Raw genomic sequence first — 121,896 nt, forward strand, 5'->3', positions numbered from 1 at the left:
ATACATATGTATATATATATATATGTGTGTGTGTGTGTGTGTGTGTGTGTGTGTAACGTGTATTGCACTGTGTGTGTGTGTGTGTGTGTGTGCAAGCACACTCCTTCTTTGGGAAAACCTTAGCTGATATAGGAATCCAGAACGGAGTCCCAGGGCCCTTGTTTGGCATCTGGCTCAGCCAAACCTCCTCAAACACTGGATTCCTTCTACTACTGAAACTGTCCTCTGGAGTTGGGTTTTTCTGTCAATTCCAGCCCTAAGGGTCAGGGGAACAGCTAGCTCACAACTCACTGAGTGCTCAGCCACACCAAACCCCAGGCTTCCTTTCCTGGGTGACCTAGGCCTTGGACCATCCTTAGGATGAGAGAGACCTTGTAGAGTTTCAAGTGGTACAGACATGGTCCTGTTGCAGTTTCAGCTCTAAAGTAGGGAAGTCAGATGAAACAGACAGGGGAAACTGAAGCAGGGAGGAGGACTAATTCCATAGGGCAGCCTCGTCTTTCTCATTTACTTGAAGCAATGCTCAACCAGGGCAACTCCCGGAGCCGTGGTGTCTGGATCTGCATCCTAGCTCTCTACTTACTCCTTGTGAAAGCTCAGGCTTGATACGGGATGAGTGGTGCTTCGGTTTCTACAGAAGATAACGGTGTTGTTTCCCTCCTACGTTTCCTTGCCAGGATGGAGTGACTCATTTCAGGTTTGGATCCCAGCACAGTGCTCCATGCAAGTGTCTCTGATGCAAGCATGTCAACTGGTTACAAGTCACGCCGCAGCTAATGTCCCATGGCAAGCACCTATGTTAGCTTTCTGTTACTGCAGCAAAGTATCTGGAGCAACCAATCAAAAAGGGGGAAAGTTGGATTGGGCTCACAGTTTTGGAGGCTTCAGTCTATGATCAAGCAGATCGGTTGCTTTCCAGCTTGTGGTGAGGCAGAATATAATGGTGGGAGCACTTTGCAGAGGAGCCAGAAGTGAAAGAGAGAGGAAGGGACAGGTGTCCAGTGTCTCATAATCCAATTTTAGGAAAACACTCATGTTACTAACTTCTCACACTGCTAGGTCAAAAAAAAAATCTAACAAAAGCAAAAAAGTCGGAAGAGTTGATTTGGGCTCCCAGCTTTGGAAGGGATACAGCCCCGCATGATGGGGAGGGCATGGTGGCAACGGCCTGCAGCAGCCTCTCCAGACAGGAAGTGAGACAAGGAGCTGTAATGCCTCAAGGCCCACCCCCAGCAATCCACTTCCTCCCAAGGCTGCACTTCCTAAGCCCACAGCCTTCCAAAACAGTGCCACCAGTTGGGGGATCCAAGTATTCAAACACATGAGCCAGTGGGAGACATGTTACATTCCAACCCATACAACCCGCAAAGACCTAGAGCGTCCCTTTTTAGTTCCCCACTTCCCAATAGCACCCGACAGAGGAGTGCTGTGGGATGTTCTGTATGGCAAATGTGTTGCTCTCATTGGTTGGTAAATAAAACACTGATTGGCCAGTAGTCAGGAGGGGGAAGTGTAGGCGGGACAAGGAGGAGAATAAAGCTGGGAAGTGAAAGGCTGAGTCAGAGACACTGCCAGCCGCCACGATGACAAACAGCATGTGAAGATGCCGGTAAGCCACAAGCCACGTGGCAAGGTATAGATTAATGGAAATGGATTAATTTAAACTGTAAGAACAGTTAGCAAGAAGCCTGACACGGCCATACAGTTTGTAACCAATATAAGTCTCTGTGTTTACTTGGTCGGGTTTGAGCGGCTGTGGGACTGGCAGGTGAGAGAGATTTGTCCTGACTGTGGGCCAGGCAGAAAAACTCTACCTACAGAGGAGCATTACCACACAGGCCTATGGAGACCCTCTTGGTCCAAAGATAGTACCACTGTAAACAGGAAATACTGTCAGAATGCACTTGTAAGCCTTAACATCCACAACACATAGCAGAGTGGTGGTGTTCCCCCCCCTCCCCGCCCCCCCATGGCACGACTGCCTTAGGGCTATGGCTTCCTTCCTTTGCCCAACACTACCAGAACGTGTCACACCATGTACTCTTCTAGCCTGGGAAGGGACTGAGACTGAAGTCTGGTTTCTGTTGAATGAGCATAGCTTTTGCCCTGTGGTAAAGTTGAACCATGTAAATGAGACCTCCTGAAGATGGATGTGTGCAGCCAGCAGATCTCAACCCCGCTGAAGTGGACTGTAAACCCCCAGCAGGAACGACCCCACCCACTGCCGGCTCCTGGTGCCAGGCATCCCACCTGCCTTCTCTCTGGACCCTGGCTCTGTCCCTTTGTTTTCACAGAATTGGGGCCAGCCCAGGGCTCTGGGATCAAAGAAATGTCAATCACGGAGAGGAAGGAGTAGAGCCCTAAGCGCTGGACAGGATCCTTGGATGACTCTGGGAGTGAGGATCAGGCTGGACCCGGCTGGGGAGACGCTTTCCAGATGCACAGACCCCAAAAGGAGCACCTCAGGGCAGAGGCTGTGGCCTCATCTCTCCAGAGACAGAGGTGGGAAGCTCAGTCAGAGCTGGCTCAGCAACACGACCAGCCATGGGAAGCAACTTCAATGAGAGGGACGGGATGCCGAGAGCCGAGAGCCGAGAGCCGAGAGCCGAGAGCGTGGTCAGGTCCCCAGCCTTTCAGATTTGTTTCTATGGGATGATGCAGAGCACCCCTCCTTCGCTTCAGGTTTTCTGAATATCTAGGGATGGGAGTACATTCTGTGGTGCCTTGTGGGCCAGAATTGATAAATCAGCACCTCCTGTCAGCCCTTGAATACGCAGGCACAGAAGAGGGGTTCTGTCACTTATGTGGGGGCACTAGTGTGAATGAGCAGTCCTGTGTCACTACAGAAGGTCCCTATGCCTGGCCCAGTTCCCCTGTGGATTCTGGCTTCAGCTGTCCCCTAGGGCCTGTCCTAAGCCCTACTTTTATACAAGCTGTCTGGAACTTTCCAATTCTTATCTGATTAGTGCTGTGTATTTTGGGTTCAATGTGGTATGACAACTCCCTCCAGGGAGTATCCAGGAGGCCCTGTCTTGTCCCTGCTGACACCCTGTTTCTTCTTCCCTAAGGTTCTGCTGGGTTACACTCTGTGTAGGGGGTGAACTTGGCACCTTTCTACCTCTCCCTGGCAGCCTTAGGAGATGCAGCGTGGTCTCTGATAGCAGCTGGGTCACTCTACACCTTGAGGTGCCCATTTGAGGGGAACAGGGCAAAGCCCTGCCGCATACCTTCATTCCCCACCTCTCTGCCAGGGACACCTCGAAGCCCAGCTTGGAGCTCCTGCTACCTCCTCCTTAGCCCCGAGCCAGGCCTGGCCATCGGACTTCCACATGTCATGCTCAGATCACAGCCATGGGGCCACAACTTTCATTTAACAGCCTTGAATCTGCTGTCCACGCACATTCATCCCAGAAGCTGGAAAAGGAGTCAGTCTTGTTTATTAGTGAGCTCAGTCAGGTTTTCAGCAGTGATCAGAAGAGGGTGGGAGAGAGCTGCAGGAGCTGGCGGCTCCTAGGTCTCAAGGAAGGAATGCTCCAGAGCTGGGAGGGGCCCCTTAGAGCTGGAGGAAGTGGGAAATGGGACCTGGAATCCCGCCGCCTCCAGAACAGCAGCTGCTCTTTGCTCCATCTCTTGGACCAGGCCATTTGCACTCTTTGTCTGGGGCACAGTTTCAGGGAGACTTCTACACCTGGTGACTGTTTCTCAGGCTGAGTTCAGGGGCTAGGTGCAGAGCTTACCGGACTCCAGGATGGAGTCTGGCTGGCTTCTCTCTCCAGACTTTAAAAGAAGGTCCTGTGGGGGAGAAGAAACAGACAGGGTGGACGAGCGTTGTGAGTGACCCTCTGTCCATGGCTGGCCCCACCATGGCAGCACACAGCCCTGCCAGTCTCCAGGGGCCCCTCTCAGTTCGGCTCACACCAGCCACAGCACACAGGAAGAGAGAAGGGTTGTCAGGATGGGGAGGGGTGGGGGTGGGAGCAGCAGGACAGGAGTCACTTGTCAAGAGCAAGTGACAAAATGGCCATCAAGGACATGGTAGGCCAGGCCCACCGTCTTGGTGCATGAAGCATGAGCAGGAGCAGTATTTGGGGAAAATTCTAAGAGAAAGCAGCTCACAAGCCCAGGCTTGGAGCTGCCCTGGCTGTGGGCTTCAGACCACAATCAACTCCAGGGTCACAGCCACCAAACACAGGACACAGGTAGAACAACACTCCAAAGCTTGGCTCCCTGGTGTGCCAGAGAGAACCAGATCAAGGTGGGAAGGAGACCATCGACAAAGTCCCAAAGCAGGGTTTGGGACACGACAGGGCACATCAATGGAACCCATCAACCGTGGTTCTTTGGACCAGCTTAAAGAGCCTGAATGGCCTGGCTGTGCCTGAACAGAGTGCAGGGGTTCTCATGGGGAAGAGAGGCCCCAGCGGGGAGATTCAGTGGGCCTCCACTTCCAGCCTAGTCCATCAGGTGGGAGGCACCATTGCTCAGTGCTACCTGCTACCCTGCTCCAAGAGACTCCGAGTGTGACCCAAAGCAGGTCCCAAGGGCTGTGGGCACGCCCAGGTCTCCAGCCAGTGCCCCCAGCTGGGCCTTGCACATCCCCTTAAGCTCTAGTGTCCCAGCCATTGGCAGCAGCCCCAAGGGAGACATTTCTGCAGGCTGCCACTATCTCCCTTCAGATACCAGTCCAAAGAACCTGCCAGGATCATGGGCAGCACATGGCACGCAGCGTGGGCAGACAGGGCCCTGCAGCTGCCTGCCTAGTCACCGTGGGCTCCAGCTGCAGGAAGAACCCGTGTCTACACACGGGCTCATGGGCTTCAAGCTGCTTTCGGGCCGGCTGGGGGCTTTCGGCTGCAGAAGAGGGAGGAGAAGAGCTTCACATGCAGGGTGGAGCAGGAGACAAGAGGGCTCAGTTACTGCTGGGTGAGGCTTCCCAGGACCTCTCCCTTCACTGATTTCCATCTCTCCCAGTCCTGCCTAGGCCCTGGATTCCAACAAGCACTGTCGATTCTTCAAGGCATGTGGAATGGAGGCTATACTGGGCAGGTGAGTGTGGGCCAGTGTGAGCCAACACTACTAAGGCCCGGGACTCTGTTCCTAGGTGTCTCTAGCCCAGGGTGTTCTAGGCCCCATGATTTCCAGCAGATGTGTGCCCAGGGCATCCTTTTCACTGGGTGAGGCTGGAGGAAGGTGGCTAGGATCCTGGGAGGAACCGGGGGGGGGGGGTGCAAGGGCAGGATGCCTACACACACTTACAGCTCATCGTCGTATTCCTTGGGGGGACAAACAGCAACCACAAGGTCTATCCAGTCCTGTGGAGAGACACCGTGTGACCACAGGGCACACGGAGGGGTGGGTGATGCACCTGCCTAGTGTTCTGTCCCACTCCTGGGCTACATAAGCAAGGGTCAGCCAGGGCACAGTGAAAGCTGGGGTTCGCTTCTGGAGGCCCACACCCTAGGAAAGCTCTCCCCCAGAAGCAGGGCTGCAAGACGCTCAGTTGGCACCAGGTTTCCATGTGAATCTATGGAGCAGGGCTGGTCAGCCACTTTACAATCACACATAGACTTACAGATGTGGCCCCTTAAAGTCTGGGGTACAACCTAGGAAAGGGTACCACCGACAAGCTGCACCTGTAGCCCTGAGCCATAGCAAACACAGGCTCTTTGGGCCTCACTCTCCGACCTTGACACTCAGCCCCCTCAACGGCATCGTCACCATTGTTAGCCTGCTCATCACTGTCCACCCCAGCCTTGGGTGTGTCCACTGGCAAGTCCTGAGAGAGCACACTACCCCTCCCCCCACTGAACCTCTCTCCCCCTCCCCTGTGGCCTCCCTCCAGGAGCACGGAACACAAGTGCTCCCCTCTGTCCTGACACAGCCCTTCAGATCGCCAAAGACGGTCATCGTGTTACCCGTTGGTCTTCTCGCCTCCACATCCTTTCATGTGGGTCCCAGGCCCATCGGGTCAGCTTCCTCGGCACTGAACTTAATAGCTCAGGCTCAGCTGCCTGCACACAGCGGCACAGGTTGTGCACTGCACAGCGTGAGTAGGTAGGTACCACTTACGTCACAGTCGGTCGGTCGGTCGGGGGGTGCCCCCCCAGACTGTGCAGTGCACGTCCTGAGAGACTTTAAGTGGTAGCTCTGGTCCACGTGGCATATCTGCTAAGCATGGAACAGACTACCAGTCCCTCTTTTGTCTGCCCTCTAGTCTGTTCACTCTCTAGCAGCCCCCCGACACTCTCTTGATTCCTACTTAGCACACTTAGAGAAGACCTTGGAGTTTGGGTTTTTTTTGTGTGTGTGTGTCGGGGGCGGGGGGCAGGGTAGATGGCCATGTCCAGTCTTCTGGACTTTGTTTGTGCCACTGGCTGTTGGGACTCAAGTCTAAGTAAGAAGTGACAATTCTCAGGGCTGTGGCCTTTCAGGTCCAATCAATCCACTGTCTGGACCTTGGGTACCAGCCCCAGACTGGGCCATTGCCATTTGTAAGGCCAGGCTTCAGACACCAGGGTCTGAGGCAGGTGATGAGGGAGGAGGGAGGGGGAGTGGGGAGGGAGGAGGGGCTCATTCTCACCCCGCCCTGATTCCAGGCCTTCTGCAGGGCAGCCTCAGCCTCAGCCAGGGTATAGTCAGTCACAATCTTGCCGTTGATGGCCATGATCTCGTCCCCCTTCACAACGCCACCTTCAGGAAGAAGCAGATCGGCCACCAGGACTACTTGTAACATGTGCCTGATTCAGGGCTTTGTGTGGTTCATTACTGTGGGACAGTGGGAGAGGACCCACCCTGGGCTCTGGAAGCTCTTGAAAGGCTAAATAGGCTCATTTTCTCAAGCCCCTTCCCTCCCACAGGTGCCCTCTAGGCCCCTCCCACAGGTGCCCTCTAGGCTCAGCAGAGGACCACAGAACAGTCCTTGGCATCCGCAATCTGCACTCTGCAGCAGGATGGACCTACATTTCTGGTGCAGTTCCAAAAGTCTGAGCCGTCAAGGACAGCTGCACCTCTCCATTGCTCGCCACACTAGCTCCATCAAAAACAAGTCCCTTTAATTCCTTCCCAGCGCCCCGTTTTTCCCATGCTCAGCATTTTTCACAGTGTGACCACAACCACTGACGTGCCTGCTGATGACCCCTCCCATCCTTCCCCAGCTTCACAAGGCAGGACTGTCTTCCTGGCTCACCGCTCTCACCCCAGTACTTCTCTCATAGCACTTAACACAATATAGGGACTCAACAGGAGAGGGCTGAAACAAAGACCATTGCTGGCATGTGCTGCTGGACACGCTGTCCTGGAATCCAGTGGTTTTAGGAAGGCAAGAAGTATAGACTGAACAAGTTGCTCACTGCAAGACCTGTCTGCTGTGGAATAATTCTCTTCTACACGGTAAAGATTTGTCACTCAAATTGGTTTAATAAAACGCTGATTGGCCAGTAGCCAGGCAGGAAGTGTAGGCAGGGCAACCAAACTAAGGATGATGGGAAGGGAAAGGGCAGAGTCAGGAGTCTCCAGCCAGATGCAGAGGGAGCAGGAGATGAATATACCATGCTAATAAAGGTGGCACCACATAGCAAAGCATAAATAGAAATATGGGCTAATTTAAATGTAAGAGTTAGCTAATAACAAGCCTGAGCTATTGGTCAAGCTTTTATAATTAATGTAAGTCTCAGAGTGGCTATTTGGGAACAGGCAGTCAGGACAAGAAACTTCCGTTTACATCTGTCAGGGCCTCAGATACCATAATATGAACCATGGCTCTCTATAAACACGCAGATTATGTCTGATGTCCCACACCTCTTGGCCATCATACCTCCTTTTTGGATAGAATTCTGGTTGATGTGCACAAAACTCTGGGTTACATGGAACTCAATCACTTGGAAGCCTTATCAGTGTGAAGACCACAGGAATGTGGTGTGAGTCAGTCAGCAAGGTGGCAGCCCTAGTAGTTTGGAACTTGTGTTTCTGGGAATGTCCGTCCTGGGCTGTCTAAACCTGCATGGGACCAAACCTCATACAGCAGATTTTCCTGTGCAGAGGAACTGAGGATAAGCAACTCTCAGTAAGGCCATGAGGAGCAGCACAGGCCCTCTTTGGTCCTTCCCTGACAGACACAGGTGGGCAGACAGCAAACCATCCTTCAGGTCGCACAGAAACGGGAGGAGAACAGGAGAGGGTCCTAACAGGAAGTTATGACAGGTGTCTAGCTGAGCAGAAGTGGAAGAAAGGCTCCAAGCGGCACTCAGAGGCCTCTCTGAGGCCAAGGCCATGGTTGGCAGGGCTGGACAGCACCCAGGTGGCCAGGGTGCATTCCTCGCTTCAGTAACTGCCAAAGCCCAGCTGCCAGCCACCAGGGGCCTTTAATTCCAGACTCCTGTCTGTCTCAGGCTCTGGTCCTCCACCCCTCCACCCGAACCCCTCTGGCCATGGGAGGGCCTTGTTCTAGCCTGAAGGGATCTGATCCTAGGATTTCCTGTGCTAGCCTAGGCTCTACAGAGTGCTCCCGGGATACAGAAGCCCCTCCTGGTGTGGCAGAAGCATCAGTCACAGTGGAGTTTGAGACATAAGATTTCAAAGGCTGACAGGTGAGTGAGTTGATAGTGGGAAGCAGCAGACAGCCTGGGTCCTGAGTCAGTAAATGGTGGGGCCTGGGTTTTGTTTAGTTTTGAAAGAGAGTCAGTCTTATGTAGCCCAGGCTGGCCTCAAACTCACTATGTTGTCCTGAACTTCTGACCCTCATGCTCCCAGCTTCTAAGTGCTGGGATTACAGGCACGTGCCATCAGTGCTGGTTCACACAGTGCTGGCGATGGCACTCGGGGCTTCACACATGCCAGGCAAGCACCAGCTGAGCCACATTCCCAGCCCCAGCAGAGGGTGTTTTTGTTGAAAGGGAAGGAAGGCATGGGGAGAACCAGTGTGTATGGGGGAGTGTTGAGAGGTCCCTGGCCCTGTGGGAGGGGCCAGGCTGGGGAAGACCTCCCTAGAGGCGCCACTTATACTGGGCACTAAACCAAATGGCCAATGTGCCTGGGTTCAAGTCCTGCCTACATCTTTTACTGGCTGGGGATCCTTGAAGAAGCGGCTTGATCTCAACGTGCCTCAGTTCCTAAGCTGTGAGAACACGATGGTGTATACCTGGGGTTTGCGAATGGATTCAGTGGGTGAATATCATGAAATTCTTAGGCCCAGGGCTGTGGGCCAGGTCCTTAGACTAATGCCTGATACGTGACTCATTCCACCGATCACCTGCTCTACCAGGATGTGTCCCCCTGCTCTCTGCGTGCTCTTTTCTCCCTAGAAGGCTCCCTTCCTTCACAGGCTGTGGTGCTTGGCTTCGTTGGCTTCACTGCATCCTACACCCTCTGGGTTCTTACAGCTTCCCTCCCATCATCATTCCTCACCAAGCCTTGGCTGGTGATCCCCCTACTATAAGGAGCTGTGATTCTGAGCCCATTTCTGCCACTAGCCTTGGGTCCCTGGAGGGCAGGGTGGCATCTGGGCACGTCTGTACCATGGCACAGCCTCAGGTAATGTCTGAGACTAGCTAGATGGTTTTCTGGATGGACCTGACATTCTTGAACAACTGTGAGGCCATCTGAAGCTAGCAGATGTCTGCTCTCCTGGGGCATCTGGTATAGCCATCACACCATCCCGCAAACACACAAAGCCAGTCCATACTCACCATGCCGTTCAGCGGCTCCCCCTTCATAAACAGCAGAGACGACCACCTTCCCCACAGGGGAGTCCACTCCACCCTCCAAGGCCAAGTCTAAAGACCCCTCCTGTGTGGAGGAAAGCAGGTCTTAGGTGGCCACACAGACAGCAGCCTGTGGAGCACCAGGAAGTCTCTCACAGGGCTACAGCGTGCAAGAGGCATGGGGCCATGCAGGGCAGAGGCCATGGGAGAGTCACGGGAGAAAGCAGGCCTGGGTTGAGCATGTGTCCCCCACAAGGAGTGGGGAGAAGCAGGAACCTGCTGAGTCACCTAGGAGTAGAATAACCAGGGGACCAAGATGGCAGGGGTAGAGAAGGTTGGTGACCAGCCTCCACCCCATGACCAGGTACCTTCTTGATGCGCAGAAGCCGGACGTCCTTCCCCGCAATCTGCTCTGGCGAGAACTAGAGACAGAAAACCAGAGTGGGGACAGCTGTGAGTCTGATGAAGGGTGAAAGTGTCCCTGGCCTTGACAATGGACACACACACACACACACACACACACACACACACACACACACACACTTGCAGCCCCAAGGCCCAGTCCCACTGTTCTAGGCTTACTGGAGTGATGGAAGAAAGAGCCTTGTGAACACATACACATGAGGGTGTGTACACATGCATACATATAGTACACACATGCATGTGCACATGTATACATATATACACACAGCACACACACACCGTGGTTCTCACTGAAAAGCTGTCTAAATGGAGCAGGAAAGAGCATCTGGGCCCTTGTTGGGGCTCTTTGTGTGCCCCAAGGTCCAGAATAAAGCTCTAATTCTTCCTCATTCTGGGGACTGCTCCCCAAGCTGGAGCTGGAGAGCTCCCTCTTACCATGGAGTAGGGGTCAAAGCCTTCTTCATATTTTCTGAAGTCCTGGAAGCAAAGGGAGGCTTTAGAGAGAGAAGAGGCCACGGAGGCACACGACAAATGCAAGCTCCCACAGGCAAGGAAGGGGGCACGGGGGCCAGATTCCAGGGGCCAGCGGTGAGCAGGGGATAGGGCACAGCTGTGGTGGGGTGGGGGTAGAGGGAGGAGGTTGGCAATGACAACAGACGGGGCAAGCAGGAAGCTGCAGGAAGCACTTGGAGGAGCGTGGCCCTGCCTCTGCTCTGGTCCACAGTGGCTGTCTGTGGCTTCAGGGATACCACTGGGATCTGGACGTCTAGGCAGTTGGTCCTGACTCACAGAAAGCCTCATTCTGCAGACTTTTTGGGCCCAAGCTGGCCTTCTATGTCCCCACTGGAGGCTGTGACCAGCCGTAAGGGTGAAGCCATGCTTCTCCACTCAGCCCTCTGACCTCACGGAGGTCTGTCTGGCCTGGAGAATACCGCCACAAAGTGACTGGGGAAGGCAAGTGACACTCTATACCAAGGGGAGAAGAGAGGTAGTGGTGAGCTTGGGGGCGGGTGTCTGGCCACTCCTTGCTGATCTAGGAGGTGAGATCAGGGGGGATGGAAAGGATACACAGCTCTGGGGTCCTGGCTAAGCGAGGTTGCTGTGGTGAAACCAAGTCTGTGTTTCCAGACTTGGAAACAACATGGTAAGAAGTGGGCAAAGCCAGAGTAAGTGGCCCAGGAGTCACACACAGTAAGCCAAGCTAGGGCACCCACCGGCCTCGGAAGCCGGGGTGCTGTTCCCGAGTTAGGATCACAAAAACCACAGTCAGTCCCCACTGGAAAGGTGGCCACACAGTTCTCTAGGCCTCACCAAGTCCTGTGAGCAGGCCAGAGATCCTGCCCTGCCCAGATTGCAGCTATGAAACTCTGGGCACAAGATGAGGGCCCAGCTTCAGCAGATGGGTCCCTGGATGTCTGCCCACACCCTATCTCCCTAGCCTTTTATTTCCAGGCTGAACCCCAATGAGGCCTTGGATCTGTCTGGCCAAGGTCAGAGATCACACCCAGGCCAGTCTCTGTATGTCAGACAGTACACAGAACAAGGGTCACAACACATCTAAGCACCATGGAGGTTACGAGGCAGAATCTGGACCTGTCCCTTGCCGCCAAGAAGGCCTGTCTATCCCTGGCTGTTTCTTCCGGAATGCTGGGCCATGCTGGCCACAGTCCCCTTTGTGGGTGGCAGGTCTTATGTGAATTCTGAAACTTACAAAACATTCCTGCTGGTTTGCCTTAAGAGATCTACACCCTGGGTTCAGCAGATGGAGAAACTGAAGCCGGAGAGGTGACATTAATGCCTAAGGTCAGGAGTCAGAGGCGGAGGCCAAGGGTTTAACTGCAAGCTTGAAGCTGTGTGCCCCTGAGTGGCCTCTTTTCCTTTTGAGGGTTGTTTGCGTCTCTGCTGTGGGCCTTCAGTGCCTACTGGGCAAGGGCAGTGCCTTGAGAGCAGATCCCAGAACCGATGTCCTGGATCTAAACCAGGGTCTGACTCCAGCAGGGACACCCGTGCAGGGCTCCCTGCTTCAGCTGCACTTCTGTGGCATGGGGAAGACAACAGCACTCCTCTGCGCATCCCATCTCCCCCGGCCTTGATGGATTTAGAAGCAGGGCTGGGCGCAGCGCACCTCCTAACGATTTGCTGTCTCCTGTCCATCTCGGGTCCTGGGCTGTCAGCAGCCTCTTATAGACACTCTGCCTGTGCCCCCCACCCCCACCCTTCTATTCTCTGCCTATCACATCAGCCCGTGAGCGTGTGTGGGTGGGTGGAGAGACTGCTAGCCAGGTCACCTTTGATTTGGGGGTTTCCTTCATTGGTGCTGAAACTGTCAATCCGACAGCTGGCCCTGGATGGAAGCCCCAGATGTAGGGTAGCTAGATCTTGTCTGACCCAATTCATTGCCAGCAAGGACTTCCAAGTCCCCGTGAACCCCAGACTAAGGGAGGAGCCAAGATGCCACCACCTCCTGTGGCTAAGAAAAACTGTGATCCAGACTACAGGAGCAAGGAGGTAGCCAGATGCCCCACCCCCACCCCTCCCTTCTCCCTTGGCCTCCGGGGTTCCCTCTGTCTGACTTCCTCTTTGGACCCCCAGAGGGTAAGAGTGGCCATTCTGCTGGTGGACTTCTCAGTCAGTGCTTATGCTCTGGAAAGCCACGGGTCCCCTTTTGCTGGGGGGCGGGGGGTGGGGTGGGGGAGGGAACCGACCCAGTGCTGTCCTGAGGCTTCCCAGCAGGTGGTCCTTGGGGTACCTCGAAACCGCCAGGCACTGGCGTGGAGGAGGAGGAGTCAGGCAGAGTGAGGCAGTGGGGGAGGACCAGAGACACAGGACTACGGACACACGACTACCATGGGTGACACACGACTACCATGGGTGTCGTTGTACTTGTCTGAAAGCTGTCTGATACACCACCATCCTCTTCAGCATCTCCTGCGGCTGCCAGGAATAAAAGACAGTGCCCCACAGGATGTTAAACATAGGTATCGTCTGCCCCCTGGTGCCAGGCCCTGGGGCTGCCAGCCTGAGGCTACCTGGTTCCTCCCCGATAGACTTATGTTAGGGGAGCACACCAGGCCTCCCAGGCAGCAGCTGCTGTGAAGCTGAGCAGACACCCCTCTTCTTATGAACCAGACAACACAAGCGGACTCAGCAGGCTGACCCAGAGCACGACCTTTGCCCTTTGGGGGAGCCGACAGGACAGCTAAAGCTCAAAATTAGAACTGGAGTGCCCCGCCCTGACATTTGGGTAGGGTTTCCTTGAGGGGAATAAAGCTCTGCCATGGCTGTGCTCCCACTGTGGGAGGCCAGCCGGAGGTTGGATCCCTGTGGGGTGCCTGTGAGCCCCAGCTCCCTTAGCTGTGGGGACCGGGGTCAGCAGACCTTTCCCCCAGGGCCACACCCAGGACCTGGTCCTAGTGAGGATTGAGAAGCATCTGCTTTGGCCATTCTCCCGGTGAAGGGTGCCGCATGCCTGGCCAGACAGGCCTCGCATGCAGGTCAAGTCCAGCACAATTTCTTAGGCTCTGGTAATAACGGTAAGATCATGGCTTTGGCGTTCCAGAGCCTGGGGGCAGGGGGCAGTCCAGGATGTGCCAGGGACAAACAATACCTCTCTACACAGCTTCCTCAGCTGTGAACAGGGATGATGGGAGCCATCTTCTGAGGCCGCACAGAGTCTTAAGTATTAACACTGTGGTTTGTGTTCACGGTGGTTTGTGTGTGTATGCACATATGTGTGCACGTGCACGTGTATGCACATGCATGTATATGTACGTGGAGGTCAAAGGACAACCTCAGGTGTCACTCTTCAGATGCCACCCACCTTATCTTTTGAGACAGGGTCTCTCAGTGACCTGGAACCCACCAGCAAGCCCCAAGGACCCGCCTGTCTCTGTCTCCTCTATACTGGGATTGCATCACCATGTCCAACGTTTTAAAAAGTGTGGATTCTGGGGGTTGAACTCAGGCCCTCGTGCTCAGACAGCAACCACTGCACCAGCTCAGCCATCTCCCCAGACTCAACACTGTCGTAAAGATGGAGCTGCAGGCTATGTAGTCAGAGAACAGGAATTCTACTAGACGGGTCCAGGCCCACTGCGTATCACGCGAACTCATCTCTTGAGCAAGAAGGTGACAAGATGGCATCTGATCTGACTTTGTGTCATATCTCACTTCCCTTCTATAGGTGTCAAAACCCGGGCAAGAGGATACTGGCTTGCTGCTCTAGAAACACCCCCAGGCGGGGTGGGGGTGGGGCTAAGGGGCTTACCAGGACCTCGGATTTCACAGCTGGCCTGTAGATGAAGTTGGGTTCCTGGTGGACCATGACAGGTTTGGAGATGGTGGACACGCCAGGGCCTCGTGGAGGCTGTGGGCTTGGGCAGAATGTCTAGAGGGGTTAGTTTAAGAGAGACCCATGTGAAGTCACGGTGAACGTGGCCAGGGATAGCTATGGTAATTCCACAAACATGCAAACCACTCCCATGCACCCAGCCAGCCGGTTCAGCCGCCCTGACAGAGGTCTGGGGTAGGCTCTTCTCACAAACAGAATTTCACTGCCTCAGTGTGGCTGAGTGGCTCTAAGAATAAGCCACTGTCACTCAGAGGGCACACTTTCAAGGCTCCCTCACACTGGTCACCCAACATTCCCTTCCTTCAAAGGCTCTCTCCTCTGGCAGTGTTTCAAGTCCCTGTGGAGCGACGTGAGGCAGCTGTGGTTCCCAGTGTCTAGGCACAGTATCCAACAGCCCCGGGGCGAGGACAGGGCAGAGACAGACCATTCTGGAACTGACAATACTTGTTCTAACCACGTGATCACTCAGTAAAACATCTCTCATCAAGGCACAGCCCTGTCCCCAAACCCTTTGATGGGTCCCCAGAGAGGGTCAACATCCCCCCGGCCTGACTACCTTCCCTTTTTCTTTTTAAAGATTTATTTGTATTTTATGTGCATTGGTGTCTCGCCTGCGTGTATGTATGTCTGTGTGAGGGTGTCAGATCCCCTAGAACTGGAGTCACAGACAGTTGTGAGCTGCCATGTGGGGGCTGGGAATTGAACCCCGGTCCTCTGGAAGAGCAGCCAGTGTTCTCCGGCCCCTACCTTCCTTTCCTGTCTCCCCACTGTCCCCTCCCCAGACTCCTCCCACTGCCCAACTTCAGCCTCGAAGACTTCAGGATCTGCCACCTCGAAGCCTTTGCTCCTCTGCTCTGCTGGCTTTTGTCGCATGGAAATTACTGCCGTCCTCAGATTTCTCCTCCCCAGTCCCACTGACCCCAGACACCTGTGGGTCCTCCCTTCACCCTGTTTCTACTAGACTTTCCTGGGCAGAGACTATGGCTGTCTGTCTAATGGTGGGTCCCAGTGCCTAGCAGAGTGTCTAGCATATGGCAGGTGCTTCACAAACAAGTGTTGACTGAATATACGAATAACTCAACTCCTCTCCTCCTCTCCCCTCCCCTCTCCTCTCCTGGGCATACATACATACATGGTTCTGCTCTCCCCTCCTCCCCTCTCCTCTCCTGGGCATACATACATACATGGTTCTGCTCTCCCCTCCTCCCCTCTCCTCTCCTGGGCATACACACATGCCCGAAGCCTTTCTTAGGCAGGTGCTGGGATGCCAGGCACACACAGAGCCTGTGTCTACTACCTGAGCCTGCTAATGGGTGGGATGACTATGCAGACAGGCTGTCACCCACACATTGAAAACCCACAAGGGGCACCCAGGTGGAGGACTAGCTAGATGAGACAAAGGCCAGCGTGATGGAGCAGCTTTGAGTCAAGGACAGCTCTGCGATTCCTGTCACTTGGAGATATTCATGGTCCAGTCCTTTAGGTTCCTTGTGTGGGGACCTGAACTTTCCCTTTGCTCTGATCAAGAGTCCTTGGAAAGTTAGAGAGTGGAAGCTGTCTTGAATCTTGATACAGTGTTTGCTGAGACGATCTCTCATTCACGGTTTTGTTCTAAATTACTCCATTCTAATTTACTTGGACTAGGATCTCTTAACAGCAATACTTATTGTCTGCTGAGTACTGACCATGTACCTGCCACTCTCCTAAGTATTAACTCAGAACGCCTTCATATAGGGTGGAGATGTAGCTCGGCTGGTAGACTGCCTGCTTGGTACCCACAAAGCCCTAGGCTCAGTCCCCAGCAGGCGGGTATCACGTGCCTGCAAACCCAGAACTGTGCAAGCAGGTATAGTAGAGGTTTAAGGTCATCTCTGGCTACATAATGAGTTCAAGGCCAGCCTGGGCAACATGAGACCCTGTTTACTTTTATGGTTATTTGTAAGGTTTTTCTTTTGTTTTGGTGTCTCACTCTGTAACCCAGGCTGCTCTGAAATTCATGTGTAGCTCAGGTTGTCCTCAAATTTGGTGGTCCTCCTGTCTCAGCCTCTGCAGTACTGAGATTACACCTTGGATCCATCATGCTGCCCCCTCCCCTCCATGTATCAACTTGTCTAGTTCTCGCAGTAGGTAGGTGCCACTTGCATTCCTGTTTTACAGACCAGGATGTCCAAGCTCACATATAAGGAGTAACAGGTGCCCGAAGTTGTTGAGCCAGGGAATGGCAGATCAAGATTCCAGACTACAAGGTCTTACATTCCTTGCTGCTCTGATGCCCCTGTGAGGCAGAGGTATCCTCAGACGGAGCACTTAGCTGTGCTAGCTTAGAGACCAGCCCTGTGTCTGTAGCTGCTCTCCCTTCAAATGTCAAATTCCTGGAAGGCAGCTGTGCCAGCCTCATGGCACCTTCTTCAGCTCTGCCCCTATCTACTTCTTACACCAAGAGGTACAAGGCATGAGCCTGGTGCTTGATCTCGGAATCAGATTTGTTAAGGAAAAGCTACTGCCCACCTTTTGGGGGTCACTCATGGAGAAGGATGGGACCTTCTTGCCAGACTAACACAGTCTCCTGAACCTGATGGCTGCTTTGGCTCTGGAGAGATGTTCCCAGAGTGAGGAAACATCTCTCTCCCTATCTGAGCTGCAGGAGTCAAGTTACTCATCAGAGGACCCCAGGATTCCAGTCCCTCTGCGATCCTCCAGCCGGGAACTGCCAGCCAGTCAGCATCAGGAACCTGACATTGCCAACTCCTCTGAATGATCGGAGTACTAAATCCACTCTCCCTTTGGGAACTTGAGTAGGGGCTGATGAAAGCCATTGTTGGGGTACTGCCCCCCACCTCCAACACCTCACCCCAGCGGACAGAAGCCTCCTCTGCTGAGTCACGAGCCTGGCCATGAGCTACTAGGATCAAAGTCTCACATGGTCCTCAGGGATTAGTTCTTCTAAAGGAGTCTTTGGCTGAAGATCAAGCGATGGGAAATGTGTCTTTCTGAAAATACCAGCGCTCAATCTCTCAACATCCAAGAAAAACATTCCTCATCTTTTAATAGTAAATTTGAGAATTTCTAAGAACTCTCTCATCACCAGCGTTTTGGGGCGGTGGCCAGAGTGTCTGAGTATCACACACCGAGCCAATGTCACTGACTAGTACTACGGAAAAGGGTGCTGTGATGTCCTAACACTACCCTGGGTAGTTGTCTTTTTATTTTCAGAGCTAGGTAACCCCCTCAGCACTCCCCCATGTCCCCTTCGCCTGCTAAACCAGGGGTTCACTTCCCACTTAGGAGGCTTTCTCACTTACTATAACGATACAGTTGGCTACTCATCCACACAAACAGAAAGGCCCACACTGCAGGTCACCAGCCTTCACTAGCTCAGGAGCTAAGAGGACAGTGACATTGATCCGACACACTGCTGCTCATTTCATGGTCACAGCAATTCACCATGTCAACACAGGACTTCGACACCAGTAGAAAGCACACCCATGCAGGATAGGACACCACACCTGGGAAATGGGGAGAGATGATGTTTCCTCCCGTCTCCACTCACTGGAGCAGCGGAGGGCACAGGAAACAGCACCCACACCCCACTTGGTTTGCAAGCACAACATGCGGAATGAGGTGGTACCTTTGGGGTGGGTGGGAAGCTCCGCTCGGGGCTGGGGGAGCTGGTGGGCTTCCCACTATGAGTGTTTGCCTCCCAGTCATCGGCCGGATGGCCTGGGTCCCCAGTGCAGAAGGGGTGGTTGCCCAAGGCCTCTTCCAGTGCTGAGGGTAGTGGGCGAGTAGGAGTGAGGTCTTGAGTGGGAATGGATGGAGGGGGAGGAATGGGAATCGGGGGTGGAGTGCGCTGCACCCAAGGTGAGGATGAGGCGCTCATGTGGCCTGGTGAGGGAAGTACAGGAGGGGCTGGGACCTTGGAAGGTGGGTTGATGGGTGGAGGGTGGGGCATCACGGGCAAGGCCGAGGGAGTCTTGGGAGGATAGTAGAACATGTCCAGAGGGATGTCATCCAAGTCAGTGGTGTGGAGGTGGAGCCCACCGGCGAAGCGTCTCAAGGGTGGGGCCAGAGGAGACACAGAAGGTGGGGGAGGTGGGGGCCCTGTGGTCATCTGGGGGTGAAGAAGCTCTGTCACTATCAACTCCACAGCAGATCAGCAACAACGTCCTGATCTGTTTCTTTTGCTACTAGAGCCCCATCACTCAGACCAGAACAGTGAGTACTGCCACCCAGCTCCCCAGCCAAGGAGAGGCCCAAGCTATGCCACCTGGGCATGATTAGACAGTTTACCCTCTAGAGTGGGACACATTTGAGCATGCAGGGGAGCCTCGGTACTACAGCAGGGACAGCAGGCCCAGTGGGGACTGTGTCAGAACAGAAGGGACTTGTTACTCAGAAGATAAATTCATAAATACAGACAGGAGGTGGTGGGAGCTGTCAGGGCTGGGCTGTAGACAGTGAAATGTACACCGGTGTGGGTGGTGAGGATCACTAACGGCCATCACGCCTCCCACTGTCCTCAGGGTGCACTGTTCTAAAGGAGGGTCCATGCGAAGAGAAGCTCCTGTTACCTCAGCAATCTCGTTCTCGGCAGAGGAAATCTGCTGGAGGCGGGTCTGGCAGAGTCTCTCCACCCAATACTGAGTCTTTTCTGATTCCTCAAGGTCCTCCCGCTCAGTCTCAGACACCTGGGACCCGGGACCAGTGTCCAAAGGAGGAGACAAAGCGTACACTGAGCCACGTGGGCAGTAACGCACAGAGGCACGGCTCTAACTCCCCTCCCCACCCCAGTACAGACCGGCGTGTCAGCATCTAGAAAAAGATCCAGGCCTCCACCACCTGGACTTGAGAACAGAAGTTGGAAGTAGAGGCCGCGACGTCAGGGAGACAGCAAAATCTGCAGGGGCTCATGCATTGCCTGACAACACTGGTTCCCGAGATCCACATCACCCCGAGGCTCCCGGAGTTCTTTCGCAGCCTCTTTGCCCTTTCTACGGATTTCACTTTACTCTCGCTTCCCCGCAGGGCTGCTCTGTCCTCAGAAATGCAAGTTCAATCTTATTCTTCATTTTGAAGCTAATCTATTCTTAGTGCCAGACCTAATACACTTCGCATTTCCCAGGACTTCTCTGGTTTTATAATCTAATCAGCCTGGCATTGTGATTCATGGGAGCATTAAAGAGAAGCAGAAAGAATATTGCCTGCAGTCAGGAAGTTCAGGCCAACCACCTCACTCAAGACACAGAAACCTCCCGTGCTGGGAGAGTACTATTGGCATGGTTAGTCTGAGGTATATTCCCAGGTTATAGAGGTCTAGCCTCAGACACAACTGTGTTGATGGGAGCAGCCTCAGACTCTAAGCCTGATTTACTGGAGATAATTTCAAACTTGACATCTACACTGAAAGGTTGGACCCTATATACTGAGAGCCACACAGCTTGGTGGACTTGGTAGGGAGAGCAGACATGTGACTGGAAGGCTAACCAGACTTTCAAGAGAGGCAGAGGGGTTAACCTCAGCTAGACTGTGAGCCAGAAGACCAGCTCCATTGCCATACCTAAGGAGAAGAGGCCTTGTCATGGAATTATACCTTGGTGGGTTCAAGTAAATGACAAGCCTGCGATCCAGTCTGGGCAGGGAGGCTAGCCTCAGACCCAGACCCTAAGAGCTGGCCTAGAGCTAGCCCCAGACCCAGACCCTAAGAGCTGGCCTAGAGCTGGCCTGGATGACGTGGGTAGGTGGGGCAGTTACAATCTCTAGACTGGGAGGGAAGGACCTGTCTTTACACTCTGTCTGTGGAGAAAGATCCCAACTGGCCCTTGGAAGTACGGTGGGACAGTGCACACACCCGGACAGGCACACACCCAGACAGGCACACACCCGGACAGGCACACACCCGGACAGGCACACACTGGGACAGTGCACACACCCGGACAGGCACACACCCGGACAGGCACACACCCGGGACAGTGCACACACCCGGACAGGCACACACCGGGACAGGCACACACCGGGACAGGCACACACCCGGGACAGTGCACACACCGGGACAGGCACACACCCGGACAGGCACACACCGGGACAGGCACACACCCTGGGACAGGCACATACCCGGACAGGCACACACCCGGGACAGTGCACACACCGGGACAGGCACATACCCGGGACAGGCACACACCCGGACAGGCACACACTGGGATAGGCACACACCCAGGAAAGTGCACACACCCAGGACAGTGCACACACCCGGGACAGGCACACACCCGGACAGGCACACACTGGGATAGGCACACACCCAGGAAAGTGCACACACCCAGGACAGTGCACACACCCGGGACAGGCACACACCCGGACAGGCACACACCGGGACAGGCACACACCTGGGACAGTGCAAACACCGGGACAGTGCACACACCGGGACAGGCAAACACCCGGACAGGCACACACCGGGACAGGCACAACCCGGGACAGGCACACACCTGGACAGGCACACACCCGGAACAGTGCACACACCGGGACAGGCACACACCCGGGACAGTGCACACACCGGGACAGGCACATACCGGGACAGGCACACACCGGGACAGGCACACACTCGGACAGGCACACACCCGGGACAGTGCACACACCAGGACAGGCACACACCCGGACAGGCACACACCCGGGACAGGCACACACTGGGACAGTGCACACACCGGGACAGTGCAGGACAGTGCACACACCGGGACAGTGCACACACCGGGACAGTGCACACACCCGGTACAGGCACAACCCAGGACAGTGCACACACCGGGACAGTGCACACACCCGGTACAGGCACATACCCGGGACAGTGCACACACCCGGGACAGGCACAACCCAGGACAGTGCACACACCGGGACAGTGCACACACCGGGACAGTGCACACACCCAGGGCAGGCACACACCCGGGACAGGCACACACCCAGGACAGTGCACACACCGGGACAGGCACACACTCGGACAGGCACACACCGGGACAGTGCACACACCGGGACAGGCACACACCCGGACAGGCACACACCGGGACAGTGCACACACCGGGACAGGCACACACCCGGACAGGCACACACCTCCTGGGCCAGCCGGTTGATCTTCAGCTGTTTCTCCTTCTCCAGCATCTCTTCCTTCTCTTTGTAGAGCTTTTGCTCGAACTCCAGTTCCTTCTTGTTTTTCCTCAAGTCCTGCAGGCTGTCATACTTGGCTTTCTTCTTCTCTTTTCCTTTCTGGGCAGATGGAGCATCGTGTGTGTGATAAGGGTGATAAGGCAGCGTTGGCATTAGCCCAGGCCAAGCAGGGCATCCAGCTTGCAGACAAGGCAGCCTGCCTCAGTGAGCCCCACTCCAAGCTCTGTCCTACCACACTGGGCACTGGACCTTAGGCTGAGGTCAGGCAGGCCACTGCTGCCCACTGTAGAGTGGAAGACATACTCCTCCAACAGCCAGAACTGGCTTACTGGTTCACTACCCAGCTGTGTGACTTTTTGGCTAGGATCTGCAACCTCTCTGGGCCTGGACTCATCACATCTTTAAAGTAGGGGAAACAGCTGCCCCACAGGCTTCTAGCCAGTGCCCATGAAATACCATCTATGAAAGGGTTTTGTAAATCTCAAAGGACTGCTCAATAAAAGGCATCGTATTTACTTCCTAGGACCCGGGTGCTTGCCTTCCCCAGCATCAGAGGTGGCTCCTGTTCAGATGCCAGAGATGCATTCTGGGAGATTGGAAAATCTGAGAGAGCTAGTCAACCTGCTGTGCAGAGGTCATCTGTCCTGGTCTAGATGTGGGCCCTAAGCCAGGAACTCTGGATTCTGTCGATCTGTAAGCTGTACACAGAATCGCCCAGAGCATCCAAAGCCAGGGTCCCCTCTAAACTGTCTTCAACTGAGGATTCTCTGGAGACTCCAGGGCTGGGAGATGCTGGGTCAGGAGGAAGCTACAAGCTCAGAGAGGTCAAGTCCCTTGCCCAAAGTCAGACATCTAGGAAGTGAGGGAGCCAGGCTCAGACCTGAGTTCTCCGGGTCCCCGTCTTCCTCTGTGCTCAGACATTCTGGGGCAGAGGGACATGCAGGTGTGAGATCACTCCCATCACACAGCAGTCAGCACTCAGAAGAAGGTGTGGAGAAAGCCAGACTCAGGGCAATTTCCAGAGTAACTGTGCCTCTGCGTTTCTGCTCTAAGTCCGCTTAGAGTCCAAGGCCCAGAATGAGGAACTGAACTTCCCCAAAACGAATGCAAACCTTTCATGTCAGCCAAGGTTAGGGGGTTTCTATGGACCTTTGATGGGCTCATCTTGCCCCCACTAAAGACAACCCTCTCTCCAAGAACAACTAATACGCTTTGGAAATGCTTGCCTCTGGGACCTGCCTCCAGAGCAGTCCACAGCATCCCAAGGAGATGCTTCTCCTTACTTCGATTCTGCTTGGCCCATGACCTACCCTGCTCACCAGACCCCTAGCTCAGCTCAGAGGTGAACCCCACATCATGCTGTAGGTTCAGACAGCAATCCTCAGCAGGAGCCAAAAATGTTCTACTTAGTGGCAGCTGGCTAGAAATAGGTCATGGTCTCCTCAGGGGCCACCATGATAGGTATGGCCATTCTATTGGTTAGAAACCCAAACAAAACCTACAGCAAAGTCATGATTTCAGAGCCAGAGTGGGCTCCTGGGAAGGGCAGTGGCAGGAGATAGCTCCTGTCCCAGCCTCAGCAAGAGCATCTACTGACAGATGCAGACGGGCAAACTGCCACAGAGTACTGCCAGGGAGCTCCTCCACCCCTGTACAGATAACTTAGATGCCCACGAGTCTGCCTTCCTGCCAGGCTGGGCGCTCCTGCACATCAGGCCATGCATGATTTACTAAAGCAGTTCCTTGGTGTGTGTGTGTGTGTGTGTGTGTGTGTGTGTGTGTGTGTGTGTGTGCAGGGAATGCACACGCACATGTTGCTATGGCACATATGTGTAGAGGGCAGAGGACAGCCTTAGGTAGCGGGCCTTGGGAGCCTTCCACCTTTTGTCTAAGACAGGCCCTGTCATTGGATTGGACCTTCACAACAAAGGCCTGTGAGTCTCTAGGGACCTGCCTGCCTCTTCCCCCATCTAGCCATCTCTGAGATTACAGGTGCATGCTACCACACCCAGGGTTTTATGTGGGTTCTGGGATCTGAACTCAGGTCCTTACACTTGAGAAGCAAGCGCTTTACCTACTGAGCCATCTCCCCAGCCTCAATTCACTCACACAGCTCTTGTGAAGGGTCCTGGATGAAACCCTAATTCCTCCAGGCCCCGCACAGACTGGGGCCACATGAACTGGTGGCCTTGAGCTGAGAGGACTTACTGCCAGCGTAGGAATAAGAGACACGAAATCCCTTTCAGATAAGGGGCGTTTGACTACTGATGCTCACGGCTGTGGATACCCCTTATATTCCTTGGCTCCAGCTGCCAGGAAACAAGGCCTCTCTGGTGGCTCTGTACAAAGTGATGACGGGTTTTCAGAGCTGGTGTGAGGGATATGCTTGTGTTGTCTCTCTAACTGTCAGTGATATTCACGGCAAATATCCGTTTCCATCTATCCACCAACAACTGTTCTCTCTGAGAAATGAAAACAGAACCAAAATACCAGCTGTTCCGGAATGACAGTGGATATTCTGATTCTGGGGAATCTAGCCTGACCCTTTACTAAGAGCAACTTCCAAGGGACATGATTCGTGTGTGTAGAACATTCCAGCTCATTTCCATTTCCATAGCTATTAGTGTTTGGAGAACACATGTGCCCTCTCTGTTTGTTTTAATTTTTTTCCCAGTAAAATCTACATATGTATATTTATATGTGTGGTGTGTGCATATGAGTGTGTACACACATGTGTAATCTATGTATGCATGTGTGTATATACATATATATATGAATATGTGCACGCACATTTGTACTGTATCTGCTGTTCTCTTTAGCCAAGCTCTAATAGAGACTATAAAAGGAACAATTAGCAGTCTAACTCAGTGGGACTCCCCCTGACATGTCCAGCCTCCAGCCTGCAGTGAGGATAGCTACAAACGTAGACCAGTACAAAACCACAGACTTACTTAAAACAAGATGAGATTACTCTTGCAAGGCTTCTGTAACTTGATTGTATGTGAATTTTGTGGATGACAATGTCATGTCACCATGTCGAAAGGGTGGACAGGACTTCATGGATTCAGCCTGTGGCATGGAGGGCACAGGCCTAGGAGACCACACACTTTCTGAGACTGAGCAGGGTGGGAAGGAGTCCTCAGGAGCTGTAGCCTACGCCTGTTCCCTGCTGGGCAAAGCTGGGATCCCAGGTAAAAATGCACACCTGTGTCAGGAATACCACGGCTGTTGTGTAACCGGGTGTGCTGGGCAGTGCCCTAAGCTCATGAGCTGCCACAGCTTTGCTTCCAAGGGACCTTGCTAGAGAGCTGAGCTGGTTGAGTGATGTCATACCATTGAATTCACTCAGATGTATGCCAGTAGCCTGATTTCTAAATACCAAGTCATCTTGAATGTCTAATATACAGTACAGATATTAACCGTGGCATTTTCATAATCAAATGTTGATGAAATTTAGTAAGACAAAAGATGAGAGTTTTATGGGGCCTGGAGATAGTGTAATAAGATTTAGATAGAAAATTAAAGGTCTCAGAGAATGGAAAGATACATAATCCTAGACCCGGGCAGAGATAGGTCTAGGGAATAGTTGGAATTAATATGGCTGTTTTTCCCAGGCTGGGGTGCCAAATTCCACACAAGCTGCATCTGGCAGGGTCGTCGTGAACTGCTTTATGTCACCCACCCTGGCATTTTTACCCCGCCCAGCCCAGGCTTCTGGTCATGGCTCTGGTCTTGCTTGGCATAGCAAGTCTGAAGTTGCTCCCGCCCAAGGCCATCAGAGTCACCCAGGGCTTAGGCAAGTCTGATGCTAGGAATGCTTTCTTCCATCCCATGGCACCTCCACCACGGCGTCTCTGCCAGATATCAGACAGACAGCGATCGAAGGGGCAGCTTAGCAAGTGAACGGGGAAAAGAAATATTTGGAAAAGACCACAGCTCACATGAAACTCAGCAGCACACGGCACCTTGCTCAGGCCCATCCTACCTTCCGGATGGTTGGGAATTTGCCATCGTAACGGTAAAACCACCCAAAGGCTACAAGAACAGAGAACACATGATGAGACGCAGCATCGTGGACAACAGTTGGGAGGTGGGCTCCCAAGGAACGGGTGGCTTTGTGAAATCCAACCACAAAATCGTGCTCTCTGGCCCACTCTTCCCTCACCTGATGAGGGATCTGGGGCAAAGCAGGCCGGAGATCGCCTGAGTACTGCCCTGATTCCCAGGCTCCAGGTCACCATCCCCAGAACACTGGCTTCAGAAGTTCATGCCAGAAAACCAGCAAGATTGTCCTTGTGGAAAGACATGCTTTCTCAGTCACAGATGCGGCTGTAAACACAAAGCCCCAGGGAAAGACAGAAAAGCACTCCCCAAGCTGATGCCTGGTCCCCATGGCTAAGAAATGGCTTCACACAAAAGGCAGCCGAGCCTCCGCCTGGAACTGCTCCAGACAGAACCAGCGTGTCTCACAGCACAGCTCACAGCTCACAGAGAAAGGCAGTTATTTTGGAAGGTTCTGAAGGGCAGCTGTGGTGACAATAAGCAGGAGATAAGCTTCCAGCAAGGAGATCCCCTACCCAGACCAGACAAACAAGGCGTAGTCTCCTTGCCCAGGCAACCACACAGTGGGTCAGTACCCTAGACCTAGATCCTCAAGGCTGTCATGGGTGACAGCCCATGCTCGGATCAGGCACACCAGCTCAGTGTCTGACTGGGAGAGGTCTAAGGAGTCTTATGGGAGAGGTCAAAGAAGTGAGGGCGCTTGGGGGGGCAGTATTTAAATATCTGAGCCAGTGGCTGGGCTGGGCTGGCAAGTGGCAGATAAATTTTCAGCCTAGCCATGAATCTTGTCCCTAAAGTTTGGTACTCAGGGCATGGGACGAGCAGAGACCTAGAGCATCCTCACAGACCCCAGTGGTTCCCATCATGGCGCTGCTCTTTCGAGCTGGCGCTTCCACTATGTCTGGAGGAGGTGGGCAGCGCGAGCAGGGCAGCCAAGCCAGGGAGCGGAGCATGGGCGCCAACCTTCTGTCCCTGCTCCTCCATGCTTCCATCCAGGTGGTCCACACGCTCCAGCTTGGCCTCCACTCCCTGATCATCTACCCAGGGGGAAAGAAGGACAAGCAGATGAACCAAGAGGATTCACAAGAAGAGATGTCTAGGAGCCCAGGAACCTGTGACTAATGTCTCAGGAACCTGTGACTAATGTCTCAGGAAGCTGTGGGATCTGGGGCAGCAGCAGGGCTCAACAGCCTCCAGCTCAGCTTTCTTGCTCACACAGTGCTTTCAACCTCAGTAGCTTTGACTCTTCTGTCTGTAAAATGGGTTAACAGTTGGGACCTGTGACCTGACATCAGCATGGGGACCATTTTGCAGGGCACGGAGTTGAAAGCTGGAGGTGCAGGGAGACAGCCAGCTTTATCTGAGTGTGATCTGTTTGAAGAGAGGAGCTTTTCATGGGAGAATGGATCTTCTCACTACCCTGATGTCTCTGCATCCCCTAGGGGGTTATCTGAGCTACGTGGGCAGTAGATGAAGGGACTCCCAAGGAGGATGCATACACAGGATATGCTGTTAGGATAATAGGAGTCTCAACATAGTTGCTTACAGCCTGGCCTCCCTGGAACCCCAGCAGGAAGTAGAGCAGCCTGCTTGTGAACTTTGTTTCAATGTTTCCTAAGGTCTCCTTTCTCGGAGGCTGTGTGTTCAGCTCCAGTCACTTTCGCTGGACAGTGGAACACCGATCTTAGGAAGACAATAAGGACACAAAGGACTACTTAGTTTGATAGAAAATCCCCACCAACTTTCAAAACATGGGTCTGTTGGGTAAGCGATAATTGAGGGGTGTCCTTGAGGGAGAGGGGGTTAGCGATGTCTCATTTAAGCCCCTCATCTTCCGGCTAGGGGTAGGGTCCTTGGTAAAGAACTCTCCTCTTTCACACTCCGCCACGGGCTTTTCAGCGTCTGTGACGGTGTGTCCTAGCTCTGAGAGCTGGGCAGTGTTGGGTGTGGCTGGTCAGCCACGGGAAGGTGGCTGAGGCAGCTCTCGGGGTCCCACGAGGCATCAGGGTTTCGAGAGCTGCCCATGCAGCTCTTCTCTGGGCTGCTCAAAAAGGCAGAGTCCACGCCTCACAGGCACAGACACCTGCGTCAGGTCTACCTGCTGGCTACCTGGGTCCAGACTGAAGGGTGGTCACGGAGGAGCTGGCATGCAGCCTTCCCTTACCACTGCGGCCTTCTGTGGAGGGGCAGGGGAGAAACGGAGTGGAGCTTCCCAGAGGACCAGCCCTGGCCAGCTACAGCCATAAATGCTGCCTGTCTGACAAGCTCTAGGACCACCTGGGAGGTAAAGCCCTTGTGTGTGTGGTGTGTGTGAGGTGTGTGTGTGTGTGTGTGTGTGTGTGTGTGTGTGTGTGTGATGTGTGTATGTGGTATGTGGTGTGAGTGTGTATGGTATGCGTGTGGTGTGTGTGTGTGAGGTGTGTGTGTGTGTGTGTGTGTGTGTGATGTGTGTATGTGGTATGTGGTGTGAGTGTGTATGGTATGTGTGTGGTGTGTGTGAGGTGTGTGGTGTGTGTGAGGTGTGTGTGTGTGTGTGATGTGTGTATGTGGTATGTGGTGTGAGTGTGTATGGTATGCGTGTGGTGTGTGTGAGGTGTGTGATGTGTGTGGTATGTGTGTGTGGTGTGGTGTGGTGTGGTGTGGTGTGGTGTGTGTGTGTGTTTCTTGACTATGGACACGATGTGACCAGCTGCCTCCTACGCTGGTTGCCATGACTTCCCTGACATGATGGACTGTATCTTCAAACTGAGCCTAAGCAAACCGCTCCTTCCTTAAACTGTTTTGGTCACAGCGGCAAGAGAAGGAACAGACACGGGGCTAATGCCTGCACTGTGAAGACGGACGGCTGCAGCTGCTGCCCCGGGTGGGCCGAGGACTCGGTCATCAATCCGAGCTTGTGTACTGCCTCAGGATAGTGTAGCCCGAGTAAAGGGAAACTCTTGCTCCTTTTATTCAGGAAATTTAATTTGGTTAAAAAGCATTAAATAAATACCTAGCTTGTGAAAGGGCTTTTATTTTCCATAATCCCTGAGAGGGTGTGCTCTCTGTGGAGCGGAGGCCCAGTTTCTAGAAGGTACCACACCGAGTCGGATTACTTTCACAGAAGCAATTAAAATCGATTTCTCGCCTTCTGAAGCTCCTATTTCACTCACAAGGGCAAATTAGCTCCTGTACAAAATACGGATCACTCCCTGGGAATTTATCTCAGGCCACATCCTCAGCAAATACGGACTAGCATGTGGGAGGCTGATGAGAGATGCTCTGTCGTCCCTGAGAGATGACACCTGTGCCCTGCTGCCAGGAAGGGACGCACCAGAGAACAGTGAAATGGAAGAATCTAGAAGTCATGCACCACTGTTCTGGTGTTGGCAAGGGGTTCCTTGTAGGGCCAGGTGGGATCTCAAATCAGGTGGGTTAACTAGACCCCACAGCAATGAGAGCCTTGGTTCTGGGGTCCAGGGACAGTCCCATCTGGAGGATCCCACAGTCTAGGCCCACAATAAGGTTAGGAGAACCTGCCCGTGTCAATCACAAATAGAAAGAGACAGAGTGAACACTCAGCCAGGAATGAGGGACCAGTGATGGCCATGACCCCATGCTGCTTGGAGTCCCTCTCCTCCACTAGCTCCTGAGACATTCTGGAAGACAGGGTTGGGAGCAGGTAGATGGGGAGCTTCTGATGGAGGCCTGGGCTGAAACTGGGGGAGGAACACGTGGCTGGTAAAGGGGGGATTGGAAGAGCAGGGGGCGCTTACATGGGGCACACACACCCAGACTCCAGCGGTACATGGGGGGGTCTCATGCTCCTCTCTGCCTCAGGCCTCAGCGGGCTAGTGGCAGGACAGTTGCCCACATGCAGGAATGTGGGTTATGGGGCGCTTTGACCAGCTGCTCCCCCAGTTGCCTGGCAACCTTAGACCACCACAGATCTACCCTCTCTTTTTCCGTGCTGATTTCAACATAGTCCCAGTTCAGAAGCAGGCCAGAAGACAGCACGACATTCAGCAAGCTCGGGCAGTCACCCTAGAAACCAGTTCCACACCTGCCAAGCTCTCTACGGCATCCCAAACATCTGCTGCATCTGTGTCGTTGGGCACAATGTGGGAGCCGGTGCATGAACTAGACCCCTGACAAGGAGGGTGAGCCGATCCCTCCGACCCTGAGGTTCCGGACACACACTGCCTATCCCTGAGTGAAATACAGCCCAGAGAGCCCTGGGGTAGTCACCTGGGGAGGTGCTGATTAGTGGGGGAAGATCGTATTTCCGTCTAGCCCCCCTGACCTCAGGCCCTGGAAGGACACCACCCCGTCCCAGACAGGTTCTACGTACACTTGGGCTTGCGGAGGGGCACCGGGTGAACCTCTGCCGTGACGGTTTTCGGCAGGATGAGCTGTTCCTTCGAGCCCCAGTCTTCTTCCCACTGCTTCTTAAACTTCTCTTCCTCCTCCACGATCCTGAAATGAGACGCCCACACCTGTGACTGGGGGCAGGACCTTCAAAGGCTCACCCGTTGCTACCGGAGGACCCTGACCAGCTTGGGAAGGGAGACTTCACAGCTCAAGCTGGGACCACCGCTGCAGTGGGGGGCGGGGGTCTAAACTCAGTGATGCGCTCTGGTTGCACTGAGATAAAAGACTTGGTGAGAATTCAGGAGGGGTTGCAGGAAGAGAGGATTCAGAGCGGAGTCAGCCGGCCCTGCAGGCAGCTTGCCACGCTCCTGTGAGCATACTTAGGTCCAGTGCTGACAGCAGGCTGGGCCCTCTACCGCTATTCTGCCTTGTCTGGAATGATAGCTTCAGGCTGTGCCTTGCCCTGAGTGACTCCATCATACAAAGCAGCATTTGTCTCTGTTTTGAGTAAAAATGCAGAGGTGGGATGACTGCAATGTGTTTGTACACGTAGACACTACCACGTTCCTAGGACCACCCATGACAGCTCACTCCTAAGAGTAGAGAGGTACCACCTATAAACTTACCAAAGTAGGCTGGGAACATGTGGGCACATGGGTGTATGAAAACTGTATCAGAAAAACACTTACCCAACACACTAGACTAGTGAGGGTCCCCAACCTGGACCCCACAAAGAGAAGGACCCCTGACGTTGTAATGGTGACGGTCCCACTGACTGGTCATCTGACCACCCAGTGTGTATCAAGTGACTGATACACACCTCCGGGGACAGACAGCCAGGCAATTCCCACCTGGGCTCATGTGACACCGTGTGAAGTGTAGTTTGTGACGTAGGTGTAAGGACAGTAACTAAGGCTGGAAGAAAAGAGGGAAACTGGAACTGTTTGGTACACTTGAGCCGATGAAGTCAATGAGGTTGTGGATTTCTTGTGATTCAGTCAGTTCCGATGTTGTGGAACGACACAGATGTGTCTGTTTCTCATTAGTTGAGCTTAGGCCGTGCAGCCACGGGCACTCGGGATGGACCCCACACACTCACTCCTCCATCTCCTTCCGGTATCTCTCGTTTTCCTCAGCGGCCTTCTGGGCGATTTCCTTTCTCCTCCTGAAACAGACAGAGATTGGCCCGTGTGAGTGTATGCCCAGAGAGTTAGCGCTGCTTGTGGCTGACCTCTGATCTGAGAGACATTTTAACTGTTTTCTGCTGCTGCTCTTCCGAGGGTGTCAGTGACAGCGTCAGGGGTGGAGTGTTTCTGCAAAGCCTGGGCTCTGTGCTCTGGGATATTTCATCTGTGCCACGGGAGCAGGTGGCAGGTCCACAGGAGGATCGACTCTCATCCAAAGGTTAAGCAGGCACTGCTCACCAGGCTGATTCTGTGACGGAGGAGACGGAGTTGCCCTCTCTTCCCTTTTCTAAATACTCAGTGAGCACCCAAAACGTATCGGAGTTGGCATTTTGACGGTGGTTTTGATTTATGAGTTGCCTACCCCATTGATTTTCTCAGCCCACTGTTTCAAACACGCAGAGGTGGGGCTTGTCACTACAGGTAGGTGTCCCTGTGGGCACTGCCAGCTCCTGACCCAGACTGGATGGATGAGCATCCCAGCCTGGCCACTTACGACTTTGGACACAGGTGGCTTCCCCTCACCAAGCTCAGCCTTCTTGTCTAATAGACTGATGCCATCTACCTCCCAGAGGTATCATGGGAGCTAACCCAGGAACATAAAGTCCTGAACGGAACAACACAGGAGGCAAGGTGCGTGCTCACAATGGCTAGCAGGAGCCTCTCTTGTGAAGTGCCAGTGTCTGAAAACCAGGTCTCTTTAGCAAGGAGCCAGGCTGTCTGAGGAACAGGATAGATGCCCTAATCCGCCCCCGAGGGCGCAACAGAAAGAATGCAACTGGCCCAGGACAAGCAGGCAGAAGTCCAGTGTGTTTGGTCTGCGATGTGGGCAGAGGCGGGTCCCCAGCAGGCCACTCACTGGCGCTCCATCTCCTGCTGCTCCTGGAGGATCTTGTTGGACTCCATTGCCAGCCGCTTCTGCATGAGGAGCTCCTGCCGTTGCAACTCCCGCTGCCGTACCTCCTCCAGCCGTTCCCGGTCTGTCATGAACAGCTCCCGGCCCTGTTGGGGGTGGGGGGAAGGAAGCTCAGCCCCCCAGGAATGAGGGCATCCCCTGTCACAGAGTTGGTCAGGGGTCATGGGGGGCCATTGCCTCATTCCGAACTTACAGCTCCAGCTACGATGGAGATGGTCAGGCTGCGGCTGCTCTTCAGGACATTCACGGCCTGTGGAGACAGGGGGACAGTCAGCTGGGGTCTGACAGTCAGACTGGAGGAGCAATGCAGGCCGAGAGCATAAGGGTCTCAGCCATCGTAGCACTGGCTGGAAGAAGCATATGGGAAGGAGATACAGCAAATAAGGACCCCACATCTCACCTCCTTGTGGTCCAGGTTGGAGAAGTCGATGCCATTGACTTCCACAATCTGGTCTCCTGTCTGGGAGAGAAACAGAAAAGGGTTGGTGTGTATGTGTGTGTGTGTGTGTGTGTGTGTGTGTGTGTATGCATGTGATCCCTACATTCATCTGCAGGAATGTCTCCTGGCATGCCAGACATAGAGGCTGGTGGCCAAGCAGCCCAATTCTAACTCTTTCCAGGGAGCAGACCAGGTGGCATGCTCTGATGGGGCTCTGGGAGGGCCTGGAGTTCATGCTGGCACCCCTCCAGCCCACAATGGTCTTCCTGGCTATTAAATACCATACTACTGGAAGTTAATATCTTTTGCTAAATTATGACATTTCCTTTACAAGGTTTAGTTAATGGAAACAGAAGGCTTTGGACTCCCCACACAGCACGGGCTTTGTTGACCCCTCATTAAAGTAGCAGTCATGGCTGACATTTATTGATCAACTTTATGTGCCTGGCACAGATCCGGCCTAAATGTTAATTTAATCTACACAACAACTCTAGACGGAAGGTTCTAGCATCCTTACCCTGTAGCTGAGGAATTTGCCTCAAGAAGCGATTAAGAGTCGCAGCTCTGACAGAAGACCATGTAGGTTTGACTCCCAGCCCCAGGTTGTAGGTACACACCCTTGGAAGAACCAGCATATCTGCTCCTGGTTTCCTCGGTGTGGGGGTAACGTAAGTACCTAATCCTCAGAATTGTGATAGGGCTTAGAATGCAGAATGTCAACTCTATCATCACCACACCCCCAGACCTGGGACCAGTGGCTGAGCTGAAGACGACAGAGGGGTGTAATACCCCTTCTCTGTAATGCCTTCCCCATTGGAGACCACTAGGGAGTCACCGGCCGGTGCTGGCCAGGAAAAGGCTATGTGGGAGGTACAACATCTGTCAGTGTGCGGCCCCTGTCCCTCTCCCGTCCTGGCACTTACCTCTAACCCCACCTCTGCAGACAGGGAGCCAGGCTTCACATGGCTGATGAAGATGCCAGGCTTCTGGATGGGGCCACTGGAGATGCTGTGTGATGCAGAGATGTGGGTGAGGCTCAGCCCTGCAGCACTGCTCATGCTCAGTGACCAGCCTGTAGGCCAGCCATAAACTCAAGGCCTGAGGTCCTCTGTCCCTGTCTCCCTTCCAGCCCAACTTCCACTGCTGCCCTAGGCAGGAGTCACAGAAAACTCGTTAAGATTTCATCTCCTCAGCCCCTCACCCAACATACCACACATGCCGGTTTTTTTTCCTTCTAGAACTTTTCTGTCCATTCCTATGACTATAAGATTTTCACCAGACCCTGATTAAGCTAATTGCCCCCAGAGTTACTGGTGCTTCTAAGTTATAAATAGCTCTCCCAGAGCTGTGGCAGACATCACTAATCAATCACAGCACTCTTTCCCAACCAGCTGGACACAAACTTAGAACTTTCACAGAACACCACTGTTAACTGATGAGAGATGGCACAGGTAGGAAATGTATTTGCCATCCCTGACTCAGGGGGTAGCTCTTTATCACACAATATTGTAACTATTTGTGTGGTTAGCTTCTATATTAGGCTGCCATCTCCCAGAAAGGAGGGGGCTTTTATTTATTTATTTATTCATTTATTTATTTATTTTTTATTTACTTACTTACTTACTTACTTACTTATTTATTTATTTAGAGGCAGGTCTTACCTCGCCTAAACTAAGGTCAAACTCTATGTAGCCGAGGATAACCTTGGATGTAGGGTCTTCCTGCCTCCATTTTCCAAGTGCTAGATTTACTCAGTGTATACAGTGCTAAGGACTGAAAGCAGGCCTTTGTGCATGTTTAGCAAACACTCTACCAGCTAAACTACACCTTCGTACTCCAGGACAGACATTGAAAATCTCATTTATGGAGCTGGGCATAGTGGTGCATGCCTTTAATCCCAGCACTCAGAAGGCAAAGGCAGGCAGATCTCCGTGAATTTGAGGCCAGCCAGGGCTACACAGTGAGACCCTGTGTCAAAAACAAAACCAAACAAGTAATTTCTGGGGCTGGAAGGATGGCTCAGCAGTTACATCAGGCAGTACACAACCACCTGCAACCCCAGCTCCAGGGGATCCAAGGCCTTCTACTGGCCTCGGTGGGCACCCACACTCAAGTGTATAGACATACATGCAGACAGACACACACACGTAGATAAAAAAAAATAAAATAAAAAAATAAATCATTTACAAAAGTGTTAAATAAATGCAAATACAAATAAATAATAAAAGCAACTTAACCAGTAACTAACATTTACCAGCTGCTTACTACCCGCTGGGTACTGAGTGAGCTACTTTGCTTACTTTATAACAGCACCATGGTACAGGTATTGTAGTATCCCTCTAGGTATTTATGGAGGAGGGCACTGAGTCTCAGAGTGCCCTGGGGCTCAGTCACTGGCCCAAGTCTGAGAGCTGGCGCATGGCCTGGCAGGGCTGGAACAGATATCACAGCAGCTGTGGCACCTGCAACCTCCTCAGGATTCTCTGGCTCCTGTGCATGGTTGCTTACTGTTTTATTTTATGAGACAGGGTCTAGCTACCCAAGGCTAACCTCAGCTCTTTCTGCCTCTGCCTTCCCAGCGCTAGGACTGCAGGCCCGGCTCCCTTGGCCCCTCTCAAGGAAAGGCTCCCAGAACCACTGCTGACAGGAGGACTGGAGAGTGTCATTTGCAGTAGCTGAAGGGCCCATCCAGGAATGTGGCTCTAGCTCTGGGTCTCAAGTTCCTTATCATCCCCAGTGCACGAGACCCAATGCTGGTGGACAAGAGTCCTCAGGAGCAGTAGTGAGGAAATCGAGGGAAAGTGTTGGGGAGCCCTGGGCATGCCTGTTACCCACCTAAAGATTGGTGACTGAGCCCAGACATGCCTGCTACTTACCCAAAGACTGGTGACTGAGCCCTGGGCATGCCTGCCACCCACCTAAAGATTGGGGACTGAGCCCAGGCATGCCTGCTACCCACCTGCAGCCCAGGCCCCGGGAGCCCACTAGACTGATGAACACCTTCTTCTCCTTGGTTGTTCGATTGCCAGGAGAGCCCACGCCACCTCGCACACCCTGAAGGAGGGACAGAGGCAGGTTACTGGGTCTACACGCATTCAAGTGGCCTCTTGAACTTGAGACCTTCAGATTAAGTTTCCATATTTGCAGAGATCCAATAGCTGTTGTGTGGTCAGGGTGTGGGTCTGGAAGCCCACTGCACCATAGGGGTATATACAAGGTACCCTAGGGCCTATGTGAAGCCCCAGAGGGTACATTCCCTGGAACCATCCCTCCTTCAAGGCCAGATGCCCAACACTCATCAAAGGTAGTCCTAGTCTCTTACCCCAGACTCTGACACAAATTGATCCACATACTGCCACTTGAGGGGCTCCTCAGGAGAGCTGAGGAGAAGGGGACATAGAAGGTGGAGCCAGTAAGTGCATTTGAGGGGCCTGGGATATGTGAAGTCGTCACCACCGCCCCCCCACCCCCCACCCCCGCCCCCCACAGCCCAGGAGCAGTGGGGGTCAGGGCATGTGTGAACCGCATGTCAGAACTCTGGGCCTACAGGGCGACTCACAGATAGGCCTGCTTACCTCTTCACAGGGATCAGGCCGATGTCTGTGGAAAAACATAGCATGTTAGGAAAGCTCCTACACCCTTGGAGTTGGGGCTTGACAGCCACCCCCGACCCCGTCACAAAGCTCTAGTCCCATCTGGCCTGACTCACGTCTCACTTTGATGGACACAGTCTTCTTGGTGCGGATCAGGTTGATGACTTCCTCGTGGGTACAGGAGGAGATGGAATAGCCATTGATCCGGACAATCTCGTCCCCTACCTTGGCACAGAGAGATGGGACAAGTATGAGGGAGAGGGTCAAGGAGGCCCACTACCAGACGCTTGCAGGCCCAGGAGGGGCTGTCAACCAGCAAAAGCTCTTGTCTGTGCTCTGGTACCGTGTCACGGCCAAGCTACCCTCCAACAGTGGAGGGATCCAAGGCGGGCAACACTTCAGTTCCAGGATGGAGAAACCAAGATCTGGGGTGGGGAGAAGCATGCAGGGGGGTGGGTAGTAGAGCTGAGGCAGGGGTCAGGGCTCTGTCCCCTCATCTTGGTTCCCCCGTTACTCCACTGAGGTACCATCAGGTTCTGAGATCCAGCAGCCCACCTGGCCTTTGTCCCTCCCTGTCCTCAGAAGCGGCCTCTTGTCTCTGTCAATTACTAACACACACTGAGCTGGAAAGGGGACCTGTGTGTGACTCTTGACCCAAGCTCACATCACTAATGCCAACGTACAGTCTCTTTTGTTCCATCCCATGGAAACCCAATGAAGTTAAACTGACTTCTGAATCTTGATTCTGGGAGTAAGCAAAGAACAGAGAATGAAGACAGGGCTCTGTGCCCTGTGGGTTCAAATCCTCACTTGTTAATTCTTATTAGGTATATGACTTGAGTAAAGTCTCTTGAATACTCTGAGCCATAGTTTCCCTCATATGGGAACACCACAGAGCTGTTGAGAATTAAACAGACATATTATAAGGTGTGTAAGGCCAGCCAGTACGGGGTCCACGGCAGCTTCTTAATAAATGTTACTATTGAGGAAGCCTGTGGAGCCAGCTCTGAGAGGCACACCATGATGAGACTGCCCCCTGCTGGCCATCGCCTCCTCCAGGCACGTGGGCCTTGGGGATTTATACTGAGGCTCCTCAACCAAAGAGCGAAGGATCCTTGCATATCAACACCTCATGAAAGAGAAGACAGTAAGGTAGGGACAGGCGACAGGGTGGTTGGGGGTGGGGGTGGCGATGATGTATTGCCCAAGACCACCAAGGCAGTAGCTGCCACACAGGAACAGAACCCAGGCATCCTTCTACAGACTGAGGCTATGAACCCCCATGCACAGGTCCCTTGAAGACAGGCTGCCACAGGTCGGGGACTCAGGCTGGACTCTGAGGGGACACGGTCTCCAGATGAGTTCCCAGAATGCAACACTCCCATAGTCACTTCTCATTACCACCGGGAAAGGGTCTGCCCCTGCCTGGGACTCAAACCCCCATCATCTCCGTGTCCTGACAGGAGGGCTCGCTAAAGAACTTTCTACATTTCTGGGGACACTGACTTCAAAGAGGACATCTGCGGAGCTCCTGGCACCTATTATTACAACTCCAAAGGGCAGGAACTTGTGCTTCTCTGCTCTGCATGGACCCTGCAAAGAGGCCTTCACGTGGGGACCACAGTGGCACTATGAAGAAACAGAGGCTCAGGGAGTCACCCAGGGAGCAAAGAGGCTGCTGGGCTGTGTAGTCAGGTCTCCATGACACACACCACGTTAGCCCTTGGGTGTCTGGAAAAGAAGGGTTCCCTGTGTCCTGCCTGCTCTGGGTCAGAGCTCCGGAGTCTCACAGGAAGGCAGGGATTACCCTGTTCATTCCATAGCTGGGACAGGAAAGGCCTGGAGTATCATTTTCTACATGAGCAAGCAGCCAGCTACATACTTGTACGAGTAAAGGACACAGATAAACATGAAGAAAGTTTGAAAAAAAATAGTAAGTATCCAGGAGGGGTCAGGAGTAGCAGCGAGGCTGAAGTCCCAGAACTAGGTCCTATTGGAAGGTTCAATCTGGCCCCTGCAGGGCACCCAGCCTCTCAGGTCAAATCCCTCCTGCCTTCTAGAATCTTCTCTGTGCTGTCCTCCAGCATGAGAAACTTGAACCCGGGTTCAGTCAACGGATGAAGGCAGTTTTGTCCTAACTCCTCGTGAGTGGAGTCCCCTGTGTAGTTACTACAGGAGCTCGCCCAGGACCCTCGTCAGAAAGATCCCCACGTGGCCCCTGGATAGGGTTGCAGGATCCATTTCCCTCTCCCCCACACTCTACATGGAATCCTGCAAAAGAGCCTTTGTATGGAGATCGCCGTGACATGACAATCTGAAGGACAGGGGACAAAGAAAAGATGGCCAACAGCCCCAGAGAGGGGGCTGGTATTTCATAAGCCTGAGAAGCAGGTGGGAAGGTGGATGTCTGGGTTTCATGAGAGTGCCCTGGTGCCCTCCTTCCTGGGGCCCCGCAGGGAAGCGCTTGCCCTCCGAGAGCTCACTCTGGAAAGAAGGGGGCCCAGCTGACGCCAAGACGGGAGCTCATTATGTGCTCTCCTCTGGCTGTTTCTGGGCTGGAAACTGTGCCACAGAGAGAAAGAACAATGAAGGGGCTGAAATTTCAGATGCCACTGAGAGCCCTGAGACAGGACTGCGAACAAAGCCCTGTCTGTCAGCTGGCTGTCCCCACCCCCCTCCCACCCCCGCCTTGGTGTCTTGCACCCGTTAGCACTGGAGCCCCCTGGAGCCCCAGTCTTGTCCCCCACCCCCTTGGGGATGTCGATTACAAAAGCTCTGGAAGTTTCTTTACCTGGACAGACAAAAACAACTCTGAGACCTGGAGGTCTGCCTGTCCCCCTCAGACACAAAAGTGCAGGGACCACAGGAGAGAAACGGGGTGCCTGCCAGAGCTCCAGGAGACCCAAGGTCAAAGTCTGGCTCTGCTGTTCACTGACCGCTGAGCCTCTGTGAACCCTATAAAACGAGTCATCTCATGTGTACCGACTCGTCGGTGGTGCTCACCAATCCCCCCTACACTGACATCATCTCACGGCCCTGGTGGCTCAGGCAGCCGCCATCACCGTCTCATTTCACTCCCGGTTCTGGAAGAGCCTGATGAGGCAGATGGCTTTACAGATGAGGAAGGTGGGGTCCAGGATCCCATCACTTCACTAAAGTCACAGCTTTCAGGAAGACAAGGCCAGGATCTGAATGGGATGGTCCAGAAGTGGTGTCTGCGTTCTTAAGCACCACACTGCTTTAGACTAAGCTGCAGGTGCCCGCTCTAAGCCCACTCCTCCTTCAGGAAGTGGGGAGTGGGGGGGGGACTCAGTGGCAGTGGTGGGGGCAGCAGGTTCCCAGCTTGACCTGAGAAAATGGGCAAGGGCAGGAGAGAGTTCCATGGTGGAGTGTTTGTCTAGTTTGTGTGAGGACAGACACACACACACAAAGAAATACATACAGACTCACATAGACACACATGCAAGCAGACACACACACAGATTCACACACACACAGAGAGATTTACACATACACAGACACACACACACACGGACACAGACACACACACACATAGACACACACACAGACACACACACACAGACACACACACACAGACACACATAGACACACACAGACACACACACATAGACATTCACACACAGAGACATAGACATACACACACACACACACACACACATAGACACGCACACAGACACACACGGACACAGACACACACACACATAGACACACACACACACACAGACACACAGACACACACACACACACACACACACACACACACACACACACACACACACAGAGTTTTCCTGCATCCTGAAGACTTTCACTCACCAAAACACCACTTGGACTTTTCCCTCCTTCCCCCAAAGGCCTAAGAAAATGGGTGTCCACATTGTGCCACGGAGTCGATCAGGAGGAGGCAGGGCATCTGAGACCCTGGCCCCGTTCTTCGGGCTCTGTTGACTCACCTGCAGCCCAACACTGTCTGCCTGACCACCTTTGATGAGGTGGGAGATGAAGAGTCCACAGCCAAATTCCAGGCCTCCACGCACGCTGAGGCCGAGGCCTTCTGGGTGCAGACGGTCCAGACGTACCTCCTTCAGCTTCCTGTTACAGTGACGGGGGTGGGGGGTGGGGGGAGTGGTTGGTGATGGCCCCGCTCAGGCCTGGCAGCCTGCTCTTCACCCGGGGTGGCCCCTCCCAGTCCTCGCCTCTGGCCTGAGGACGGACGGACCGACGGACGCACCTGGAGCGTCGGGGTGTCAGCTGGTCATACTCCACCTGGTGCTTCAGTGGGATCAGGGGCCGGATGGCATCGAACAGGGGCAGACGGCTGGGCTCATTTATGACCAGCTTCAGGTCTCCCACGAGCACGGCCACATCCATGGTCCTTTGGAGAGGTCCCAGGGTGGGTGAGTGTCCCACCCCCCGCTGTACTTCTGGGCCCTAACAGAGCTTACAAACTGAATGAATCAAAAGCACGTGGGTGACCAGAGACAGGTGAGGTGGTTGGGGGACAGCTGGCTTTCTGGTTCCGTCCTAACATTCACACTCTAGTGAACCTATCTGGGTACTCGACCGCTCCCCCATCAGATTGGAAGCAGCCTGAGGTCAAAGGCCAGTCTTTCTGTTCACAGTCTACCCCTGAGCCCCAGCCCAGGGCCAAGTCGGAAGTGTTCGTGTGAACACATACTGAAGCTTCAAGCAAGGGAGCGAGCATGTACGTGGGTGCCCAGGAGCACGGAGCATGTGCTGTCTTAGGACATCACCATTCTGTACTCCTGGGACACAGACGGGCTGCCTGGGCTTGGCTACACATACTTACTGGTGGTACATCCGCAGCACATCATAAAGATAGTCTTTCTCTGCGTCATTTTCAATTAGAAAATCCACCTGAAAGTCCAAAAAGCAGAACATAGCTCCAGGTCCCATGAGCACCCAGCATGCTACAGCAGACCCGGGGAGAAGAGGTCACCATCCAGAGTGCCCACAGCAGCTCCTGAGGCTAAGGATAGAAGAGGAGAGAAAACCAGGGACCAAACTGCTTGACTATCAGACCTATGCAGAACACCTTGGAACAGCCCAGAAACATCTTATCCCCAGGCAATGTGACAGAGGCGCACACAAGGTCGAAAACATATGTGCACACATGACCCCATTCAACAGTGACCCTCCCACCCCGTATTACTGCTGCCACGCTCCCCCTGTGTCAGCCGTGGTGGGAGGAAGTCCACCGTCTCACCTGATGGTGGCTGTAGTGGCGGATAAACGCTTTGAGGAAGGATTTGGGCCACTCACTCAGATAACACATCCCATCCACCAGAAGCACCCAACCACTGAATTCCTCGGTGCTGCCTCTGCCGGGACACTTTGCCCTGGCCTAGCCTGGCCTTGAGGTCTGTCCACTAGTCAGCCTCCTGGCCTCTCCTTCTCCATCCCGGGTGTCCCCCGCAGGGGGAGGATTAGGTTACATCACTCCAGCTTTTGCTGACGTCAATAGCTGGGCCTCCGAGGTCATGTTCAGGAGCTGTTTCATTAGCACGTCCATCCCTGCGGAGCTGGGGATCCAGGAGCCCCAGATTCTGTACTTCAGCAAAGTTCAGTGCAAATCTCCAAGGGCTGCATCCTGGCTTTCTCTTTAGCCCAAGACAGAGCGGCAGGGCGAGGCATGTGCGGAGGGGACATGGGGACCTCCTCCCCTCAGGTCTCCAGGGCTAGTTAGCATTGTGGTCCTGTCTCTGCTCTTCATAGGAGAAGCTGCTGCAAAAGCCAAGCTCTCCTTTCTGCCTGGAGCTTGGAGCAGGACCTGGAAAACCGTGCCTTCTCCACAGGTACCTCAAGGACTTTGGAAGACCCTGGAGAGTCTGTCCCAGTGTAGAGAGGACCCTGAGGCCCAGCTCTTGGAGCTTTGGATCTGAGCAGGAAATGCAGATTCCCAGTTTCCATCTGGAAGTCCCCTTCCTCCTATATCTACATGTATATTTGAGGATAGGAGGAACCCAGAAGGGTGTGTTCTCCGCTGAGCTCCAAGGGCTCAAAGAGTGTGTGACAGAGACTCTCTACGTCACCCTTCCTTACTGCAGGAGCCCCCAGCAGACAGGAGCTGGGTAAGAGGTGGCATAGATGGTACTGAATCCCTAGGACCAGGCCCAGAAAAACCTTCATGTAGAAGATCATATACCACTTGAGTGCTTCTTAGCTTCTTGATGCACGTAAAATCAAAGGATGAAGATGTACCTCAGTGTTGGAGGGCCTGACTGTCACACACAAGGCTCTGGAGTTGATTGCCATCATGGAAAAAACAAACAAACGAAGCAAAAACCAACCAACCAACCAAACGAACGAACAGAAAACTTCAAACCCCTCCTCTGGAAGTCCTTGTCCTAGCCTGCCACTCTTCCTGACTGCATGGGTCTCCTTTTAGCTCCCTGTATAAGCCAGACCCTCACTCCTTCGAGCCCCAAGCTCAGGCATATGCTCTCCTCTGTTCTCTACTTCACCCTCATGGCTGACTTCTTTCCCACAGAGGCCATTTCTCCTACCTATTAACCAACCTACTCCCACTCCAGGAGATCTCTTGGTTCTGCTGGGACATTCCTAATCATTTGTAACTTCGGTTTGTAATTTTTTGGAAATTGTCTATTAGAAGAAAAGGTACTCCACTTCGGTCTGCACTCCTCATGACTAACACAGATTAAGTACTCGATAGATAAGCCTTGAATGGATGCATTAGTCTGCCTCTTGGTCTGCCCTTGCCATTTGGGAAGAAGAGCCATGGGGACAGAAGGGGAAGGGAAGACTCTCACAGATTTCCAGAAGCTCCTATGGTGACATCTGTTCAAGCACCAACCCTGTGAGACCCTTATTCTCACACTGTTATACAGGGAATATCACAGCGGTAACCCAAGGCCACAGCTAACAAGCAGAGCTGGGACTTGAACCTAGGTCTAGTAGGGCTCAGGTCTTCCAGGGCAAAGAGCACCCAAGTCCCCTTCAGGCCCCAACATCCAACCCTTTGCCTTAAGAGACATCTTAATCCTCGCCTCTCTCTTCTCTACTGTTTTTTATTTTGTTTGTTCGTTGTTGAGACAAGGTCTCACTGTGTAGCCCTGGCTGGCCTGAAGCTTAATATGTAGACCAGGCTACCTCAAACTCAGAAATCTGCCTGCCTGCCTTTATTTTCCGAGTACTGGGATTAAAGGCCAGCACCACCACACCTGACTGACTCTCTTCCCGGTTACTGAAGCTTGGAGGGGGGGGGGGCTCAGTGGTAAAGTACTTGCCTGGCATACATGAGACTCTAGTTTGATACCCAGGATGCCCACCCCCTCCACACACACCCCTACCTCTTCACCTGGTCCATAAGGAAGGAGAAAACGGAACAACTTTTAAGTGACACTTTGAACCCCACTGGTTCTGCTCTTTAGGGGGGCATAACAGCCCTGTCTGCTGAGTTGGAGGGAGGCAGCTAGTGGGTGAGGACAGGAGAGGGACTCTTCTATTGGCAGAAGTCTTGGGACTGACTTTCCCTTCTGTCTCTCTGGGGACTGCCTCTGCTGCATGCTTAGGTTTAAAGAGCAAGGGACTGTCCTCATGGATGACACTTACTATGCATGGACTGGAGACTAGAAAACCAGGGTAGGAAGTTGAAGAGGGCTTGGGAATTTAGGGTTCACGATTCTATTTCTCCGTCTTCCTGGGGCCAAGTACAGACAACTGGAGATGGTCTTCCGGGAAAACATCCTGCTCCTGGGGCCCCAGGCCCTGTGGAGAGCTCTTAGACGCCAACTACTGCATCCAGAGGCCCCGCCCACAAGTCACACCCTTCTAGTCCACTTCTGAGACAGCCTGCAGGCCTGGCTCTGCCTCACCTGAAGCTCACACCAACCCTGTCCTGATGTGTCCACGTCTGCAGCATCATCTTCTCCACACTCTGTGAACAACTCGAGTGCTTGTTCACAGACAAGCACATCCGGGGCGCAATGGCAATGGAATCTTCTCAGCACCAGCCACCCCCACACCCCAGCTGTGTTCTTTGTTTTTTAAGATAGGGTTTCTCTGTGTAACAGTCCTGGCTGTTCTGGAATTCATTATGTAGCCAGGCTGGCCTCGGACTCACAGAGATCCGCCTGCCTCTGCCTCCTGAGTGCTGGGACCAAAGGCGTGCGCCACCACCCAGCTGCCTCAGCCTCTCTTATAATTTCTAAGTCGTCCTTTCAGAATCACCGGTATACCAATGAACTAGGGAGGCAGCTCCATTTAGTGCAGACTGCTCTGGAGGTAGGAATGTGAAGCCGAATGGCAGGGGGCTCCACAAATAGAGGGACCATTCCCAATCCAAAAATGTCTCCACGGGGACTTGAGGAAATAGTCTGGCTTTGTTCTCTAAAAGCAGTCTCACACCTCATTCTACAGACTTTCAAGGGCACACAAGAAAGAGAACAGAAATATGGAAGTCTCCGGAAATCTGGCTGTGTGGTAACAATGCCACCATCACTCAAATTGGCCTTTAAAACTGTGGTTAGCAGCCAGGTGGTGGTGGAGCAAGGCTTTAATCCCAGCACCTGGGAGGCAGAGGCAAGAGGATCTCTGTGAGTTCGAGGCCAGCCTGGTCTACAAAGTGAGTTCCAGGACAGCCAGAGCTGTTACACAGAGAAACTCTGTCTTGAAAAACCAATATATATTTGTTTGTTTGTTATTTGATAGTAACACCTCCTCCTGGAATTCTCCCAAACACCAGTCCTTAAATGAGCTTTAGGAGGTCCTGCTCTGGGGCACTGTGTGCAATTCTAGGCACATAAAAAGTTCCCAGCACATAGTAGGTCTTAGCACTTGGTTTCTCCCCTCCTCTCTGGCTGTGATCTGTTTCCCCGTGGTCCCCCGTGGACATGCCATGCATGCAGATGCACACTCCTGGCGTCTGCTGAAGAAGGAGTGAGCTCCATTAGCTCCGATCTTGAGCCTCCCTTCCCTCCTGCTTCAGTCTTGGGTCAGCATCTTGTATCTCCTCAGCACACATGTCTGCAGCCTCCCCGGGTCTGTTTCCTCCTCACAGAAGAGCTGTTCCCAGACTCAGCCAAGGCAACTCTGCCTCCTCCCACGGGAACCCCGTCTTCCTGGAAGAGGCGGGCTGAGCCTCCTCCTCTAGAGTCTCCTGGAGGTCCAGCCTAAGCCCCTTCCCATCCCTTCATCCTGGCTGCACTCTGCTCACTGACCTACAAGCTACCCTGCCAACAGCCACAGGAGATAGACCTTATTATCCCATTCCACAGATGAGGAAACAGAGTCGAGAGACAGATCTGAGACTCTAGACTAAGCCTGTTGGTTCTCAAATCCCATCTACCACATGGTATCCACTTTCTGTGTGTCCCTTGAGTGCCCTTGTCCAACACACACTTATTAAGCACCTACTGTGTGCTAGATGCCAATCTTTTGTAACTAAATTTAGTAAGCTTTTCCTTTCCTAGGCTCTCACTCGCCATGGGGAGCAGAAGCCCTAACGGAGCTCTCGGTGTCCAGGAGCTGCTAGGGGTCTCTACCACACCATCACCCCCATGTCCACCAGTACTAATGTTCTCCCATTGATATGCAGCTGGCATTGTGTTCCCAGTCCTTCTCCCTCTCTGTGATTAGGCCCTTGCCTGCAGGGGTGACTCACTCAGGCTGGGAGAAAGGGGGTATGAATCAATTAAATAATTCTTGCTGCACTCTGCATGCTTCCTAAGCTGCTGTGCGGATTAAAGCACTCGGTGCGGCTTCCAACTGCAATGCCCTGCCTTTGCCTCTCTGTGCCTGCCCAGCCTCTTCCCAGTCCTTGTCCTGGGGGCTTTGCAGGGCCTCCCAGACCCTCTGGTTGTATTCTGCTGGTGGAAGACACAACATGAGAACACGCAATATGAGGAGAGAGGAAGCGTGTCCTTGGTCCCTGATGGCTTCTCGCTGCCTGTCCAAGCTGCTCAGGTATACCTGCCCTTCCTCAAGGCCAGGGATGAGCTCATCGGGGGAGAAGCTGCCTGTCTTCTGCTGCAGCTCTGGCTGCTGCGAGCTTAGCATGGTACATGGACATTTGCCTCCAGCATCACCATCACGGCTGCACCCTTCATCAGCTCCTGTACTCTCCTTGTCCCCACCTCTGCCTTAGGTCCTTCACTTGTCTCCTCCCTCTACACCTGTGTGAGCCACAGAACGTGGACTGTGAGTGTGGGGGTGGGGCCAGCAAAGCCCTCCCGGACTGTGTCTGTACCTCTCCCTGCCTCAGTTTCTCTTTGAGGATAATGGCTTTCATCATTAATTCAGTGAGTTAATATGGGAAGAGTTCAGAGCAGTCTCCAGAAAAGCAGGCAGTCATGTGTGTTTATTAAGTAAAACGAGGTAAGAACGAGAAGATGAAGTTCTGCACCCTCAGCAGCCGCCAGCGGTCCGCCCTCCATTCACGACAGGTGAGTCAAGGCCCAGCCTCCCTTCCACACAGTAAACACTCCAGCTTTATTTGACCCTTGTTTTATCATCTTGCATTCTAATTTCACGTATGTTGCTGTGATGGAAACACTCCAATAACCAAAAGCAGCTTAGGTAGAAAAGGGTTAATTTGGCTCACAGTTCCAGGCTATCATCCACCACTGTGGGGAGTCAAGGCTGGAACCCAAAGCAGCTAGTCAGATGGCATCCACAATCGAAGGCAGAGAAAACAAACGTTCCCTTGCTGCCAGCTCTCTCACTCATCTGGTGTCTTCACTCTCTTATGCTGTTCAGAACCTCGTGCCCAGTGAATGGCGCCTCCCACAATGGGCGAGCCTTCCTCCCTCAACTAACAACAAGACAGTTCCCACAGCCAAGCCCATCGGCCTGTCTAATCCACTCAGTTCCTCAACCCAGTCTCTCTTTCCAGCCAGGTGATTTCAGGTTGTGGCAAGTCGGCACAAAGGGAACATCTTCCATCTTAAAAAACAAAAACAACACTTTACTGAAGTGTGATTGGCACGTGAAAAGCTGTTTACATTCCGTGTATACAACTAGGTGAGTTTGGGGTGAAAATACGGCATGACCTGCACCACGAAGGTCACGGACCTATCCTTCATCTTTTCTGGAGTCTCAGCTGGGCCTGGTGGTGCAGTACTGTAGTCCAAGATACTCAGGGGACTGAGGCAAGAGTACTGCAAATTCAAGTCCTACCTGGGCCAGAGAGAGTTCAAAGCCAACCTAGGCAAGTTATCAAGGTCCTGTCTCAAAATAAGAAGTACAAAGAGAGCCTGGCCTCCTGGTCTATGTCTATAGCTCCCAGTACCTGGGAGGTGGAAAAAAAGAGGATTAGGAGTTCAAGGTGGCAGGGTGGTGGTGTCGCACACCTTTAATCCCAGCACGTGGGAGGCAGAGGCAGGCGGATCTCTGTGAGCTCGAGGCCAGCCTGGCCTACAAATCAAGTTTCAGGACAGCCAGGACTGTTACACAGAGAAACCCTGTCTCTAAAAAAAAAAAAAAAAAAAAAAAAAAAAAACCCAAACCAAGGAAAAAAAAAAAGGAAGTTCAAGGTCGGTCCTCAAATACATGGGGAGTTTGAGGCCAGCCTACCTGGGCGACACAAGAGGCTCTCTCAGAACAAAAGAAAAGTAAAAAGGGGCTAGGGTGTGGCTCAGCTGGGGTGTGGCAAGCCTGGCCTCCAATTGCACCTCTAGCTCCCCTACATGGCCTGGGGTTCCTTTGTCTCATCCGGCCCCTGGTGATAGGCTGGGTCTTCTCCATCTTCACTCCTACCCCAAGAACTCCAGAACCCTCACCTCTAGGCGCCCCCCCCCCCAACAGCCCTCTCCACCAGACATAGTTACAGGGCGCCTCAAATTGCAGGCATCCCAAAGGGACTCAGGTTTACTCTGTGCCGCCGCTGCTATGAGGAGCAGGGGGTCGTACCGTACCCCCTTCACACCTGCAGCTGGTCCACAAGTAAAGCCTTCTAGCTCCACTGCCAACCTCAGTCAACAGACCCTGTTCCGAGTCCTGCTGAGTGAAGTCCTCCTTCCACTCTGGGAGTCACAGGGCCAGTCATATTTCAACGCAAACCACTCTCAATTAGCCCGCGTCTCTGAACTCTGTCCTCATCCGCCTGTTCCCCTCAGAGTCCTGCCTGCTATTCTGAAGCTCGGCAGGCAGATGCTTCCCTCTTTGTGCCCACCGCTGTTCCCTCTTCCACACCCACCACATGGCGCCTCCCTCTTCTTCCAGGTTCAAATGTCACCTCTTTAGAGAGGCCTTCTTGGTGGCTGTACACAACACATCACCTGCTGGTTTTTATCCCCCGCCTTCACAGGGTTACTTTTCCCCCAGCATTCATCACAGCACCCCATCATAAGAAACTCTTCATTTCCTTGGTAACTGTCTGCCCCACCAGGGTGTGCTCCTGATGAGGGCAGGGCTTTGTTCTGCTCTTCGGTGCTTAGAACTCTGCCTGGCGTGTATTAGGAGGCCCGAGAGTGTTTATTGCACACATGCATACATGAATGAATCGACAAACGAATGAATGCATGAATGGATGAATGCATAGCAAACCCTAGAAGGGAAGGGCTCTTCTGGTCTCATTCATCCCACCCTCCCTCGCTGCTTGACTGGCCTCTGGCTGCTGGGCCTGGGGCAGGGTACACCAGAGCTGCTCATAAACGTGTGATTGCTGGAGAGGCAATAAAAGTTTTCCGAGCAAATGAGTAACCAGGTTTCTGCAACTCCAGCGCTGCTGGGAACAAGGAGGCTACTTTGAGAAGCCGGTGCTCTACTCTCTCCGGGGAGAGTCCTTAGTCCCTGATCATCCTGGCCTGGCTCTTCCCAACCCACAGCTGTTCCCTCCTACTGGGAAGGGCAGTTAGTGCTGTAAATACTGTTGGCTGCTTCTGGACAGGAACCACGAAAGGCTGTAGGAGCAACAGCTGGAGAGAACCTTTACAGTAACTCATACAGACTGGCCAGGGACCAGAGCATCCTACACTCAAATTCCTACCAATTCCTGTCTCCTATAGGCACTGCACACCCCCCTCATACAGCGAAGGACACAAAAGCTCAGAGACTGCATGGCTTGCTCTAGGTCTCCACATTAGTGAGTGGCAGGGGTGAGACTTGACCCTACTCTCGGGATTCCCTAAAAGCCCAGTTTACATAAGCCTCCTGCACCCATGCAGGACATGTTATTAAACAGTAAGCCCAATTCACAGATTTGAGTCTTCAGTTACAGACAGGACAAGTAACTTTGAGGTCACCCAGCATCATCCATGACAATACCTTAAACACCACCTCTAGCAACTAAAGATTTGGACTGCAAACTTCTGTTTAGGAGTGAATTTACCCAAAGCAGTCAGGAAGGGGGTATACAGAACAAGCAACAGCAAGCTGTAAAGTCCGTCCAGCTTGCCTGTGTCGCTACAGCATGTCCCCTCTCAATTCCCGGATGATCCCCATCCTGGTAGGGGAAGGCTGTTGCTGTATCTGAGACAGAAGGGCACAAAGTCCAGTCCAGGCCTTGCTCACTAAGATGCCTGCCCTGCCTGTGACATGAGAACATTAATAGGTAATGACTCAGAGGAGGAGCCTGGACAGGGAAATGCAGGGCCCTGAGGCCGTCAAGAACCAGGAAAGGAAGAAGAGGGGCGAATGTGTAGTCAAGCCAGACATCAGGGAACTGGGGGTGATTCTCTCAAAAGAGGTGAAGTGCAGGTAACAGCCCTGCAGGAAAGCGAAAGAAAAGCTGAAGTTACTCCTAGACCGAAGCCAGGAAAGAGAAATTCAAGCTGAGACAGGGAACGGGAACCTTTAAAGTGGGTTGACTGAAACCTACACTCACAAATGTTCACGACAGCTGAGATGTCTCCCCACACATCCCCAGGCTCACAGTGCACTTCTCAACACAAATGGTTCCCTTAATATTCACCAGCTCCCCAGTCCTGCTCAACTCTCAGTCACTTCTCATCCCTGGGAACGGGAGCCGGAATGCCCGAGGCGTCCACCCTTGCTGCCCCTACCAAACCTTGATCCCAACGCTCTGTGCCCGAGGCCTGCCTCCCACCCTTACAATAAGCCACGAGAGGGAACAGACTGGGTCTGACACAAAACGGGTGCTCAGAACATGTTTTAAGTGAATGGTTGATCCCTGTCGCCGGACCTAAACTCTTGACCTGTAACCTCTGGGGTCCCACGGTGGCTGGCTTCTGGGCATCTCTGTGGGAAGAAGGGGAGGGAGCACCCAATCCTTGCTTTAGGCATTCTACCCCTCGGACTGGGAAGGGGTTCATCTTGGTGTCAAGCCCCAGAGTACACAGCTCCCTACTCCTCGGGCAGGGCCTGTGAGCAGCTGTTGCCTGGCTTCACCCCCATCTGGGGCCTGGTAGGAGGTCCACCCCTGGGCCCCTGCCTCTCGGTGGTCTTCCGTGGCCTCACAGATCCTGCAGTCCGGGAAACACCTTAGGAAGTCCCTGACTTCAGTAAAGGTCTTGGAGGACTTTAAAGAACCAGTGTGGCCCCTCGCCAGGACATACCCAGGGAAGTAGGATTCTACTAGAGGGGTCTGTCAGACCAAAGCCAGGCTCTTCACACCCTCAACCCCTCCTCGGTCCTTCCCCTGAAGCCGGGCTGCACTGTTTTAAACCTGTCCCTCTGCCCTGTAGAAATGTCGGGGTGCTGGCAGGGTGCTCCCGGTTACTCTGGAAGTCAAAGGCCCAGTTTCCCTTCTCTCTGCCTGGCCCAGACACTTGCTGGGGTCCAGGAGACCCCTAGACTGGGGGCACCAGTAAGGAAGGAACTTTACCACTGTCTGCGTTCCCTGTCCAGTTTATCAGCCCCTGGAGGGCCAAAGGAGAAGCGACACTTTCTGGAGAGGGTCACTTTAGAAGCCCTCACAATGGGACTCCTAGCGTTCCCTCCTCATTCTGCTGAGGACCCCCCAACTTCAGAAGTTCAAGCCTGCCCAAGGCCCTCAGAGCAGGGAGAGGGTCCTTGTCCATCTCCCACCCACCGGACCAGGGACTCCACAGTCCACAGGGCTCGAGGCACCTCTTAGCTCTGACCTTGTGTCGGAATTCCCGGGCCACCTTCCGGTCCATGGCTGAACCTAATCCAGTTGCGTCCAGCAGCTCAACCCCGCTCCTTAGGGTGCCGGTCTGCGATGCCCGGGTGAGTCTGCCACCAGACCGAGGACACGCCTTTCCCGGGGCTAGGGGAGGGGCCTGGGAGAGCAGGGGCGGGGCTGGGAGGAGAAAGGGCAGCGTGGAGACAGGGTCGCCTGTCTTGGAGTTCAGCACCGAGGCCCTGAAAAGAAAGGGACTCCACTGTGTGGAGGTGCTAATGGGGGCTTGGTTAGCGAGGCTGGCGGCTTTTTGGAGTGGTTCCCCCAACACGTGGTTAAGGCAGAAGACTGAGGAGAGGAGACTTCTGGCAGAGGGGGTGAGAGGTAGTTCGGAACTTCGTTTCCTTTTTCAAAGAGTGCCCCATATAGCCCCGGCAGGCCTTGAACTCAGTATGTAGCCAAGGAGATGGTCCCCCGAAGTCCTTGCCTCTACCTCCCAAGTGCTGGGATCACAAACCTGGCCCAATGTGTCCAGCTGAGGTTTGGAACTCTTTGTGATGGCATTGGCATAGAAGTTCGGAGACCCTTCATGTAGGTGGATTCCCAGGCAGAAGCCATGGCCTTCCTGGGCCCACCTCTCCACCCCCGTTCCCACCCCAGCCCCCACCCCTTACTCCATACACTTCTCACCTTCTGCTAGGTTTCACCCAGACCTCTTCCACTCACCTTCCCAGTACAAAAACTCCTGGGGGCTGGGGCGGGTGTGTGTGTGTGTGTGTGTGTGTCAGGCTGGGTCTTTCTGTGTTCCATGGGGGCCTGCCAGTGTGGGGGAATGCCCCCAGCCACTGACTCACTTTCCCTCCACTCTTCCTTACCTGCTCGGTCCCCAACAAACCAGGAAGTAACCCAGCACACACATTCACTGGTGTGTGGTGGGATGTGGACCTAGTGCCTGGCTTTAGCAGAGGAGTTGTCTGACATGTGCAAGCCACGTTAAGGGGTGGACAAGGAGATCAACAGTGGCCCAGGTCAGGCAGGCACTTAACAGCTGTAACTTAGAGACATGAGAAGCCTCTTTAGATCCCTCTGCTATTTGCCAAGGTTTAGCAAGCAAGCTGTTTTCATAGGTGCTAAACTACGGCCTAGATTAAGATATAAATTATGCCTGAGAAAATAACTTGGAAAATATGATGTGTCCTCACCTTCTGATCTAGTTTCACTCTGGTGCTGTGAAAAACACTCTGCCCAGAAGCAACTTGGGGAAGAAAGGATCGTTCCATCTTACGCTTCCAGGTCGAATCCATCCTTGACAGAAGAAAAGGCAGGAACCCAAGCAGGAAGTTGAAGCAGAAACTGTGGAGGAGAGCCGCTCTGGCTCACTCTCTGGCTCACTCGCACCCGGGCGCGTGCTTAGCTAGCTTGCTTATAAAGCTCAGGACCACTTGTCTAAGGTTAGTGGCGCCCACAGTGGGCTGCGCCCTTCTGCATCAATTAATAAGACAATCCCCCTAGACACGCAAGCCCACAGGCCAGTCTGACCCAGGCAACTCCTCAGTCAAGGCTCTTTCCTCTCAGGTGACTCTAGGTTGTGTCAAGTTGACAGTTAACGGAAACTAAGATTCTTTGCTATTTACTGGGTAAGTCGGAGAGACCTCTGAGGCGTTTGGTGGTCGGGAGAAGACCACACGAGATATAGTCCTCTTTCAGTTTACGTCTTTGAGTCTCTACCTTTCTTTTCCTTCTTCTTCTTTTTTTTTGAAAGTTTATTTATTTATTTATTTATATATTTATTTATTTATTTATTTATTTTGTGTGAGTGTTTTGCTCGCATATAGGCATGTACACTGTGTGTATGTGCCTGGTGCCTGGGAAGGCCAAAGAGAGTTCCTAGAACTTGAGTTATGGTCAGTTGTACACCATGTGGGTGCTGGGAACTGAACCCTAGTCCTCTGCAGGAGCAACAAGTACTCTTCACCCCTGAGCCATTTCTCCAGCCTCTGCTGCGTTTCCTAAGTATGTCACATGGCTGTTGGTCTCCTATTTAGAATCCAGAACAAAGAATTCTTACCCAGAAGAGCGCAGCCCACAGCCAGCTGGCCCTTCTTTCCGGTGACCATAGACACTTTTTAAAAATACTACTCTCTATTGATTTTTCATGCGGCACTGGGTCCTGATTCTCTTTCCACAAATGCCTCTGCTCTGAGACCACCCTGTGTTCTGCAGGACTCTGTCGGTGACTCTCAGCTGCTGTCCCCAAGAGGCCAGCTTACCCACCATGTGTTTAGAACAGTAAGTGGCACAAAAGAGACTCTCAACAAATCTGCTAAATGAGTGTGTGCATCCCTAATTATACCCCTACTCAGGGGTTTGTGAGGGGCAAATACGAAATACCTCTTGTTCGTAAGACCAAAGTGGTTGTTGCCACTCTGGCCTTGATGGGGACAGCAAAGCCCTTTGGTCACACACAGTATTTCCTGAGCCAGCACTGGCATCCTGAGGACTAAGGCATGGCCTTCCCCGTTTGAGCCCTTACCGAGGATAAGATGGCGACTTGGGGCCCAGATGGAAGCCACAGTGGGCAGCTATGGAGGCACAGATTGGGACTCAGCAAGCCCGAGCCCTACTCTGCCACTGACTGCCGAGCGGCATGTCCCAGGCCGAGGGTAGCCTTCTATAAACGGAGAGAGGGTAGGTAGCTCCGGACTGTACCAGAACGTCTGTTTTCTAGTGGAAGGGGCTTCTAGGACCCAGGTGAGGGAACTGGAGTCTGTGCAGGGTGCCTCCTTGCTCCCCCCGGGGACTTCCCTGGGGAGGGGTAGTTACAGTGGTCGTGAAGGACAGAGGAGGGGCTACAGCCCGGCTTTTAACTTATGGTGATGAGCTGGGCAGCCCTGTAACTCTACCCTGGGGAGGAGTCAGGTGCCTGGGAGGAGGGCCTTAAGGAGCTGCAGGGCTGAAAGCCGAGGGACAGCTGCTGCCCGTGGAGGTGTGACCCACCTAGGAGCAGAGCCCAGCGGCAGGCTCTCCCGTCGCCTGGCACCCCGATGGGAGCCCGTGCCACCGGACTACGCTTGCTTCTCTCTTGTTTCTGTCTGTTCGGCGTTGAGCCTGCTACGGAGTTCATGCAGGTGCAGCGTCAGGGTGAGGAAGGGCCTGTGAACTGGGGGAGCCTGGGGCTGGGGGATGTTTAGGGGAACCGGTCTGGGCAGGTGGAAGAGAGCCAGGAGACAGATGGTGTGAGGAAGGGCAGAGACCCGTGAGCGGGGAGGCAGATATCGAGACAGCCATGCCTGGGACCCAGATGGCTCTAAGTTAGTTGAGAAGAGACCCAAGGTGGAGAACTAGAGAGAACTGAGGCCCAAGGAGTAGAAGGAAAGAGGGAGACCTTCTCTGGAGAGTCCTGGGAGCTGGAGAAGGGACTTGAGAAAGCTGGAGGTGGAGCGGAGGCAGGCAGTGCTGGGTTTTGGGGGTCAGAGGGAGAACAGGGTGGGAGGCCCCACGAAGGGGGCTTACCTGGAGTGGAGACCACCATCCCTCCTTAGCATCAGCACTTACATGGAAAGCCAGTGCAGAGCTGCAGCCGGAGCCCGCCCCTGAGCCCAGGTGAGTGCGTCTGTCCACTGCCTCCCATCTTACCTCAGCACAAACGGTCCAGGGGCTTAGCATACAGGGAGGGCTGGGCTTCGGGGTGAGTGGAAGCAGGTCTGCTCCGACTCCCCACCTCTGGCAAGCTCATTTCTCATCTAGTCACAGCTACCAGGAGATGTCCCTTGCAGAAGATGTCACAACCACGATGGAAGGCCAGGTAAGAGATGCCTGGGGTGGGAGGGTGTCACTGGGGAATGGGCTTCTTTCTGGGCCTGAGGTAATCACAGATCTTTTTTGGGGGTTTATTCAGAGAAGAGCTAACACTCCTGGGGTCTGGATGTGCACATTCATGAAATCTATGTGTTTCTCTTTTCCTAGTCTCTTGGGTCCCTAGTGATTTTTTTTTTAGGAAAGGTGGACACAAGGCTCTTTCGGGAGATAGCTGAGTTCCCCTCCACCCCAGAGGACAGCAGGCAGCTGTGGGTTTAAGAGGGTGGTATTCTCCTTCTCTTCCCTGTCTGGCCTGTGAGAGCTGGAAATCCTATTGCAGGCTCCTCTCCATACCATGCCATGTGCAGTGCCCAGGAAGGCAGCTTGGAGAGGCAAGACCTGGGCCACCTGCTGGGGGATGCGAGGAAAGACTAGTCAAGGAGCAAAAGCCAGAGAAGTGGATAGAGCTTGAGGTTGTCCTCTGACCTGCATACTCTCAAGTGTACACACACACACACACACACACACACACACACACACACACACACAATCCGCTGACTCCTGACCATCCCCTGGGGCCCACCCTCCCGGGATCCTTTGCTTTTGAAGGTTTGTTTTCTCCATTTGCCAGACTTTGGTGATCTCTGGATTGGATGACTCAGATTCTCTTTCTAATCCTGGCTTCCACTTGTCTTCTTTATTCCACAACCACAGACACCTTACACTTCAGTCCACAGATGGTGAAGCTCCTTCAGAAAGCTTGACCCTCAGCTGTGTCCAGCTCCCTTTGGGCCAGTGAGTTAGGGGAAATGATTTATACTATAAAAACTGTCCCTGCTCTCTGCCCTGCATGCACAGGGTGCAGAAGCCCAGCATGGGCAGATGCAGCTTGTTTTCTTCTCATCGGCCTGCTCTTCTAGGCATCAGGTTCAGGATCAGAGTCCTATACTATTTGAGTTGAAAAGTGGAAGTCGAAAGGGCTTTCTTCTCGTAGACAGGCAAGCTGACTTTTTGGGACCCCACATGGAGCGGGTAGACCAAAGTGTTGTTGGAGCCAGGTCTGCCCCTCTGTCCACGGGACTCTAGAAGTTTGTGCATTTTCACAGGGATAGTGACTCTTACAGCCATACGCCTCATTCCCACTGGACAGTATGCTTCCCTTGCTGGTTTCCTGGTTAGGCAGCTTCACGCATTTCCACTGAGAGGGGTCCGGTGTTAAGAGTTTCTATTGTCGGCCAGGCGGTGGTGGCGCACGCCTTTAATCCCAGCACTCGGGAGGCAGAGGCAGGCAGATCTCTGTGAGTTCGAGGCCAGCCTGGACTACAGAGTGAGTTCCAGGAAAGGCTCAAAGCTACACAGAGAAACCCTGTCTCGAAAAACCAAAAAAAAAAAAAAATTTATTGCGAGGATAAGATACTTTGACCAAAAGCAACTTGGGGAGGAAGGGGTTTATTTCATCTACAACTCTCAGCTCACAGCTCATCACTGAGGGAAGTCAAGGCAGACAGGAGCCTGGAGGCAGGAACTGAAGCAGAGGCCATGGAGGAATGCTGCTCACTAGCTTGCTCCCCATGCCTTTCTCAGCCTGCTTTCTTAAGCCATCCAGGACACTTGCCCAGGGTTGGTACTTCTCCAGTAAGCTGTGCACTCTCAAATGGATTATCAGTCATGAAATTCCCCCACAGACTGGCCTACAGGCAAATCTTATGGAGGCATTTTCTCAGTTGAGTCTCTCTTCCCAAATGACTCCTGCCTGTGTCAAGTTGACGTGGAACTAACGAACACAGGTCTTGAGCATCTAGTCCAGGTGACACAGGGAGATAGCTCCCATTATTCCAGAGTTAAAAGGACTGACAGTACTCTCCCTATGCAGTAACTGGGGACCTGAGGCCTACGTATTGTGGATGCTTTGGGGGTTTCTATCCAGAATGCCTGGTCTAAGAAAGTAGGGATGGGTCCCAGACTAGTAGCCAGGCAAGCTTACTTTCTTTTTTTTTTTTTTGAGACAACGTCTTGCTTCATGGCTGTGGCTGGCCTAGAACTTGCTATATAGACCAGGCTGGCCTTGAGCTCACAGGATCCACCTGCCTCTGTAGAGCTCAGGTATTCTCCAGAGGACTAGAGGTGTAACCAGGAGGCCATGAACCAGGCCGAGGAAAAAGACACTGTTATTTCAAACACCAAGTGAGGTTTAGTATACTTTTGATTACTGCTACTGTAACCACAAGAGTATTAGCAGTGCCAATTACTGAAGGGAGCCACAGGGGTTTCCTATCACCAGCAGATGACAGTTATGTTTGCTACTCTTAAAGATGTACAGTTTTACTCAAGCACACATCAGTAAAAGGTTTTCATATTTACATTATAATAATTGGTTTCCTTTGTAATCTTAGATTTTATGTATTTACACAATTATGAGACGGTGCCACCACAGGCCTCACTAGACTGTTAAAGGGGTTCATGACATGAAAATGATTACAAACCCCTGGTTTGTCCTGAGGACCAATTATTTGGACGAGATTTAAAGAATTCTCCAAACCAGGGGTGATTCCAACACTTGGGAGTGGAGGCAGGAGGGTCAGGAGTTCAAGTTACCTTTGGCGAAATATCAATCCAGTAAAATCAAGAATTTTCCAGGAAATGGCTTTGGTGCTTTGTAGCTTAGAAGCTGCATCTGAGGTGGTATGGTGGCTGCATTTACAAAGACTGTGCTTGACTAGAAGCTGTCCAGGGACCATGGGAGGAGGGTGGCAATGGTTCCCTCCATATACCCTTTCCCATTCCCCGAGGTCTCCGAAGGCCTGGAGGATTGCTAGCAAGGTGGGACACCTGATTCCTGGGCTATGTAAGAATTTCTGGGGAGATCTGAGGAACCAGGGGCTAAAGTGGGGCGGGAACATGGAAAACTGACTAAGGATTGGTCAAGGACTTCCCAGTCGCTGAGAAGGAGGTGGTTTGAGCACCTGGTGGACAGGAAGTCAGACTTCACCTGCCAAGGTCGGGGGGGGGGGGGGAGGGGGTTGAGCTTGGCTGGGCTCCAGGCTTCCAAACATTCCTTTTGTTCTGAGTCCTCTGCTGGAAGCAGGGCTTCATCTTGGGCATGTTTAGATGCTGAGAAAGAAGACATGGGAACCGAATACCCCGGTGCTCAGAACTAATTGTTCTCTGTCCCTAAAAGGAGGCTGCAGCCCTAGATGCGGTGGCCATGTCTTCATGGGAAAGGCGTCTCCACCGGGCCAAGTGTGCACCATCTTGTGAGTTGCGCCCTTCTCGTGACCCACGCATAGGAGAGTCTGGGAAGGCACCACTTGGGAGCCCCTTTCTGTGTGTGAAGTCTCTTCCTGTCTTCCCCAGCTTGGCTTGCAGGGCCTCTCCGTGTCCTGCTCACATGCTCATGGCCTGGCTCCTGCTCATACTGTCTGACTCATGAAATGGTTGGTCCCTCACCCCACCTCACACTTCTTCTGGTCTTGCTTCCTACTTCCTGTGGGGCGGTCCTGCCGTATGTTAATTCCTGTGGTCTACATCCTTACCTCTCCTGTATCTAAGGCCTTCTCGCCTCCCCACACACGTATGTCTAGTTGCGTGTCCTGTGTCTGTGCTGCCCCCATCAGGGGCAGTGTTCGTGTTTGTGTCCTGTCCATGACTCCTTCCCTCACCATACTCTGTCTCCTCCCCATGCGTGGTCATTCTCTCTCCTGTGTTCTCACACTCATCCAGGTTCATACTTCGGCCTCTTCTTGAACAGTGAATGCACGAGGCAGCCTCCCCCTGCTCCCCTCAAAGCCTTCCTAGTCTTGGTCTTGCTGTCTTGCCTGTTAGCCAGGAGCTTAGCTTAGTTTAAGGAACTGGAGTCCCAGGTCAAGTGGCCTCAGGGCCACTTCATGCATACTAAGGCTAAGACTCTAAGACTGTACCCCGAATTTCCATCAGAAAATGGACTGTGCCGTGGTCTTATGCATCCCGTGTGGCCCCCGTCAGGCTGGCTGTCTGGGCAGAGGCTTCACTTCCCTGGTGCCTGCTGGGAGGAGATGTGTGTCTTGGTTCTGCTGCTCCGGGGCAGCGGGGAACCTCCCTGTATCTCTCTTACAGACTTGTTCTCCTGCTTCAACGGGGGCGAGTGTGTGCACCCAGCTTTCTGTGACTGCAGACGCTTCAATGCCACTGGACCTCGTTGCCAGTTGGGTAGGTCTGATCTCTCCAGCCCCAGGAGGGACCGTGGGTTCAGAGAAGCTGTAGGTCCAGGAGCTGAGAGCCTGGGGGACAGAGGTGGCCCTGCCAGGTCTGGAACTCAGCCTCCAGCACGGTGCTCATGCAGAGCTAGGCTCACTTTGCTCTGTCTCAGTGTATAACGCCGGCCCTGAGCGGGACAGCATCTGCCGGTCCTGGGGGCAGTACCACGTGGAGACGTTTGATGGCCTGTACTACTACCTCTCTGGAAAGGGCAGCTACATGCTGGTGGGACACCATGAACCGGAGGGCCAGAGCTTTTCCATCCAGGTGAGGCCTCCTCTCTTCAGCCCTGCCGGTCCACGCAGGCTCCACTAGGCACTGGGAGCTGGGCAAGGCTGGGACTTTGCTTTTTCACTTTCCCCAGCTCCTGGGACTACCTGTCTAGAAGGAGCCACAGTCTCTAAGCCCCTGCTCACCACTTGCCCCCGGCTGTCCATTTGATCATTTAGTCAGGCAATGGTGTGTACTGTGCCCTTTTTCCGAGTACCGAGTTTCACGGTGGGATGCCCTTGGGACAGCAGCACAGACATGGTCTTTGTCCTCGAGGACCTTCACTTTAATAGAGAAACCACCACACAGACACAAGTGCCACTGGGAGCTGAGGTGGCAAAGTGTCGAAGCCTGAAAGGCTGCGTCCTGGGCACCTGATCTGGACTCTGTGAAGGATGGTGGTGACAGAAGGTTTCTTACAGGAAGTGACGTTTATTGAGATAGAAAAGGAGACTCATTGGAGGTAGCCAGGGGAGAGAAGTGGGGTTGGGGTGACAAGGCATTCTAGACAGGAATGCTCACGCTAAAAAAGAGTATGGTGCCTTGGAGAGGATGATGGGAATCTTGGGTGACCCTGTGTACACTGCCTTCCCCTGAGAGCCTTCCTGTGTTTCCTGACATCCCAAGCAGCAGAGGAGACACTCTGGGTAAAAGCCCCTCACCTCCCCACAAGTGTCTTACACCAACTGTTTCCTGGCCGGTCTTCTTTCCCACATGAGACCTTTCTGGGCCAGACCATGTCTTTTGGGCTTGTTCCCTGAACCGAGATGAGTGTGTTTGGGCAAAGCTTGTCAGACATCTGAATGCCGGGTGAGATTTGGTGTCCAACAGATCTGATGGGCGTTTCTGATGAGGGCACCTTGGCTGGCTGTGAGTTGTAGGGGAGGGGTAGGATTAGGGAGTTCTTAGTGCTCACTCGGGGTCATCCCTCTCCTGGCTAGCTGTGATCCTCCTGCCTCAGGCCTAGGCTGAAGGTCATGTCCTGGGTGTCTAGGTGCTGTGACAAGCATCAGTTCCTAGGTCTCGGTCTGTCATACCTCAGAGTTATTTGTAACTGGGTCATTTTCACAACTGTTACAGTTACATAGATGTCACCTGAGTGGGTTATGTAATCAATGCAGTGAGTTATACCCTGCATCAAAAAAGGAGAGAATGAAAAGATACACACACACACACACATGCGTGCACACACACACACACACACACACACGCACGCACGCACGCACGCACGCATACATCCTCATTAATATGAAGATTCAGAATACTTTTGTTTTGTTTATATATAGACATTTCTTTCTGTGAGTCATGATTAGCAACGCTTGATCTGGGTAGAGTGGCACACACATTAAATCACAGGATAGAGGAATTGAGGGACAGAGGCAGGTGGAGCTCTGTGAGTTTGAAGCTAGCTTGGTCCATGTAGTGAGTTCCTGGCCAGCCAGAGCTACACTGTAAGACACCATTTAAACAAAACCAACAATGTTTGAAAAACAACTTAAGACAGGGGTGGCTTTCATGATTCCCCCTCTCAGTCAAAGAAGCTTCAGGCCGGTCCACCACATCTAAAGGTAATAGAGTGGAAAGTTGGCTCCTGGGGAGTATCTCCACCTTTCAAACTCTTTCCCCCAAGCACTAAAAACCAGCCTCTGGATCTGTGGTTCTTAAAGTGTGGGTTCTTGACTGGAGCCAGAGAAGATGCATATGGGATGTGCAGCATGGGGGGGCGGTGTCTCTGTGCGCAGGACAGGGCTAATCTGTGCAGGCCAGGAGTGTGTGGGATACTGAACATGTGCTTAGATGGTGTCCGTGAGCATGTGTGTCTGGGTGTGTCCCAGTATGCACATCTGTGTGAGGCAATGTAAGTGCATATCTTGTCTTTTGATTTGATGAAACTTGGAGATGCCCCAGTGATCTGGGAAAGGCTCTGGAATCCGACACATTCAGATCTGGGTCAGAATTCTATCTTTGCTATTTCCTAGTCTTGTGTGCATGTGGCCTTCGTCCCTTCTCTCTGTTCCTCAGACAGTCTTGAAATGCAGGCAGTCAGAGCTCCGCCCCTGCTGCAGTGTTGGAGGGGGCACTGGGAAGGGCCACGGAGGAAATGTGTTTGGCACACGGGGGCCACAAATCCCCCCACATCGGTGCAGTGAAGCTCAGGCTGGCCTGTGGCAGTTGCTGCAGACTGCCCTCTGAATACCTGCCCCCCCCCCCATCAGGTGCACAATGACCCACAGTGTGGCTCTGCCCACTACACCTGCCCGAGGTCTGTCAGCCTCTTCCTTTCGGGTGAACGTGAGATCCGCCTGGCCAAGGAGGTCACCCATGGAGGTGTAAGGTAACTATGTCCTTCCACTTCCCTGACGTGGGGAAGAGGCTCTCTGTCCCTGTCAAGCTGAAAGGAAATCGGTAGCTGAGGGCAGCCTCTCCCACTCTGAGGCAGAAGTGCACACCTGGCCAGTATGTGTCTAGCCTGTGGTACTGGCAGGTGGATGCATGCCTCCTGGTGCTCTGCAGCTATCAGATGCAGTAAAAATTGCTAGAGAGCTGAGAGTTTCCCACTGGAAGTCTTTCTCCTGAGCTCACGTACAGTTCCTCTGAACAGACACACGTACTCATCCCTTTCTGAGGCCAGAGGGTCGCTTTTGAATGACGGTTGTCATGCTGGACCTTAGGGATTCCTGGGGACACCTGACCCGGAGTGAGCCCCTGTCTGAAGTGCCCTTGCTCTCTTCCGTGGTGCTCTGTCCTTCCTTGCTGTCTGGTGTCCTGAGTCGCTGCTCCCCACCCCCGCAGGCCCAGTGCCTGCCCCAACCCTGGACCTGGCAGGATAGTGCCAAGGGCAAAGCTGTGGCCTGAGGGGTTTCTCCTGCAAGTCAAGTGGGTTCAGACCTACCCCTGGCTAGATGTTGGCTTCTCCGGTCAGCTGGGCAGAAGCTGCCAGATTCCAGACCCCGTGGCTGCGAAACCGAGATGGGGCAGGCGGAGCAGGGCTCCTCTCTGTTCCTGACCTTCTGTTCCTCCCCCCTGCCCTGCTCTCGGCACTCTCCCTGTAAAACACAGCAAGATGAAAGCCTTTGTGTATGCTACCATCTCCTCCCTCCTGTCTGGGAGAAAGGAGCTGCTGCATTGATTCTCTCAAGATTTATCCCTGCCAACCACATTGTGATTTGTTGTTGTTGTTGTTTTGTGTTGTTTTTTTGAGACAGGGTTTCTCTGTGTACCTTTGCGCTTTCCTAGAACTCGCTCTGTAGACCAGGCTGGCCTCGAACTCACAGAAATCTGCCTGCCTCTGCCTCCCGAGTGCTGGGATTAAAGGCGTGTGCCACCACTGCCTGGCCACATTGTGATTGTGAAAGACCTCCCTGAAGATAAAAGAATCCTGATGCACTTTGCTGCACTTAGGAATTCTGGGAACTTGGAGGATGGGGACATAAGGAGCTCCTATCACTGGGTTAGGGGTAGCCGGCCTTGTGGTGAAGAACAGGGCCCGTGGGAGTTATGTGGGTGCTCTGCAGCCCTGGGCTTTGCTCTCAGGGTCCAGCTGCCACAGGCGGTGGGGGGTGTGCAGCTGCAGCAGCTGGCTGGTTATGTCATCGCACGGCACCCATCAGCCTTCACACTGGCCTGGGATGGTACCTCAGCTGTCTACATCAAGATGAGCCCAGAGTTTCTGGGCTGGACACATGGGCTGTGTGGGAACAACAATGCTGACCCTCAGGATGACCTGGTGACCAGCTATGGTGAGTCCAAAGGAAGGTACCTGGGGGCATATCTTGCTGGCGATGGAGACTGGGTCAGGCTCGGAGGGGTTGCTCTGGCCAGACCTCTGATGTCATGGTCACTGATGGTCGTGAAAACCCAATGGGATGAGGCAAGGGCTTGCTTTCAAAACTGTCGCGTCAGGCATGTTCTCAGCCGTGTTCTGGGCCTCGCTGTCCTCAGCTGTACAGTATTCATGATGAGAATCCCACCTGGGGTTGTGTGTAGACCCCCTGCACACTCTGCTAGGTGGGTTTGAACCTACGAGGTTTCCAGAGGAAGTGGGAATCAGGGCCTTAGAGAGCTGGGAAGAGAAAAGGCCGGCCTGGAGCTGAAGTCTCTGGTGGACAGGTTGGTGAGAGGTACAGGTGAAGCCCAGGGCACCATGGTGGCCCAGGCAAAAGCTCAAGAATGCCCTTTTGAGTACCCGCCATGTGCTGAGCACCGTACAGCTGTGGTTCTTGGCGGCAGTCTCCCTGGGGCGTAGCTCCCTTTTCTGCACATGGGGAAACTGAGGCAGAGGTGGGTGCGGGTGCTTGTTCAAGCTTGCACACTGTGCCTCTCGGTTGTACCATGTTACTTCTGTGGAGTGTGGAGCAGTTGTGAGACAGTACAGGTTCTAGGACATTCTCATCTCTTCTGATGAAACAGCTTTTCCAAGAGAGTGGCTCAGTTGGGAACCCAGGGGAGGGTGAGAGCTCTGGAGGCTGGCCTCTTCCCAACGGCTTTCCCTTGTTGCCTGCTGCTGCTCAGAAGTGCCAGTCCTACCACTCACGCCTTCATCACGACACTGCTTTTCCCTGCAGGGAAGCTGACTGATGATGTAGGGGAGTTCGTGCTCAGTTGGCAGGAGCAAGCCCCCCACAGCCCTCCAGGACCTGTGACTTCCTCCCTGCCTCGACCGCCATGCCTGCAGCAGAGCCCAGCATCCATGCAGGTCTGTGTCCTTGGGAGAACCCCCCCCCCCCGCCCCCGTGCCCACTGCCCTCAGTAGAAAGCTGTTAGTTGCCAGGGCCCAAGATGGCTCTTACCCGTGGCCCCTTCCTTTTTCTCTCCACCTTCCTTTTGTTTAAATTGGGATTCCTGTGGGGATGGTGAATCAGAGAGCCATGCTGTCCTCCCAGCCCAGCTCCCGCCTCTGCCCCACCCAGGGTGTGTATGAGCGATGTGAGGCGCTGTTGAGACCCCCCTTCGACGCCTGCCATGCCTACGTCAGCCCTCTGCCCTTCACGGCCAGCTGTACCAGTGACCTCTGCCAGTGAGTGGGCAGAGAGAGGATGGGGGGTATTGGATTGTGGGGAATGCCTCCCAATATTGGGATGAGGCTTCAGGATGTGGGTCACCGAGCCTAATAATTCTCAGCCCTAACAAAGCAGCTTGCCAAAGCTCTGAAATTCTCATTTGCCAAGATGGGATTTGGCTGTCCCATTTAACTGAGGCCCAGAGCAAATTGTTAGCAATGCTGGGACCTAAATCTAGGCTTCCTGCTTTGAGTCTAGGGCTCTGTATAGCTGGATACCTTCCTAGGCGAGGGTGCCCTGAAGTTCTTAGAGTGTCTATCTATGGTAGTGGTTCTCAACTTGTAGGTCATGACCCCTTTGGGGGATCGAACAACCTTTTCATAGGGGTCGCCGAAGACCATCAGAAAACAAACACAGATATTTACATTGTGATTGATAACAGTAGCAAAATTACAGTTATGAAGTAGCAACGAAAATAATTTTATGGTTGGGGGGCACCACAGCATGAGGAAGTGTATTAAAGAGTTCAGCATTAGGGAGGTTGAGAACCACTGGTCTATGGGATGGCGGGCTGCTGACAGGCTGGACTTCCTCGCATTCACTCTCTTTGTACAGATCAGGAAGCAATGATGGCACTTGGTGCCGAGCACTGATGGAATATGCCCGGGCATGTGCACAGGCAGGGCGCCCTCTGCAGGGCTGGAGGACCCAACTCCCACAATGCAGTAGGTGCAGTTTGGAGGTGGGTAGGAAGGGGTTCAGATGAGTTCTGATGAGGCTTATGTGTGGCAGCCACAGGCCTCAGCTCAGTGCCCTGTCCTGCTGGCTCACAGCCACAGCTGTCAGAGCCTTAAGCTCTGAGGTTCCGTCCTTGTGACACATGGGAGAACCAAGGCTGATCGTGAAGAGTGGGTCTGTGGCTGCAAAGTGAGGTACAGGGGGTTCTCCGAGCACCCCGGCTCTCACCAGTCTCTGGGGCACCAAATACTCCACCTGGGACCGGGTGGGGATCAGGGACAGGAGAGTCCTCTCGTTCCCATCCCGGGACCTGGGGTGAGGGTGGGTGCTCGCCAAGCAGACAGACCACAGCCTTCTTCCCCCCGAAGCCGTGTACTGTAAAGAGAAGGCCTTCACCTACAACGAGTGCATCGCCTGCTGCCCGGCCTCCTGCCAGTCCCGTGCTGCGTGTGTGGACAGCGAGATCGCCTGTGTGGATGGCTGCTACTGCCCCAATGGTTCGCTGTGGGGGAGGGCAGGCAGTGGGGGGTTGGCAGTGTCTTCCTGGCCTGGATGAGTGGGAATCAGGGCCTCAGAGGATGCCTGTTTGTGGAATGAATGAATGAAGTAACGAACAACTCGACCAGTCAGTGAAGGGCTGGGGGGTGAGGGGAGGGGCAGAGCTGGGCTTCTTGACAGCTTGACCCATCAAGGAATTTGAGTTCATTTGGACTGAACTTTTCAGATGAAGACAAGCCATCCATTCATTTATATGCACATCTTTTGTTTAAGCATCCCGCCGCAGTTACTTCTTCCTGTGTCTAATGGTATGTTTTTGATGGATGAGTAACTTGGCTGGACGCAAGGGTGAGATTAAAAAACGTGAATCTGGAGATGCAGCTCGGTGGGGCAGAGTGCTCTTCTAGCACGTACACAGTCCCGCCCCGGGTTCCATCCCAGCATTGCAGAAGCTGGGTGTGGTGGGGCACATCTGTAATACTAGCACTTAGGAGGGGGAAGCAGGAGAATCAGACGTTCTAGGTCGTCCTCAGCTGAATAAGGAGTTCAAGGCCATCCTGAGCCACATGGGACCCTGTCTCAAAAAAGTAAAGTGACAGGCCTTGGTTTTAAGGAGCAGAGCCCGCTTCCAGGATGTGGGACTTCTCGCTCCAGCCCAAGGTACCGTGTGGTGAAGGCTGGCTCAGGGGGCGCAGAACAGAGATGGAATGTGGGGAGGCCAGGGACGTTCTCACAGAGGAGGTGCTAAGAGACTGCATGGGAGACCTTGAGAGGCGGTGAGAAAGTAGGTTGTGTGCAGTTGGGGTGGGTGATACATGGAGTAAAGTCTGCCTGAGCCAGGATCTGGAGGGGGTTTGAGGGTGAGCTAGGAAGAGAGAAAGCTCTGCGTATGGGGAAGCCGCCCCGTGGCTTGTGAACAGAGGAAGTGGTGAGTGAGCCTTTGCTATCACACCCTAGGGCTGATCTTTGAGGATGGGGGCTGCATGTCACCCGCTGAGTGTCCCTGTGAGTTCCATGGGACCCTGCACCCACCTGGCTCTGTGGTGACGGAGGACTGCAATGCCTGGTCTGTGTCCACTGCCCGGAGGAAGGAGCCTGGGGAGGCCAGGGCTTTCTGTTGGATTGCCTACCTGGACTTGAGGAACCCTGAAAAAGCAAGGGCTCCTCACTCAGCCTCTTTGAGATCCAAAGGGATGTGATTAGATCCACGGGGGGCGGGCCTCTCTACCACCCACCTTAGAAATGGGACACTGTGGGCCGGGGCCTGGGACAGCGTCTTGGCATTGAGAGCAGGCAGGTCACCTACATGATCTCTGTTTCAGCACGTGCACTGCAGGGAAGTGGGTATGCAGCTCTTCTGTCTGCCCAGGTACAACTGACCCTTACCTTGGACCCTGCCCTCTTCTACTGGTCTCAGGTTGGGGGCAGGGACACTCTGGGGCCATGCCTAGTCGGGGGCATTTGGTTCACCCGCCCAAACCTAATTCCCTTTGTTTCCTCTGTTGCTTTGCCTGCCTTAAGGGATCACTCTGGCTCATACCCAGAGTGATATTAGTGGGTCCTGCACACCTCTTGCCTGAACTTACTGACTGCATTGAGCCTGGGCCCCATGCCTAGGGCCTGGTCTCTCCTCAAAGGGACACCCTAGCAGGACAGTGTCTAGCCTGCTCCTGAGCAGGCTCTCGGAAAACAGGCAACCTAGGCTGCCTAATCCCAGAGGGCAGAGACTGTGCCCTGCCTAGGCTTGGATCTGCAGGGCTGAGTAGCCCCCAGTTGGGAAGGGGAACAGTCCTGGGGCGGAGAGCTTCCGTGAGTAAGTTGCCCTTCTTCTCCCTCAGCTGAGTGCTCGGTGACTGGTGACATCCACTTCACGACCTTTGATGGACGCCGGTACACATTCCCTGCCACATGCCAGTACATCCTAGCCAAGAGCCGCTCCTCAGGCACCTTTACAGTGACGTTGCAGAACGCCCCATGCGGCCTGGTGAGACTGGGTTGTGTGTTCAGCTATGCCCCCCACAGGTCTGAGAACTTGTGAGGAGGACCCCAGGTCTTCCCGTGACTCCGCTGCCTGCTGCTTCTGTTCTCTGGGACACAGAACTGGCTCCCAAGACAGTTTGAGTCCAGGGTCTTTGCTGGCTGAGAGTCCATTCCCCTTCCTGGGCCTTGCTTTAAAGAAATCTCTAGAGTGGGTCTGACTTTACTTAGTCTTCTGTGAGTCATTGATTTTTACTTTTTCCATGTCTGGAAGGCGTATTTGTTACTCATCAAACACTGAAAACCTGCTGGGCTCAGAAGCTGTGCTGAGGTCTAAGACTGCTCTGTTTTCTGGGCCTAGCGCTTAGTGGGTCAGGCAGGTGAGCGAACCCAAGACCCGCTGTCATGGCAGCTCTGAGTGTGGATGGGGCAGGGTGGGGGTCTAGGATGACGTTTTCTTTTACTTGGACATTAAGCAGGAAGACAGACAGAGGGGGCAAGAAAGGGCTTCCTGAAGGCCGTGATCCCTGAGCTCCCCTGTAAACACCTCACTGCACATGAGGTGGGTATAATGCCTCTGTGACAATATTCAAATTTGGAGGCAGGTAAAGATTTGGGTAGTCATGAAGTCCCCCAAGCCTCTAAGACAGCCCATCAAATTTAAACAGGGGAGACAATAATGTCCAGCGCCTTGGTGTGTACTTGCATTAGCTGCTAACATAAGGATATTAGTCATAGTTCAGGGCACTGGGTAAATGTGCCATGGGTATCACCATCACCTCCGTTACTGTGCCCAGCACACTCCACCCCGGCCATTCCAGTGTCCTTGCTTTTCTGGTATGATCAGCTCTGTGTCCTCCTCCTTGTCTTTGTATTTATCTTTGTAGGGACACCTTTAGGTTAAATGCCACCCCTGTCACGTGGCTTTCCCTTCTTTTCTGCTAACATTCAGGACTGTTTCTTCGGCTACGCCTCTCACCTTTACACTTCTGATTGTGTTGTATATCATGCCAAAGTGACTTGCCCTATAAGCTGTGAGCACCTGAAGGTGGACTGGGTGTGATTCCGCTATGTAGTCCTCACTGTGCTCAGCACAGAGCTGGCACAGAGTAGGACCCCCATAGGTTCATCAGGTGAATAAAATAACCAGGAGGAACCCTGTCTTGAGGCAGCAAAAAAACTTGCAACCAAGAAACGCTGTCCAGCAATGAGGCCAGCTGGACAGGCTCAGCCTGGCTAGCTGCCTATCAGGGACATGGTAGACAGAGGGCTGGGCAAGGCACCCTGGGTCCCCACAGTCCTCCTGTGCCCTAAGACTCTTGAGCTGCGTGGATGAGAGAAGTGAGAAGTGCTGTGTGTCCTTCTCTCCTCCCTCTCTTCTCACCTTCAAGATGCCACACAAGTGACCCACCTTGGAAGACAAGCAGTCTCCTGCATTGAGAACAGCCAAAAGCAGAGAGGAAAGAGGTCACTCAGGACGAAAGAAGAAAGCCAACCTCTACCTCATCCACAGTCCAGAGGCTGTGTCCCCAGACTACTCCTAGCTGGGGTCTGCTCACATTCAGGGGCTGGGGTTGGAGCAAGGACAGCAGGCACTCAGGGTGGCAGTGGACACCCTGGCTAGGTGTGAGGCTCTGGTTCCACTGTGCAGAGAGGAGCTTGAGCATCGCCCAGACCAGGCCCTGGGGGTTGGCTCAGCACAGCCAGCCCAGGAACGATGCAGTCAGTACCGAGACAGACAAATGCACACCTGTCCTGATCTGCTGTGGCCATCTGTCCCGTGACAGAACACCATGGTCAATAGCAGCTTATGGAAGAATTATTTGGGTTTATGGTTCCAGAGGGAGAGTCCATAATGGTGGGGGAAGCATGGCAGCAGGCAGCTGGAAAAAAAGCTGAGATATCACATCTCAACTGTGCATTAGAAACACACAGGGGTCGGTCGGAGTTCGGAGTGGGAGCACAGGGAGGAAGAAACCGGAAGTGAGCTGAAGCTATAACCTGTCATAGCCCACCCCTAGGGATGTACTTCACCCAGCAGGACTCCCATCCTGAAAGATCCCCCAAGCAGCACCACAAATGGGGACCAAGTGTTCAAACACGTGAGCCTATGAGACATTTCTCATGAAAACCAGCATGGCATGGCACATTATAAGCAACCAACCAAGACTGACGTGTTTCCATTAGCTAAGGCCACGGCTTTCTCAGATTTCACTGGTTTTCACTCAATGTCACTTTTCTGGTCCAGCACCTTACCTCTCTCGGGCTCTTCTTGGCTGGTTTCTCAGACTTTCATTTTTTGGGATGACCTTGGAAGCTTGTGAAGGAAGCCCTGGTCAGTGTAGCAGGCTCCTTTGGGTTTCTCTGGTGGTTTTGTCTCTTGGTGAGGTTTGTGAATATTCACTTTATCTTTGAGGTGATGATCTATAGCTTCTTTATTTAGTCACACAGACTGTTTGGCAGATTCTTCATTGGGCTCCTGTGTCCCCTTTAAGTACTCATATCACAGGTGTGCACACATGGTCATCTGCACACTTCTTCATTTCTGGCCCTATAGGTCACAGCACATCAATATGGGTTGGTTTTCTGTAACAAATGTACCATGCTAGTGTAAATTAACAAAGGAAACAGGTGAGCAAAGGGGGCAGGCTGGAATGACCCATGCCCTGATGGATTAGAACTGGAACATTAGTATGAATGCAAGCTTGGTTGCCTTTGTGTTTTAGATATATTCCTATAGATCTACACAGAAGTGATGTCTGGGAATGCCGATAGATATACTTGTGTCCATTGGTTATGCAGATACATGCAAGGGTTATCAACTCAGAGGGCCAAGAAGAGATGGGACTCTTAATGGCAATTTCCATCTCTAGTGCTCTGGGTTTCTAAGTCCGTCCTTCAATAAAAGGAACCGGGAGAGTTTCGCGGTATTCTTGAAGGAATGGAATAGGAAACGCATAGGAAATCATGGCAAAGATAGGACGCAGTTCCCACATATCTCTCCCAGTTTCATGCAACCATAACTCAAACATTGCTTTTTGTGCCTTAGTCTTCTGATCTGCAAAGTGGTGCTGCTATGTATAGTAGTGCCTAGAAGGGGTGCGCACAGAGTGCTGTGAGGGCTGAGTGATGGAGATTAGACAACCCCTGGGTACTAGGACTAAGGTTAGCTGTTTTGAGCAGAGTAACATGGCAGTATTAAGGCTTGGTTGTCAGGATTATTCTTCACTATTGTCATATGCCCCGGGGACAGCCTTTCCTGCCTCTGCAGTCCCTCTCTGTTCCTTTGTGTGCTTTGCTAATACCCTATGGCTGTTTACAGGAAGCAGCCACTGCTCCCATTACAGCCAGGATACTTTGTACTTGGTTATTTAATGTCTGCGTCTCACACGAATTTGTCATCTCCTTGAGCAGGAAGATGTTCTCTGCCTTGCTCAGCCCTTGTCTGGGAAGCTTGGTGTAGTGCAGCCTGCACATGGCAGGTGCTCAGGAAATCTCTGAATGAATGAGATGTAGATGTCTTCCTGTGGAAGAGAAGTATGAATGGGCATGATATGTACCATCCACTTCAAAGGTGGAGAACCTGAGGCCCGGGACTATTGGCCCATTTACTGCTCTCCACCCCTGCTTTCTGTGGTGGTTGAACGGAACTCCTGACCTTATTTATACCTGCCAGGCAAGGGCTACACCAGGTCAGCCACACAACGCTGGCCCTTTAAAGTTTTTCATTTTGAGAGAGGGTCTTGCACAGTGACTTAGGCTGGCCTTGGACTCACTGTGTAGCTCTGGCATGGCTTGAACTCTTTACCCTCTTATATTAACTTCCTGAGCAGACTTGGGTTCCTGCTTGCCTTTCAGAGGGGTTCAAGATATGACACGTGAGCAGAACTCCACGTATCTGGCAAATGGGCAATATTAAAGCTCTGGGTTGCAGTCTTGTGAGGGAGCCACAGTTTCCAAGGCTAGACTGAGATGTCTGGAAACTGCCTCTGTTCTATGTGGACAACTGAGAGTCAATCATCATGTTCACTGTGCTCATTGTCCAGTTCTGCTGCCAACCTTGTCCGTTCTGGGCCTGACGGATCCCCCAGATGAGAGTATTTTGTTTGGCAATCCTTGATGCCCTTTGGGGCTCTGCTTCTCACTCTGAGGAGCCTGCTCCTCGAGTTGGGCTGGGTCTCTGTCATGGAGGGTTCTGTTTGGACCATCAGGACAGACAGAACCAACCAATGTTGCCTATTGGCCCCTCTTTTTCTCCAGAACCAGGATGGAGCCTGTGTCCAGTCAGTGTCAGTGATTCTGAACCAGGACCCCCGGAGACAGGTGACCCTGACTCAGGCAGGAGATGTCCTTCTGTTTGACCAGTACAAGATCACCCCACCCTACTCAGACGGTATGACTCAAGATGGTCAAGAGGGCTGGCTGGGATCTGATAGTTCAGGCCCTTTCCCTAGCCCCTTTACCCAAGGGGACTGACACAAGGACATTCCTCCCAGGGATCAGGCTAGGGGACATTGGATTCAGGAAAGTGGACTCCTAAAATGTAGCTTTGCCCCTACTCCAACACGACAGTGGTCTTCTAGCAGCATGACGGTTCCTCCTGACATCCGCCCATGCATGTGGCTGATTCCCATCTCTAGACTCAGTATTTATTGTCCCTCCTGTTTCCTTAATCCATCCGTGAGTTGTGGGAAACCCATAGAAAACATGTTTAGCAGAAAAGACAAAACTACTAAGAAGTAAGATCCAGCACCAGAAAGAATTGGGAAGGGAGAGAAGGAACAGAGAGCTGGAGAGAGAAGAGCAGTTCTTAGGCATCAGGAGGTGCAGGGCTGCACCGAGGTAAAGAGACCACAGGAATGCAGGCTGTGAACTTGTGAAGCTTGGATGAATGTGTGGGAACTGGAGGCAGGGAGGTCAGGAATTCAAGGTCAGCCTTGTGTATGTGGTGAGTCCAAAGTAGCCTAGGTTGTGTGAGACCCTGGGTCAAAAAACAATGTGTTAACCATTGATCTAATCCATCATGATTGTGTAGTGGGCTCCCTGAAGACCGCCATGCAAAAATGGGTCATTACAGAATTCTTCTGGTGTTAGAGCAAGAAACCGCAGTCCTCAGGGAGAGCAGGCTGTTATCGGGACCAACTATGTGACATTTCTCAGTGGTTTGGCAAACTAATCCCAAGGCAGGGGTTTTCTGCAGGATGAAGCCAGGGCTGTGTGTAGATGTGGGAGTCGGCTGACAGGTGGTGGAGAGGGCTGGGCTGCACTAACCAGACCACTGACATCCTGTTTCCCATTCTGTGGCCAGATGCTTTTGAGATTCGGAGGCTGTCCTCCGTGTTCCTGAGGGTGAGGACCAACGTGGGCGTGCGGATCCTCTATGACCGGGAAGGGTTGCGGCTCTACCTGCAAGTGGACCCGCGATGGGTGGAGGACACCGTGGGCCTCTGTGGCACCTTCAACGGCAACACACAGGATGACTTCCTGTATGTGTCCCTGTCCTGGAACAGGAAGGAGAGGGAGACTGGTGGGCCCCTTAGGGTCAGGCATCCCGAGACACTGCCTGACACACATACCATTACTTATTTATCCTTCTACGTTTAAATTGAAGTATAATTCTTTAAAATGGTGGTCACAGTTTTCTCTGTGTAGAAAGATCACTTGGGGAGTTTGCTTAAATACTGACTCCTGGGAACCTGAGAAATGCCGGAGACCTCAGGCTGGCTTTGATTAGTCTCACACTTTTATCTGTTCATCGACTGTGAATACCTTTAGGTGAAGATAACCTCCATAAACCAAGCATTCCTACCTTCTGCCCCAGCAGACCAGTATAACCTTTTCCTGCATGGTGGCTGAATGCTTTTGAATTTGTCCAATGGAAGCCTCCCAGCATTGAGAAGAAGGCCATTTCCCATGAGCTGACCCTTCAGTGGCTTTCCTGGGTATGGTCACAGTTTAAGAGTTCTGGAGGGGACAGCAGTCAGGCCTTTCAAAGGAGAACCGGATCTTGAAGCTGGAGAATCTGGCCAGTTCTTCAAGATACATGCAATGGTTGTCACAGAACTAAACGTGGGAGGCATTCCATAGCCAGAAGGAGGAGTTCAGCTTTATAGTGCGTGCACATGTACAAGTGAAGCTTTCTCCTGTCTTGCCCAGTGAGGCTAGAGTTTGGGCAGCTGGCCAGAGTGGTGGAGGCGGACCTTGGGTTAGGGTGGGGGGTTGTTCCACGCCCTCCAGGTGTGTGTGAGTCCTGCCTCGTGTAGTTAGAAAACTCACAAGCTGGATCAGTAGTGCAGGCGTGGCGGCCGTCAGGCAGAACCTTGCTCTCACACAGGCTTCTAGCTCTTTCGCTTTCACACTCACACTGGGTTTTAATGATTGTCAGTTCTGGCTTGTCTCAGCTCTCCCTCCCACTCCCCCATTTCCTAACTATATCCCAGGAGGGGAGACGGAGGAAGTCATAGACCGTTGAGGTCTGGTATTCCTTCTAAGAGTTCTAGTGCTCTTTCTTACATGAAGAGCTGGGGGGAGGTGCTGAAAGTCTGCAGTTCTAAGCCCATTGTGATCCTTTTGGGTCTTGCTAAATGTGCACATCATTAATTGCATGTGTTTGAATGTGGCTGTATCGAATACTTTGACAATTGGTGTACCTGGCATGCACTTGTGTGGTGTGCGTGTGCATGTGTGTTGATGTGTGCAGAGGGTCTCTACAGGACCAGGTGTGCTCGTTTGAGAGTGGCTCAGAGTACATGCCCATGCCTCCCCTGTGACCCCGTGTTTAGATGTAAGCAAGCGGCTGCTTGTGTGGGTAGGTAGTCAGTATATCCCTATGTCTGAATGGACAAGTGTGCAACTGTAGCTTTGCCGTGGCCGCAGGTCTCCAGTGGGTGTGCCTGAGAGCACCCCACAACTGTTTGGCAATTCGTGGAAGATGCTGTCTGCCTGCTCCCCACTGGTCCCTGGCTCCCTGCTGGACCCCTGTGATGTACATCTACAAGCTGGTGAGGAGTGGGGCGGTGAGGAGACTTGGGGAGTGGGGTAGGGGGGTGTTTTGAGAGAGGGGAGATGGCAACTTGATACAGGGTGCTGGTCAGATTCATAGGTGTGACAGAGGAGAAGCCACAGGGAGGGACGGGAGGAAGGGGAAGGCCAGGCAGATGGGAAGCGTCCTGCTCTACCTCTGTCACCTATATTCACCTCAGTACTGGATACCCATCTTCAGACAAAGGCCAAGTCCTCAGAGGTGTTCCAGCAGACCCCTCCATGCCCAGCCCCCTGTTTCGTCTCCTCCCCTCACTGCCCTGCATGCTGCCAGCTGGCTGGCATGCTGTCCTTCTGACACGCCAGGCCTACCCTCCTCCCAGGCCTCCGTGACTCCCCCTCCCCCCGCCACACTCTTACCTCGGGATGACATGCACTTCAGCCCTTCTTTCAAACTTTTGCTCAGACACGGCGTTCTCATGCAGGCCTTCCTAGCCACTTGAGTTCAAGTAGCAGTTGGCCGGCCTGCCCCACCCACACTGTCTGGCCTTCCCTAGTTTTCTCAAGCCTTAGGTTCATGTGCTTCTGACTGACTAGCAAAATGGTTTACTGACTCTCTTCTAAGCAGTCTAGCTACCTGAGGGTCTGGAATTTGCTCAGCAGTGTTCACTTCTGTGTTTCCTTTAGCAGATAGATCCCTGCCTGGCATGCGGTAGATTGAAGTATCTGCTCATATTCACACACACACACACACACACACACACACACACACACACGCCTCCAGACCCCGAGGGGATGGAGGCTGAGTCTTGGGGCAGCAGGCAGCCAGACCCCTGCTCACTGACCCCTCTTCACTTCCCAGCCTCCTACGCACTACAGTCCTGCAGTGTGCTCACGGGGGAGCTCTTTGCACCCTGCTCTGCCTATCTGAGCCCAATACCCTACTTCGAGCAGTGCCGCAGGGATGCCTGCCGCTGCGGACAGCCCTGCCTCTGTGCCACGCTGGCCCACTATGCCCACCTGTGCCAGCGCCATGGGCTCCTGGTTGACTTCCGTGCCCATCTGCCAGCCTGCGGTGAGTGCCCCGCCCCTGTACATCCATGAGAGTCTAGATTCCAGACACAGGTGTCCCTTACCCCGCTACATGCTTGAATGCAATGCCCTGGCTCCTCCGGCCTGACTTCCATTCACCACCCCCTTCTCTTTCTGCTGACATGGCCCGCAGGCTTGACACTTGACCTGAGGTATTGCTCAGGATTGCTTCTCTAACCCACGCATCAGTCCATCGCCAAACCCTGTCCAAGTTAGCCCCCTTCTCACCTCCTCTTCCGCTGTCTCCATGGGCAGAAGAATGGGTTCTCATAAGGGCAGTGAGGCCGGTTTGAGGTCACATTAGTGTATGACTCCCCATTGCCCTCTGGGTCTTAGTCCTTGCTGCCCTGAGCCCCGCAGAGCCTGGCTCCCTGTGTGCTTTTACAAAGATGTGGAGACAAAGGAATTGTGCTGGGAGCCAGGGGCTCTGAGTTCTACTCCAGCCCGACTGGTAACGTGTCGTGTAGACCTGCGCAAAGCTCTGTCACTCTGAGTTAGTTTCTCCGGAGGTGTTTGCACAGAGCCAGTGGTTCCCAACTCCAGCTGCACATAGAGACACAAGGAACTTGAAAAACTGCTCACATCTTGTCCACATCCTGTATCAGTGAAAATGTCACTCTGGTTGTGGGTTCCAGATGTCTGCAGTGTTGAGAAGCCATGTTAAGTGGCTTTGATGAGCAGCCTGGCATGGAAAACAGCTGATGTTGGCATTCAGTGGATTTGTTGGCCTTGGTGCTGTGTGAGGCTCCTGGGGAGTGGGATGGTGGCCCCGTGAGGAGATGGCAGGCCCGAGGCTTGGAACAAAAATCTAAAGAAGCTGCTGGAGAGAGTATATGATCTCCATAGCGAAGGGTGCAAGCCTGTGCATATTCACACACCTGTGAGGAACGTGTGTGTGTGTGTGTGTGTGTGTGTGTGTGTGTGTATGTGTGTGTGTGTGTGTGTGTGTGTGTGTGTATGTATGTGTGTGTGTATAATGGCTGGATGCTGAGCCACTGGGGTCTTGACCTCCACTCCTCCCCCGGGATCATGATCTAGGATCAGTGCCTTTTCCAAGCTGAATGTAGTGATGTTCTGGCGTTTCAGTACAATGAGAGGCATCTTTGACCTTGAGCTGCTATGTGACCAGGGTCGGGGCAAATGTCTTACCCTCTCTGATTCTCATCAAAATGTTAAATCCATCCCACACGGTTGTGGGAAGAAGAGAGACCAAACTCAGCTTTTCTCCCGACAGCACTGTCCTGTGAGGCCACCAAGGAGTACAGCCCATGCGTGGCTCTGTGTGCACAAACCTGCCAGGACCTGGCCAGCCCTGATGTCTGTGGGGCTAATGGTGGTGGCAACTTCAGCAGGGATGAGTGTGTGGAGGGTTGCACCTGCCCGCCGGACACGTATCTGGACACACAAGTAGACCTCTGTGTCCCCAGGTGAGTGGCCAGCCTGGTGCCTGGGTGTGGTGGGGTGTGAGACTGGGCTCTGCTCTGGACAGCTGGTCTGAACTTCTCCTACGCCTGCTTCCCCTCACCCTCTCCTGGGCCTTGTTGGAAGAGGTGAGTTGCTCTCTCTTCTGAACCTGTTCTCAGGCCTCTCTCTCCTTCCTGTAAAACATGAACCAGTCCCAGCACCTCACCCTCCCCAGCTCCCTTCTTCCACGAACATCTGTGCACATCTTAGCATGTCCTGGACGTTTCTAGGCTCTGAGAATCCAGTAGTGAACGGAGTAGAGTCTAGCTCCCCAAGTCCACAATCCAAGCTGTCAAGATAGACGCCCCCAAAACAGGCACTTAGGGGCCTGGGGTGGTAAGGAAAGCAGGAAGGCCACGCAGAGGATAAGGCCAGGAGTCCTGGGCTGTCACACACAGGTGAGGCAGAAGTGGCATCTGAGTGCCCTTCCCCCAGGTGAGGGAAGGCAAGGAGGGAGTCTGAGGTGAGGTAGCCCAGCTGGAGGAAGCTGGCTCAGTGGGACTGGAGGCAGTGTGGGAAGAGTAGTAGATGATGATCCCACACGATCTTAGGATGACTGGCAAGGATCCTGCATTCTCGGCCTCAGTTTCACTGTCTGTAAAATAGCCTATTAATCGCTTGGAGGTTTTCCAGTAATGAGGGGAAGGAGTTACCCCCTTAGGTGGCCAGGGGAATCACTCAGGCTTATCACAATTTAGAACCCTCCCTAGGTCTCAGCTGAGTGCCCACTATTGCCCTTAATAAAGGCCCCTGTGAACTAACAGGGAAGATGAGGAGCAGCTGGAGAGTACTGAGAAAGAGGATTCCAGGGTCGCTCCCACGGGTCTCCCAAGCCCTGGCCTGTTCTGATGTAAGACCAGCAGTGCTGGAATCAGCTATAGGAGTTGTGTGATAAAGACATCAGCCCGTGAGCTCAGATGAGTCAACGGATCAAAGACACAGTAACATCCTTACATCCCAAGATCCCAGAGAGGAATCCAGGAGACACTGCCTGGGGGGGCCGAGCCTGAGTCTCCAGCCAAGTGTCAAGAGAGTCACTGACCAGTCAGGCCAGCAGGGCTCCGATGTCACCCCGGAACAGTGGACTGGGGCTAGGAGGTGGAGTTCTGAGCAGGTCACCTCTCTGATCTTGGCTCTGAGTTAGGCTGTTTCTGGGAGGGTCAGGGCTTATATAAGCTCAAAATACGGCCTCCAACCTGGCACTGGGTTCTGCCTCTGACCTCAGCACGGGGTGGGCTTTCTGGTCCTCTGGAAGCGTGTTCATCCTGGGAGCTGCTGTTGCCTCTCTCCACATCCTCATGCCTGCAGCAGACATGGTGGGCCACCTGACCTGGTTGTCTCCATTCCTGTTCCTGGGTCTGCTCATTTCCTCCCTGCTTTCTGTAGGAACCAATGTTCTTGCCACTTCCAAGGAGTGGACTATCCCCCTGGGGACAGCGACATCCCCTCCCTGGGCCACTGGTGAGCTTCCTTGGGTCTCGGCTGCGTGGGAAGTAGCACCCATCCTCTCACTCTGTGTGGGGTGCTGGTGGGGAGCAGGGGTAGTAAGTAGGGATGACTGAAGCCCACAGGGCCCAAGGGCAATAGCATGTTCTGGGTGGGTCCCGAATGACTGGCCGGGCTGATGTAATTCCCCCAACTCTCTGCAGCCACTGCAGAGATGGAGTCATGAGCTGTGACAGCCAAGCCCCAGGTAAGCAGGGCTGAAAGGGGGGAGTCTAGGGTAGAAGGAGGAGAAAAGAGTGAAGAACTGGGGTGCTGGTCGGGATGGGGGAGCTACTCTAGCTCACCCTGCCTTGGGTGTTGGTGTTCCTACACTCTTGGCAAAGGTCCCAGCTTAGAGAGTGGCACCCTGAAACCCCATCCCGGCGTCAAACGGTTGGAGGGCACGCGGCGGTCTGAGCTGCTGCTTGTCTTGGCTGGTCCTGAATTCTCCTGGTCTGAGCTGCTGCAAGTGTCTTCTGAGACTGGTTCTGCCCAAGCCAGTGGTGGACACGGGGTTGCAGAGAGGAAAGGACTGGGCTTTATAGCTCCTCCACAGCGCAGAGAGAGGGCAGGGTGGGGCAGTGGTGGGCGGCTGTGGGGCGTCTCCACAACGCAGAGATAGAGCAGGGGTGGGGCAGTGGTGGGCGGCTGTGGGGTGTCTCCACAGCACAGAGAGAGGGCAGGGTGGGGCAGTGGTGGGCGGCTGTGGGGTGTCTCCACAGCACAGAGATAGGGCAGGGCTGGGACAGCGGTAGGGGGGGTGTGGGGTGTCTCCACAGCACAGAGATAGAGCAGGGGTGGGGCAGTGGTGGGCGGCTGTGGGGTGTCCTCACAGCACAGAGATAGAGCAGGGGTGGGACAGTGGTGGGTGGCTGTGGGGTGTCTTCACAACACAGAGAGAGGGCAGGGTGGGGCAGTGGTAGGCGGCTGTGGGGGGTCTGGAGGTGGGCAGAGCAGGAGGGGTGGACATCTCAGCAGAGAAGCCCACTGAGAACAGGGCAGGGATGGGCACAGAGAAGAGCAACAGTATGAGGTGGCAGGTGGTTAAGAGGCCTTGGGGTTGGGTCACTTTGTTCACACCCTGCTCTGCACCCGCCAGCTCTGCAGCCCTGGGTGACATGCCTCACCTCTGTGAACCGTCACCCCCCCTTTCCCGGATAACCCTCCATCCCATCCTCATTCCCTGTACCTTCCCGGGAGCATCTTTACTTGGGTCTCTCCAGGCTTGGAATTTCTGCCTCTCTGAGATCTGGCTCTTCACTTCTCTGCTCTGTGCTCTCCTGGCCACGGAACTTTCCCGCCTTCTGTTGGGTTTCCTAAAACAATCGCTCGCACAAAGCGTGACCGTGCTGCACGGCAGATTTTGCTGAAGAAGGGGATGGGAGGGCTAGATCAGAGAAACATGCGTAGGGAATTGACTTTCCCTGTTCAAAATTCTCTGGCCACCCTTGTAGACTACTTGGCTGTCTATTTTTGGGTCCCTCTCCTGGTCCTTCTGGGGTCCTTCCTCTTGGTTCCCACTGCCTTTAGACGGCAGAATAGCTTCCATATCACGTGAGAGGGAGATGGGGACACCTGCACAGTACTTGCAATAGAAAGCAAGGTTAAGTGTGCAGGGAGTGCATGGTGCAGCCTCCATTAAGAGGTCCTCTTTGGTAATGGGTGCTGCTGGTGTGTGTGGGGTGTCCTGTACCAAGGCAACACCTATCTACCTTGTCCCTGTGATGTGGGAACCCACTTTATGCCCAGAAGCTGTCCATCTCTTCCGGTCACCCACGTAGCAGCACCTCCAGCCCAGGCCGGGGGTCTGCAGCATCTACCCCTTTTTCTTCTAGCTGCTTCCTGTCCAGCAGGCCAGGTCTTTGTGAACTGCAGTGATCTGCCCCCGGCCCCTGAGCTCAGCAGGGAGAGGACGTGTGAGCAGCAGCTGTTGAACCTGAGCATGCCAGCACGTGGTCCCTGCCTGTCGGGCTGTGCCTGTCCCCAGGGGTATGGATCTACATCGCTACAAACTCTCCTACCTAAAAGGGTGACAGATCAACTGAGTTCAGGGTTGGGGGCAGGGAAGACCTCACACAGCCTGGGATGGAGGACACAGTGTGGCCGTGTTGCCGGTAGGGAGCCCGTGAAGGAACAGAAGCTCAGCCTGGAACGGGCGTGTCAGGTCCTACTTCTCATGAGCCATGTGACCTTGGATGAGGAAAGCATCTGCTTCTCTGATGCTCAGTGTTTCCTTTGTAATACTTGGCACCATAGGGAGTGGGTTTAAAAAGGCATCATAGTGGAAGTGCCAAGACAGGTGTCTGATGTGCCCCAAATGCCTGAGAGACCCACTGATCAAAGATCAGGCACAAGAAAACCTGTGTCGACTCTCAGCCTCCGTCCCTGACTGGAGCTTCTGGGTAGAGAGGGTGCCCCTGGGATAACCCCAAAAGAAAGCCACATCCAACAAGAGCAGCCTCCTTCCTGGGTCCCCAGATGCCGTATGAGGGGCTGTGTGGTAGTTACAGGAGCTGGGCTTGTGGATACGTTCTGTACCCAGGGCCCAGTGCTCAGCTCCGCCAGTGACATTCTCAGGTCTGGGTCAAAGAGGTCCCTGGGCACCACTCTGTCTCATGACCTGGCAGCATGGGGTTGTGCCCTTCAGTCTGTGTTGAGATTTGTGGTCACTTGGGAACCCTGGCTCTGGCCTGACAATCCAAGGGAATGAAATGGGGTTCAGAGCTTCTGGGTGGATGGGGCGAGAGACGGCACGTTGGAGCTCTGAAGAGTGTAAGACACTAAGGTTACCTCTGTCCGTCTCAAAGCAGGGAGGCACTTACTCTTATTCTGCAGAAGACAACACAGGCCAGGGCCAGAGTGGGGAATAGTCTGCTGAAGGAGCCAGACTCTGACCAAGTCTCCTCTATTGAAAACTGCTCCTTGCCCAGAGTGGTGGGGTCCACAGTGTGGGGTACGTGCCAGCTCCTTCCCTAGCCAGGGCACTTGCCTGTGTAGGATCCTCACCTTGCCTCGCCTGTAGCCATCCATGTCTCAGACCTTGAAGTGTGTCACTGGAGGCCTCTGGGAATACTGTCCTGTTCGCACAAGCCTGGCTCTTGGTCTGAGGTCAGGAATGGCTAGGTCTCTGCAGTCAGGAGCTGAGGGTCTTTCACTGTCCGGAGTGTGACCACACAGAGATACCGGGAAAGAGGCCTGGACTGGATCCTGGCTCTGGGTTTGGGTCTGCTCAGGATCATTTGAGGGTATATAAGACACTCTGGGGAGTCCACCTGTATTCACAGGGGGCTCACCTAAGGGAGACAGTTCTACCATCCTGAAAAGTTCTCTGGATGGGAAAGGGCTCCAGTTCCACCATCACCAACTCCTCTCCAGGACTCGCTGGACTCACAATTACTTCTATGCTCCATGGTCACCATGGTCACCAAGTCTGTCCAAATCCATCTAAGAATCTACAGTGCCGGGCACTGCCCCCAACGGACCCTGGGGACATCACAAGGGCTGGGGATGTCTGTGTCTGTCCTAGTCTGCTTCCTGTTGCTGTGGTAAACCACTCTGACCAAAAGCAACCTGGGAGAGGCAAGAGTTTATCTGGACTGTGCTTCCAGGTCACAGTCCATCCCAGAACAGTCAGGGCAGGAACTCGGGTGGGGACCGGAGCAGCAGTCATGGAGGAGTGCTGCTTACTGGCTTGCTTTCCGGCTCATGTAGAGCTAGCATTCTTAAATGCCCAGGCCTACCTGCCTAGGGATGGCGCTGCCCACGGTGGGCTGGGCCTTCGTACATCATAGCAGATCTAGAAGGAGTGCTCTTCTGATCACGCTTGCTGTGTCCCTCCAGCCTGCTCAGACATGGGGACGCGTGCTTCCCACCAGAGGAGTGTCCATGTACCTGGAAGGGGAAGGAGTATTTCCCTGGGGACCAGGTGGTATCTTCCTGCCACACTTGGTAAGTCCCCTGAGCTGGCTTCATTTTTTTTTTTGGCTGGAAAGGGTATGATTTTTCCCTTCATCTTGCTTACATTCACAGTGACTGTTGTACACACAAGTATATGTATGTGAAGTAATACTCAGAATATTTGTGACTGTTTAATGAACGGTCAGACGTGTCTATGAACATACATGCTTGCATGTTTGTAATCATGGAAATGTGTTTGCATATTTCAATGAACATATAGACGTATGGGTCTGAATAAAGGCATGTGAGTGAACATACGTGGGCATACATAAAAAGGCAAGTGTCATAGAGCTAAATAAATTCATTAATATAGCAGTAGTTAGGAATTTACATATGTATATTGGTGTGCTCATATATATTTACATGCATACATATCTGTTTAGTACACATATGTACTACAGTGAGTGTGCATTAAATATATATTTGCATTCACTTGAATGGATATGTGTGTGAATATGTGATTTGTGTTTTGCCTTATGAATACAGAAATGCTTATATTCAAAATGAGTGTGTATGTGGGTGTATTTCCACGCTGTTCATTCAGTGATATTAGCACGCATATACAGAAGTGTGCACCTGGATTGGATTGGTTTCAGTAGAGACAGGCTGGGGCCCAGGAGCCCAGCAGAGACTCTTAGAGAGTCATCCAGCCAGAGGCAGCTGGCTCCCAGCTCCTGTCTTGTGTATAGTGGAAATGCTGTTTCTTCAGCCCAGAGGATGCACAGGACATGTCTTCCCGTGTCAGCATGGCCACCGTCAAGGCCGAGCTCCCAGATTGTTGCCATACACACCAGGGTGTGTGCACCACCAGCACCCTGGCTATCTGACACAGGAAGTCCCAGGGGAGAGGGTCAGGACCCAGAGCCCCGTTGCGGTGTGCTCAGGTGTCGAGTTCATGACTGGTGGCCGGAGCTGGTTGGTTACAGTATTGAATCTCGCTGGCTTGAACTTGTCAGAGAGTGAAGTCTTCGGCTCTTTCGGTTCTGCCTTTAAAACAGACTTCAAACCTGACTACTTCTTCACCTTGCGACTGCTGGGACCGTACCGAGCCCCGCCCTCTTTTCTCTGACCTGCTGCCGTTACCTCCCAGGTGGCCTTTCCCTCTTCTCTGCCCAGTACCAGTCAGATGAAGCCATCCCCACCTCAGTCCTCCAGAGGCTTCCTCTCTCGTTCCTAGGAAGAAGTCATACCCTCACCTGCCTTCTTGGTCTACACCACTCAGCCCTCCTCTGCCCTCCAAACCCCTCTACCCTCTTATCCTTGGGCTGTCCATCTTGGCTGTTATCACCTGAGTGTTCTTCAAGGTCATCGTAGACCACACCTTGTTCCCACAATGCTCTTCTTCCAAATGTCCATGTAACTAACTTTCTCAGCTCCTTGATGTCTCTGCTCCCTTGTCTCTGCCAACCCTGTTCAAAATGGTGACACATTCCTAAAGACACCCTGTTTCCCTCCATGCCCCGCTCCCTGCCACAGTGCTACCCACCTGCTAAAATAGACAGGGTACGTCCTTCTTCTCTAGGATACAAGTTTCACTAAGCCAGAGGGTGTTTGTTCTGTTTTGTTCACTGATGTTTCTCAAATTCTTGGGAGAATGCCTGAGATGTGTCCATCACCAGTGATCTGTTGAATGAATGAATGAGTAATAAAAGGAGCACCACAAACTTCCTCCTGCTGGAGGCTGCTACGTCTGCGGAATCCCTTCTTGAGGGGCATAGCCCGTGCCTTCAGCAGGCAAAAGCTTCAAGGGTGTTCCAGCACAGGGGAAATCGTGTTCTGTGAGCTGCCTCTGTGTGGGTGTGTTTCAGCGTGTGCCAGCGGGGTTCGTTCCAATGCACCCTGCACCCCTGTGCTGCCACCTGCACCGTCTACGGGGACCGACACTACCGTACGTTTGATGGACTTCCGTTTGACTTCGTAGGGGCATGCAAAGTGCACCTGATCAAGGTGAGTTCCTGGGCGTGTTCACCCAGCTGCCTCCATGGACACCCAGAATAGCCAGGAACCGAGACCTGTCAGATGAGTGAATGAGCTGGACTCCAGGCTACCATATAATTGGGTGGGTGGGGAGATCTAAACCATGAAGTGTGGCTTCCAGAGGAGCCAGTCAGGGTGAAGGAAACCCTACTTCCGGTCCCCACACCATCACAGCCTTGCCCCACTAGTCCTAATGTTTTTTCTCTCTGTGCTAGAAAGAACCCCTGCCTTTTAAGCTTCGGTAGCAATGTGCGTCTGGTGGTCTAATGCCATCTTTATGGATTCTCTCACTTAATTTTCACGGCAGTGGACAGATTGGGTTAGTTGTCCCCATGTGACAGATGGGACACCATGGGCCTGGGGAAGTTAGGGGACTTGCTTGTGACACAGCTAGGCAGCCACAGAACCAGGAAACGGGACTAAAAAAGTGCTGGGCCACTGGAGTCGCGCAGTAAAACTCTGTTCATGGATAGGAAGAGGAAGGGTGATGTGGGGGGCACAGGGAAGGCAAGGGTCCCCCAGAGGAAGAGGATGCCAGCAGGATGTGGGGCAGTGCCAGATGTTCCAGAGACACTGATTTTCTTAGGCCCGTCCGTCTCATTATGTGAGTACCGGCAATAACCATAACAACAGAGCAGACATGCACTTATTTATTTATTATTGATTTTTTGTGGTCAGGGCTCGCGTATGCTGGGTGAAACAGAACCTTTTACAGGGTCTTGTCTATGGACAAACATTGAGCTAGAGTCTGTCTCGTCATTTCAAGAACTCCACAAGATACACACTGTTGAACTCGTGCCATTTGATTTTAGTGTTTTTATTTGTCTGTTTATTTTGAGATGAAGGTCTTGCCATGTTGCCCAAGGTGAATTCAAACTTTCAGGTTTGAGTGGTCTCCACCATGAGCAGAGGGACTACAGACACACACCGTGGTGTGCCCATGCCTCAAAACTAATTTTGATTAGTTTTGAGACAGAGTCTCTCTCTCTCTCTCTCTCTCTCTCTCTCTCTCTCTCTCTCTCTCTCTCTCTCTCTCACACACACACACACACACACACACACACACACACACACACTGTTTAGTTTACATGAATAAGACTCTACAGTTTTCTTTTTCCATTGGGTCTTATCACACACTGCCAGTACGCGCTATGTTATTTTTAATGCCAGTTGGAACATTCCATGCAGAGAGTACTGTGCCGCACAGGGATGAATGGGCTTTAGCTTGGTGGCAGTACTTCAGTGCTGCAGCCAACACTTGTGTGACTGATGTCTTAGTCCTTAGGAACAGAAGTGCTGTATGATAAGTGATGTGTATTCACCCTTCCATACCACAAGCTTCCCGCAGAGCACTTACGCTGTCTGAAGACAGTCCCCTCTCCTCCCGTTACACCCAGTCACTCATTCGTTCATCCCTCAGACCCTTTGGAAAAGTCACCACCTGCTAAACACAGCACTAGGCAGCCAGAAAATGAGTCTGAGTGTCGGAGAACTGAAATGAGCTGCCCAAAGCCACACAGCTGATGAGACGAAGGTTAAGGGCTGGCGAGATTCCTCAGTCAGTAGAGATCTTGCTTTACAAGCGCAGGGGCCTGAGATCATCTCCAGAACTCACATAAAAGCTGGGCTGAACTTGTAGTTCAAATGCTGGGGAGGCAGAGACAGGCATCTCCCCGGGGCTCCCTATCCTACCTTAGGCAACTTAGTGAGTTCCGGGCCAGTGAGAGATCTTATTTCACTGTAAAGGTGGGCAGAATCCAATGACGACATCCAAGGTTGTCACCCGGCTTCCACATTGCACGTGCATGTGTACTTGCACATAGCTGCCTGGGTTACCTCCATGTCACACACAAACACACATGTACCTCCACACCAACACTCACCAAAAAAAAAAAAAAAAAAAAGGGTGGAAAAGTCCTCAGTCCCCATGCCTTCTCTCCTGTGCTTCTCACAGGACGAGTCCTTTCCCTGGCTGTACCGACTTCTTTTCTCCTCTTCAGAGTACATCAGAGCAGATCTTTTCTCAGTGATGGTGGAAGATGTGAACTGCTACAGCTCCGGCGTCATCTGCAGGAAGTCCATCTCCATCAACGTGGGCAGCTCACTGGTCATCTTCGATGATGACTCAGGGGATCCGGTAAGGGCCTGCGCTGGGGAAGATTGGCGGACAGTGTACAATTGGTGGTGGTGAGGCAGGAGAAGGTTGGGATCCATAGTGCCGCTGAGGCAGAAGTTCTGACTGGATTCTTTATAAAGGGCAGGAGCAGAGGTCAGTATAGGGATGGAGGGAGGGAGAGGTGTTAGTGAGGTACTGGAGTTGGGCAATGATTCATGACCACTTCTGGTTGATTTGGCGTTGAGGGACACTTGGGTTCAGGACTGACTCGTTCTGTCTCTAGAGTCCTGAGAGCTTCCTGGATGAGAAGCAGGCTGTCCACATCTGGAGAGCAGGCTTCTTCACGCTGGTGCATTTCCCACGGGAGCACATCACCCTCCTATGGGACCAGAGAACCACTGTGCATGTCCAGGCCGGCCCTCAGTGGCAGGTAGTCGTGAGACCTGAGCATCACCGTTTCCGCCATTGTCCAGGGCTAAGGCAGGCTGCTGCTGCCCTTGGTTGAGATGTCCCTCTCTGAGGGCCTGAGAGGATCACAACCCTGTCCTGTCCTGTGCTACCCATTCTGTTCTGGCATCTCTCTCTGGCCTTGCCCCATCCCTCTTTAAACCGTTCTCCCCACAGCTGTCCTGGATCAACAGTCTTGGTGCTGCAGCTCAGCCCTGCTGTACTGGCAGCTGACATAGTACCCTCCCTCCTCTCAGGGTCAGCTGGTGGGCCTTTGTGGGAACTTTGACCTGAAAACTGTCAATGAGATGAGGACCCCAGAGAACCTGGAGTTGACGAACCCCCAGGAGTTCGGCAGCAGTTGGGCTGCAGTGGAGGTAAGGACTTCCAGCTGGCTGGTACCCCTCACTCTCTTAGATGGGCCATATGGATCCTGGATCCAAGTCAGAGGAGAGCAATATCGGTGTGCAGCCCTTCCTGGGAATGCCCTCTGCCTCTGCCTGGTATTCGTAGCCTAAAATTCTGTCCCTGCCCCACAAGGCAGGCAGCCCACCCTGCCCTTGGCCAAATGTGACTGGTAAAATGTTTGGAAAAGATAGAGTTCCTATCCTAGGCAAGGGAGCCCCCTAGTGTGGAGGCAGGGCTTGTGGAACCCTGGCAGGCTTGTCCACCTTCCCTACCATCACCACTTTGGGCACTAGCTAGGACAACAGAGAAGAGAATCCTGTACACTGAGGCAGTCCTCAGGGAAGGCATCATGGAGAAGGTGAGGCCAAGGGTGGAATTTAGCAGATAGGCCGTGTGTGGAGGGAGACCATGAGCAGAAGCATAGTGGCATCCCTGAGGGTTGGAAGGTGTCTGACGCTGCCGAGCTGTGAGCTGTCGGGGGAACCACACTGAACTGAGAGCAGGAAACTCGACTTTTTGTCTTGGCTTATCTTGGGCTTTCTGGATGAACTTAGTCTTCTGTTGAAGTGAGGGGTCTGGGCCAGGAGAGGACCCATAACAACTCTCATCAGTCCCAAGAGGCTGCCTGCAAAGTGTCACTGAGAAATATCTAAGGACTGTGATTGATTAATTATGTCTGCCTTGGGTGCAGCAATGGAGAATGGTGATATGACTGCTTCACATATCACTTGCCTGTGCTGAGTGGATCTTAGTTCTTTGCAGGAGGATAGATAGAGAGGGGAGGCAGAGCAGTTGGGCATGGCACCCATACCCATTTTAGAAAAACTGAAAGGGTGTCTGATTTTTTATTTGTGAACCCCCTCCCCACCAGTCCATATTTCTTTATTGCTTATAACTTTAGGCGTGCTGGGGAGGCAGGGCATAATAATATAGGCCTGGGGAAGTAGGACCAGCTCTGGGGAAACATGTGTTAACCACCCTTTGCTGTGTAACAGTGGTGGTCAACTCGAGACCACTAAGCAACACCTCAGTTCCTGGTGCTTAGGAATCAGAACATGGGGTTTCTACTCTGCGTCCCATAGGCTGCGCTCAAGGTGACATCCAGGGCTGGACTCTCACCCAGAGGCTCCACTCCTGGGCCTGTAGGCCTGAAACCTTTGGCTTTCAGTAGCTGTTGGCCAGAGAGCACCCTCAGCTCTTAGAGGCCACTCACTTCCTGTCACGTGGGTTCCTAACATAGCTGCTTGCTTCCTCACAGCTAGTAAGGGACAGACTCCCAGGGAGGTGGGCTCTGGGACCTCATCTGATGCAATCATATGATCACAGATACCCAACCTGGTGTGTTCCCAGAACCTTTGGTGTGTTTCCCAGAAACTTTGGTGTATTCTGTTTGTTGGGAGCAGGCTGCTCCCACTCTCCAGGGGAGGGGATTAAACAAGGATGTGGATACCAAGAGGGCAGTCTCAGGGCCTCCCTGTGACCAGGCACAGGCACTTGAGGGATAGGGAGATCTCTGCTCGGTGCCTTAAGTGTGGCTCTTCCTTTATCCTGCAGTGCCCAGATACCCCTGACCCCCGGGACACATGCGTCCTGAATCCTGTCCGAGAACCATTTGCCAGGAAGGAGTGTGCTATTCTGCTCAGTGAGGTGTTTGAGACCTGCCACCCCGTGGTGAGTGCCTGTGTTAAGTGGACCCTCCTCGGCCCCTCCTAAGTCCCTCCCACCTTCCAAAGACCTCTCCTTCTCAAAGACTCCCTTAAAAGAAGGGAGACTGGAGGTGGCAGTGCATCCCAGCACTTGGAAGGCAGAAGCAGGCTGATCTCAGTGAGTTCAAGGCTAGCCTGGTCTACAGAGTCAGTTCCAGGACAGCCAGGACTGTTATAGAGAAACTCTGTCTCGAAAAACAAATATATATATATATATATATATATATATATATATATATATATATATATATATATATAGAGAGAGAGAGAGAGAGAGAGAGAGAGAGAGAGACAGCTTTTCCTCCACTCTCCTGCTTCTGCTCTGCTGAGATGATCCTTCCCCAAGTCCCTGCCGCCCTGGGACAGCCAGCCAAGCTTCTGCTCTCTGCAGACCCAGCTGGACCTGGCTCCCCCTGCTCATGAGCAAGTTCTGTTGCAGAGTGAGCACTGACCCCGTGCTGCACTCCTGCCTTTTCGTGGCCCACCGTGGGATGAGGAAGCTGGGGTTCAGCTCCACGTGGTTCCTCCAGGGCTTCAAAGACCATTGCAGCCTGGCCTTTGTGTCTCCAGCCTGGCTGGGCAGGTCACACACTCTGTCTGTGCTTTGTCTGTTCCCTAGTCCCCCGAGTCCATCATCCTGCGGCTTATTCCAGCTCATCCTACCTGGGACCATCTTTATATGGTGCTGTCACAGAAAAGATGCAGGCTTGACATTCGGAATCCTCTCACCTTCCCTAGGTTGATGTCACTTGGTTTTACTCAAACTGCCTGACGGACACATGCGGCTGCAGCCGGGGTGGTGACTGTGAGTGTTTCTGTGCCAGCGTGTCTGCCTACGCCCATCAGTGCTGCCAGCACGGGGTGGTCATTGATTGGCGGACCCCCCGCCTCTGCCGTGAGTATTCCAGACCACACCCGCATGGCTGTATAGTCTTGTGTTGCAATTGGTGAGCCTGTGGTAAAGAAAGAGAGATGAGAAAGGGGTACATACCATGCTCCAGGTCACTCAGGAAGAGTGGAGTGGCTGGAGCTCATCCCTGAAGGGGCTGATCCCTAACCTCATTGCTAAGAGAGTTCCCAGTCCTGGGCTCCAGGGCCACACTGGCTTTTGCATGCTGTGTGACCTCAGACAAGCTGCTCAACTCCTCTGAGCCTCAGTTTTTATCACCTGAAAAATGGGAACAGACAGCCTCTAGCTAACTCTCTGTAAGCTCAAACAGGATAATGAACATAAAAGCCTTTTGTCAGCTGAGCTGTGGAGAGAGGTCCTGTTTACTCAAAACAGTGTGGGCCTGTGGATACTGCTGATTGACACTTCTATGAGATGGAAATATTGTGCGGGCACACAGGCTCATGTGCACACACACACACACAATTATATACATACACTATTGGGAGTATAGATATATACCATAAAACACACAAAAGAAGTAAAAGGTGAGATAAAATGTATAGAAGGTTAGTTTCCTAAAATCTAAGGTCATTTCCCTTAGATTCCAGTATCCCACAGTGGGTTTTTTCCGGCCTTCTGTTCGGGACAGTGGCAAGTGCCCAAGCTCGACAAGGGAAGAGAATGTGGGTCTGCCCAGCTCTGCCAGCTGGGGCCGGGGTTCATCCCCTCTCCACAGCACAGGAGCAAAGCCAAGTCCCACCTCACAGCCGCGGAGGACATGAAGTGACACAAACTTCCTACAGTGCCAGTGTGGTGCCACAGCACTGTTAATAGACACATGGCTGTTGGCAAAGCCCCAGCCTCGGGAGCTCCAGGCTGGGGGACCTCAGGGAGAAGATGGGGGAGCACCCTCCACCGCTTGGTTTCCTTTCTTCCTGCCTGCTCCCCTGAGACCCTTTAGCACAGGTGCTGGGTCCTGGTGGGGTCTCTCCTCTCCTGGCTTCTGGTAACCACCCTTCAGGAAGGAGAGGGACACACAGGTTTGTGGAGGACCTACCATGACATGCTGCATGTGTGTTGTCTCATGTAATAATTAGAACTAAGGTAAAGCTGTTGAGGCACTTGACAGGGGTGTGACATTTATAAGGACACCAGAAAACTCAGCGATCCAACACAATAACATTTTAATGCAGTGTCCTTAAAAACTAAAAATTGCTGCAAAAGTATTGTTGATGAACAAATATCAAGGGTCAGTGTTATCACTTTCCCCTGGGTCTAGGTTCCATGATGCCTCAGTGGGACCCTGTTACTGCTTATTTTAATGTTTTGATGTTGTGTTTATTATGAACTTTTTGTATTGATTTGAATATGTTTAGAATGTCACATTAAAGTAGGATTAGCTGTTGACCTAAAGAAAGCAGAGATAGTTTCTCCAAAGATTAATAAGGTTTTCAGTGGGTATCAAAATATCACAATGGGGCCGGATGGTGGTGGCACAGGCCTTTAATCCCAGCACTCGGGAAGCAGAGCCAGGCGGATCTCTGTGAGTTCGAGGCCAGCCTGGGCTACAAAGTGAGTTACAGGAAAGGCGCAAAGCTACACAGAGAAACCCTGTCTTGAAAAACCAAATATATATATATATATATATATCACAATGGGAATGCATGGACCCCACTGAGCTATGAGTTTACGGGACATTGAGGCAAGGAGGGATTTTAAAGGTAAAGTGAGAAATACTACACGAGATATTTTAAAACCAATAATCCTGGGCCAGTGAGACAGCTCAGTAGGTAAAGGTGCTTGCTGCTAAGCCTGACCACTCAAGTTTATTCCCAGTTCCCCTGTGATAAAGGAAAAGGACAGACACCCTCAGGTTGTTCTCTGACCTCCACATATATGCCATGTCACTTGCATCCCCCCAGTAAACAACTAGATGTAACTGAAAGGAGAAGTCCTTGGCTAACACATTAAAATGAATGCTGTTCAGATCAAAGCAAGTCCTGTCAGTCCAAGGTGGGACAGATGGGGACAGACGTCCCTGCAAAAGTGTTCCTTTTTCTTTTCTTTTTTTTTCAAGACGGGGTTTCTCTGTGTGGTTTTGGTGCCTGTCCTGGATCTCGCTCTGTAGACCAGGCTGACCTTGAACTCACAGAGATCTGCCTGGCTCTGCCTCCTTAATGCTGGGATTAAAGGCATGCACCACCACTGCCTGGCTGCAAAAGTGTTTCTTGCATCAATGTGTAGCCATTAAGATGGCTGGCCAATGAACCCCAGAGATCCCCTTGTCTCTATCTCCCTAACACTGGCTTGAACTTGGTCCTCATGCTGGTAAGGCAAGTGCTTTACCAACTGAGTCACCTCCCCAGCCCCCCCCCTCATAGTTTTACGGTTCAGCACTCCACGTCCACAAATGAGGAAAAGCAAGTGCTTGCCCGTAGGCTTATGGCAAGCCCACTCCTCACTCTGTTTTTGATTTTTGAGACAGGATATCTCTATGTAGTCCTGGCTGTTACATAGACCAGAATGGCCTTGAACTCACGGAGACCTGTCTGTCTCTGCCTCCCAAGTCCTGGAATTAAAGGCGTGTGCCATCATGCCTGGCTTCATCTCCTGATCCTTAATGATGGGCAAGAGGGCACAACCAAATGTGTTGATTGTGGGTCTAGGGTGTAAGAGAAGTTGATAACTCTCTTCACACCATCCCCGTGTGTGAGGCAGACGCTTCCTCGGCCTTTATCCTAGGTGCGCCCAGCTGGTTCCTCGTAGTTTTGTTCTTGATTGACACACTCTGGCAAGGTCTGCATTGCTCACCCCTGGAGGAAGGAGGAATCTGTAAGAGAGATGCTACTGGACAGATGCAGATCATCCACTAGAGGGCGCAATGGGTCCATGCTTTAGGGGCTCCTTCCTGCCTAAAAGCGCTTTGGTGCAGCCAGATACTGCACAGAGGGTTGTGGAGAGCCTGGGATCCTGGAGCCCTTTGTCCCGTTCCATCCAAGGCTGAGGGACTTCTGCCTCATGCTTGCATTCCTTCTTTGGGGCTCTTCTGCAAAATACCCAATCAGAGCTTCTCCACTTTGGTTCCGTTTATTGTATTTGAGACAGGATCTCTAGTCCAGGCTTATTTCAGACTCCCTATATAGCCAAAGATGAACTAGAGCTCGATACTTCTGCCTCCACCTCTTGAGTGCTGGGATTAGAGGTGTGCACTACCACACCGTATAATGCAATGCTGGAGAACCACTGGACCCAGGACCTTGTATGTGCTAGGCAAGTTCTCTACCGACCAAGCTACATCTTCACTCCTACACCTTCATATTCTGTTCTTGACCTTTATGGTCACACAAAACATACTCTTCTGTCCAACATTCCTTCGCTCATTTGCTCATTCATTCATTCATTCATTCATCACATTGCTGAGTGCTACTTTAAGCCAGGTTTTGAGCCTTGTGCTGGGGTGCAAGGAAGGACCCCTACGTTTCCTTCTCTTAAGACACATGGATCTGCGGGGCAGTGGTAGTTCACACCTTTAATCCTGGCATTTGAGTGGCAAAGACAGGCAGATCTCTGAGTTCAAGACCAGCTTTGTCTACAGAGTGAGTTCCAGGACAGCAGGGCTATGCAGAGAAATGATGTCTCGAAAGACAAGCAAACCAAAAAACGTTTGGATCCAAGTCCATCCCTCAATCTTGGAGTTTTGGAAATAGGCCAGATCCAGTCTTTGATGAGGGGAGGCTGGGTCCAGGTGTCGTGCTCATGGGAAATCTCTCTTCTTTCTTCTTTAGCATACGACTGTGACTTCTTCAACAAAGGTAAGCCAGATTTCCCCCAAGTGGAGCCTTGGGGGTGAGGGGCTGACTGGGGCACTGCTAACTCTGTCCTTGGGCCACATCAGTGCTGACCTCCTGAGGAGCTGCTGGCTCTGGGACAGCTGAGACTGTTCCAGGAGGGACCGTGTGATGGGGAGTCCCGATGGCGCAGGGCTCAGGGACGTCCAGGACCTTATCCACAGCTGTTCCTGCAGCCCCGTGTGAGGCCCAGGACGGCAGCCTTCTTGGGCATTTTCATCATTCAGGGCGGCTTCACCAGGCAGCAGGAAGCCACTGGTGTTCGTGTGCCCGCCCCACAGCATTTCTTATTGGGCCCAATAAGCTCATCAAGTGTCACGAGGGTTCTCTGGAGACCCGAGTTGTTCAAAGCAGGTGCAGACCACTTTCTCTGAGGAAGGCTGCTGAAAACCCAGATGGGATCTTCAAACACCCAAGAGTTCATGGAACCAAGATATGCACCCACATCTAGAGTATTAATGGAGATGGAAATACAAGTCATTGCCAAGGACCAAGGGAGATTAGTGTCCAGTATTAGAGCCACTTAATCAGTTTGATCAGAGGTTGAATGGGCTGTGGCAAGATGGCTGCCAGAAGAGTTCTCAGCATCAAACTTGGCCCACTTGGGCCAAGGTAGAGTCCTGGAGGCCTTCAGTGCCCTAGCTCTTTGGCGTCTAAGCCCCTATGTCTCCTGCCAGCACACCCTGCAGGAGCTGGCCTGTGTAGGTGTGGGCATAGGCTTCGTGCACATTTTGATGCTGATTTGGGCTTGGGAAGTGTCTTCCCAGCAAGACTATTGAGTGAAAAACCAGAAATAAAAAGGAGATGTGGGTGCTCCTCGGTACTGTGGAGGAGAAGGCTTAGTGTGATACGAGGGAGAATACAGTTAGAGGCAGAGGCATCTGGAAGAGTCCAGAATGAGCATGACCCTGAGCCAGGCCATGTGAAGAGAGAGGGGGAAGGGAGAGAGAAGAGCCAGGAGCCAAGGGGCCAAAAGGTAAGAGGATAAAAAAGCACCGGTATAGCCAAAATGGCTGGAATATGTAGGGCAGAGCAGCTGGGGGAAGGGCAGCTCAGCCCCTGGGCTGGACAAGTTTAGGGTAGGGGATGGGGTATGCCAGCCAGGAGCTGTAACACAGTGGTTCTCAACCTTCCTACCGCTGTGACCTTTAATACAGCTCCTCATGTTGTGGTGACCCCCAACCATACAATTATTTCATTGCTACTTCGTAACTGTAATTTTGCTACTGTTGTGAATCATAAGGTAAACATCTGATATGTAGATGGCCTTAGGTGACCCCTGTGAAGGGCGTTTGACCCCCTAGGGTTCGCGACCCGCAGGTTGAGAACTGCTGCTACAACAGGTAGGCACTGAGGTATGCTGGGAGGACCTGGCAGCCAGCATCAGCTTTGATGTGTCACTAGGCAGCTCAGTTAGCCATTTGTCCCAGGTTTAAGAGCTAACAACTATGGCTTACGGAAAGGAAACAAGAGACAAGATTAGGGGTCAGCGAGAGGAGGGCTGGATGGACCACACTGCAACATCACAGCTCAGAGAGATGGTCCTGCCTAATGGTAGTTCCAAGGGGCAGCTGATGGTCCCAGACTCTGGGAGAATGGCGTTTCCTGGGACAGGAGGGTCCCTGTGACATCAGGCAAGGCATTTCAGCAGCCGTTCTCCCCCTCTGCGGCATTTTGGGTGTCAGTAACTTGCAAAGGACAAGCTGCTTCTAGCATCCTCCACCCACCCACCCGCCCACTCACCCATTTCTTGGTTCGTTTTTCTCCCAGCATTTTCTGTGGCCCAGGCCTCATGGGGTGCTGGGAAAGAAGACCTTTACAGAGGTACATGGGAGCCTTCCATGGGTGTGCTCTGAACCCTGCATTTGTTGAAACTGGTCACTGCTTTGAGTGTTCACACCATCGAAGTCAGCCGATGTGACCCACTTTTTATCTGTTTTTTGAGAGCTGATTGCTGACCATTTACCAGCACACTACGCTGTCTGTCTGCTTTCTAATGAAGGACCCAGATGGGATCCACACCACAAAGCTGTGACTGCTGTGTTCGCTCCAAGAGCTGGTAGAGCGTGGAGGGGAGTGTGGTGGGAAAGGGTGCAGGGAGAACTTCCCTAAGGAGGTGGGTGACATTTGAGCTGCTCTCCAGGGACTGAGTAGGTGTCTTGAAGGCAGGAGAGGAGGAGGATTTCTCTGAGGATGTGGGACAGCAGGATGAGATGAGTTAGGACAGCCATGTGGCTCTTTCAATGAAGCAGGAAGTCCAGTGTGACAGGAGCCCCTGTGGGGTAGGGGGCAAAGCGCGGGTCCAGTGCGGAAAAGCCCTGAATTAAAGCTGAGTTCTTGAGATTCTATCCTAGAGATGAGGAGAGCCACTGGGGAGAGTGGCTGGGAAGGTGACCCAGACAGCTATGGGACACACCAGAGGCAGGAAGATCATTTATGAAGCTGTCACAATTGTCTGGGACACCCACATCCCCTCTACCCTCTACCTACCCTATATCCAAAGCCTTCCCAAACACAAACGGGACGTGTGCAAGAAATAAATAGATACAAAGTTTGAGCTCTGAGGTCCTGGCTGGCACCCCTCAGGATTGGGTGGGGGTCCCTAGTGATGTCTGTCACGGTAATGGCTCATGCTTATGGGGGTGACTGTCACGGGCTCCCTGTGCAATGGCTTAAGCCCTGAGGGAGGGTCCATCTCCTTCAGGGGCTGCTAGCCTGGGGTTCCTGACCCATCATAGCCACTAAAGTTCCTGTGGTCTGGGATGAGAAGCCACCAAAAGTCCCTTTCTAACACCCCCGCCTCTCCTCAACTTCTGATGAGTGGGACAGGCGGGTCGGGTCCTGGGGCTTATGACAGGGGTTCTCCTCTCCAGCGCTAGGTAAGGGTCCCTACCAGCTGTCCAGCGTGGTGGCCGGCGGCACTCTTGTGGCTGCGAAGGCAGTAGACAGCGACGTAGGCCTTGTGAGGGCAGAGGACCTGGCGCCAGGGGACATTTCAAGCTTCCTGCTGACAGCTGCTCTGTACAAGGCCAAGGCCCACGGTAAGGCCCACCCTCTGGCTGCAGTCCAGCCCGCAGTGCCGACAGACAGACGGGGGCGGGGGCGGGGATCCTGAAGTCCGAAGCCACCCACAGGGCTCCAGCCCCACTCTGTTACTAGTTCAGACTAGTTTCTTAACCTCTGTGACCCCAAACTGCCTAGGACAGGACCCACACAGGCCGTTGCCCCCTACTGTTTTTTTCAGAGACTCGCAGAGGCAGCTGCCCTCCTTCTCCTGTGTCCTCTCTTCCGTCTCTCTGGCCTCCTTCCTCTTTTCTCCTTCTCTCTTTCCCCTCTCTTTGTGCCCACCCCCCTTCTTCCCTCCTCCATTCTCCTGGTGTCCCTCTCTCTGAGCCTTAGGCACAGGAACTAGAGACGTTAAGAGACTTAGTCCCTGCCCAGCAGGCATTCCAGCCCCACAGCAGGACAAGAGAGAGAGAGAGACAGAGAGAAGTGCTTCAGAGTCCCATGTGGGGTCTGCCTGGGTCGAGCTAGCTTAAGGTCTTGAGAAATGGAAACTTACAGTGACAGGAAGAAATGGGGAGCACTGGACGTCATGAGGACACTAAGTTACTGAATCTCCAGACCCCGTTGAAGGGAGGCAAGACAGGACAGGAGAGGGCAGTTGTGGGCTTCTCGAACCTCCCGCCTTAGTCCCAAGAGATGAGTGACCAGAGGGTGGCCGGTGAGCAGAAGGAGGAAGACCAAGGATGAGGAGGAAGGTCAGAGGAGCAGTGACGGTGACAGGGTCCAGCGAGTCCCCAGGGAGCTGTCAGCCCCAACCACTGAGTGTGAGGACACGGCTAGTATGCTCCGTCCCCCCAGATCTGGTTCTCTGCGTCCCCTGACCTAACTCCCGTGGCTCTGCAGACCCTGATATTGTGTCCCTGGAGGCGGCGGACAGACCCAACTTCTTCCTGCACACCACAGCCGACGGGGCTCTAGGGATGGCTAAGTGGCAGGGGGGTGAAGCCTTCCAACAGCACGCCTCCTTCTCCCTGCACCGGGGGACATGGCAGGCTGGCCTGGTGGCTCTGGAGTCCCTGGCAAAGCCTGGCTCCTTCCTCCACTCGTCAGGCCTTAAGCTGGCTCTGCGGACATACGAACACACAGAGGCATTTCGTGGCGGTGCGCTCTTCCGCCTTCTGGGTAAATGTCTGCCCTGCCGTGGCTCTTAAGTCTGGGGCGTCTGCCTCACCAAGCTGCTTTTCCTGACCACTTCCCTTCCACGTGTCCCCAAGGAACAGAATCCTCATCTTTTTGGAGAGGAGAGGGGTGCTCCCTGGTGGCTACCCCTGGAATGGGAGGTGATCTGATGTCCATATTGGCAGATTAGGGAGTGGTGGCGGGGTAGGTTGAGACCTAGCCAACTTCCTGGGTCCTGCCTGCTGCCACAGGCCACTTGCATAGTGTAGAAATACGGGGCCTGTGTGGAAGTGAGCGGGAAGCTGAGCCTGGGGGAAGTTCATGGAGCGCTTGGCTCCCTGTTTCCTGCCTTAGGACACGTACCGGCCCCCAGAGTTTAAAGTGTACCCATAGGGGCACCAGGCCGAGAAGCCAGCAGGATCTCAGCTTCTTAACTCCTGTTCTACCCATAGTCACTTGTCCTCACTGCAGGGCAGGGGAGGCACGGGCTGAGCTGGGGTAATTCCAGGTGGGCCTGGTGTTCAGTCTCTCAGCCAAGCGACTTGGAGGGGACTGTCTTTCCAGATGCTAAGCCCTTGGGGGCCGCCTACCCCATCTGTGAGTGGCACTATGATGCCTGTGCCAGCCCCTGCTTCCAAACCTGCCGGGACCCATGGGCAGCCAGCTGCCAGGATGTGCCCAGGTAAGGCCAGGGGGCAGTGGGCATGGAGTCAACGCCTGTGAAACAGAGTCTGAGCGCACTGTGAGCATGTGTGTAGACACGCATGTGTGGGTGTGTGTAGGGGTGTGTACTAAGGTGAGTATAGGTCTGTGTGTGTCAGGGAAATCTATTTTGTGTGTGTGTCTTAGTTATTTTTCTCTTGGCTGTGACAAGAGCAGCTGCAGGGAGGAAGGGTTGGTTTGTGGTCACAGTTTAAGAAGTGATCCAGCCATTGTTGTGTGAAGGCATGACGGCAAACCCATGGGGGAGGGTTCGCATTCAGATCACAACAGCGTATGTGTGCCGTATATAAACGTCACATACTCAGATTGTATCCTGGCCCGTGATGTGTATGTATACAGCTGAATCTTGTGTTTTTATGTATTCAGTATGTATGGGCTGTATACAGCTATACTCACACACTTGTGTGAGCTGATTATATGCAGCTGGGTGTGGCTGAAAAAATGTCATGGGGGTGTGTAAGCTGATATTTGTGGGCATCCACATGTATGCGTATGTGTGTATGCAATATGTATACATCTTGGCTTTTTATAGCCTTGGAAAGGGCTGTGTGATAATGGGCCTATGTGGAGAGTTCGAGCATATGCACAGTGTGCAAGTAGCCACACTTGCTCACGCGTGTCTCCCTGTTGGCCGGGGAACAAGAGTATGAGCAGGGTGCTACTGTACACACGTGTGACTAGGTTTCTATAGAGCTTTACATGAGATTGTGCGTGACAAGCATGTACACACGCACATGCCATAGGAAGGGTGGGGCCTGTGGGCTATCCAGGTAGAAGAGGGAGGCCAGCACTGTGTTCTGATCACCAACCAGCTCCCCGCTCTGTCCTTAGGGTAGAAGGCTGTGTTCCTGTGTGCCCCACTCCTAAGGTCCTCGATGAAGTCACGCAGAGATGTGTCTATTTGGAAGACTGTAAGCGGCCTGGTGTTCTTCCTCCTCCTGACTCCTTCAAGTCTCCAGGGGGTTTCTGGGAAGTGGGGCTCGGGGTCCCCGATCCTAGGGCAGCCGAGTCAGCACAGAGCTCTAGAAGGAAAGAGCTTCAGAGCGGGCGAGGCTTTGTCCGGTCCTCATTTCCGGAAAAGGAAAAGGGAGGGGTGGAGGTCTTGCTTGGGGTCTTATGCACAGGGGAGCCAGGCTTAGCAAAAAGATGGACAGAGTCCAGACTCGCTGGCTTCTGTGGACAAAGACCTTGGCTGTACGTCACCAGAAGCCACGCTTGCCCCACTGCTTAGAGTACTAGCCCTCCAGCCCCCTCCCTCAGGCCTGCCCCCTGAGGATGCTAGGGGCAGTCACCCTCCTTAGGAGCCTCTTCTCCTGTCTGCCCCAGGTGTGGAGCCAGCCCTGCGGGGCCCCACGGAGGCACTTGGCAATGAGACCCTGGCACCTGGTCAAGCGCTACCCACCCCCAGTGACAAGCAGCAGCTCCCACAGGAGCCTCCCAGTGCCCCCACCCACGGGCCTGCCCTTGTTCCAGGAGCCCCGATGACTTCAGCCCCCAACCCACCAATGCCTGCCCCTGAGGGGCCAGTGCTGTCTCCAGGCCCCACCCAACCCACACTGCACCCCCCACTGGGGCTTACAGCATCTAACCTTCCTGCTCACCACACAGAGGCCCTAGCCAGAGAGGAAGTGGCTGCCAGCCTCCTAGCCACTTCTCACCTCCCAGGGTCCTCATCCTCCCTCTTCAGTTCTCCGCAGACACCCACATCTGGCACCGTATCTGGTACAGCAGAGACAACCAAAGTGACCGCGACCTTTGCAGGGAGTCCCAACACCACGGTCTCCTCCCGGTCTCCCCCTGTACCTCGCTTCCCACTCGTGACCAGAGCTGTGACAGCCCTAAGTCGTGACTCCTTTCCTGTTAGGACTACACCCCTACAGCCCTCTTGGCTACCAAGTCCCTCTTCCAGACCTGTGGCTTCCCCTGGAGCAACTTCCAGGCCCCCCACCTCCCTGGGATCCCACTTGACAACTCCAGTAACTAAGGTCACAGATAAGACAGTGATGGCCCAGAGCACTTCGAGTTCCAGCCACGCCCTGGCTGTGAGCACAGCACAGAGGGTCCCGGGCAGTCCCCTCGTCACCAAGGGCTTGGAGGTCTTGCCAGCTACGGAGAAGGGAGAACCTGGGCACAGCCAGCCTATAAGGCTGCCAGTGTCCTCACACCCAAGCTCAGGCCCCGTTGACTTGCCTCATCCAGCCCAGCACTCCACCACAGCCCCCGGGCCTCCAGCGCTGTCCCTAGGAACCCTGGCTGCTGGCAGCCCATTCACGGATGCTCACAGACTGGGGGCCACAGCTTTAGTTTCTCTAGAGTCAACTCGGCCACCCCAGCTCCTCTCTGGCCTGCCTCTTGACACCAGCTTGCCCTTGGCTAAAGCGGGCACATCTGCCCCAGTGGCCACACCAGGCCCCCCAGCCTCTATCACCACCCCTCCACCTCAGCGGCAGGCCACCACTCCGGCCGTGGCCGCGACTGTGACGCCACCTGCTCACACACTCATTCTGTCAGTGCCTCTCATGTCTGCTGTGGAGGACCAGGCACACTCACCTAGCCCCGTGGAACCCCAAGTAACAGCTGTGGCTCCAGACTTAACTCTGGGAGCCACATTGCCAAGCTCTGGAGCCTCAGCGGTGACTGCTGGGGAGCCCCCCACAGTGTCTGTGGCTCCACAGAAGAGCACCACCCCTAAAGCAGCCATCCTATCTAAGAAAGTAACTCCACCCACCTTCCTCTCTGGCTCTGCCCAGGGTGGGTTCACAGAACTCACAGCCAGAGTGAGCCATACTGTTACTCCCTTGGTGACAGAGGCGGAGGGCCCCCGGGCTGCCACAGTGCCACTGGTGCCCACATCCTACTCCCTAAGCCGGGTGTCAGCCAGGACGGCCTCCCGGGAAAGCTCACTGGTTCTGCTGCCTCAGCTGGCAGAGGCCCATGGGACCCCAGCAGGCCTCCAGCCCCAAGAGGATCTAGTGAGGCAGGCCACCACGGAGCAGTCAGGGCGCTCAGCTCCAGCCCAGAGCTTAGCAGAGGGATCGATGGAGGTCGACGTGAACATTTCTGCCACCTGTGTGGTGAGTGACTTGTCAGCTTCTTCAGTGGTTGTGAATCCTTTCCCCAAGACCCGGCCTCCTCCCTGCCACTAAGATGGGCCTCACCGTTTGGGGCTGTGCTCTGCTGCAAGATGGCGTTAGTGTCCCTGACCCTGCTTATCTCTATCTCAAGCTCCTGCTACTTCAAAATTCCCCAGGTCTCCCTGGTCCCCTGAAACCACAGCAGGGTCCCACCCCGCCTGTTTGGGTCCAGGGCCCCATTGGATGACTTGCTGTGTTTTCTCGGGGTGGCATGAGAATGTGGTTTGGACTGTGAGAAGGAACAGATGCATGCATGCTTGCTGCTCAGCCAGCTTTTCTACACTTACACAGTCCGGGGCTCAAACCTCAGGAATGGTGCTGCCCACGGTCAAGCTGGGCCTCCCACATCCATTAAGACGATTAAAACAACCCACCACCGACACCCCCACAGTCCAGCCTGACCCAGACAACCCCTCACTGAGACTCTCTTCCCAAGTGATTCTGGGTTGTTTCAAGTTGACTGGTGGAACGAGCTATCCCAGGGCATCAGTTCCCTAGTTTTTACCTCAAGGTCGCCTGCCCTGCTAGAATCTGGCTTGTTCCGGAAGGGCTGAGGCAGGTAATACTGTACGCTCTGAGGGCACTCACGTTGGCACTCCACTTTGCGCCACAGCCCATCGCTGAACAAGACTGCATCCGGCACATTTGCCTAGAGGGCCAGCTGATACGTGTGAACCGGTCCCAGCACTGTCCTCAGGGCGCTGCACGCCCTCACTGTGGAGTCCTAGGCCTCGCTGAGCGAGTGGGCGGGGATCGCTGCTGCCCGCTCTGGGAATGCGCCTGTGAGTTACGGAGTCTGGCCGAGCTTCCGTCCTCCTCTCTCCTCTACCCCAGCATGCCGCTTCCCCAGTCTGTGTTCTCGCTCACACTTCCACGGGAAATCTCATCTAGCTGTGACTCCTACCCTTGTGACCCCAGGGACCCTCCAATCCGCAGAGTCTCTGACTCACCCTCCCGCCCGTCTTCCTGGGTGACCTTGGAGCCATCTGCTTGTTCTTCCCTGCCCCGCTTCCAGGCCGATGCTCAGTCTTCCCGGACCTGAGCTTTGTAACCTTCGATGGCAGCCACGCGGCCCTGTTCAAGGAGGCCATCTATATCCTCAGCCAGAGCCCGGATGAAATCATCTCCGTCCATGTCCTGGATTGTAAGAGTGCCAACCTGGTAAATGCCCCATGCTTTTCTCCCTGCCAGGACCTGAGAGCTGAACTGGGCTGAGAGGGGAGATTGGGTAGTAAGCTGGAGTTCAAGGAATGCAGGAAGTTAGGGTAGGTCCTGGGGAGGGCCAAGGCGGCACCTTTCTCTCTCTTTCTGCCTCCCAGGAGGTTCCTGGAATGGTAGCTGATCTCCCCTTGTCAGGCCAGGTGACTGAGGGGACAAGTGGAGCGGAGTGTGCCACCCCCTGGCCCTTCTTGGGACCTGCACTGTTCCTAGTCCCCTGTAGCTTTCTAGACTCCCTAGAGTTGACACCGAGTATGGAGGAGTGGGGGAGCCATTCTAAGGTGGCGGTCTGTGTCATAGGTGCCAGCTGCAGGGGCTTGCTGGGATAACCCTGGGAGCAAGCGGATAGAGGAAGCACTCTCCCTTCCTCTTTTTTCCCTCCCTCCCTCCTCCTCCCTCCTCCTTCCTCTTCTCTTCCTCCCTCCTACCCCTCAATGGGCTCACAGGAGGTCAGGTAGGATTCTATGTAGCATCTACTCAGGCCTGCAAGTGTGCACATTTCCTTTACTCACACAGTTGGAGGGGAACTTGGGGGGCGGGGCCCTGGACTGATGAGGCTGGGCTTTCTGCAGGGACACCTGAACTGGCCCCCATTCTGTCTGGTTGTATTGAATGTGACTCATTTGGCCCATCATGTCACCATCGACCGCTTCAATAGGAAGGTGAGTACATCAAAGTGTACTCCATGCCATCTGCTGAAGGAACTATCTTCTCTTCAATGTGTCTTTTAAAGGTCTGTCACAAATGAGGTGGCTGCAGCTGTGTGTTCCTTTCTGGGTCCTCCGATGTGACCTGCAGGGCAGGGTACCAGTCATAGAGGGTCAGGGTATGCAGGAGTAAGGGCCCCCAGACCTGTTCGTAATTAGGGGCAGGGACTGGGAGACGCCCTCTTTTAAGAAATGATGGCACATGCCTGTAATCCCAGCACCAGGAGGCAAAGGCAGGAGGCTTGCTGTCTCTGCGAAGCCAGCCTGGGCTACATAGTGAGACTCTGTCTCAAAAATAAAATAAAATAAAATAAAATGAAGTAAAATACGGTATACTTGAAAGTTATTTAATTTAGGATGCTTCGTCCATTTTAATGTCAGGGGCAGACGGTTACAGGCATCATTGGGCTGGCAAGACAGTGTAACCTTAAATGATTGCTGTCAAAAGGATCCTTCATTTTCCTTTTATTGACTGGATGATTCGCTGTTTTGTGTTTAATTTTTGAGTTCTATAGATAGTCTCTATATCGATCTCCCTCTTAGATGGATGGCAAGATTCACCCCTATTCTGCAAGCTGCGTCTTCATTCTGGCAACTGTTTTCTTCTCTGTGCAGGATCTCTTTGATCCGATGAAACGTCACATATCAAATTTGCTGTGATGTCAGGGTCATTGCAATCCTTTTCAAAGTCTTTCCCTGTGTCAGGAAGCAGTGTCCACTTTCCCCAGCGTACCTTCAAGCTTTTGATCCATTTTGAGTTTTGTGCAGGGAGCAATAGCTCTGGTTTTCGTCTTCTGCACGTGGGTCTCCAGTCTTCTCCGTGCCATCTGCTGAGGGAACTATCTTCTCTTCAATGTGTCTTTTAAACGTCGGTCCCAAATGAGGTGGCTGCAGCTGTGTGTTCCTTTCTGGGTCCTCCGTTCTAGTCCTTTGTGGCAGGCTTGTTTGCTTTCTGTTTTTTCTTTCTTTCTTTCTTTCTTTCTTTCTTTCTTTCTTTCTTTCTTTCTTTCTTTCTTTCTTTCTTTTTTTTCCACTATGACTCTGAGTATGACTTGTAGTTGGGTACCGTGGAGCCTCCAGGATGGCTCTCTAGTCTCGGGATTGTTTGGGCCATACAGAGACCTTTGTGCTTCCATTTGAATTTCTCTTTCCATAAAGACAGAATTTTGATAAGAATTGTACCAAATCTACAGATTTTTCTTGGTAATATAACCATTTTCACAACATTAATCCTGCAAATCTGTGCATGTGGATGCTCTTTCCATTCTATCTTCAATTTCTTTCCTTGATGCTTAAGTTTTTCATTGTCGATATAGTCACATTCTTGGTTAAGTGTATATCTGCTTTTTTTTTTTGAGGCTGTTGAAAATGAGATTGCTTTCCTGCTACGTGGTTGAAATGTCAGGCCCCAGAACTTCCTGATGAAGCCTTTGGGGTATTTTGGATATGAGATTATATTATCTGCGAGGAGGGATAATGTGGTTTGTGCTTACCTTCTTGTTTCCATTGCTTGTGTTTCATTCTCTAGCCTTGTTGCTCTGGATACAACCAAACACTGAACTGAATAAGAGCTGAGGGTGTGGACACCCTTGTCTGTCCCAAGTTTAGAAGGAACGCTTTTATTTTCTCCCTCCATTGAATACAATGTGGCCTATGGGCTTACTGTCTAGTCATCATTGTGTTGAGGTACATTCTTCCTATTCCTAGTTTCTCCTGGGCCTGTATCACAAGAAGATGCTGGACTTTGTCACAGGCCTTTTCTGCATCCATTGAGGTGATCATGTGATTTGTCCCTGTGAGTCTCTTTATGCACTGTATTACATTTATTAACTTGTATACACTGAATCATCTTTGCACTTGTGAAATGAAGCCAATCGATCCTGGTATAGGATATGTTGATTGTATAGTTGCATTAGTTTGCAAGTACTTTGTTGAGGGATTTTTGTGTCATGAGGAGATTGGTCTATAGTTTTGTATTTTGTCATGTTCTTTAGCCAACTTGGCATAAGAATAATATTGACTTTGTAAGATGAGTTTGGTAGCATTCTTTCCCTCTCTGTTTTCTGGAATAGTTTGAGGAGCATTGGCATTAGTTCTTTAAAGTTCTGGCAGAGTTTGGCCATGAATCTGTCCAGTCCTGGGCTTGTCTTTCTTGAGAGACTTTTAAATGATTACTTCAATCTCATTATTCCTTATAGAACAGTTTAGGCCTGTAGAACCCCAGGGGCCTGGGCTTCAGATATGGAGGGTCACACTCATAACCTGGAGTTCAAGCCTTTGGCAGTACAAGGAAGGTTTGAGGTATCAGAGAGTTGGGAACCTTCCCAAAGTCACAGTTTTCTAGCTCCCAAACTGAAGTTTTCCTTCCTATAGCTCGGTAATTCACATGCTGGGTAATTTGTGGAAGGATTAATAAAATAGTCTATTCCTGAAGGGAGGATGGTAAATCATAATAAATATTTTTTTAAGAGATTTCTCCATTTTTTTTAAATTTATTTATTATGTATACATTGTTCTGCCTGCACGCATCCCTGCAGGCCAGAAGAGGGCACCAGATCTCATTACAGATGGCTGTGAGCCACCATGTGGTTGCTGGGAATTGAACTCAGGACCTTTGGAAGAACAGCCAGTGCTCTTAACCTCTGAGCCATCTCTCCAGCCCCCATAATAAATATTTTATAATCTTAATCTTTTCTCTCTTTTAGTTTTATAGCACAACACTTAACTCTCACTGTGCGTTACATACACTTTTAACCTTGTCTGTTTGTAATAGAAGCTATAGCCTTGAGTGTTTGTGAGAACTGGGGTGTGCTGATTATTTAACAGACATTGATTGAGCCCCTAAACGATGCCAAGGCCAAAGGCAAGTGCTGGAAATTCAAAAAATCAGACACAGTTCCTGCCCTGAAGAAAACCATACTCTAGTGGTAACCTTAACTAGGCAAGAGCTACATCCTCCTTGATGGTCAGCTCAGAAGAGAGCTGATACCAGGGAGGCAGTACCTAACCTCCAAGGCTGTAGAGAAAATCTCCCAGGAGAAACTATCTGAGCAGAGCCAGTGAATAAGGAGGTGTTTAGAAAGGATGGGAATTCGTGTTTATGTGGGCAGTGAGATGCAGCCCGCCTCCTGCTGTTACAGTTCTGGTTTTATTGGATTTTGCCTGTAAAATATTTTCAGAATTCTCCCATGTCTTTGTCCTTCCTTTGTCAGAAGGACTGATGGACAGAACGATAATGAAAAGATAGGTGGGTGGGTGGGTAGGTAGGTGGACAGACAGGTGGATGGATGTGTGGATAGGTAAGCAGGTGGATGGATAGATAAGTGGATACATAAGTGGGCAAGTATGTGGGGGCACAGACAGATATGACCTGTACTCCTAACTCCTTATGCCTTAAGGTGACTGTGGACTCTCAGGCTGTGTGGCCGCCAGTGAGCAGATATGGGTTCCGAATTGAGGATACAGGCCACATGTACATCATCCGGACACCCTCACACATCCAGATCCAGTGGCTCCACAGCTCAGGACTCATGATCCTGGAAGCCAGCAAAGCCAGCAAGGCCCAGGGCCGTGGCTTGTGTGGTGAGGTGGGACCCAGCTGGGGGAGGGTGGTGCTTCCCTGGTTCCTCTCTGGCACCAGGAAGGTTCCTTTTGGATCAGGATATGTTGGGACAGGGTGTCAGGCCAGAGGTGGGACCAACGGAATTGCCAGTGCAAGAAGGCCTAATGTCTGTCTGGGGCTGAGGCCATCAGCAGGGAATAGCGCAGGGTTTCCTCGCCAATTGTCGCTTCAGCCAGGTTTGTCTGTCAGCGTCTCTGACAGCTTCCTAATGCCAGATGATCCTTCCTGTCTGCATGTGCTGGGGCCCTTCGCCAGACACTTGCACTCATTAGGATTATTTACTCCAGGTCACCCACACAACGGTCCTGGGAAGTGGCCCCTTCACTGAACCAGAGACAAGCGGGGGTCAGAGGTCAAGCGGCTGTGTGACGGCACAGGGCAGAGATGCCGTGACATGCACAGCTAGGGGTTTCCAGACCGAGCACGGCTGCAGACAGAACTCTGTAAAGACCAAGGGTTGACTAGGAACCTGAGTGCAGGAAGAGCCTGGTGCAGGTGGCTGCTCCCTGCACAGCCACTTCATGGCAGGCTGCTGTGACTGTGCTGGTGGGTGACAGGCATGGTCTCTCTCCTTCCTCTAAGTGCCAGCCCCTGGGAGGAGGCAAAACAGATGAAGTTCTGTTCTATGGAGCTTCCATTCTCGCTACCAAAACCTCTTTGCTTTTCTGTACCACCACCACCATCACCACCATCACCACCTCCACCACCACACCACCACCACCACCACCACCTCCACCACCACCATCACCACCATCACCACCACCACCACCACCTCTACCACCATCACTACCACCATCACCACCACCACCATCACCATCACCACCACCACCACCATCATCACCACCACCACCTCCACCACCATCACCACCACCACCACCTCCACCACCATCACCACCACCACCACCTCCACCACCACCACCACCACCTCCACCACCGCTAACACCACAATCATCACCACCACATCTTTATTTTCTACCATATTCTGTTTGTCTCTGGCAAAGATGTCAGGATCCAGGCAAGCCATGTTCTCCCTGGGATACCTTTGAGATACCCCTTGGTGATTCAAAACCCAGACCTAAAATGTCACTATCAAGAAAATTAAATCAAAGAAGTTTGTCTCAAGTAACGCTTTATGTTTGCGGGAGTGGTGGTTGGAGATGTCGGAGCAGAAATTAGATCATTCACATGTCTGTTTTATCCGAACTGTCCCCTGACACATGCACTGGGCCCCCTGCTAGGCCCCCTGCTAGAGGGAGTGTTGAGATCAGAGAGACCCGGAAAAGAAGACTCCTTGGCACTTGGCTGAAATCTTCTGTGACTCATTACCACAAGCCAGTAGCTGTTGCACAGAGCTAGGGTGGTCGCGGATAGCTGGATGGGAGGCTCCCTGGGATGAGGGACATTTGAGAAAGCATTGCAGGCAGGAAGAGTAGCACCAACAAAACCACAGGCAGAAGAACGTGCATCTGGACCTGAGGGCACACCTGGAGGGGAGGGATGGCGTGGGAAGCACGTCACGTGAGAAGATAAACCACAGCCTTGCCCTCACCTCAGTGCCCAAGATACCAGAAGTGTATTTCCTGAGAACATGATTTCCCAAATGACTAGTGACAATTCACGGCCCAGATTCCTTCCTTCTTAGAGCTCCTTAAAGTCCAGAGGGAGCTTCCAGCTCTGCAGAGGAACAACGGTAGGATCTATGGACCAGGGAGTAGGTGCTCATCACCTTAACTCACACTCCATTGGCTGGGCCTCGGTCACACATTCACATCCAAATGCAAGAGAGTCTGGGGCCAATGGATGGCTGATTCCAGAAAGGGAAGGAGACAGCCATTAGGGTTAGCTCGAAGCCTCCATTGGAGCAGGTTCTTAGGGGATAGCTTTTCATTCTGATGTGTCAGACATAGAGATTGGAAAGCAGAATAAAGGATTCCCATGGCCTTTTACTTAGATGGAACTACTGCTCACATTTTGCTTCTCTCTCTCTCTCTCTCTCTCTCTCTCTCTAACAGACACACATACAGTACATATGTATATGTAGTATACATATGTGCATAGTCATGTTTGCATGTATCCCTGAACTATTTTAAAGTAAGTTCAAAACACTGTGTCCTTTATCACTAAACATTTTGGTGTGTACTTTCCTACACAGCATGCACCCTGGCTCCCTGTGCCTCACTTTCCTCATCTGTCACATGGCAGGTGGCAGTGACCCCTTTCAGAACCGGCTGATGACTGCCGGGAGTGAGCGCCGAGGCCCTGGGGGGACGGTGTTCTTTGTACCTATTGGGACCATTGTGCCCCTTTCAGGTGTCTGTGATGGAGATGCAGCCAACGACCTCACCCTGAAGGATGGCTCTGTGGTGGGTGAGGCAGAGGACCCTGCTCCCTTTCTGGACAGCTGGCAAGTGCCCAGCTCCTTGACCTCAGAGGGTCAGACCCGCTTCCGCCCGGACAGTTGCGCCACAGCCGACTGTTCGCCTTGCCTCCGCATGGTGTCCAACCGCACTTTCAGTGACTGCCACCACTTTGTAGGTGCCCGTGGAGTGCAGCATGGGGTGGCTTGCCGGGCTGGGGAGGGTGGGTAGCAGCCACCTGCAGAGACACCGTGCTCTTCCGGGTGGGGCGAGGCACAACGGGGTCCTGGAATGTGGGGCGCCAAGATGGGCAGCACTGCCTAATACATTTGTCCAGGTCTCCCCAGAGTCGTTCTGTGAGCTGTGGATCCGGGACACCAAGTATGTGCAGCAGCCCTGTGTGGCACTTACTGTATACGTGGCTATGTGCCACAAGTTCCGTGTGTGCATTGAGTGGCGGGGCTCCGACTACTGCCGTGAGTGGGGGTCTGGGCACCTTCTTCTGTGGTTCTCTTGTTCCCATTCCCAGAGCCACTTGAGGTCAAGGCTCTCCCAAGCTTGGTCATCTCTTCATTCATTAGTTATATTCATGAGCTTCTAAGTAGTTTACATTTGTATTTAAATCTTATGTTACACACAGCATATTTGATATTAGCTCACGAGCAAATTCTTCTGCTATCTTTGTGTTAATGAACAACAAGCCATAATTTTATTTTAATTTGTTGTTTTTAATTTGAATCATTTCTCTATACAGTGGGGGACAGTAATATTTGATCCTCACCTCCATGCTGTTAGAGGTGGGTCAGACAGGGGTAGAACATTTTAAATTCCAGAAATGCTGGGGACAGCTCCTGGGAAGGCCATATTTATACATGACAGATGAAAAGGAAAAGACTTAAAACATATAGAGTAGGGGTTTTCAAACTGTGGATCCTGACACAGAGGATATGAAGCCAATTTGAAGAGAGCAACACCAGCATTGAAAAAATGCAACAAAATATAAAATACAGTATGTATCATGTGTAGTAAAAATTTTTTTCTCTCAAGTTAGCAGCGATTTCCAACTCAGCTGGTCACACGGGGACTTGGAAAAGCACTGGGTCCCATCAGAGGTCCATTTGGTGTGGGATGGGACTCTTCCCAGCAGGCTTGTGTGTATGGGCCGTAACCCCAGATCCACTGTCTCCAGTCAGGACCGCTGGAACACACCGATGTAAAGCCAGGGGTTGGCAAACTTTTTCAAGGGGCCGGATAGTGAATAGTGTGTCTTTGTGAGCCACGTGGTCTCTGTCTGGAGGACTGTGTTCTACCCTTGCAGTGTGGAGACAAATAAAGACCAGATATAAAGGAATGGGGCGTGATGGTTGGCACCTGTAGTCCTAGTACTTGGAAGGCTGAGCCAGGATTGATTTTGCCTCAGTAATGAGACCCTGACTCAGCAGCAGCAGCAACAACAGAACAAAAACAAACCCAAGGCCACACCAACAACATTTACACAAATGAATGGGCACGTCTGTGTTCTAATAAAACTTTATTTGTAAAGAAGACAATTAGCAGCATTTGGGCTAGGGAGCGGTCCTTTGATGACTCCAGATCTAGAGGAAGGAGGTCCAGCGTTAAGCCCCAGACTTAGGCGCTGCTGAGGCAAGGTGGATACTCTGTGCTCCTCCTCCTCAGCCCTCCCCACTCTTGCTGCCCTCAGCAGGGACCCGTGCTGGGAACTAGAGTAGGCCTGATGCCCATTTCACCTCTACAGCCTTCCTGTGCTCCAGTGACTCTACCTACCAGGCGTGTGTAGCGGCGTGTGAACCCCCTGAAACTTGCCAGGATGGGTTACTGGGCCCACTGGACCCCGAGCAGTGCCAAGTGCTGGGTGAGGGCTGTGTGTGCTCAGAGGGTACCATCCTGCACCGGCGCCACTCTGCACTCTGCATCCCTGAGGACAAGTGTGGTAGGTCCCTGCCCTCCCCAGACGGGTCCCCCAAGCCCGGTCTCACACTAGGGCCTCCTTTGCTGCGGGCAGACCGTGGCAGAGGCCACTTTGCATCCTTCCAGGTCTGCCTTGGGGCGGTTCATGTTTAAGTGAGAGGGGTCCTCGCATTGACACAGTCTGGTCCTTAGTTCCCTGCGCCCCCCGCCCCCCCCCCCGCATTCCCCCCCCGCAGCCTGCACCGACAGCACAGGGGTGCCGCGTGCCCTGGGGGAGACCTGGAACAGTTCCCTCAGTGGCTGCTGCCAGCAGCAGTGCCAGGCTTTAGACACCATCGTACCCGTGGACCTGGACTGCCCTGGTCCCCGGCCTGAGAGCTGCCCGCGCTTTGGAGAAGTGATCCTGTTACAGCCCACAGAGGACCCCTGCTGCCTGGGGAGTGTATGCGGTGAGCCTGCCTCTCGACTGTAAGCTAGCAACAGGTTCCAGTGTGCCTGTTGTATCTGGAAAATTGCCATGACGGGCTGGAAAATTAAAGCATCTTTTGGGATGTTCATGGGTGGGTGGAGGGTAAGAACCAGGCTTTGCGGGGGCAAGGATAGACGCTGGAGTTGGTATGGAGTGGACGGAGGTCTGGGACCGGCATCCTCTAACGCTCTTCCCCCTGTAGACTCACTCCATAAATCACTATCCCAGGCTGCGCCATGGCTGGTTCTTCTGTAATGTGAGGCTGCTGGGCTGCTCTTGGCACCCATCTTGGTGTGCGGATGCTAACACAGGCCCACAGGACACCTGGAGGAGTGTCCATTGCTCTGCAGTGTCCAAGACTCTGCAGCCATCTAGGAGTGGGGGTGGGGCAGAGCGTGTAAGGAGCCCATGTGTCCAGGTAGCCAGTGGGACTGGCAGGCGGGCAGTGAGGACGCCGACCTCCAGGTGACAGGTTGTGTGGTCCGCTGCCTAGTGTGTAACCAGACTCTGTGTGAGGGCCTCGCTCCCACCTGCCGCCCTGGCCACAGTCTCATCACCCACTTCCAGGAGGACTCCTGCTGTCCCAGCTACAGCTGCGGTAAGAGGTGGGGACAGGAGAGTGGGTGGGCCTGAGAAGCCGACCGGGGCTGTGCTCCGGGTTCTGGGTCCTGCATGGAGCTTGCCTTTTCTCTCCTTTCCCCAGAGTGTGACCCTGGTCTATGTGAGGCTGAGCAGGTCCCCACCTGTCGCCAGGACCAGGTCCTAATCGCCGGCCGCCTAGGGGACTCCTGCTGTACCTCCTACTTCTGCGGTGGGTGGCTGAGAAAGGCTGGGGTGTTTGTATGAGAGGGGTAGGGGGAGAAGGATGAAGCCGCTACCCGGATAACAATGTGGGACAAAGAAAAATGGGTCCTGTGCTATCGCCAGCTCACTGAGCACAAGAAATCAGTGTGTTTTCAGTGCCAGACTGTGGGTCGACATAGAAGAACACATAGGTTCTGATGCCAAGATACCTGGGACCCCAAAATGCTGCTTTGGCCTGGTTAGGTGCCCTGCCCCCTCACTGTGAGAGGAACTTCTATGACCATGGTGACCCTTCCATCCCCACAGGCTGTGGCGAGTGTCCAGATCCTATTCCCGAGTGTCAGGAAGGAGAGGCACTCACTGTGCACAAGAATACCACGGAGCTCTGCTGCCCTCTGTATCAGTGTGGTGAGTCCCACGTGTGAAAAGGGTGTCTAGGTACACTGTAGGGGTATAAACGGGAGCTGGGAGGTGCCCCCCTGACCAGCGCTGGGTCCTGCCTGAGCATTTGTAAAGTCTGAGACTAATTTGTCACCTGTCTCTCCCCGTCGCATGCATCCCAGTGTGCGAGAGCTTCCGCTGCCCACAGGTACAGTGTGGCATGGGCACTTCCCTGGTGGAGGTGTGGAGCCCAGACCGCTGCTGCCCCTACAAGTCCTGTGGTACGTTTCAGTCAGGTATGGGTGGGGGAAAGAGCCCCCACCACCATCAGCTGTGCTGAGATCGGCCCCCGCCCCCAGGCCATGTGCAAACCTCACTCTGAGCATGCAGCAACCCAATAGCCTCCTCCCCAAGATCACGAATGGTTTCTCAAAGTGTGGTTCTTGCCATTGCCTGATTGCACATATAGTCCGTGTACTCGGGTCTTCTCGGAAGGTCAACAGCAACATCAGCGATCAATAGTGAGTGGGGTTGAGCTTTACACAAAGCTTTGAAAGCTACTTTAACAAGCTGGGAGACCGTTCTGCTGCTGACTTTGAGATGCCTTTTCCAGGCCTCGCTAGAACATGTGCTACGTGAGGGCGGAATCATACTCGGCTTTAATCCTCACGCTGTCTTCAGAGCACAGAACAAGCCAGCCGTCTAGGGAGCATTTAGATCCCCTTGTTGTATGAGCCGGTGACCCAGAAGGGACTTTGTCAGCTTCTCTGGCTTGTGGCCCTTGGTTCTCAAAACTAAAGCTGATGTGCCCCTTACATGAGTTCCCGGTGCCTCCAGGCCACTGTGCACAGGTAGACCTGCCCAGTCAGGGCTGTGCTGGCAGAGCTGAGCTGCTGGGACTTACTGTGGGAAAGGCAAGTGTTTACTCCTAGAGAGGCCCTGCGGATAGGGGAGAGAGAAAGGCAAATCTACAGGTGTTCTGTCGGCCTGCTTCACTTCCCGCTACACCCAGTCAGGAGCGTGATGGTCAGGACTGCCCACCTACCTAAGCAGGAGAGCTCCACCCCCTGCGTGTGGGGATGAGAGGAGGCTGGTACTTCTCTGCCTACCTCCTTAGAGTTGTGCCTCAGGAGGAACTGGTCTGCAGCGCAGTGTCTGAACATCCCTGGTGAGGTAGGTTCTGGCCTCTTCTGTTTTTCAGAGTGTGACTGTGACACAATCCCTGTGCCCAGATGCCATCTGGTATGAGACCCCGTCTCCCCTCACCCTTCCTTGTCTACTCTTTCTTCCTCTCCTCTCTTGTCTTTCCCCTCTCCCGGAGACGCTTCCTTTAGCCTAGTGGCGAGAGCCCTGGATTTCAAGTCAGCACAAATGCCCCAAGCTCTGCCCCTCACTCTGGGCACTGGGTCCTCTCTTTGGAGAGTCAGCTTGGCCGTGCGGCAGAACTGTGCTGAGGAGTAAGCACGCTGGTCCTGCAGGTGCTGGTGATGATGGTGGAGCTGTTAGGGAGGACGGTGAGGATGGTGACGATGATGGCGATGATGCAGGCGATGAGGATGGTGGATTTTGTGGAATGATGATGATGATGATGAAGGTGGTTATGATGGTAGTGTAGATGGTGATCGTGATGATAATCACAGCACCAGCTGCTGAGACCTTACCATAGGCCTGAACTTCCCCAGGTCTTTCTAATAAAGTATCTTATTAATTGTTAGGACAACTTCAAGAGATTGAGTCTGTGATGATCTCAATTATTTAAACAAGGAAGCTGAGATTAAGATCATGAAGCTGGTAAATCACAGAGCCAGGATTAGACTCTCGTGGACCTTTAACCTTTAGGCTGCCTGGCTATTACAGTGTGTGTGTAAAGTGATGGCAGGCTGTTTCTGGATTATGCTCCTCGTGTTGTCCCAGCACACATTCGCTTTCTTGTTCCCCTTCCCATCCCGTCTTCTTCCCGGAAACTGGTAAAGAAGCTAGGATACGGGTAAGGTATAAGCCAGGTGGGGCTCTGAGGGCTTGATGCTGGACAGTGGGGAGAGTCACTGAGCTTCCGGGTGCTGAGGGACCCCAAGTTCACCATCTTCTTTTGCCCAGTGCACACAGGCCCAGTAGCTGGCTGTTTCTGAGGGTGGGGTTGGGCTGTCCACTCCAAATGCTGACTGACTTCCCCTGTCACCCGCAGTGGGAAAAGTCCCAGCTGGATGAGGGGTTCATGCACAGTGTGGAGAACGTGTGTGGCTGTGCCAAGTACGAGTGTGGTGAGTGGGGAAGGGCAGATACCCGGGGCGGGGGCGCCAGGGTGGTGAACCTCAGGTGGGTCAGCTGGGAGGGGCCAGCGTGGGTGACTGGGCTCTCCAGGACAGTTTCTCCTCCTTCACCTATCCAGTGAAAGCCCCTGTGTGTCTGAGCCGTGAGTTGGGGGTGATGCAACCAGGCCAGACCGTGGTAGAGCTTTCGGCGGATGGCGTGTGCCATACATCCCGATGCACAGATGTGCTGGACCCTCTCACCAGCTTCTACCAGATCAACACCACTTCTGTCCTTTGTGACATGCACTGTGAGGCGGTAGGGGCCGCGTGGGGTGTGTGCAGTCTGGAGGGCTGGGCTGGCAGATCCTCAGCGGGTTGCTTCCTGCTCCAGAAATCAAGTCTAGAGAGCAGGCATCAGAGTGGCCTTCAGAGACCCCTGTGGAGAGGAGCCGGGCTTGGGGGCATGGGCAGCAACAGCAAAGGGACTAAGTTAAAGCCTGGGAAGGCAGAGAGGCCTGGCTTCTACCAAAGTCTAAACAATACTGCCTGGGTAAAAGGGGTTAGAATTATGCCCATCTTTCAATGGAGAAAAGTGAGCGGGAGGGAGGTCGAGTGGTTTATCAAAAACACAGCAGGACTGAGATTCAAACTGAGGTCTGTCTGGAACCCAAGCTGCTGCTGTTGATGACTTGCAAGGCTGCCTCTGCAATGGTAGGGTTCCCTCTTCCCTGGGGCTGCCTCTGCAGGGGTGGGGGTTCCTCTTCCCCGGGGCTGTTTCTGCAATGGTGGGGTTCCCTCTTCCCCGGGGCTGCCTCTGCAGTGGTGGGGTTCCCTCTTCCCTGGGGCTGGGTCTAGGTGCTGGTGGTAACGGGGCTTCAGGTTAACAGGAAAGACCTGCTCACAGGTGGAGGGAGGCTGTGGGTCTCCTTTCTGAGCTCCAGCCTTGGGCTCTGCCAGAGACAAGCAGGTACCAGACACCCGGGGGATGGATGTAGGCATGAGGCTGAAACTGTCTTCTCTCCCGGGCCTTCAGAACCAGGAGTATGACCATCCACGGGACCTGGCCGCCTGCTGCGGCTCCTGCAGGAATGTGTCCTGCCTCTTCACCTTCCCCAATGGCACCACTTCCCTGTTCTTGGTAAATAGCCCCTAAACCCCCCTGAGAATGGGTCCTGGAAAGTGCCACTGCAGGGTCCTCTCGGGGCCCACACTAGGGCGTGGTATACCTGAGCTTGTGTACCTGGGCTGTGCGTGTCCTCAGGCTGCACTGTCCGCTTGGTCAGAAGTCCTCACTGCCCGTCCATGTGCTCTCTAGCCTGGTGCATCCTGGATTGCAGACTGTGCCCGCCATCACTGCGGCAGCACTCCCCTGGGTGCTGTACTCGTTCGCTCGCCCATCAGCTGCCCTCCGCTCAATGAAACTGAGTGTGCCAAGGTCAGTGTTTCCTCCTCCCCCTGCAGCTGGCTTCACTGTGTCAAGGCACCATGTTTTACTGGTGGGGGGATCTGGGTCAGAATCCTGTGTCCTGGGGCCTGTGATGGCACTACATACCAAATCCACATCTCTCCAGGCACATTTTTCTCAATCACACCTCATATCTATAAAAATCATATGGCTACACATCAAGGCATGCAATCACATTATCAAGTGTTCCAGGACTCATCCCAGGTTGTCGATCACTCATACTCCATAGGGACATCAGTACATTCAGTATGCCAGTGCACACACCATACACTGACATACTTGCAGATAGGCACACTCTTGCACATATGTGTTCCAGGCTTCTACATACATGCATAGTTTAGTCCTGTGGTAGGATGGCATGCTTCCAGCCTGATGTGGAGGGCTATCAGTGTGGACACAACTCAAAGAAGAGGATCCCTGGAGGACTAGGGGGTTACAGTTGAACTAATAAGGTTCCCAAGATTAATAATAAGACATTTAACAACTTCTGCCTCTTTAGGTAGCAGGCACCCAGGGCTGTGGCCCAGTGGGTACAGTGCTTGCTTAGCGTGCAGGAAGCCCTGGGTTCAGTCTCTCATGGAGCTCCATGGGAGGAAGACTACCTTAGCCTCTTTATGTATTATTTAGTTGGTTTTTGAGGCAGGATTTCATTTTGTGTTCCTGCTAGCCTGGAACTGACTCTATAGTTCAGGCCGTCTAGAATTTGTAGCTATCCTCCTGGGATTACAGACCAGCTCTGTTTTTGCCTGTCATTGGGAACCTGGCTCCTGGCCTGGAACATGGCTTTCCCACCCACTCCTCCTCTTCTCCCTCTAGGTCGGCGGCTCTGTGGTACCATCCTTGGAAGGATGCTGTAGGACGTGTGAGTGAGCATGGAGACCCGGGGTGCAGTGTGCGGGGGTGTGTGTGGGGGGGTGGGAGACAAAGATGCTCAAGAGGCTGTGTTACCAGCCTGGTATTTATGATGGCAGCTCTAGGTGAGTAGACGAAGGCATGACCCACCCGCTGAAGGTCGTGGCACTGGTACAAATAATCAGGTGGCCAGAGGTCACATGTTCATGAGTTCTGTCCCAGTATAAGGCCTCTGCTTCTTTCTGGAGATAAAAGACCACAGCCAGTCCAGTCAGGAAGTCATTCACTCCCCAGTCAGTCATCCTGGCTCCTTCTGTCCCTGGTGAAGACTGCCCCCCTCATTGATTCTCCTCTGTGGCCGTGAGCCCTGGTCTTGGAGATGCCTCCTGAGGGAGACTTAGGCTTCCAGACCCTGGCTGTCAGAGGAGAACCTGTGTCTCACACTTTGCTTCTGGTGCCCTGGATACTTGGTTGAAACCAGTGTCTCAACCACAGATACTTGTTTTTTTGTTTTTGTTTTTGTTTTTTTACTCTTTGCTATTTGGGGGCCTGCCACCCAGCTCCCAAATAAATACACAGAGACTTATTCTTACCTATAAATGCCCAGCTTTAGCTTGGCTTATTTCTAGCTAGCTTTTCTTAACCTAAATTATCTCATCTACCTTTTGCCTCTAGGATTTTACCTTTCTCTATTTCTGTATACTGTTTCTTTCCTTCTTATTCCGTGTGGGGCTGTGGGGCTGGCCCTGGTATCCTCCTCTCCCCTTCCCTCGATCCTTGATCCCTCTTCCCAGACTTCTCCTCTTATGTATCCTCTCTGCCTGCCAGCCCTGCCTATCCTTTCTCCTGCCTTGCTATTGACCTTTCAGCTCTTTATTAGACCAATCAGGTGTTTTAGACAGGCAAAGTAACACAGCTTTATAGAGTTAAACAAATGCAACATTAAAGAGTGCAACACATCTTTGCATAATTAAACAAATGTTCCACAACATAAATGAATGTAACACATCTTTAACTAATATTCTACAACAAATGCTTGAATGGACCAATCAGCCTTGTGACCTTTGTTCACATGTCTGCCCTTCTAGGATGCTCAGACCCTGTGTCTAAAGGACCATAGGTTTTCAGCCCCTTTATGTCCACATTACTTACTACAGGGAAGCTCTGCTCCAGACCTTGACTGGCTGATCTATGGCCCATAACCTCATGCTCCCTGAATGTTCTGTGCTCCCCCATGTGGCCTGAGGCCTATGCCTCTCTCCTCAGTTTCCTAGGAAGCTTGCTTCCCATGGTCCCCATTAGACCTACCACTCTTCCCTGGGTTAGTGTCCACTGCCTCTCAGTTACTTCTCTCAGAAGTACACAGGACAGGAGGCAGGCAGACACATGGCTATTTCCAAGTATCCCTTCTAGGTGACCCCAAGCTCTGGAGATGATGGAAAGAGAGATTCCTTGCCTCTGGTGAAGGCCATTTAGTCCCCATGCATGTTGGGTACTGAGCCATATCCTCAGAATTTCAGCAGCTCCCACTTGTATCTGGTATCCTTCCATGTCCCAGGCCACCAATGCTTTCTCCTACTGGTCACCCAGCCTTCCTCATTCCGGTGCCACAGGGCTGTGGCCAGGGCAGCCAGCCCTCCATTCTCCTGCCTCTCGGTGCTGAGTCTCAGAAGTTAAGAGAAGGGATTCTACAGAGTTGGTTTCTCATGGGTTCGGTGGGCTTGCAGGACAAGTCCACACCTCTAGCGGGCATCTAATGTGTGCCATTGTGTGCCAGCCACTGGCCCAGGAGCTGTGGGCATGGCAAGAAGAAGGCCTTTGTGGATGTCACTTTCAGGAGGGGGGGTGGAAGAACGGGTGTACTAGATTACAGGGTGGAGGCTTTGAGTTCTGCAGGGTCCGAGCCATAAAGAATCTGGGGGGAGGGGAATCATCAAAACAGAATCCACAACCACACATCTGGACTGAGGTGTGAAAGAGAATCTTTGCATTGAGAACAGAACTTGCACTGGGGTTAGGAAGGCCATGTAGATGAGGGACCCAAAGCTTACAAGCTTAGGTCTCCATAGCAAAATTACAGATTGTGTAAATTTGGCCAGACAGATTGTGCTTGGGACAGAGTAGGCCAAGGTGGGGCCAAGGAGTGCTGAGGAAAGGAATTGCAGTTTCCAGAAGAGGGGATTTAGGGAGGTCTCACTGGGGCTTGTACAAGGTATTAGAGAAAACTGCTTAAGAAGGTGGGGTGAACCCGGGCGGTGGTGGCGCACGCCTTTAATCCCAGCACTCGGGAGGCAGAGCCAAGAGGATCTCTGTGAGTTCAAGGCCAGCCTGGGCTACCAAGTGAGTTCCAGGAAAAGGCGCAAAGCTACACAGAGAAACCCTGTCTCGAAAAACCAAAAAAAAGAAAAAGAAGGTGGGGTGAGAGAGGGTCTCATGAGTGGCTGTCTGTCTTGGAGAGCTGTGGTCAGAGCAGAAGAAACTCTATACTGCCAGTTTCCATGCCTGACCCCTGCTTGAGAGCTGTGGAACCCCCATGGGACTTGCTATGTAGAGCATCCTGGTTGGTTCTGAGGTTTCCATTCATGGCAGAACCTTACTGCTAGATGTCCTCTCAGAGTAGAAACACTGAAGCTCAGAGAGGGCACGGAGATGTATATCCAGGGTCTCCAACAGGGGTGACAATAAGTGTTGGGGCTTGGGCATGGGGACAGCCTGCCCTTGTCTCAGATCTTCTTATAGTACAGAGCCCTGAGGTTCTATCCAGCTGTCCCATGTGTCCTCCTCTGTCTCAGTTGCTCAGGCTGCTGCCCTCTGGTGCCACCTCTTTCTGGGGCATTGGGTTAAAAAGGTTTCCCCTTGTTGGAAAGGGACATTAATCTGTGGGCACCAGCCTGGAAGAGGAACACTCTTGCATGACATTAACAGTCTGGGGCACAACTGTTTTGCCCACCCTGCCCCTACCAGGTAAGGAAGATGGGCGCTCCTGCAAGAAGGTGACCATCCGTATGACCATCCGCAAGAACGATTGCAGGAGTAACACCCCTGTGCGTAAAGGGATGGGCATCGCAGGGGGCGGAGGGGATGGAGAGGCAGACCTTCCACAGGCTACCTTGCTGACACGCTCATCCCCAGGTGAACCTGGTGTCTTGCGATGGGAGGTGCCCTTCTGCCAGCATCTACAATCACAACATCAACACCTATGCCCGCTTCTGCAAGTGCTGCCGTGAGGTGGGACTGCAGCGTCGCTCTGTGCAGCTCTTCTGTGCCGCCAATGCCACCTGGGTGCCCTACACAGTACAGGAGCCGACCGACTGTGCCTGCCAGTGGTCCTGAGGCTTGGGTGCCAGGGCTGTCTGGGTCACCCCTACCACCCCCATGTTCTCCTTTCAGCTGTCCTAGGTGATTAGGGGAGAGAGGTTAAAGGTGGGAGAGAGCTTGCTCGTGCTGTGTGTGTGGAACGGTGAACAGCACCCACAAGGAACCAGAATAGGCCCCCTTATCCATCCTGGCTCCCCCTCTGGGTCCCTCCACATGCGTGTGAGAAAGTGCCGTTTCTCAGGGCTTCTGGAACTCAACACTACATGGCTTGAGGTCAGGAAGGAGCTGCAGACCCAGTAGCTGAAGGCCCGTACATTTGTGACTCTGGCCTTGGCTTCTTGGTAGAGGGACTGAGACGTTCCTGATACACTGAAATCAAAGCAGAACCCAG

The 121,896-nt window shown here is 53.0% G+C and overlaps 2 protein-coding genes across 2 annotated transcripts; one reads left to right on the forward strand and one right to left on the reverse strand.

Moving 5' to 3' along the window:
* Window positions 1–4,505: 4,505 nt before the first annotated feature.
* Ush1c (USH1 protein network component harmonin) lies at window positions 4,506–51,308 on the reverse strand. Its single transcript, XM_059274424.1, has 26 exons — window positions 51,204–51,308; window positions 40,991–41,058; window positions 40,412–40,555; window positions 40,134–40,272; window positions 36,279–36,387; window positions 36,145–36,169; window positions 35,892–35,949; window positions 35,529–35,623; window positions 33,493–33,577; window positions 32,531–32,590; window positions 32,324–32,380; window positions 32,074–32,216; window positions 31,130–31,195; window positions 30,011–30,135; window positions 25,604–25,653; window positions 21,565–21,717; window positions 19,044–19,160; window positions 18,101–18,583; window positions 14,389–14,508; window positions 13,005–13,055; window positions 10,557–10,598; window positions 10,067–10,120; window positions 9,684–9,783; window positions 6,581–6,690; window positions 5,257–5,312; window positions 4,506–4,874 (listed from the first exon to the last, which is right to left on the reverse strand). The coding sequence occupies exons 1-26, from the start codon at window positions 51,237–51,239 to the stop codon at window positions 4,703–4,705; spliced, it is 2,718 nt and encodes a 905-aa protein (XP_059130407.1). The 5' UTR covers window positions 51,240–51,308; the 3' UTR covers window positions 4,506–4,702.
* A 2,938-nt stretch (window positions 51,309–54,246) lies between these two features.
* Window positions 54,247–121,520, forward strand: Otog (otogelin). Its single transcript, XM_059253371.1, has 56 exons — window positions 54,247–54,343; window positions 54,745–54,805; window positions 54,950–55,007; window positions 58,179–58,254; window positions 59,093–59,185; window positions 59,346–59,500; window positions 61,720–61,838; window positions 63,038–63,243; window positions 64,069–64,199; window positions 64,414–64,520; window positions 65,119–65,228; window positions 65,610–65,738; window positions 66,697–66,805; window positions 67,062–67,108; window positions 67,578–67,723; window positions 71,977–72,109; window positions 73,025–73,202; window positions 74,593–74,717; window positions 75,560–75,772; window positions 77,024–77,216; window positions 78,640–78,714; window positions 78,903–78,946; window positions 80,574–80,727; window positions 82,579–82,686; window positions 84,504–84,658; window positions 86,685–86,809; window positions 87,072–87,218; window positions 87,493–87,612; window positions 89,198–89,314; window positions 90,088–90,244; window positions 94,027–94,053; window positions 96,963–97,130; window positions 97,999–98,277; window positions 98,839–98,956; window positions 99,829–99,908; window positions 100,324–102,071; window positions 102,745–102,913; window positions 103,147–103,292; window positions 103,922–104,011; window positions 107,455–107,638; window positions 109,989–110,209; window positions 110,373–110,511; window positions 111,792–111,986; window positions 112,201–112,413; window positions 112,927–113,031; window positions 113,137–113,244; window positions 113,544–113,645; window positions 113,801–113,899; window positions 114,820–114,860; window positions 115,804–115,879; window positions 116,008–116,186; window positions 116,904–117,008; window positions 117,186–117,305; window positions 118,152–118,197; window positions 121,152–121,231; window positions 121,320–121,520. The coding sequence occupies exons 1-56, from the start codon at window positions 54,247–54,249 to the stop codon at window positions 121,518–121,520; spliced, it is 8,727 nt and encodes a 2,908-aa protein (XP_059109354.1).
* The last annotated feature ends 376 nt before the right edge of the window (window positions 121,521–121,896 follow it).

Source organism: Peromyscus eremicus, chromosome 1 (genome assembly GCF_949786415.1).
Source record: "Peromyscus eremicus chromosome 1, PerEre_H2_v1, whole genome shotgun sequence".
Lineage (NCBI taxonomy): Eukaryota > Metazoa > Chordata > Mammalia > Rodentia > Cricetidae > Peromyscus > Peromyscus eremicus.

What these genes read in the sequence shown, in the direction of transcription:
- Ush1c (XM_059274424.1), bottom strand. Translation starts at nt 51,239, where the DNA reads ATGGACCGGAAGGTGGCCCGGGAATTCCGACACAAG. An exon ending in TCTCCATCGTAGCTGGAGCT is followed by an intron (nt 32,217 to 32,323) that starts GTAAGTTCGGAA and finishes CACCCCCAACAG; the next exon opens with GGCCGGGAGCTGTTCATGAC. An exon ending in ATCAGACAGCTTTCAGACAA is followed by an intron (nt 10,599 to 13,004) that starts GTACAACGACAC and finishes CTTTGCTTCCAG; the next exon opens with GACTTCAGAAAATATGAAGA.
- Otog (XM_059253371.1), top strand. Translation starts at nt 54,247, where the DNA reads ATGGGAGCCCGTGCCACCGGACTACGCTTGCTTCTCTCTTGTTTCTGT. An exon ending in CCAGGGCCGTGGCTTGTGTG is followed by an intron (nt 107,639 to 109,988) that starts GTGAGGTGGGAC and finishes TGCCCCTTTCAG; the next exon opens with GTGTCTGTGATGGAGATGCA. An exon ending in ATTGCAGGAGTAACACCCCT is followed by an intron (nt 121,232 to 121,319) that starts GTGCGTAAAGGG and finishes GCTCATCCCCAG; the next exon opens with GTGAACCTGGTGTCTTGCGA.